General features: G+C 35.8%; 2 protein-coding genes across 3 annotated transcripts; one reads left to right on the forward strand and one right to left on the reverse strand.

Annotated features, from left to right (window-relative positions):
* Positions 1–23,213: 23,213 nt before the first annotated feature.
* On the reverse strand, positions 23,214–34,551 carry LOC138696269 (protein phosphatase 1L). The gene is made up of 4 exons (XM_069820962.1): positions 34,061–34,551; positions 33,399–33,861; positions 26,286–26,416; positions 23,214–24,946 (listed from the first exon to the last, which is right to left on the reverse strand). The coding sequence occupies exons 1-4, from the start codon at positions 34,523–34,525 to the stop codon at positions 24,554–24,556; spliced, it is 1,452 nt and encodes a 483-aa protein (XP_069677063.1). The 5' UTR covers positions 34,526–34,551; the 3' UTR covers positions 23,214–24,553.
* Positions 34,552–34,801: 250 nt separating this feature from the next.
* On the forward strand, positions 34,802–114,730 carry Ziz (dedicator of cytokinesis protein Ziz). 2 transcript variants are annotated; one of them, XM_069820960.1, is made up of 36 exons: positions 34,810–35,007; positions 38,678–38,794; positions 39,436–39,608; positions 42,630–42,699; positions 42,776–42,903; positions 42,984–43,086; positions 43,497–43,668; positions 45,716–45,891; positions 46,206–46,352; positions 46,424–46,630; positions 48,738–48,904; positions 53,841–53,999; positions 58,414–58,493; positions 58,571–58,824; positions 60,361–60,602; positions 60,899–60,986; positions 65,945–66,133; positions 66,233–66,418; positions 66,541–66,735; positions 66,961–67,107; positions 68,298–68,493; positions 68,577–68,755; positions 69,288–69,558; positions 71,714–71,864; positions 74,345–74,524; positions 75,441–75,631; positions 76,474–76,506; positions 84,490–84,762; positions 90,795–90,955; positions 91,037–91,157; positions 97,185–97,535; positions 102,355–102,617; positions 103,882–104,028; positions 104,113–104,323; positions 108,340–108,631; positions 114,049–114,431. In XM_069820960.1, the coding sequence occupies exons 1-36, from the start codon at positions 34,894–34,896 to the stop codon at positions 114,281–114,283; spliced, it is 6,369 nt and encodes a 2,122-aa protein (XP_069677061.1). In that variant the 5' UTR covers positions 34,810–34,893; the 3' UTR covers positions 114,284–114,431. The 2 variants fall into 2 exon arrangements, with proteins under 2 accessions (XP_069677062.1, XP_069677061.1); XM_069820961.1 differs by lacking the exon at positions 76,474–76,506 and having other exon boundaries at positions 34,802–35,007; positions 114,049–114,730.
* Positions 114,731–141,192: the final 26,462 nt, after the last annotated feature.

A 141,192-nucleotide genomic window follows, 5' to 3' on the forward strand; every position in this document is an offset into this window, starting at 1 on the left:
ATCGTTCTAAACTCCCAGAAAGTCTTTAAACTGCCAAAGAGAGCGTGTTCTATTATGTGGTGTGACGCATTTAGTTTTAAGTAATATTAATCTTAGACTGATTGCACATATACGATTGCACTTTTCTGGTAAATTACTCTTTCTGAGCTTGCATAAATATTTTTCACCAGCCAAGAGGAGTTGCGGGAAGTATACATAAATTTAAATAAAAGTTATCACACTTTGTGCGTTCTCTTCAATGTGGTAGGAGAGAAGTCTTGCTCAACATCGTCTTAATATGACAAATTCCAACTAGAATTCTCTGTATCTTGAGCTGGTGTCTCCGCTGTGGGAAGTCATAAAACAAATAAGGCCTCACTTCAGTCATGTAATAATCAAGGTTTTCTGTGTTTACAAATTATGAAACAGCACAGTGGGATGATGGTGGGCTGTAAATTAAAGAGGAAGCACTAACAGGCCTACTCTGGGAAAATATACTCCGCAGCTATTTCGACGTAAATCTCATTGGACCCATCGGCATTGGAACCCGGTTCCTTTGTTGAGAAGGCATAAGCTGTTAGTGCTATAACCACAGTCTAGTATATACAGTCACGAAGCTCAATACGTAGTAAATATTCATCCATAGATAGTTGCTAACCACTAGGATCGCTACTATCGCCTCATTACAGACATGCGAAATAGTACCTGCACAGTCTATTGTTCCTAGCACCCTCATAAACTCAAGCTTCGTAACTGTATATACTAGACTGCTATAAGTGAATCCTCCTGCCTTATATACGAATATGTACTGTACAAGACTGCGTCTTGTATCCGTAGCAGGCGATAATGAAAGCTGACCTAGAAGCGTAACATTTAAGCCAGTCTGCGATCTGCTTTTCGGAGAGACATTTGTTTGCAACCCCCCATTACCGTACCGGTAGGCATACTTAAACTCAATCTAAAAATACAAATCCCTGTAAAATCGAAAACAACAAAAATTTTACTAAAAACCAGTGGATACCGCCCAATTTCTAATATATCAGTATCTGCAAGACGAGAAATCGGAATATACGAATTTGTTTTTCAAAATCCTCTTTGGCTTCTTAGAGTGGTCTTCCTTGCTGATATATTTTTCGGATCGGTACCGATTGAGCGCGAAAGGGTCAATTTTTGCCCAGCTACGCGCGAGCGACTGAATTGTAAACAGGTCAACTGCGCGCGAGATTATTTAACAATCACTTTCATAGATAGACAGACAGACAGACAGACAGACAGACAGACAGATAGATAGATATTTATTAGCCTTAGGAAATACAATGATTTCATGGCATCGTCAGAGTGAATACATAATAAATATGCAGTTACATAGTGTGTTATTCCGACATACAAGATGTCTACAATAATATACAAATAATATACAATCAACACATTCAGTAATGAAGTCAATTCTCCACAGTTTTCTTCAGACCATTACTTGTACAAGGTTCTTGGTTTCCTTATCTTCTTGGGCAGTCTCACCCCAGACATGAATCAGATAGAAAAGAAGAGCAGTAAACACAAAGGAGATACTAACTACTGTAAGCTAAATTTGGAGTGCTAAACTAAGATACTCATTGACAGTAAGAGGCATGTGGAAAAGTAAAATATGTTTCACTGACTTTTTAAATCTAGCATAGTTAAGGGCTTTAGTTTCAACAGGGAGTTTGTTGTAAAGTCTTATCCCTGTATGTGATAAGCTATTGAGACTTTTGGATAATCTATGATGATTAAAATGTAAATTATTGCATGTTCTTGTGCTGTAGCTGTGATAATCAGAGTTTACTTTAAAACTACCATAATTTTGGTGGATGAAACAGACTGTTTCAAGAATGTAAATACAAGGTAGGGGCAAAATATCTAACTCTTTGAATATTTTTTTACTATCAGAGCGAATAGGTACCTTCTTTATAATTTTCAATATTCTCTTTTGCAGTCTAAACACTTGTGCAAATCTTGATGACGACCCCCATATAATTATCCCATATGATAATACAGAGTGAACATAGCCAAAGTAAACCGATCTAAGTAGATCCTTGGGAGTTATATTGGTTAGGACACGGAAAGCATAACACAAACGACTTAGTTTATCAGTTAAGAATGATTCTGATTCTGCGTTTCCTCCAGAAATTTGGGCTTCTGACACTATCACATTAGAAAAAACAACCAACGCTTGTGAGGCATTCCACAGGGGTTTCGGACTTAACTTTAACAGCGCACATCCACATAATATAAAACTTTCTTCACGCTGTCATTCAAACGCAGACAAACACTTACATCAAAATGATTGATACGGGTACCTACTTACAAATCTAAATCTGCCTGCGAAAAGCGTAGGCAGTACATAGAGGAATTAATTTAAAAATACAGGCAAGGAATTATCTCACGATTGCATTACCTAAAGAGTGTTTGTTATTATTACAAGAAAGCCACATAATATAAATGCATATTATAACTTCTTGACAAATGCCAATACTAATTTCGGCATGTATATGACACTGCATTTTAACCATACCTAAGAATGGCAGATAGACTAACATTCATATAGAGTCCTAAGTCTCCAAAAAATTGAAAGGAAAATGCAGGAATAATCGCCGCGCTCAGTTGACCTATACCCAAAACTGACCGCCGTGCGCAGTCGGGCGCTTTAAAACGGGTAGAAATGTATCTTGCGCTTAGTGGGTATCCTCAGTATTTTTCGAACAATTAAACACTTTTAATAATGGTTTGCAAGACCAAAATACTAACATAACAGGTTGAGATAAGATCGACGGATTAATAAGGAAACTTGATTTCTAGTAGACATCACTTGACAAAAAGAAATTTGATTCATTCCAGTGTATTAAAGAACGCGTGAAAAATTTAACTACGTGCCGTATGATACGAGAAATACAGAGTTTGTTTTTGAGGACATGCATTTAAGTTTGTACAATTTTAAACAAAAGCTTTTTAATATTTCTGTAAGAAACGCAAAACAATTAAGACAGTCACAGATATATACTGAATCCCTTTTTAGACAGCTGCTTTCAACTGGCTGTAATTCCAAAATATATTAAAAGAAAGGTTCGTTGAAAAATGTTCCTATAGCTGGAATAGTAGAGTGTAGACCAGTTTTGGATCAAGAGAATGCAAGAATACCGCGAGCTTGCAAAAGAAGCTCTTAAATTTTTTATAGCACTTGCAAACTCGTATTTATGCAAAATAAGCTGTGATTGCCATCAAAACAAAAGCGAGAAATCTCTTGAAATTGGAAATTATATAGCCTAAGCGTGCGTATCGAATATAGAGTTCAGATTTGAAAAGCTACTTTCTCAAAAACAGACACATTTGTCGCATTAATTATTATTTTTTTAGTTTATAACTACTGAAACATTTTTCACCTTTATGGTCAACGTTGTTTATCCTTATGTTTTTAAATACAACATAAATACACAATATTTTAACAAGGCACTTTTTGTTTTATTTTGTAAAACATCTCGCCATCTCCTTCAGCTCTTTACACAACCTTCAAGGGGACCGCGACCTACACTTTGGGAATCACTTGGTTACACCAAACATTATTTCGTCGTTGTTCCTGCAATAACTCCTATCGATTTTCAGATTTTTACTCTATTAAATAGCTTAAATAGTGATACAGCAAATAATAAAATCTTCTATACCGTATGTAATTATATTTATTTCTTTCGAAAATGTAAGAATTCAAAATCTCATATGTACGGATACCATAGAATGAATAAATGTGTTTTTTCTTCCTGCTGAAAAATTGTATATTTTGCACATAGGAGTTATTGCAGGAACAACGATGATTTGTAAGTAAGGGATGGGCGTGTTTCTTGTTCGAGGGTAAGGTATAGCATTAGATGCACATCAAAGAATTCTCGAGTCAGAAATAAACAGTGGAGTTATTTGTGAAGAACAGGCTACACGTAGGTTCCAGCAAGTTTTCTCGAACAATGTACGAGTATTTACACTCATGAAACTTTTCTTAAATTTAAAAATATGAAGAAACTATCGAGACAAATTCCGATATTATTTTAATGCCATTCTTTAAATTTCCACAAAGATGACCTCCGTGTTGTGTGCAATTCAAAATGCATTTCTGTTAATATGGTCACAATCAGGAACCTATTATGGCAATAAATAAGCACAGTCTAGTATATACAGTCACGAAGCTCAATACGTAGTAAATATGCATCCATAGATAGTTGCTAACCACTAGGATCGCTAATAGCGCCTCATTACTAAGGAGCGGATTCCTACGTAATTAAATATTCTTTTTGCGTGTGATAAAACACAATTAACAAAGTTAAAAATTCCGAACATGAAGTTTCAAGTTTAAAACCCGAATTTTATTTCACATAAAAACACATATTTTTACAAAAAAAAAAATTATGTAAATACATATTTTCAGGAAGTCTATTATAAACACATAAATTTTGGAGTTTTTTTACTTAAATAATTTTTAGAAGAACTTTTAAATATTTTAAAACTAAATCAATTGTATCACTCAGAAGTATGTTATCGTTTTTTTAAGAATTCTTGGTTGCTTCGTGTTTCTAAGTGCTGTGTGGTGTATCCGTGATCCATTTTCGTAATAGTATCGCCTCAAGTTCTGAGAACTGCTAGGTAGCATATCAGTGTTATTATTAGAGGATAAATTAACATGGACAAGGAGGAGAGATTTGCAACACATAATTAGGAATGTTTATTGTTGCTAAAGATGATTTAATTCCACGTTTTGTTTGTGAAACATAACAGATAAGAGCTCGGGTATGAACATTATTTAATTTAATCAAATCTCTCGCCTCTCGCTCATGTCTATCAAGTAAGGAAATATATCTTGTTGTGATTCCCTGTTATCGGCTTCGACAATCGATATCCTTCAAGATATACTGAAAGATGGTTATTTAAAAAACGATTTGGCTTTCCCATTAGCAAATTTAAGCTTTTTATGTGACACCATAAAAAACTCGAAACATCGAAAAACCTGTTGTCTGAAACAGGGAGGTGCGTGCCGTGGAAATTAAACTAGACTCGCTACCAGGTTCAGAAATACAAGTACTAAGGGACAATTTCCAGAATGTGTTTGGGAAAAACAGTGGATAGGCTATAAAAAAATGTATAAAATTGCTCAAGTATTGGAGGATGTGCCTGTAAGTGAAATTGACGGTGTATGTGTTAGTGATATTCCTCTCTTTAAATATACACGTCTGACGTCCTGTGATGTGGAAAGATCGTTTTCACAGTAGATTATAAGTTGTTCAGAGATAATCGGCATGCATTTGTGATGGAGAATTTGGAAATGACCGTTGTTGTTCACTGCATCGGCCAACTACTAGCACTCAAGTGTGTTTGGTGAGTACCTAGTAACATTTTTTTTTCAAGCTAAGTAAGGTATTTTTGTCATATTTTTTTAAAATATTTTTTTTTATTTTTAGCAAACATTTTCGTACTTTTAGCACATAAAAATAAATATATTTAAATTTTTAGCACATAAAAATCCGCTCCCTACTCATTACATACAATGCGAAATAGTACCGGCAGTCTATTGTTCCTAGCACTCTCACAACTCAAACTTCGTGACTGTATATACTAGACTGTGAAATAAGCCTATTCGACTAAGTTTTCCTTTCTTCCTTGGAATGTGCTGTGCGTGTCATTTACATGAAAGGTATCAGGCCGCGTCTTTGTCTTAGCGCTAGCAAGCTGACCTCTTGTCCAGACTGCCCGGTTTCTATTATAATTGTGGTTGAATTTGTGGTGGACAAAACAGAGACTACTCCCTTTTCCTTCTTTCATTCCACGAACACTCGCTCCTCATTTCACCTTTCATTTCTTATATTTCTGCTTGGTTATTTAACAATAGTATTTGGCGAAATAAAGTCGATAATTCGCCATAGATTACCGGACATTCGCCTTGCAATTGAGGAAATCCTCGAAAAACCTAACTGGGTAATCAGCTCAAGCGGGAATCGAACCCACTTGCAAATGCGCCCGGCCCATGAGCTACGCCGGTGGTTCTGCAACATCATCTACAATAGTTAAAAATAGGCTGGGTTGAAGTTTTGGAGATGGTACGGGTTTCCGGTGCTGATATAGGAAGGGCTTGGGGCTCCGAGCCCTGAGGCTTATCAATTACTCGTCTGGGATTGGCATCTGACTCAGTCAGGGCTGAGGCAGGATGGCCCAGCTCTCAGCATCGGATTCACTATTTCCATCGAAGCCACCTGGCGGACTTGGACAATCATCTTACTTTACGTTGTTTCCCATAAGTCTTGGGACATGCCCGTAACTAGCATATTTTACTTTGTAGTTTTGTATTTATGTTACAGGATTGACAGAAGCCTATCATTTGGAGTAGTTGACAATTAATTATACACAGTGTTACAGAAATTCGTGGTAATACAAAATTAGATGTTTTTTTATTAAATTGCACATCATATATTTATTTTCATAAATTTGTTGCACTCTTCATTCTGATTCATAATATGGTATAAGCATAGAATGCCATAACTTTGTATTTAGGTCCTTAAAAAAATAAAAACAATATAGGCCTAAAGATCAATTACACACTTTTAGCCTATTCATGGAAAAAGAAATCTTTGAAAAGGTAAATGTTTTTATGACAAAAAAAGAATTTTCATAACTTTGATTGTTATCATCAATATGTTTTGAAGCGATTAATTTGTGCAGAAAACAGGAAAAATTCACGAGATATTCGCAGACTGTATGTTGAACATTATCTATAATGAAGACAACTTTTAATAAAAGTGCTTCCGCCAGACATTAACGAAAACTTCGTGATAAAGAATTACCAAATAACAAACAAGCAGGATGTATGAAGAAGTGACTTGTTATGATAATTCAGTACCATTGGTGACATATGTTAATCAGAACCCACTGGTATCTTTAGGCCTAGGGGATATTGCAAAAGAATCAGGTATATCCAGAAGTGCAGTATGAACTGCATCAATTCAAGCTACATTTGGTACAGGGTCTTAAAGATACAGATTTTGATATGTTTGAATTACGCTTTTGAGGTAGGCCTAAAGGTTAAAAAAGATTATCCCAGTTTTCTATCTGAAGTTTTATGTTTGTATGTACACTGCAAATGGGTAAATATCCGGTGGCAGTGGTAACTAAATTACACTCAATCAGTGGCGCCAACTTTTGGAAAACATTGGGTGGGCTCAAATACTTTTGAGGTATAAGTTAAAATAAATAATGGCATAAATAATAATAATAATAATAATAATAATACATGTTATGCCCATGGGCAGGTCTTTCACTGCAAACCCAGCATTCTCCAATCTTTCCTATTTTCTGCCTTCCTTTAGTCTCATATGATCCACGTATCTTAATGTCGTCTATCATCTCATATCTTCTTCTGCTCGAACGCTTCTCCCGTTCACCATTCCTTCCAGTGCATCCTTCATTAGGCAGTTTCTTCTCAGCCAGTGGCCCAACCAATTCATTTTTCTCTTTCTGATCAGTTTCAGCATCATTCAAATGCTTCTATTCGTTTCTCTTCATTTCGTCGTACCGGTAATGTCCATGTTTCTGCCCCATATGTCACACTTTACACAAAGCACTTCACTAGTCTCTTCCTTAGTTCTTTTTCCAGAGATCCACAGAAGATGCTTCCTTTGCCATTGTTATTCTCCTTTTGACTTCCTGGCTGCAGCTCATGTTACTGCTTACAGTATATCCCAAGTATTTGAAACTGTGCACTTGCTCTACTGCCGCATTTAGAATTCGCAAGTTTATCTTTTTTATTTTTCTTCCGACAACCATGGTCTTCGTCTTGTTTGTATTTATCTTCATCCCATACTGCTCACAGTTGTCATTTAGCTCCAGTAGCATATCCCTTAGTATCGTCTCCTCTTCTGCTAACAACGCCATATCAGCAAATATTATGTACTTTATTCTTCTTCCTCCTACTTTTACCCATCCCATGTTCTGAAAACAGTTCCTCACCAAATCCTCGAAGTCGATGTTGGACAGGTAGATGATAAAGGGCATCCTTGTCGTACGCCTTTCCCTATTTCACTTCCTTCAGACATTTCTTCTCCTATCCTGACTTTGACTAGTTGTTTCATGTACAGGTTATTGAACAACCTCCTGTCTTTTCAGTCCACACTACACAAAATATTGTGTGTGCTCGGGCTCCACGGACCCATATAAGTTGGCGCCACTGCACTCAATAATGACGATCTTGAACAGGGGAAGCAAGATTTCGAATAATGGAATAGTGAATTGTCATAATGCACACTGCTGGACTGCAGAATATCTCCATTGGGCGCAGAAACCAATCATTATCAAGCATGGGATATTAGTTTAGTGTGGGATTTTAGATGGACGCTTGTTATGTCCATATTTTTATCAAGGAAGTTTAACGGGCGCCAGATACGACTACAGTATCTACAGTTTTTCAGAATTCTCTGGTTCGTTTCTTGTCAGAACCACCTCTTCAAGATAGACATCAAATATTCTTTCAGCAGGATGGTGTGCCAGCACAAAATGCGTCAGTTATTTGTGAATATCTGACAGGGAACTCCCACAAATATGAATTGGAACCAACGGACCAATAAGATGGCCAGCACGGTCTCCAGATATGACACTATTAGATTTCTTTTTATTGGGACTCTTAAAATCAGAGATCTACGACATAGCTAAAAAGAATTCAGAGAATCTGCAAAGCAGGATTTTGGAGGCATGCAGATGTATACCTTCCCAAGTACAGCGTAATGTTATAAGAGTGCATTAAAATAATATGAAATATGTATTGCAGAAGTGGAGAAACAATTTGAATATTTTTTATTCAAAGTTACCTTTTCAAAGATATTTTTCGTGAAATAGCTATAAATATACACATGATATTTAAATTTTATTGTTTTTGATTTGTTGATGACCAGGATATAAAGCTGTGGTACTTCATTCTTACTGGTACACATTTTTGATGAGGATGAAATGTGAAAGAAATTTGTGGAATGAAATAAAGAATGTCCCATTTAATGAAAACATAATTTTCTGTAACACCCCGTATAATTACCAACTACGATAGGCTTTTGTCAACCCTATAACGTAAATACAAAACTGTTTTTGGATGTAATAAAATACACCAATTATGGGAGTGTCCCATATATTATGGGATACTCTATATAGGGCGTATAAAGGACCAATTTAAGACTAAGTGTAAGAATCCGTCTCGAGTTCGGTCCCCGGAAAGCTAAGCCAAGGATTATGTTGTTTATTCAATTGCGTAATCTATCCATGATTGTGTGTTTAATATTGAAGTACACTTAGCGGCAAAAAGAATGGGCCGACTCTTGGTCGATAGAAATGCTAAGTTCTATCGCACGGTTCACTCGTGTAAACGTAACCCAGTGCAAGGCATTGCTGTGGTGTCTCTTCATTGAAAGTCATCCGTCTATACAGTAGCGGCTCGCCGTCAAAAAAATAGGTGAAGTGCTGTTCACATAAACAAATGCATCAACAGTTTTACCAATATAATGAGTAGGCCTACTAATCGTAACCTACGTACAATTTTAATAGTTCTAGAACACATGCAAACAGGAAAACTAATTTATTTCAAGACTCAACCAATTTCTTACATACCAAGTCAATCCTCCTATCTTTTAAAGCAGCAAACCTGTCGTTGATGTCTACATAAAATGTCTGATTTAACTGAGGATGGACATTATATTCTATACAAAACTATGGGGCTAATGATGAAAGTCCCTCCTGTGATGTAGCATTCTGAGTGAAATTTTCAATATTTTCAATCAGGAAAGCTTCCTTCATCGGAAGAATTTTAAAAGTTATTTTATACAACTTCTCTATTTTCTTAACACTTTTTAAAACAAAGAACAAGTGGAACTGTAGATCATCAAGACTTTTTTATCCTCATATTTAAGTCTACAAAACGACATTTCTAATAAATTACAACTGTGTCATTTTCGGGATACATATTTCGCACTCATTTATCAGTATTTTCTATGTACTGGTACCTAAGTACTCGTATTTGATTAAACATATAATACACACTTAGATGTAGGATGAATACACTATATACAATTATCACTAGTACACTCTAAACACATTAAATAATAAGTTAATATATACCGGTACGCACATAGTATTAAACTACATGTATACATTTACGCGCGCGTTAAACTTTCAAATACAAGAGCTCATGAGAAGAAATAATACACGCCGCGGAAAACAACTTTTAAACTTTGCTAATGTACGTCTGGTGTATTCCTGATAAAATAACATAGAGCCAGCTAATTTACCACTGCAGGAGTGACTGCTAAGACACAGGGAATGAGAATACTATTCTCGAGTCAGGTAGTACATACTGTAAAATTTCACAGCCCTTAAACAATAACCCCAGGCCTTGGAAACCAGCTGCAACCCTTCTCTATTATTAGTACCGTTAGATCTTCAAACTGGTTACTCCACCTACAAGTCTGACAAATTCTTCGTAACTGAAAGACTCAGAAACGCACTTCACTCATACAATCTTTCTTTAGTGCGTGACGTCACGTTACCATGGAAACCATGTGCTGTATGAGAATGGGAACCCAAATAATTTCACCTCTACAGTATTTAAGTTCCAATAGACACCGCTCGGCGCTCGTAACAGTTGACATCATTCTATTCTGCGAATGGTTACAAGTAAACACTGTTCATAACGACTGAAAAGAAAACTTTTTTTATTTTAGAAATACGGTACCGGTAATAACTAGAATTAATTATTAATACAAGATAAAATTGTGTTTTACACATAACTAGGTGAAATGGTACTTCACCTACTTCACCTGAATAGCCGCCCTTGCGTCTATAATGTAATAAACCTTACGAGCAGTGCGTGGCCCAGTGGTAAGAAGTCTGACATCCGTGCTAGAGGTTGTGCGTTCGCCTCCTGGTACGGTAATTTTTTTTTTTTTAATTTTAACTTTTACTTAATTTATTAGTTTAAATGTGAAATGGCATTTGTTAACAAACTTCGTTATGCCTGCCTTTTAAAAATATTATTGGCCATCACCTGTGGGCTATTAGTAGGTGAGACCTGGTCTGTATAAACAAAAATACTTGTTTCACATCCTAAAAAAAACGGACGCATATCAAACACAAATAAATAATTAAATTAACAAAAACAAACAATTTGTTAATATATTAACAAAACAAGGCTGTGGTGGGGACTAGTATCTCGTCCACAAACCACCTGTGTCAACATCTGCCCTCATTCTGCGCGGCATTGAGTCCACAAAATTATGGAACAGGTCTAAATTCTTGGCCATCTTCCCCCACGCATCTAGAACTCTGCCCCACAATTCCTCAGATGTCCGAACGGGTGGTTGTTCTGCCCAATTAGAGCGTAGGATCCTTTTGACTGCAGCCCACAAATTTTGAAACGGATTCATATATGATGAATTTGGAGGCCAGTCGACTGGGTCGACATCACGCCTCCTCGTAAACCATCTTTGAATCCGGTTGGCGGTGTGTAGTCTATCGGATGATTATCCTGCTGGAAAAAAAAGTGTTCCTTCTGGATATCGTTTTCAAGCGGAAGGGATCATTACATTTGCCAAAATGTGTTCGTAGACTTCTGCCGTAAACAGACCGTGGATGCTTTCCAGAAGTTCTGCCCCATCGTATAACATCCACCCCCAACACGCGACCCTCACGCGAAGCGTATCGGTGGTCATTCATACAATAAACTAGGGCAGTACTATCATTGCTATTGGAGACATTTCTCCAATCAAAGTCCTGTCTGAGAGTAGCATACGCAGAATAACCTATGCGAACCAGGGCAATGAGTTATTGTTTCTGTGCCATCTTCAAGCGTAATGACGAGACAGAACGTTATATTAACAGAAAGCAGTATTGATTGAAAGAGAGAGGGAGGTTTATTATTTGAGTTTGGGCATATTCTAAGAGATATCGCTACATAATTATAGCTTTGCGAGACACATATGATGGCAATTTTGTAATAAAAAAAAGAAGATTTGGGGAGATTCGAACCTTGAGCTACTACTACTAACTTGTTCAATATACCAATGCCGTAACAACTTACGCTACTGTAACTGTTTATGTCGCTTCGCCATAATACATAGTTACCCTGTTCATATTCGCTCCGGTTGATTTTGTATTTATCAATTTTATTACTATTTCACTCTTCAAGGGCCCTGATGTATCTAGAATCAACCCGCAATTCGATTTTATTACATATTTTAGCCTCTTAAACAAAATACAGCAAATTTAAATGGTTTAATTATGTGTTACCTAGTGGACTTCAGCGTTGACGAGACGAGCATGCGCAATGTATGTCTCTGGAACTTCGAAATTGTCGGCCGGCCCATTCTTTTTGCCGCTAAGTGTACATTCCAAATATTATCCAACAAAAGTAAGTTCGTCATTTTAAAATGTTCTTAAAAACTAGTGAGTGCATGTATACTCTTGTATCCCTAAATAATCAAATATTTTACCTCTTCTAGAAAATAAAAATCCTGTTCAAATTATGTAATAAATATACATCATACTTGGATATTTAACAAAAATAATAATGGTGATCATTCTTCAATAATGGACTAACTTATATTATTACTTAAAAATATTTCAACTTGTACTTTAGAGAATGCAAGCTATAATCAGTTACCGATATGACTAAATTTATGCTACGCCACATTATACATTATATTGAATAGTAATGGCACACCGTCATGTCAGTCGAACGGCTAGAGCATCGGTTTTCCACACTAGTAACCTACCTCCAAAATCTTTTGCATTCAATGGAATTACGGTGGACCAGGACGGCGTTCGGTGACAGTTTTTGCAGAGTATTCCCGTTTTTCCCAGTAGTATTCCATAATTGCTCAATTAATAATCATAATTATTGTCATACTGTTGCGCTGTAGACCAGTTCCTATGGTACACCAATACAATATGAGTAAAGAGTAAAGAAATGAAGGAATAAATTAATACAAAATAATATTTATCTCTAACGCTTCAGAAACAGTGGCTGCTGATTGAGGCAAGTGAGGCCAGGCCTCGGTCACCTGACTCCACTGAACTCAAATTTTGTGTTTTTATATAATATATTAGTTGTTTTAGTGAAGCATATAGCGTTGCGGAAGTATTTGAAAACTCTGTGATGTCTTGCAGTAAAATTGGTTCTGAGGCCTAAAACGCTCGTGCCGGATCTGGCTTCTGCATTTCGTATGTTTTCGCGGGTTTTGAGGTTGTACTTGAAAAGCTGTAACTGAGGTACAATTCTTCGGTGAGAATAGCAGCGGTGACCCGTCTTCTTAGATAAGTCATACATAACAAAAAATGCTCGCTGTTATCAGGCATGTTGTTCTCTCCCCTTGTGTCTCAGGATGGTGTACTTCGTAGTACAGTAATGGGTGTAGTCCAGTGTCATTTTTTTTGGGAAAATAGAAACAGAGAGAGGTGCGAGAAATAACGATATAATTAATTCATTATCCTTCAATATCCTTTCTCGGGAAGAAATAATATTGAAAGAAGAAATACCGTTACCTACGCCATCACTGATAATTTTTCAGAAAGATAGTCTTAAAACGCGAACTTCCAGTGCATCCTGATATGGGCAACATAAATGATTATGTGGTGCGAAGTAAACATTTCTGTTGGTTGTGCTTGTTGCTGTCGAAAATAAAAAAGAGGACTGTGTGTCTACTGAGGGCTTCGCGATCTGAAAAATATTTCCAGGGGAATTTCAACACATACTTTTTCAGCTGAGCATAATATGCATTGCTTCATCACATTCAGTCACCACTGAAACAAACAAAAAAACATAGTAACTTATTTCGTGAGTGATACTATTTAATTTATAATAATAATAATAATAATAATAATAATAATAATAATAATAATAATAATAATAATTAATAATAATAATAATAATAATAATAATAATAATAATAATAAATATCTTGAATATTAATCATTCTCTATGGAAGGTACTTAAACTTGTTATGATACATTAGGCTTTACCGAGGATTTCGGTCACCAGCCACTACTGGCATAAAGTATGAAGCTTAACATACATACATACATACATACATACATACATACATACATACATACATACATACTGTACATACATACATACATACATACATACATACATACATACATACATACATACATACATACATACATACATACATACTGTACATACATACTCGTACATACGGGCTATTCCATATGAAATCGATCAGTAAAAAACCTCGCATTTTTTTATACTCTAATTTTTCCCTACTTATATAAGGTGCTGAGGGGAGTGCATTTTAAAAATATGCTATCGAAAGTCAAATGGTTTTCGTATTATTGAGCGACAAATTTAGCGTATTTTATAAAAACAAGCCTCTTTCAGCGCTCAGAACTCTGGAACCATTTACTGCAGAACATTGAATGAGAGCTTATTTTGAAGCTGGCATTTGGTAGGTTATGTTAAGAAGTAATCCTTATTTTTATTGTACACAGAAAGACAGATAATCTGATTTTACTTGCTTTTTGGCCATTTGTAAAACTGTAAAAAAATATTGAGAAAAAACCTTGCATTATTAAGAGGGATTCGGCAATGTTTGTTTAGTGGCTTGGCAATAAGTTTCGAGGGTATTAAATAAATTATTTTCACACACCTAGACTTGAAAGGCGCAGTACCGCACGCACTGGCCGAGAGATGAAGATAAGCTAGCGCTGGGCGTCGTTTTACTCCTGTGTTTATGAAAACTTGTGATAAAGCTAGCCCAGCTATGCGCTACTAGATGAAACATCACGTGTTTATGTCTCCTGGCCTTGCTTGTCTCGGCTACCTCGCGTCTCACAGTCAGCTGGTTAGTTCACGCGCGTACTATTTATTTTCTTTATTTGATATTTTCAATACTTTATCAACATACCATCAGTAAAAAATGTGTTTATTTGTACTTTCAAAGCGGAATCTAACTATATATTTTTAAAATATTTTTTCCTAGCCAAAGGCGTCTTAATGAGGAAAAATCTAAATTTCTCCATTTCCATAAAAAGTAAGAAAATATGTTTATATGTCAATAGAAACTTTAATTTCTGAGCATCAAAATAAACCATGATTTTGATCATTGGGTGAAAGGGTTTCGGAGCTACAACAGTTTAAAATTGCTAATTTTATGAAAATACGATAAATTTAAATATTTTTAATTTAAACACTATGAAGTTGTGATGCCTCAAACTTTGCACAAAGCATTTTATCACAGTTCTCTACGTACAAAAAAAGTTTCATTGTATTTAGAAATTGTAAGGTCAATTTTCTCTATATTTCGGTCGATTTGAGATGGAATAGCTCATACATATTCTCACTCGCTCTAACACGCACACGCACATGCACAAACACACGCACACACACACACACACAATGTTTCAGTAAACGTTTTAAAAAGCTTTTAAGTAAATAAATGCGTCGGCTGCGAGTTACGAAAATGTTTCAAAGAATATCGGAAACCAGGCAAACCTTTTTGCACTGAAGTATATTGGGATGCCTATGGAGCAGGGAATCTTATTGTATCTTTTTCAGAGGAGCGGTAATGTACGTTTTTATGTCTGCCTACAGTACGATTATTTAGTCCTGACAGTCGCCGGCAGTGTGCTCCTTGGTCAGGCGAGTCCATTTAGTTACGCCAAGGGGTGTTTGGGTTAGTCACTCGCTTGCCTTCGGAGAGATCGGATGTCATGCGTGCGGTAGAGCAGTATGTTTCTAGTAGAGTTAAGTTGTACTGCATTCCTTTACCGACCGCTCGCCCTTATCTCTACTCCGTAATTCTCCCCACTACTCCTATTACTTCCCCTCTTTCGCGTCGCCGAGCTGTCAGGACTAAATAATCGGTCTGTACTTTAATTGTTATAAATGCCTAACAATCTGCTTTGTACTATCATTTTCATCTTCTTTTTCTTCATCTAATTCTTTCTTCTCCTATAATTTCAACTTCTGAACAAGAATTGGATTCTTGAGACTAGTAATCCTCCCACAAAATGTCGTCCATGTTATTACAAACACAGCAGTTTTTTTAAATCCTTCACAAATGATTCGGTTGATACAGTCTGCACGTCCTACAAAGGAGACATCTTTTGCAACTGAAAAGGTCTAGGCAACGATTATGAATACGGTTTTCACACACGACTATTTTTAGATTCAGATTAGTATAATACTTAATTATCAAAAACAGAATTTGAAGAGCAAAGATTGTGAAAAAAAAATTAAAAAATAAAAATGTGCATAACTCTCGGAATTAAAGTCTCGAGTATTACAAGAGGAACTTACATTTAATTAGTAAGAACAGTAATGATTCTCATACTCTTAACTACTATAGAACTACTGTAAAACTTTATAAGTTATAAAAGAAGCAAAAAGAATACGTTCGAAAATGAAAAATTCCCCTGGATATGATAAAACATAGTTCTAAAATCATGTAGTTTTTGAATACAGGTTTTACTTTTGAGTATTTGAGTCTTCCTGGGATAATATTACACTGCATTCACAAAGGGAGATAAATGTACCTTCTATTGCTTCCAAAAATTTTTTACACGAATCCACTGCATTGCAGCCAATGAGATTTATGGAATGAGCAGCAGCAGATAATTATAAAAATCTCTATGGGTTGAGCTCTCTAATGCATGCTTAAAAACAACAATATCCACCCAACATGTTATGTGGTTGTTCCCTACAGTTTTTAATATCAACATTGAGATTTCTGTGCACATCCAAGACAACCTTCACAATTTGTTCTCTCTTGACCGTTATTTGCGTTGAAGCCCATGAATCACTCGACAGGCCCTCTTTCTTGTCTCACATAGTGATAAATGATGTTAGTTGATCCATGTGTGAAATATATAAAATTGACTCGACAATAAATTCAAAATACTTAAATTTCTTTATTTTGCTGCAGACTTCCTGAAATGTCCATTTTCCTTATCTCTGTTTTGTCGTCTATACTTTTTTTTAAAGAAATGTCAATTTCTACTATAAGTTTGAGTGCCCCCCCCCCCCACCCGCTCCAAGAAATTGCCATTGTTGTGAATTCAAATTCATCTGATGCGCTAAAAACTCGTACCTTTCACTGCTAAGGATTGGTCATAGCTATGATTTGTCGAAGAACACCTTTCCAATACTGAATTTCATTTCCTAATAATTGTTCACAGATTTTTATTCACACCACTGTGTGTATTTTCTTCATCATAAGATTAGTAACACAAGTTTTATGATACCTAGAATTTTCATAAGATCTGAAACATAGGCAGAGAGAGAACCGTTTCCTTGGGGGAGCAAAGCAAAACCATAGAATTTCCATATAACAGGGTTACGGGAGAAATCATTTACCTCCTACCCCTGTTATAGCTTCACCGTGGTACAGTATATCGGAATATGATCATTTAATAAAGGTATTTTTGGGGGCATGTTTCTTACAATGTTACATCCATATCCGCAATGTTTCGGACCAGTTGTAAAGGGCTTAAATTGTAGGTCTACTACATATTATAACAGGGTGTAACTTAAAACAATCTTCCTCTTTTCCTGTTTCGAATAGAAACACATTCATACATCAATGAAACTACGTAACAATGCTAACAGAAACTTTTTTTATACGAAGTTTACCTTCCTGAAGATATCATATGAAATGTAAACTCTAATTATTTAACACAAGAGTACAAACTGTTACAAAAGAAACATTACAGTGCTTCCATTCCTCAAATGAGGTATAGAAATTCCTATACATTCAGAAATTTAAAATAAAAATTATAGTCCAGACACACAATCTGAAGACCTTAATTCATCAATTTAAGCACAGAAACTTAATCATAAACAAAAGCAAAATAGATCTTTTAAATTCAGTATTTTCTAACGTTAACAGGGGGAAAAAAAAAAAAAAGAGTTGAGACAAGTTTGGGGGAGGGGGGGGCAGTGCCCTCGGTAACTCCGCCTATGATCTGAAATGAGTATAGGCATTTTACAAGACAATTCACCCTTGCATTGTTAATTATTATGAAGTCATGGATGTAATCATCAATTTTCTAAAGAGAGGCATCATGACTAGGTCCACTGAAAATGTGTATATTTTCCCTCTTCTTAGTTCATTTCTGTTTTTAATGAGATATACTTCTCTGTTACTATCATTACTAACAATGGATTCACTTTTTCCCCCTGTTACTATCACCAACTGAAGTACAAAGATTATAGTATTCCTTGGAATCTTTCAGTTCACAATCATTTCCATTAATTGGTTCTAAATTTTGTATTGTCTTGCACCTGCCATCAACGTGAGATACTGTTTTCTGTCATTCTTGCTTGAGAAATGTTAATTCTAGTTTAGGAATTCGCTTTATTAAAGAGTTTTCTTTTTTTCAGTTTGAAACTTTCTGTGCTGACTTCCAGTTAATCATGGCCAGAAGCCACTTGTCTGAGTTGATACGAAATCAGGTTATACCTATACAGGACAAATAAAACCGCAAATTAAATTAAACCCAATAACGCACCTAGCTTATTGGAGTTTTAATACCCATTTGAGATGTATTTGTATTTTGTGACAATGAATCTTTATGCTTAACCAACAACAAAAGAAAGTCGGTAAGCTATTTGAGTCATAAAACTATTGATGTGCTTTCTGTTTTAGCACAATGATAGTGCAGGAGCATAAATGGAAGGATTAGAGGACATCTGTTAATGTATTGCCATAACAGTATTCCAGTGAATGCACCTTAGATCCTTACAAAAAGGGAGGAAACACCAATTCGTACCAATATGATGTTATATTTTTTTCATTCCAACCTGCAAAGTAACAACATAAAATGAATAAAAGGCAGAAGATTTTTTGCTGCTCTTAGGACCAGGCTTACTGTGTCTAAGCTTAAATGTGGCCCTAGCAATTGACACAACTCAGGCAGTAGTGTTTTTCTATTGATTCAGGTGTGGATTGTAATATTGCTTGGGTTTATTAGTTGGGTTTTTTGCGAAGTTTTTTTTCCAACTATAAGACAAATGCAAGATATTACCATGGTGAATCTTTGAACTCAACTTGCCATCAATTCTATCGTTGAAAATCATTTACAGTATGTACATCGAAAAGGTCATTACACACAGATTCTGCATCGCTGTGTTCTCCCCCTCTCTTCCACTAGAATTTCCTCATTTGTTATCAGGGTGACATCTGATACCAGAAGAGAACAGAGTAACAGTGAGCATAAACATAGAATCTTGTCTTTATGCACGAGCACAGTAGTTGAATCAGCAATTCTTTTGTGTGAGCTGTCAGCTGAGTTGTAGATGTCAAGTTTTGCAGTCAGCAGATGTTGCCACACTTCTGACATCTGAAATGGATATTATGAGCAAGATTGGAAGAAACAATACATGAAGTATTTACATATGTTTTATTACTAGACAAAAAATACAGAGAAGTCTTTAAAACATTCCCAAAACAAATCATCGGGATAATCTGAACATATCTACAAGTTTCTTGAAACAATAACAGGGATACAGTAGAAATACTGAGTCAATGAGCAAACCTTTGGTACATTCAAAATAAATATAGCCTCAACACTTTGGCACAACCATTCACAATCAATTCGGTGCCATTGAAGTTTCTGTTATCCAGACTAGATCATAGATATTTAAGTATTACTTGAAGTCTCCTGGAACCCTCAAAGGTAATGCAGATAGTTCGTGTTATGCAACAAAACCAGAGAATTACCAGTCTTTCAGAAGAGACTTATTTCCATTAATGTGCATATCTGAAAAATAAAATATTCTGAAGGTTTACCTTCGTCATTAACAAAGGATGGAATCTACTTGTTGGACTAATAGAAGTGACTTTCATAATCGTAATTATGTTTGTAATAAGTAGATATCCTCCTTGCCTGATAAAGATACACTAAACCTCTGAGACATTTGATTTTTCATTTGTATACACAGCAGTAATAGAAGAGGTCGTAGGAAACTCCTAATTGGAAAGCTACCATAGCTTCCTCCCTTTCATGCCAACCTTACAGATTTTCGCAGATGACTATGAAAACTACTCTAACATCTTAAAGCCTTCTTGAAGTTTAAAAGGGTTGGAATGGGAGGCGCTTAGATCTTTGTAAGAAAGAATTAAGGAAAAATATGGGGTAGACATATTAGCCAGCCTTTTCTTCTTTTACTCTTTAAGGAGGATATAAGTCGACTATACAAAACACGAGGAGAGGGTTTGGAGCAACAAAGACAAATACTGACTGTCCACACCAACCCCCCCTCAACACGACATTGGTTAAATGCATTTCAGATTTCAGTGAAATTACAAACTCATACAGAAACATAATAAGGCATACAACTTTTTTTGAAGAAGGAACAAATACATTCTAGTGATAATAAGATAAAGCTTACCATAAATTTAATGATAAACAGTTCAGCAAAATATTTAGTCTGTTTAAAAGATGACAAGAGTTTCCTCTGCCAATCCTATGTCTTTAGTAAGAAAATTCGATTTTCTTTAAAACATTACAAGGGACGATAGTTTCGTATTTTGCTGTCATCAGTACACTCAAAAGTTGTAAGCCATATTATATAACACCCTGTATATTATTTTCAGTCAAGTATTGTTCATTGTCCAACACACTAACAATGTGAACAGTAATTTCACAGTGACAAGAGTATATCACAGGTCAATAAGCTTGTTCCTGTTTCTAGATTCAAAATACATGACAAAAAAGTCATGTCAAAGTGTGTAAATGGTATTTGTCACAAAAATAAATACTATAGACATAATACCCTTTGCAGGGTTTTTAATTACATTTCATTTGAGAATATCTCCATGACTCTCACTGGGTTCATGAAAGCATTCTCAAGTCGCATTAAAAAAACTATGGCAGGCCATTTCGTAAAAACAACACCATACAGAAGTACACTGCCTCTGTGCACTCACACAACTACTCCATTGAAGCATTTAAATCAGATCTTCAGTAAAGTATGTAATACATTATAATTTACTGCCACTTAAAATAAAAGCATTTAAATCAAGAATGAACTTAAGTAAAAAATCAAATCAACTAGCCACTTATTTTCTTGATTTAAAGATACTTACTAGCTGCGGTTCTTTAAGCAATTCTGCGAATTATTGAAAGGAAAAAAAAAAAAAAAAAAAAAAAAAACCATGCCACATTTTGATAAATTTTTTAAGGCATTTTATTACATTTACCTGCCCACTTTTCAACAAGAAAAACGTTCGTTAATCTCTCTTTTTAGAACATTTCAATATGAATAGCTGTATGTCTGAGGTTCATGTCATTTTGAACCAGAAACTTGTCACTGGTCTTGCGGGATTATTTTCTTTTTTACTATAGAAGAGTGATGCGAGATATTCCGAGTGTCAACACATGAATGACTAAGCTCAATTTTCAATTTACGAGTAGCCTTTAAGGCTACTGTGAAGTTATGTTCTCCTTCATGATGCCTCATGGTTATGTATATTATGTTTCCTCATTTTTTGAATCCAGAGTTCCATCATGTGTATGTTTAATGTGTAAAATAAAAACTGTCTGAAAAGCAAAAGGTCAAATTCTAACGAGAGTGAATTACCAAAGCTGTAGGGGATCTTATCATGTTGATATGGGGAACACCTATAATAAATCAGAAAATGTATATGAACTGCAGTCACAAAAGTTTCAGTACTAACAGAATATAAAAGAAATGGTTTACCTCTTGATTAATTATATGTTGTCCTTTTTAAAAATACTTCCCTTCTATAGCTATACTACGATCCTAGCACTCTTGTAATTTATTTTTAATACTGCTGGAAATCCATTATTTTTACGCATTGTTATGAGCAGTTTTCAATTGTGGTAATAAGAAAAGTTACAGTGCAAGGTCAGCTCAGTAGGAGGTATGGCAGACATTTTGTTTTTGATCAGAAACAAATGGACAGACGGATCTGTGTGTGCTTGATACTGTCTTGATACTTGAGAAAATTCTGTATCTCCTGTGTGTGTTTTTTTTTTTTTAATTTTCCTGAAAGTCTCTCGAAATATGAAAAATAAATACTTTTGACACATTGCTTCTAACACGGAGTTCTTTTTAAAAGAAAGCGCAAACTTTTCTATTATTTTGAGTGGATATTGCTTGGACTGGAGGTCGTAATTTAAAATCAAAGTTCATTCCTCTAATCACTTTTCAGAAAGTTAATTTTGAAGGACATCTTTAAGGTCTGCCAAAAGTCGAGAAACTAATCGTGCTGCAATGTATGTCACATTCATTATATCTAAAAGAATTTGATGAATATATTCACGAGACATTCTGAGTGTGTCACCAATATCATCAATCGTTTGTTGCACCTTTTCCTCCTTTTCACTGGTAAAGGTTGTTAAAGGTCTTCCACAGTGATCCTCACTTTTAATAAGTCTGTCCATTTTCAAAGCCTGAATACCATTCAAAACATTCAACCCATGGCTTTTATCTCCAAAAGCCTCAAACATTTAATGAGTTTCTATTGTATTTTTCAGGGTGGTGGTTGTTTAGTAAACTGTCAGAAGACAGATTTGAACCTCATAAGTGACACCAATAAGACATCACTCAAGGAAACTAAGCAAGGGGATAATGGGGTAGTGTGGCCAGTTCCTTTTCCCCTCCATTGCATACATTGCTGACTAGTTACATATTACACTAATCAGACTTCAGATGCACATATCAGACAGAACCTCAATCTTGAAACAAAATTTCACGCAATGAACATGATTAATTTCCAACTAAAACATATGCGTCACAGCTCGTCTATGCATATCTGCTGAATTGCAAAACTATGTGGCCAATTCCGAAACTTTCTGACTGCACCTCATAGGTGAAATAATGCACAAGTGTGTACACAACTATGTACATGCTATTGGCCATGCTTATGACGTTTCCTCCTCCTTGCACAGCAAAGATTATGGTAAACTCGTACCTCTGAATCCTGCATATTGCATGCAAGTATGTATTTCTGTTACATCTGTGACTATTTGATTTATTGTTTCTGGTAAGAGTCAGTCAGACGTAATGTTAACACCACATCACAGCAGTCCTAAACTGTGCAAGTGTAGTCTGACTCAAATAGGATGGGGATAAACCTCAGACGAATCACAGAATTAGAATCAAGGTGGGTGAAGATACATCAACTTGAATAAATAAATATGTAACATAAGTTTTTCCCATTTATCACGTAATTCCCGAGTTTTTTCATTTATTTATAATCTCACAAATTTTTATATTTCCTTTAGAAACCATGTTATAATAATGTAACACTAAACATTTAAGGAAAACTCAGTATAATGCCAGTAATACGAAATATTTACATGTGTAATTGTATTTATAGAAACTGGGTGGGAGGGGACTAAAGAATAATCTGAAAAGATTAAAAAACAATAAATAATAAAGCAGAAACGACTATTAGAAGTAATAAATTCTTTCATGATTGAGAATGGCCCATAAGTTTACAGATTACAGTAATCGCTAGGAATTCATTAATTCAACATTAGGGGACTGATCCCATAATCCATGTATCACCAACGAAAATAGTAATTTCCAAATTTGTCATAGAGAACTATATTTCCCCATATCATATTGACTAGGACATTATTATTATTATTATTATTATGAATGGTCCAACGGGAAAAAGGAAAAGGGGAAGACTAAAATTAACATGGAAACAAGGAATAATTAGAACAATGAGAGAAAGGAGGTTGGAAGGTAGCACATGGGAGAAAGGTTATAGAATCCTGAAAATGGGTGCAGGAAGAAGTCCTAGGACATTGTAAAACCTGATATTAAATAAAATAATTATCAGCAGACAGCGGATTTTGGATCCCGATACTGAATGTTAGGTGTAAGTCAGTTACAAGGAGGTCATTGAACACATTCCTATGCTCCCTCTTTAAGCCATGTGACATCTTGGCTCTATGTAGGGACCGAAAATCTGCTGCCTGATTATTATTATTATTATTATTATTATTATTATTATTATTATTATTATTATTATATTTTAGTTCAAAAAATTTAAATCGTATTGTATGCCCTTCAAAATCAGTGAAGCCTTGCACAGATTTTAAATGCCAGAATCTTGTGCAGTATGTTATGAGGGAAATAAGTTATTTTTACAAACCTTTTTCTATTCCTTTACTTTGTTACTTTATGTACTAATGTGAGCTATTATAGACCTACATCAGTATTCTAGCTTGTATTACGAAGAGAGAAAATTTTTATAGATAAATGTTAGAAAGTGGTATAAATTTCACTATTTGAGTAGCATAAAGGAAATCAGATTATTTTCCATATGTTCCATTACGAAACTGAAGATTCTAAATTTATACCTAAAAGTAAAATTTACTTGGTTAGAAACACCCTCTCACTTAATTTTGTTATAAAGAAAACTAAACTTTATGAATAACGTGACTAAATTGATATGTTCATCTTCGTGATTGTAATACTGATGCACATAGCTGAAAGATCTGATTTAAATGACTTATGTCACTATGTAGTCTTTCACCTAGTCTTGTTTAGTGCATCATGGCTCCACTTCCTGTCCATGAAGTTGATCACAACAACAGTGATGTTGTCTAGCGACCCTCTGTAATATGACTGTAATGTAATGCTCTTGGCCCCATAGTGTGGTTCATTCAACCGCTCCCTGATGAATGCTACTGCCTCTTCATTTGAGAATGTGTCCCACAAACCGTCTGAAGCTAAGATCAGAAACATTGGTTTGTGATCTGCCAAATCGAAGGTCAAAATATCAGGATCCGCAATTACAAGTTTCTTATCTTTGAGAGGGTAGTCCCCAAGTGCCCTTGATGTAGCAAGGATTCCAGCCACACGCCACACACCGTTGAAGGTGATGAAACCACCAGCCTCTTTGATGCGTTTTCTCTCCCGCATCTGAAACAATACAACAGGATAGAGTGACACTGTGCCAGGTCAAGCAGCTGGTTCATTCATTTTCTACTAGCACTACTGACCATGAATTATAAGTATACAGGCTCAATATCACACTGAGAAAAGAGTCTTCTATTCTTTTGGGGCACAAAAGTGCTTGTGCTAACCACAATCCTACACTGGCTCTACTGTCCAACATTAATATGGTCCAAAAGTTCTATTAGGATAGACTTCAGAAAAATGAAAGTCGTAAGCAATATTTTGCTTGTCCTATAACACAATCTATATAGTAAATCTAATGTGGGTATGGTTTGTGAAATTGTTTTGGGGAGTAAAGTTGCTCTTGTCCATAGGTATTATGTGAAATAAGTAACACTAGTAGGCACTACAGTAAAACACCACAATGGATGTTAGTAATTTATTTATACATGAGCATTTGAAAAGAAGACATGTTTTTGTTAACAACAGGTTATAATGCAATTATCAGGAGTTTTCTGGGAATTTTCCCATTTCTATTATTATTATTATTATTATTATATCATTATTATTAATACTGCCACCACGGGAATGAGCAAAGTATGACATTAGTCAAATTGAAATCAAATTTTCTCTCCCAACAAAGAAGACATTCCTTCCCATTCTTTTAGATCTTCCGAGACTGCAACAATGCCCTTTACCTAGTGACAAATGTCCAGAAGTTTTATTAGTTTCCAATAACCCCTAAACTTAAATTTACTTTATTGTAACTGCAAAAATGTTCGGGGCAGAAGAAGATATCAGATGATAGACAACATTAAGAGATGTGAATTATATGCAGAGACTAAGAGGAAAGTAGAAAATAGGAACGATTGGAGAATGCTGGGTTTGCAGTGAAAGACCTGCACATGGGCAGAACCCGTAAGTATGTATGTATCAATAAGTCGTTTCCAAAATATAGGACATATTTCAATTCAATACGAAACCAAAGATATTCTTTCTTTTTGTTACGCTGTAACATTTTGGGTATGATTACCGGTATGTAAAATTTAAATTATGGTTTATTTAATGATGCAACTGGAGAGGTTATATCAGCGTTTGCCGGTGTGCCGGAATTTTGTCCTGCAGGAGTTCCTTTACATGCCAGTAAATCTAAAGACATGAGCCTGTCGCCATTGAACCCGCAACCTCGAGCACAGAAGGCCAGAGCTATACCGACTAATCTACCAAGGCCGATATGATTATGTACTAAGGTCAATGCACTGCAGAGAATCCATTCTCATAAAATCTAAGTAAACATAAAAATTGCAGTTTTAACTGGGAATCACAAAGGTTTCTGGTGTTTTGGAACATCTTTGATACATACCTGCTGTGGTTTGTGATCGAAGGAAAGAGGAATAGCATTGCCCTTGCTGTCACACATCACTCCTCGGGAGTCACCTACGTTAGCAACAACTAACCGGGACCCTTCAAGCAGAGCAATGAGTGCAGTCGTACCTGCAACAAAGAATGAGTACATCTAGAAGAAACAATCACAATGGAAATAAAAAGCTATATGTAAACTACTAAGTGTTGGTCTCTTTAAACATTATAGCCTGTTTAAATCCATGCTCAATGTTTCCAATTCTCTTCCAGTTCTCTAGAGTGTACAATTAAGAATTACATAAGTAGGCCTATATGATCTGATGCCCAAGTATTTTCTCCTGGATCCTTCACGTTCTATGTTGCTAACAATATCATATGACACATTACTAGGCTCTTGCTGGAAATAACCTGCTTTTTATCATTTTTCCACTGTCTTATTATGAATTTTCTATGCCATAAACAAAACCTGTATCATCTGAGTCACTATGATCTCAATTATAATACTCGTGCACGAATATAAAATTGGAACATACTGCACACCATATTATAAATCTCTAGAGGAACTCTACTTATTTAACACATTAACCATTAACGGTCACATGAACTGATTTCTATTTTTTTTTTGACACTGAAGCAGCCTACGATTCAAGTTGTTCCTGAATTGAATTCTTTAGATTCAAAATCCACTATATCCACTGTCACAAATTAGGCCTAAAGGATTTTGGAAGTAATTGATGTCAGTTAGAGGGGATTTTGAACGTAACAATGATTTTGAACAAGCCTTTTGCATGAAAATTAGTGGTTTTTGGACCTTAAAGCGAGAGTACATTAGGGCTAATATGATACAGTAAAAAAAGTCGGGCTAATCTGATACAGGCTTTAAAATGTACCAAAATCTAAGTTTAAAAATGTTTTAAACTGAGATTATGGAAGTACATTTTATGCTCTTTAAGGAGTAATACTGAATAAAGTTTTAAAAAAATCATTATTAGCCTAACAAATACATTTAAAAGACAGCAGCTTTGTAAGTTGAAAAAACTTTGATGTGATGCTCGGTTACTTTTGTATTGCTCCTGAATGAATAAAAATAGAATGTTTAAATTTTCCTTTTACTCAGAATAGTGCCAGTTTCATTTTTCTCCAAAGAAAAGCTCTGAATGTTGATCAGTCTAGCAGTAATTAGTGTGTGAATGAAAGAGGCTATTATGATACACTTTTTATGGATATCATGATATGTTACAAAGGTTATTATGATATTATGTTTACTATGAAAGAAGTTGGCCAAGCTGATCAATTTTCTAGAAGTTGACCAAGATCAATTTTCTAACTTAAAATAATGTATTACCTCTTGAATGATATTTCATAATATCTCAGCTCTTGAGGAATGTTTGAATTTACATGTTGGCACCTACAGTGCTGTATAAGTTTGAAAATTACACACATAAGCTGTTACATTTTTTCCTAAGTTTTTAGCTTAATAGTCATCCTTCTTGATGCTAAAATTTGACACAACTTCGGAAAATACATTCATAATTATTTAAAAATATATTTTAAGAGTATTTAGCAATGCAAACTATATAATAATTTTCTCAATCTATTTTCTTACACACAAAAGTGTTACTGGAACATACAGCAATTTTCTAGTATTAGCAGTAAGGTGTTAATGTTTCAGTAAATTGTGTAAATTTTATGGGAGAAAGAGATCTTCACAAGAATTGCTAATCTTAGTCAATTATAATGTGTTTTCAGGTGACACATTGAACATCTGTATGTATCACAGCCTTATTTCATAGCTCTGTATATGGCCAGATTTATAGTACTGTCTCAGAATAGCTCAATAGGTGTATCACAACAGCCCACACACAAAACTATTATGATACACTGGTTTTGTTTTAATTTTATCGATTTTTTCCTCCTTTGATAACCATTGTTATCATAACAGATAAATTCTGAAGGACCAGAAATTAATCTTTACGTACATTCTTCGCCCAACAGTGCATATACTGTTGAATCCCAGCCATTAAAGTCACTCATTTGAGTGCACTCCTTGTATAATGACAGTTGACTTAATTTGTGTCAACATATATGCCGAACATGGAGTCAGGCCACAAATGGAAAAACACTAGAGGAAATTCGATCCAGTGCTGTGGATTGAACTTCGGTGTAGCTCAAGTGGTTAGAGCACTTGGTATGTAGAACCAAGGACCCGGGTTCGATCCCTGGTGCCGGACGAATTTTTCTCCTCTAATAACCATCATGATTATACAAGCTGGCACATAGCACTTGAAATACAGGTCTAAAGTGGTTCCCATGTAATGCCGATTACACCGCTCAGAGCACTGTTTGGTTCTAGATATTCGTAGCACAACACTTATATGATATTGACATTTGGGGCACTTAAAGGACTCACTGTTGCTTATTAAATCTTTGTAAAATATTTTATGGATAATAGACGTAATTTCCAAACTACTACATCTCAATTATATTAAAATAAATGGCTGTCATTCTTGAGATTAAAAGATATTACATATAAACTGAGGCACTGTCTTCCCTGTACTTAAATTCAATCACCAAACACATTTCGGAAATGAATTAAACTTGACACATTTTACATGCACTGCAGCCTACCCTTTACATCTATTACTATTATTATTATTATTATTATTATTATTACTACTACTAAATCTAGATTCACCTATATTAAATATAGGTAATATATTAAAATCTTTCATTTCCCTGAATTCATAATTATACGTTTGAAAGTAGGCCTAACTTTTCCCTCTTTTTTTCTGAATACGATATGAAAGTTGAAGTGCTATGATTTTTACCAAATGATAGGAAACTGCAGTCACAATGCATGAGAAGTATAAATATTGCGCGCGATTTTTTTCTTGCAGTGGTGAAAAAATGTCTAATAGACCTATTGATTAATCTGTTGTGTATAGTAATAGTAAAAGTTGTAGTATTTCAGTGTGTGTAAATATATTTTGAATTAGAAGTTAGAATTAAATTAGGAAGTTAGTCTGTAATTTGTGAGATTAAAAATGGTTTACTGCTGTGTGCCACTGTGCAATTCGAGCTACAGTAAAGAATGTGATTTATAGTTTTATCATATTCCACAAGATGGACTAAGGAAGAAGTGGTGTTTAGCCATTTCTCGACTAGGGACTCTTTGGACGCCAAAGCAAAGTATCATGTGTCTGCAGCAGAGATTTCGAAGAAGCTGATTTTTGCATTAGCACAATAATAAAACGTTTGCTTGCTAATGTGGTACCATTCGTATTTGATGATTGCCCAAAACATAAACAAAACTTTTCAAACATAAGTAGGGGCAACAAAAGAAGGGTAACAGAAGTGGTAAATAACACCTGTCCTGCAAAGAAAAATAAACCCAACGTTGAACCATGTACATCAGCTTTCAATGAAGGAATAAAATGCAGGCAAATATATAGGCTATTAAATTCGGTGCCTAATAAGTATAGCATGAATATAATTCATTACTTTTGTCGGTATTTTCTAAAGAAGAAAGGGAAGAAATAGCAATATTAACTTCAATGTTTAAATCATGCCATTTACTTTCTCATTAGGCCTATTCCAGTAATACTTGGTAAGTGAAACAAAGCATGAAACTAAAATATATTTCGAGCCACAGATTGGAGAATGCTCGGTTTGCAGTGAAAGACATGTGCATGGGCAAAACACTTATGTATGTATGTATGTATCATTTGAGATTCAGACAATGCATACTGTTATTTAACAAGACATCAACAAACTTCAAATAACACTGTAATATGCTTGGCATATTTATAATTTTTGGTACCGGTACTCAATCAGTAATGCACAATTAATCAAACAATTTCTACGTTACACAATGCATAGTAATGGAACTAACCATCATTTTATAGAACTGTGAGGCGAACCTAGCAGCAGAAATTGTAATGACGCTCAGAGTTCCACTTTTGATCCTTCTATGCGACAACTCTTATTAATCACGTAGGCAATGGTTGCCATCCTGTATGGTGAAGATTTTCGAGGAAAACACGATCAAGTGGTGAATCTTTGCGAGTAATTGGATATTCCAATGCCTATATTACACTCAGGGACAAAAAAAACCGGACACTTTAATATTTGCTGGTATTTTGCAAAACATTATCTTCTCATACAATATTATGGTAGCCATCTGTTGTTATGGAGACGTGTATACATTGTTGATTGTTTTTTGTTTTATAAACAAGCCATTACAACCAAATATTCCAATTTTGCTTTCGGAGTATCAGCTATAACAATTTTGTCTCAACCATTTTGTGCTTCATTATCGTTATCATTTGTTATTTCTTTATTTTTACATTTTCTGAGTTTAAGTGGGGTTGTAACATTTGTCTTAAAACAAGATGCGACCTGAAAATGTGGCTGGAGCTGTAGCTCTTTACGATGACGGACGCAGTGTACATTACATTGCAAATGTTATGAATATGGCTAGAAGCACAACCCATGATGCCTTAAAACGGTATAGAGAGATCCTAGAATATACCAGAAGACCAGGTTCGGGTCGTCCAAGAGCTACAGATCTAATTGAAGACAGGTATATGGTGTTGAGAGTTCTTAGGGAGCGCAACCTGCCAGCTACTAGTGTAGCCCAGCAATTTGTTAAGATGCATGGACGCCCAATTTCGGCCAAAATAGTTAGAAGGAGGTTGAAAGCAAGTGGACTGATATCAAGTAGACCTGCAACTGGTCCCAGACTTCTCAGGATGCATCGAGTTGAACGACTGCGTTTTGAAAATGATCACAGGAATTGGAGAAATGGACATTGGAGCTATGTTCTGTTCAGCGATGAGTCCCGTTTCAATCTGTGCTCACCTGATGGACGTGAAAGAGTTTGGAGAAGGGGGAGAGAACGATTTTCACAGTGTTGCATTTCCGAAAATGTGCCGTATGGAGGTGGTGGAGTGATGGTTTGGGCAGGAGTGTGTACGGACGCTCCTACAGAGTTGCTTTTTGTTGAAAATGGAAGACTAACAGCTGATAGGTATATAAATGAATGTTTGGCTGATCATGTTGTGCCATTTGGCCGATTTGTAGGCGATAATTTTGTTTTAATGCATGATAATGCACGGCCGCATATTGCCCATGCGGTCGGAGATTATCTCCAAGAAGTGGGAATCCATGTTCTTCCATGGCCAGCAAGGAGTCCAGACATGAATCCAATTGAACATGTGTGGGACATGCTGGGACGGTGTGTTAAGAATAGACGACCGAGATCAGAATCGTTACAAGAGTTGAGGCGAGCACTTGGCGAAGAATGGGAACTTATTCCTCAAGAAGACATTGAGAGCATGCCAAGACATATGGATGCAGTTATTCAAGCCAGAGGGGGTAATACCCGTTACTAAAAAGAGTTTTTAATGTTTAAGGCAACATAAAATGAAAAAACGGGAAAACTCCAGAACACGGTACCCCCCTTGCCACCCCCACCCCAAGTCACTAGGGGACGGTGGGAACTATGGGTAATATTGGGTGGGGGGGAACGGCGATGTGAGGGAAAAAAATTACCTGCTTGGGAATAAATTCCCTATTCCTTTCCCTCCTTTCTCTCTTCCCTCTTTTCTCTCTCTTCATGTGGTGTTATTCTGTTCTTCTATGTCCTTGTTGTACATGTTGTTATTCTTCTTCAGGTTGTTCATCTTCTTTGTTGAATCTTGAATCCTCAGCAGTCTCTCTGGAGAACACATGTTCTTGGTTGAAAAATTTCGGAACTCGTATATATATGGACCAAGGAGAAAAAATGGCAACATGCGGGATGCAAGTATCAATGATGAAGAATAAATTACTGCGTAGACATGATGGTATTTGATATAAATTAACGTGAAAGTAATATTTCTCCCCTTGTAATAATGTTGAGGGATATATATGTTATCATAAAGCGATTTTATGTTGTATTTCAAGTGCATAAATTAATGTAAATTCATGTGACTACATGGCGGGCGGGGGATTGAAGTAGCGTGGAGTTAACGGTACCTAAGCCACGACTGTCCAATCAGAGAAGGAAGGGGTGGCGAAATTAACAGGTGACGCTGGACATCTTGGCGTGCCTACAGTTTTGTGCCGACGTGCGAAAGGGTTGGATGTGCGACTGTGTTCCTCTATCAGCAACATGGAATCGTTCGTCGATATTTTCGCCGTGCACAGCTTCAGCAGCGAGGTTAATTCATCCCCCGAGCAGGCAGGACCAAGCGAGGAGACTTGCTAATAATTCCCCTGCAAGCAACAATCGTGGTCAAACCGAAAGGTACTTTTCAGTGCCTACAAATAATCAGAAAAGAGCAGAGTCAGCATTTGTCAAATGCGCATCATCATGTTTTCGAAAAGGCACTTTTCAGTGCCCGAAACCCTGATTTATTTCATCATGTGCTACACGTGGGGTCATCTTCGGGGCTGCCGCTTTTTTCATCATGTGCAACACGTCGGGCCATCTTCGGGGCTTGCAGCCCCGAAACCCCGCTTCTTTTCATCATGTGCTAAACGTCGGGTCATCTTCGGGGCTTGCAGCCCCGAAACCCCGCTTTTTTTCATCATGTGCTACACGTCGGGTCATCTTCGGGGCTTGCAGCCCCGAAACCCCGCTTTTTTTCATCAGGTCCGCGATGTTCACGGAGATCGTCAGTGGCCGCCATGATGTTTCGAGGTGGCGCGCGTCTCGAATGGAGCGAGATGCAGCGTGAGAACGCGAGAGAGGGAGGAGTCAGCAAGGAAAGTAGCAAGTTGTACGGTAGGTGCGGTGGGGGTAGAGGGGAAGGTAGGGTACCGTGTTCTGGAGTTTATCCGAAAAAACAGTTAGACCAAACGATGCCATAGTTATACGCCCTTTGTAATTTTTTGTAAATTTTCTCATCAGAGACATTTTTTTTTCAAATGTTGTCATATAAGGTGCTAAATGGAACATTATTTTGTTTAAATGGGTTTTGTTTCATTTTGAAATAATTGGCAACAAAATACAAGCAAATATAGAAGTGTCCGGTTTTTTTTGTCCTTGAGTGTATTATGCCACTGCTCAGTTCTCATTAATATTATATAATCAACATTGATAACCGTGATTTGTGGATGTGTACGGTACCTGCCACGTCCATGCTCTTTTTGGCCGCCTCCACCAGTAAGCGATCTGCTGCTAGCACCTCATCTGTTAAAAGTCGTCGGTAGTTTATCTTTCCGTTGGAGTCTAGATAACTGGCTGTGGGGACTGTTGGTGGAGGGGCAGCGTCTTGTCTTGAAGGACGAACCTCCCTTGTAATGGGCCGAGATAATGTATCGAGACGACTCAGCAACTCTGGATCGGTTACGCCTGCTCCCTTCTTCATACATTCGTCTGTCTGCGATGTGCTCATTGTCTTCCTGAAACTATTCCTTTTTTCAACTGGTACTCCTTCGGATTTTTTCTCAGAATCTTTCTTCTCAGTCTCCCCTGTAGAGGAACTGTGATCGGTTTTTGGTTTGTTTCCAGAAGCAATCAGATTCTTCAGCTCAATGACCTTGTTGTTAAGATTTTTTATAAGTTTATCTCGGGCATAATTTGCTGCAAACTGAAATACAACATTATTATTAATCAACGTCGAATTAGCATTATGAGGAAATATGCGTTCCTTCCTGAATGGGGTAACGCTCTCTAACCAAAATAAACGTCTTGGACTGCAGCCAAATGCTTTGTTTCATTTAAGAATCATATTAAAATATCTACACAAAACGCTTACAGATATAGATATTTAAAATCTTAACAATTACCTCGCCACCATGCCCATCGAATACAGCAAACAAAGATACACCAGTTTTGTTTATATCGTCATGGACCACGAAGCGATCCTCCATCCGGGGTCGTCGTCCTTGAACAGCATACGCAGCAACGATACCTTCCTTTAGCTCCCAACTGAATTTCTCTCCACCTGACACTGATCCATTTACAAAATACTGAAGACGTTGGACCTTAGATGTTGACCGTCCAATGGTATATGTTAATCTGCCCAATAAAGTGCGACTCCATACATCCACAGCTTGAAGATAGACTAATATTACAAATACAACAGCACTGAAAATAAGTACCTCTGGCTTGAGTATATAAATTCTTAGAAGTCGCCACAGATAACTGATAGGTGCAGAGTTAAGTGGGAGACCCACTGCAAACCTTGATATAAGTTTCATGTGGGAAATGTACGTCTGATACAATACTCGGTCCTCCAGTTCGTCCTCCATTTTCGTCTGCGTCGAAGAACACTGTCACCAACATACGGATTAAGAAATTAAGTTTAAATACAGTGATTGAATTACTTATATGTACAAAATACATAATTAAATAGTAATGCAATTTTAGGCTTCATTTATTAATAACGCATCAATACATTTGTCCATCCATATTTATTCAATTGCTCACATTATTTTATTTATATCATCCATATAGGGACTTTTACGTTTCTCACTTTCTGTTGGTTACTGTAGTGATTGCTGCTGCCATCTACAAGAAAATTTTCTGGGAATAATTCAAATATGGCTGCCGGATGACATTAAACCATTTATGAACGTGTGTCTTATTGTAACAGTTAGTTATAATTTACACTGCTGGAATGACATCAAACAAAATGAGTGAAAGAAAATTTACAAGAGGTCTGGGGAAGCCTGGAATGGCTGCCCAATTACGTGAGACAGTGTCACAAGTAGTTAGAGAAAGCACTGTACAGGTACAGTTTATTTTAGAATACTGTGTTTATTGTACTAATTTAAACATAATTTCGAGAATATTAAATATCAGAGTTAAGGAAAATAATCTTCAGCGGCATCATTAATTTCGCAACTCAATATAACTTCTTTTACAAAGTGAATTAATGTCCTTTACCGTAGACTTCTACTTTTTAACATGGGAAATAAAACTGGGCTATTTTGTAATTATTTATCCATTAATTGCATTCCATGGGAGTTTATTTTTTAATATAAATATATAATAATACTATACGATTTTAGAAATTAATTAAATAACATTATTCCAACTGAATTTTACTGAAGTCCTAAGAATAATGACAGGTGAGCATGAAAGGAGAATATGTAAACAAATTTTCCAAAATTTAGAAATATTGATCTTACTTTGTGAGTATGTTCTTTCTCTGATTTTTTTATGTTAAAATTCAAGGTACTTCCAGTAAGTACTAATCAGAACGTTCATAATTTGGATACAAGCTACAAATTAGATGTTCTTCTATCCTCTGTTAGGCCGTGTCTCAAAGCTCAAGTCTATTCTACATGCTAATAACTAGCAACTAGCTGACTTGTAAACTACACACTAGAGAGCTTTGAACATGTATGCTGGAATCATGGCGTTCTTCATAGACTTTCTCAAAGCCATGAAATTACGGTATAGCACTAAATTAAGAAGGCAGTGTCCTATGCAGTTTAATTACGAGTTATCAGCTGTTATTTTTCTGGAAATTCGAATTCTTTGTTTATAAACAGTTTTCCAATAAACAGTTCATGAAACTTAAGTCTCAGGTTTATGAACTGAATGATAATTTCCTGAGACGCTAGAAAAGAAACGTAGAAAGATGTAGAATTTTAAAAGATGTTCAAAAGATATCTATGAAAATTACGTTTGGTTATCAACAATCTAAATAAATGTGGAAAAGGTAAGAGCCTGAAATGTTACAATATTAAAAAAATGTAACGCAGATAGCCTACCAACAATGTCATTGTTCCAAGTTAACATGTTATTCTACATTGAACTCACATTTTATTTCCAAAGCATCATCAGATTTCATAACCCCAATTGTTAATGAGGTATCCATGTTTGTTTAGTATACAAGTTAACAATTAAGGCCGTGTCTCAAAGCTACATTTTCAGCTGAAGTGAACTAGATTGTTGACTAAATAGCCGGATGTGACGTCAGAAGTTATGATCCAAAGCTACATAGTGCATAGCAATCAAGTCCGTAGTAGCTAGTGAACGAAAATGCTTGCTTGATTGTTGACTTGTACACTAAACAAACATGGATACCTCATCAGCAATTGGGGTTATGAAATCTTAAAATGCTTTGGAAGTGAAATAATGTAGAATAACACGTTAACTTTGAACACCGACATTGTTAGTACCTTCTGTACATTGTTTTAAACATTATTGTAATATATTAAGCCCTTATCTTTTCCACATAACTCGTAATGAAACTGCATTAGGACACTGCCTTGTTAATTCAGTTCTACACCGTGATGTCATGGTTTTTAGAAAAATAGTCTATGAAGAAAGCCATGTTTCAAGCATAATTTCCAAAGCTCCCTAGTGTGTAGTCTACAAGTCACCTAGTTGCTAGTCACTAGTGTGTAGTTTGGACTTGAGCTTTCAGACACGGCCTAAGCAAGCATTTTCGTTTACTAGCTATTACGGACTTGATTGCTATTCAGGCTGTGTCTCAAAGCTACATTTTCAACTGAAGTGAACTATACTAAAAGCCAGGTTATGAACCGACTAAATAGGAAGTAGTTGCCAGGGCGAGAGGAAAGTGCGGGTTAGAGGGGTAGCCTGTGCAGCGATGACAGGTTGAGTATGGCGGGGCGGAGGGGGGAAGGAGAACAGAGCTTTTCATTGGACCTCACGTGAAAATGTCGTCTACTAACGAAAATCTGGCAACGGAATCACGGAGACAGTGTAGCCAAACTTCCCAGTTCCTTTGGAGTACCACGTGCATTATGAGTCGCATTTCGTACCAGCGTCAGTAGCTCGTGCTTTCTTAAAAACAGTAATTTTAATTACTAATATTGTTGATAGTGTTATCGAAAACTATATACAGTAGTTATTTTAAACATATTGGTGACAAACGCTGAACATGCTTTGAATCTCGAGCCACTATGTGGCAATAGAGTTCAGAAAGCGAGCAACAGAACGTTGCTTCTGGTATAGTCGGTTCATAACCTGGCTTTTAGTATAGATTGTTGACTAAATAGCCGGATGTGACGTCAGAAGTCATAGTCCAAAGCTACATAGTGCATAGCAATCAAGTCCGTAGTAGCTAGTCAACGAAAATGCTTGCTTGATTGATGACTTGTTCACTAAACAAACATGGATACCTCATCAGCAAACAGGGTTATGAAATCTGAAAATGCTTTGGAAGTGAAATAATGCAACTATAATGTAGAATAACACGTTAACTTTGAACACTGATATTGTTAGTACCTTCTGTACAATGTTTTACACATTACTGTAATATATTAAGCCCTTATCTTTCTCATATAACTCGTAATGAAACTGCATTAGGACACTGCCTTCTTAATTTAGTGCTGCACCGTGATGTCATGGTTTTTAGAAAAATAATCTATGAAGAAGTCCATGTTTCAAGCATACATTTCCAAAGCTCCCTAGTGTATAGTTTACAAGTCACCTAGTAGTTAGTCACTAGTGTGTAGTATGGACTTAGCTTTGAGACACAGCCTCACTACGTAGCTTTGGATCGTAACTTCTGATGTCACATCCGGCTATTTAGTCAACAATCTAGTTCACTTCAGCTGAAAATGTAGCTTTGAGACACGGCCTTAGTCTGTTGTTCACTAACTTATATATTACAATCTTAAATGTACTACTCACCAAAAAGGTTTGAAGAGCCAAAGGAAAAGTTTAGAATAAAATTAACAAAATTTCTCTATATTCATACCTTCTACTCAGCAGGCGAACTGGTTTTGCTTGTAGCTAAATTGAATTGCTATGTTATATATTTTAATATACAGTATATTTTTATTATTATTTGTTTTACTTGTTCCACATCTCAAAGCTAGGCCAACAATACTGATGTAAGATTTATGGAATGCAATAAATGAAATTAAAATAAATAAATGAGACATAAATTTAACAATAGAGCTCTGACAAATGAAATATTTTAGTAATTAATTATGTTAATGGCACCGTGGATTTACCGTATTTGATTGGTAGTAGCCTCTGATCGTTGGGATCGTGTTGCACTGTGATTTCCCCTCTGCCGGCTTGTATTTCCGTAAATATTGCGAATGGTTAGGTTAGATAAGGGTATAGATAAGTGACATGAGGCCGAGAAATATGGCAGTGTTAAAGTGGGTTAGATGAGGGTATTAGTTACATGAGGCCGTGGAATGTAACAAGATTAGAGTAGATTAGATGAGAGGCTAACTGACAGAGACCAGGGACTGTGGCAAGGTTAGTCACAGATGTCACTTCTGTCTTCCCACATCTGGTCACAGTTGGTGCCACTAACAAACAAATATTATATTATCATCATCATCATCATCATCATCATCATCCAATCTCGGGTAATGTATGGTACCATACATTGCCAAGAAATAGGAACACACTGTGTGTTGACTGTACTATATCATATTATTAATTTTTATATTTTGTTTCAGAATAAACCACAGTTAGTGGAACCGATTGATTTTGAAACTTTCATATTAAAAAATAAGACTTTGTTACAAAATGATCCTCAGCGAGAACTCTTGTTATACCCGTCTGATGACGTATCAGTAAGTAAATATATAATTTTAAGTTCTGTGGCTATGTGATATGTTGTAAAAAAGACAGACAGACTGAAGTAGTAAGAATGGGCTTTATCTTTAAAATAATAATTTGCAATTTGCATGATTTAAATTGATTAGATTTATTTGAACCTTATTCACTCGTAATTTACGAAGATTGCAGTCACAAATATAAGAATAGAATTTACACATTAGTGTTAGTTCTGCTTGAAACTTACTTAAATTTGCAGAATTAAATATCCTGAATATTAATGCAAATGTTAAAATTCTTGCATTTAGATGCAATGTATAAACGATGAATAAAAGTGTTGCCAAGCACAAACATAAGTCCTAATTTAAGCTAATAAAAATTGTTTTTCTCACAGAAAAAATAATATGTCCACGTTATATCAAAAGTATGATCGATTGAGCATGTGTGTTTCTTTTCCCCCATCATCTTCTTCCCTTCCTCCTGTTTTTTGAGGAGGGAGAGAGAAAGAGAAGGACGATGTCATAAACTCTGTGTAATATAGGAGAGCTTAATTATGATGTAGATATTCGATTTTTTATTGAAAGCCGAAGGAAAAAATCTTATTGGTCAGAGTATGTTGTTATTCATTACTTGCATATCGATTGTAATTTGATTGCAGCATGTTGTCCTGCCAAGACGATTTCGCACAACAATTCACAGTGTTCCGGCCTCCTTGGACACATCAGACTGCAGCCTACTTACTAAGGAATGTCTAAAGACGTACACGTCCAACTGGAACTTGATCCACTACAAGTATAGCGCCTACTCAGGAACATATCTAGAGCTGCCCAAGTAAGCAAAATACCATTTTTTGTTTCACACTAAATCTTTATTATTAAACTAAGATACGTATCTGTTAATTATCTTACTATATAAAGAGAGCTTGATAGTTTTTAAAGACACTTAAAAGAAATATAGTAAAGTAATCACTAGTGCTACAGCCCATGAAGGACTGCGGTCTCACGTCCACATGCCTCAGCAGAGGTGAACGATCATCCAACAAGTATGGAAGTAATGTATAGCCAGCACAATGATCTCTTCCCCTCCTTCCCAGCTGTTATAGTTGGTTTTTGAAACTGGATTTTGCTACATAGCACAGTTCACCAAATTCATCACAATGCTGGGTGGACACGGTCTCATACACTGGCCGAAATTTCGCGAGAAAATTTCTTTCCCCCCACGAGAACTCGAACCAACTGTCATTCCATAATGAAAATTCAGGCATGATGCGTTAGAGATACCACTAAGAAATATAGGAACACAAAAAAAATAAAACATTTTGTAACAATACTTTTTTTTTTACCAAACAGTTAAAACATTTTGCAAAGAGAAAACGAGCATGCAGGGATGTTTGTGTCGGTGATTATGTATCTGTATCATTGAGCAAAGTAGTCACATTGGAAATTTGTAATTGCATCTCAAGCACATACTTCTTCGATGGAATATATGTAATATACCAAGAAGTAAAGAATTTAATTCAAATCAACCCAGTTATAGTTCAGTCAGTTAGCTGGCGATATACAAAATGACTGAAGGCAGGTTTTTCCATAACACATAGGTTTTCCCTTCAATTCTTATTTTGCTATTGCTTAATAAATGTGTAGTTAAAAAGGGATATTAAGCTGTTGTATTACTCAAAATCAACTCAAGCAATATATTGAGTTTCATTCTCTTTTATATTTAATCTTCAGCCATGATTAAAATTTGAATACGAATTTTGCAAAAATTGAATAAACTTATGTGTCTAAACATACTTTCTAGAAAATATGGTTTCATCATCAAAATGTAAATACTACAGAATGTGCAGTAACCTTTAATATTTACTACATAAATTGAAACCTAAACAACTGTATACATCATGAAAAAAGTCAATATTATATTAAAATATGACAAAATTTCAATATCAGCATCCAGAAATCTTGTTTCCATTTAGGAAAAATGTTTGATGAACTTGAAAAGTAGTGAAAAGGGATTACAGCAAGTGTAAGTCTTTCCTCTTGTATTTATGGTTCTTCCTTTCTATTTTTTTTCATCTTTTCATGTTTCTCCTCTCATCATTCAGCACCTTTGAATTGCACATCACCTGATGTTGCCTCTCCCAAGGTCTTAATTTACGCGTCTATCTACTGTATTGTCTTGAAATGTTCATTGTGCTCCTTGCTCATATTTTTTTTCAATATTTTTGCAAGTGGTATACTCAAGACCATTAGTCTTAATTTAGGCCATACTTATATTTATGTACAATAAATTTGTTATGTTTATCATCCCCTTATTTCTAATCTCTTGCTGTTATTAGGGCTGAAGGCTTTAAAAGTAAAATGTTAAAGTACATTCCAGACAGTGGCGGTTCCTCGGGGGAGGGAAGGGAGGAACGTCCTCCTTACATTTTTCTTCTTTTGAAAGTAAATACCAAATAAAATATGTGCCTTGAAATTCGAGGAAGATTCGATCATTTTTAAGTCCACAGCTATAAGAAAACCTCGGTTGATCCAGTTTTAAACGACTCGCGCTCATGTGCTGCTAGAAAACTGTGAGAAAGATGCGAGATTGCTTGTGTGGAGGAAAGTCAATCCATTCCTCCTTTACTGCAGTTAGCACATTTAGACAACAGCGCACTAGCGGCCAGAGAAAGAAGCAGAGTTTTAAAGCGAGTAAATGAACGGAGAGGGAGGAGATCCTCCTCTGAATCAGCGCATGGGCGGGAAATAGAAACCGACTGGTCGTGCAGCAAGCTCGCTACCGCTGCCATCTAACGATCTTGCATTCAACCAGACTATAACACATCTAGGAGGAGGCACAATAAAACAGTTTTAACGCAAAGCTATGAAATACACCATATAAACTTTTTTTTTTTAATTATAAATCAAACATTTTATTCATTGCACTTTATATAAGCTACTATTCATGGTTTGAAACTTTGAAAGATATTTGAAAGTTAAAGTCGTGTTTATATAAAACAAAGAGGAAGTAGTTCTACGTTAGTATCGCAGATCTTTTTGGCCCCTGAAATTCACTTCCGTTCATTGTGTACTAGACAGGGCAACAGCCAAGTTGTCAATTTTGTACAAATATATTTGAAATTGAAAGTAAGTAGGTACTCCAAATTACATTATTTTTAACATAAAAATTTGGGCACCGACAACTTTGAACAATAATGGTAGTATGACTTTACAAGAACTGATATTCTTCTAAAGCATGTGATACTGAACTTGTGCAATGTACATGTGGCAACACAGACCACGTGGGTGGGTGCAGTGTTCTCGCTTTCCTCAGATTATTTCCCATTCCCATTTTCGTGGTTCCGATTACGTGTTAGTTGCTATAGTCTCTTCCAATACGTGTGATGCTGTAGTGTGCTCGAAAAATGCTGCGAGGTGAATTTCCTTGTAATTGTTAATTTGTGCAATTATTCAACAATGAATGGAAGTGAAAACATTATACTGTATGGAAAATTTAGGAAACTCAGTTTACAAGAACAGATTATTGCTGTACAGAAGGGAAGGCCAACCCTAACACTACCTGGTCTTACATGTGTGCATGTTGGCTAACTTGTAGCATGTTTCATTCAAGAAGGTGTCATTTCGTCCTGTTACCTTCTTTCCTCCTCTTAAGAAATACGCAGGAGCCGCTACTGATTCCAGAGCACTTGTAAATTAAGAGAAATATTATGAAATTGGGAATTATTCTTACATATTTCGAATTTGTCTGCTATGAGTAAACAGTTCTTTTCGTAATAGTTGTTATGTCATTGTGTGTTCAGCTGGATGTTGCTCATTCCTGCTGCTTACAGTAGCGTATCTGCTTTTGTTGCAGAATACTGAAGTCTGACGAACTTAAAGATGAAGTGTACGAAGTTGATACGGATGCAGATCAAGTGGACGAGGTGGGCATTCTCGTCTTGCAGTTGGAGACTGAAGAATTCTCTGTTCATTTGTTAAAGCATTTGTTTCCTCTTTCAGGATCTATTTCTGAAGGATGACTGCATCACAAAACAGGGATATCTGATGAAAGGACCTGAAGTTGGCTCAGATAGGATGTTCGTGAACATTGGCTCCAAATCTTTTAAGCGCAGATACTGTTACCTGAGGTAAACTTGGATCTAAGTGAAATCCTATGCTTGTGGTTGTTTCAGCAAATACATTATTTTTTTTTATTGTTATGTTGTAGGCAGGAGGTGGATGGAACATACATCCTGGAACTGCACAAGGACGAGAAGAAGGGAGATGCAAAAGCGACCATTGTAATGGACTTCTGCACAGAAGTTGTTCGTGTAAGTAAAGCCTTTGAAGTCTGTGTCACTGTGTGATATTGATTGCTAAAGTGTTCATGCTTGTTTACAGGAAAAATGAAAAACCTGCTCATAGTTACAGTATACTTGTCACTTGTTCAGTTTTTATTAAGATTCTATAAAAAATATTAACAATTTGGTAAATTTGTTATATAAACGACTTTTCTGTGTTAATTGAAACTATTATGAGAATTTACCTTAATTAATGACTGTTATCAGCTCGATGTCAGCCATCTTCAGATTTCTAGAAATTACCGTCATAGTTTCAATTAACACAGGATTGTTTGTATAACAAAATTAACAAAATTTTAGTGATAAAAGTGTGTAATCAAGATGAAGATTCAGAGTTCTGTAACAATGCTTTGAGTTATATTTTCTCTAAATCTCTCCAGAATACAAAGCGAGGTCGATTCTGTTTTGAGCTGCGGATGACAGCAGGACACAAGTCTTACAGCCTGGCAGCTGAGAACGAGTCAGAGCTACAGGACTGGCTGAGCAAGCTGAACTCAGTTCTTCAGCAGAACAAGTTGCAGGAGGAGAAGAGAGCTGCCTCGTTGGAGAGGGGTTTGTACATCGTGCATTATGATGAAAACATAAAGAGAAAGTTTGGTAATTGTTTCATTGCTGATTTCTAATTTTTCAATAAAACGTTCTAGTAAAAGTTGTTTATAATTCATAGGTGTACCTGTATTTAGAGTTTGTTTTCAAACGAAGTGATCTGATGTTTGTTTCAACGTAAGGCCTGTCAAATTATTTACCATTACATTGTGAGCAGTTACTAGCAGTTGTTGTTTAGTCAACTATCCAAAAACAGGTTTGAACCTCATAAGTGATACCAACAAGGCACCACTTATGAGGCAACTAGGCCAGGAAATACATACATCGCTGATTAGCTACATATTATACTAATCAGATGTCAGTGTATACAAACAATTGTTCTTTCTCTGATACATATCGTCAAGTGAGATGCTCTGCCTGATAATAAATGTACATTTCAGCCATAATCTCAATCAGAGGATTTACTACCAGTGCTAAATATATACATATTAACAGTTTTCTGAATGTGCTGAATTTCATTTTTAAAGGTACAAACTTTTTCCCTCAAAGTGATCTAACTATTACTTAAATTTACTATACTTGTACAGTCAAATTTTGTTTTAAGGAATGCCAGTTGAACAAATTCGTCAGTACAACGAAAAAAATTGTATTTCCCTTCATTACCTGCTTAAGGTTCTATGTTAAATTATTTCAATTGTATGAACGTCAATGTAACTAAAATTTCACTACAACGAAAATAAAAATTTCCCCTTTATGATACATATGATCATTTCAACACCTACAGACAGTGCAGTGACTGTTGAAAAGGAGGTTACAGGAGAGGACAATGTCGGTAGTGTAATGCAAGAAGAAGGTGGTGTTAGTGAAAGTGATGAAGAATCTGTATGTAGTGAGAATGACAGTGAAAAAGAGAAAGTCTCTTGTCGAAGCTGTAAATGTTGCTAATGATTTATGGTTATTTCTGGCTAGACAAAAAAATTTGCTAGAGGATGTGACAAAAAGTGCAAATGTTATTTTAAATTATCTAGAAGAATCAGTTGTAAAATTTTCAGACTTTTTCTCAAAGTAAAACATACAGTTAAGACATATTTGTGTAAAAGATAGCATTGATCAATATTAGGCCTACAGTATAACAACAGGATCCCTAGAAATTCGTTAAAATAACATTTGACTGTATCATTATTATATAGTCCACCTAAATTCATTTAAAGTATTACTAAAATATAGCAATGTTATTTTCCTTTCTTTCATAAAAAGCCACCATATCTTAAAAGTAAACATCATGGAAGGTGTTCAGTGACAGTATCTTTGCAGAATAAATCCTTAAGACCAAAGGAACAGAATTTTACTTTGCCATTTTGTGTTATTTCTTTTTATTTAGTCGGAAATCTACTTTGATTTAAGAGAAAAATGCAACATTGCAATAAATACAGCAGCATTTGTCATGCGTGTCATGCTTCTCGGCAGAAATGAGGACAGTTATGAAGTCAATGTTAACATAAGACCTTTTTTTAATAGGTGACTACTCTTACATCCTATGATGGTCAGATCCTAGTTAGAAGCACGCATTTGGTAACAGTATTGCCAAATATCCATTATTTATAGTGATTTATTAATGATTAAATTATTAAAATATTCCTAAACTGTGAATGTGTCAAAAACATTATGCGAAATTATTTGTTGAAACCGAGAATTCTATTGTAAAAACGTTTATAAAATGTATATTTATAAATGTGTTTTATGATAATGGGATCAAAATTCATCGTGTGCCAAGTGCCCACCACCTTTAGGAAAAAAAAAAATCATGTAAAATAATTATTTCTGGGAGGTATAAGTGTAGAGAACTTTTCTGTTCATAATGTGCTCAGGATTTATCTCTTGAAGGGACTGTCACTGAACACCTTCGATCATGTATAACTGGAACAAATACACTGTAGAAATAAATGTAAACACACATAAATAGCAATATATGAAAACGTGTAAGTCTCCCCATATTTCTGTGTTCTAAAATCTTCTCTTGTTGCTGTTTGAAAGATATTATTCTTGTTCACAGCAAGTAACACCCCTCCTCCATCTCCTCAGCCACTGCAGATGTATGGTACACTGAAGGGTCTGGAGCAGAGTATGAACCCGCAGCTGATGAAGTATGCTCGTGAAACGGATGTATCCATTGCATTGGCTAGACGAGAGAACCGTCGGAGGCTGTTCAGTGTCTATCCTCATATGCCTGTAGGTTTCTGCTTACACATTAAAATGACAGAATTTTGAAGGAAATACTCCCTATGAAATTACTTACATTGAAAAAAGTGTTCGTATATCCTTAACAATAACTGTAATTTAAATTGTTGGTCTATTTTATTCAGAATATACACAGAAAGGTGTGTACTCTTCTATTTGATTTTCCCAGACATACAGGTACTTTGCACAAAGAAAATAGATACATTATGATCTGAAAATTAATTAAATATTATTTAATGCAAAATCTTGACACATTCTATAGACATACACTTTTCTTGAGTATTTGCTCTTCTTCATATCTGCAGCACGTGAAAAATGGTGGTACAAACTCTTTGGAACATGGTGTGGACCCATACCGAGAGCAGTTTGGTCAGAGACTGCAGGTCCGTTGTGAGAGCATACGATTCCGTCTGCAGGCACCCATTGATGGGGAGAAGGAAGCTCTATGTCAGGTATATATATCACAGTCAGATTTGTGCCTATTGCTCCCTGCCAAAATCAGCACATCATTGCTCTGTTATAGGTGGAGCCATATCTCACGACACTTGCACTGTATGACACCAAACAGGGCAGAAAACTGACAGAGAATTTCCATTTCGATGTAAATCACTCTCAAGTGCGAAGTATGGTGCCTTGTACATCCAAAAGTGGTTCAGAGGATGAATTAAAAAATTTACTGCCATCAGAACTTCAGCAGGTGCCAGAAGAGTGGCTCATGTACCCAAAACAGGTAAGAATTGTATGTTGATCATGTACATCATGCAACATGTTTTATGTTAATTTAAATTTAATTTTTACTTGACATTAGAGTGACATCTTTATTGTTCTCATTTCTGTTTTCGCAGATACATAGTTCAATTTGTATAATCCCATAAAAAGGTTCATATGAACTATGTTTAATTATTCTGCAACATTTGTGTATTTCGTTTTACTACATCATTGATTCAGAATTCTATATTTATAACAACAATATTCTCAGAATGATTGTTGTTGGTAAGGAAAAATGTGGAAGTCTGACGATATTTTTATAATAGGCCTGTACAGTGCAGAAATGGAAATAAAATTTGAAGCTTCCTTACCGATGTTGTATAAGTTTCGCTTACAACACACTGCACATGTGCAGTAAACAAGAGCCCCTGTATATATGCTACTTGTGGACAGTCATGTGAAATTGTTGCTACTTACAGGTGGACTCCCATCAAGACTGTCTCAAAATTTTAATTCCGTATCTGTACATTTTTTATTCTGGATTTCCTATTCTCAATACTAAGGACTTGTGCCACAGTGTATGATGCAGTAACCTCTACATACGAAGAGTCACACTTTGGACTTCTCAAGGAACACTTTTGAGCAGAACTTTGTTTAATATTCTCATAAATGATCTACCCAAATTCTGCTGCAGGAAGGGATTCTATATGTTATACAAATAATAGGAGCCATCAGTGTAGTCTAGGGATAATGAATAGGACTCATGATTCAAAGCTGCAATTGGTTTTGAGTTTAAATCCTGCTTTGACTGATTACTCAGTTGATCTTTTTTTTTTTTTTATTTGAAGTTTTTCCTACTATTACGAAAATGTCAGATAACTCCATGGCAAGTCTTTGGATTATTTTGTTGTCACCAGTGCTAAATATTGGTAACTGTGGAATTCATGCATTATTGTTAAATAACTGATTACAGGTCTTCTGCCATTATTTTTTTCTTCTTCGAAATGTCCTGCACATTACAAACCTTTTCAGTGACTCCTGAGAGGAATTCATTCTCAGTTAATTTTCCTCTACTCCTTTTTTCCTTCTGGGTATTTTGGCATTTCAAAAGCACGAAACACACTAATTTTGTGTACCATATATTGTATTAAACTTACTCACAGTCTCACACTGAAACAATAGAAACTCCACCCCAGTAACAATTACAACAAACATAAAAATGAAACTACAAAATAAAATGGGGACGAACTGCAGTGCCAGAACACTAATACTTGCTATATTTCACACTTTGACATTAGTAAATTGAATGGTCTGGTGCAAGAGAGAGGGTAACTCCATTATACCACATTTCTCAGGAGGGACAGTTAAGTGCTTCCCTCTTGTGCCAAACACATAAGCGAGGTAAGTTTCAGTCTTTTATAACACACTCAGTTTTCAGCGGATCTACCTCATTCTTGTACCAAACAGGTCACTAATTTTTCCTTATATTTAGAAAGAAGGAATTAAATATTGTGGATTTTGGAGTTACCTCACTCTTGCATCAATCCTTTCAATTGTTACATCAGCTGGCTACTATGTAATCACTATGAAGAAAAGTAACAACAATTTGCCATTCTCATGCTGATAGGTTTGAACAGTTTAGCCAGAAGATGCTGAACTCTCGAACTTGGTTTTTTTATTACTGGACAGTCACAATATTAACATTGTTTGTGATAACTTGACATCATACAGAGGAGTCAGCTTTGTATTTTGGATATAGAGCATTCGGAAACGGACTTATTTAATTCCTTTAGAAGGATGCCAGGTTAAGATTTTCAAATAGACAGAAAATGTTTCACCCACGTTATCTCGACCATTTTTGTCTAGCGTTACGCCATTTTGTTTTCATGAACACGGGTATTTTATGTTAGAAAGTTTATTTAATTTTATTTGGGGAGGCGAGGGAAGGATTATTGGAAAGCAAAAATTTCTTGCACAACTTTCTGAGAAGCAACTCTTAGCATTGAGTGTGATTATCAGTCCAGAATCTCAGACATGACAAGAACTACTTTCTTACTGCTCAGTGATACTGAGAAACTTCAGAAAGAATTTTGGACAGACATTCAGATCATTTAATGACCTTGTTGCAGGCTGTGTTCAGTATTAGCAACCCGCATCCTGAAGTCTTCGTAGTTGTAAAATTAGACAAAATCCTGCAGGGAGGCATATGCCAGACAACAGAGCCATACATTCGCAGTACAAAGGATCCTCGACTAGGACTCCGTGTGCACAAATCTGTGAAAATGTGCTGTCAGAGGTAATATAGTTGTGGGTATGATTCTTGTAGTAGAACTTTTTGAATATTGCTGTAATTTTCACATATTTATATTCTCATTATCATCATTGAAATTGTTACACTGGTTTTTGAGAGTCAAAGACATATCCGAAGAAAATGCTTAGCTTTAGAGTAAGCTGCACTGCTGCATAATTTTGGATAATAATTGCTACCACTTCTCACCCAATTCGGACGTTATTCATTAGCATTATCTTTTATAATAATTGTCTGTAGATTAGATATATATATATATATATATATATATATATATATATATATATATATATATATAAAATTAGCTGCCTGTACTAACTGTGAGAGTGTGAAAACTAACTTGGATTGTTGCATTAAGGAAAAAGTGGTTGAGTTGCCATCTGTGAATGTATATCGATGGCCAGTTCATGAGGGAAACAACTCGAAATTTAAAGTTTTGCGTTTTAAAGTTTCATGTTGCTGTGAAAAATTCAATTATTGAATGGAATTGAATTTAAGAGGAGGAGGGCTTTAACAGCCCTAGCACTGCAACCTAAAAGATCTATTGCTCATCCCCATCATAATATCTAATCAGTCCAATAGTTTGATGTTTTTAATGAACTGAATCAAACTACGGACTGAGATGGTTGATAGCTCATCAAGCTTCGGTAAATGTTTCCCAAAGATGAGAGCTCTTTGATGAGCAAGTGCATTGCATTCACATAATAGACGAGTTACAGACTCATCTCCCTGTGAACAATGAGTACAGGTTGGGTTGACATTATGTCCCATCCTATACAAGTTCTTCTTGAGGACACAGTGTCTGTAACGAATCCAATTAACATCACTCTAATTGAAGCTTGCGTATATATAAAATATCATTAACAGAATTTGGAGTAATTTCAGTGATCCTTGGATTTTTCACAGCAATATGAAATTTTAAAATGCAGTTTTCTCAGAACTTTAAGTTTTGACTCATTTTCCTTTTGAACTGGCCCAACAATATGTCATGTGATATGTGAGGTAAGGCTGTACACTCAATATACTTTGCCAGCTAAGTGAGCACTATGTACTCAAGGCTGGGACCTACTCAATTTTTCGATAACCTTTTATATAAATTTTGATTTTGCAACTATACAGTTAGTATGATTATCTAATTTTTTTTTTGTATATGTCTATGTGACAATGTTGCAGTTGGAGGGAAGTTTTCGACATGAGCTTAATAATAATTCCCTTATTAGTATCTCATTAAAAACCACTAATATATTTTAATATTTCTGTCATTTTTAAGTACTGATTTTCGTAACTAGCAGTATGCCAGAGCTGAGTACGTTAAATAAATAGCTGTTCTATGTGAATTTATATAAAATTAATTATATATTATATACTAGCTACTTCAGATATCTTACTGTTGGGGATTAAAGAAGAAGTACACAAAACGAAATTTCACCTTATCATTCACATGCATAGTAGATGAAGATATTTATATCTGTAAATTGCAATTGAAAGAAAATAGTAAACATCAAAGGTATGTTGCTTAAAGACAAATATATTCATTTGTTCATTCATTCATAAACTATAAATCTGTACACCGGAAGTAAAGGGTACTAATGTCAATTTTTTTTTTTACGAAATTGATGTTTTGTTTTACTCTCTCTTTTATGGAGGAGAGACTCGGGTGCTTACACTGCAGTCTGAGGCTTATTGTCCTTACCACTCCTGTTCTGTGAATGATATTTGTAGCTGAACAGTCATGCTCTTGTACAAGTACAACACTCCACACCATGAACTTAACATGGGCTATGGTATGGATGATGATACGTGAATTAATGATGGTGAAATGAGTCCGAGGTCCAATACCGAAAGTTACCCAGCTTCATATGGTTGAGGGAAAACTCCAACCAGGATTTGAACCTGTGCCTGCTCATTTCACAGTCAGACGTGCGACAGCAATATTAGCATTATTTTACCTTCTTTTTCGAGTTTTTTTAATGGTGCAAAGCGCTTCCTCCTACATGTAATAATAAGTGATTTAGCCAGTTGGAAAAGGTACTGTGTGCCAGCATGGTATCGAGGTAAGAAGTACTTCATTTAGCTCTCTTATAACATTCATTATTTGTGACATAGTGCCCTTAACCTCCGTTATACAGAATGAGTAGTAAAATAACTTACTTACTGGCTTTTAAGGAACCCGGAGGTTCATTGCCGCCCTCACATAAGCCCGCCATTGGTCCCTATCCTGAGCAAAATTAATCCATTCTCTATCATCATATCCCACCTCCCTTAAATCCATTTTAATATTATCTTCCCATCTACGTCTCGGCCTCCCTAAAGGTCTTTTTCCCTTCGGCCTCCCAACTAACACTCTATATGCATTTCTGGATTCGCCCATACGTGCTACATGCCCTGCCCATCTCAAACGTCTGGATTTAATGTTCCTAATTATGTCAGGTGAAGAATACAATGCTTGCAGTTCTGTGTTGTGTAACTTTCTCCATTCTCCTGTAACTTCATCCCTCTTAGCCCCAAATATTTTCCTAAGCACCTTATTCTCAAACACCCTTAACCTATGTTCCTCTCTCAAAGTGAGAGTCCAAGTTTCACAACCATACAGAACAACCGGTAATATAACTGTTTTATAAATTCTAACTTTCAGATTTTTCGACAGCAGACTGGATGATAAAATTTTCTCAACTGAATAATAACACGCATTTCCCATATTTATTCTGTGTTCAATTTCCTCCCGAGTGTCATTTATATTTGTTACTGTTGCTCCCAGATATTTGAACTTCTCCACCTCTTCAAAAGATAAATCTCCAATTTTTATATTTCCATTTCGTACAATATTCTGGTCACGAGACATAATAATAGTAAAATAACTGGGGATATAAAATTGTACAATAGTTAAGGCACTTTGCTACAAAGCTGGAGGTCACGAGTTCGATTCCTGTTGGAATCGTGTATTTTCCTAATTGACCCAATCTTTCTGGCTGTACTGTAAGGCCCTGGAGTCATCTCAGCCTTTAGCAGAATTGAGTACCAAGGAATTTTTCTTGGTTGTAAAGGCAGCAAGCACGTACAAGTGAAATTCTTGCTACTATTAATGCTGATTGTCTGCGAAGATGGGAGCCTTAACCTCCTACTATCCTGTGGGCCTTTATAGCCTGTAATGGAGCTAACTTTACTTAACTGAAGTAATTGAGTTGTTATGAATAGCAAGATTCATAATCTTATTGGTAAGTAATACTGTCACTTTTCACAGCTACACTACCAATTTCATCATACAGCACACAAGATAATCGCAAAAGAATCTCTTGGAAAGTCACTCATTATTATCATTAATTTATATTACGTTAAATTTAGAAATAAAATACATAGTTTTATTTAAAAACATTCTACATAGTATTACATTGTATAAAGGTTCAGGGATTAAAATTCCTTCCACATTTTTTATTTTGTCTTATCGATCTATTTAAATAATTTTTCGAACAGAATTATACACTGTAGGATAAGATAGGATAAGAGCTTCGATAACTGGAAAATTTTCTATGAATCTTTTTGTACTTACTGAGCAGAATGAGTCAATAGATCGGAGACATAAATAAACACTTGCTGTTGTATAGTAAATGGAGAAACATCCATCCCACTATCATCACAAAAGGAATTCTCGTTTGTACTGACTACCATACAGCAGGAAACCTACATTCTTTTCATAGGGACTATTCGAGTCCAATTATTATTGTCGTCATTGTCCTGCTGTATCTTGTTGTCATCTTAAGCCTTGATCTTAGTCAGCATGACAGCATGAGACGTGTAAAGGAAACTCAATCATAATAGAGCTGAAGCCAGTGAGTTGCTGGTTAGTGATGTGCTTATGAAACAGGCACTCATTATCAGGGTGCGAATTAAGATTTCTGATGAAGGGGGGATAGAATCCCAGATAGAGAATACTATACATAAAATTATTATTATCCTCATTCGATATGGCTCAACGTTTGGTCAAACTGAGTTGGTTGTCTTGCATCTTGATATAATAATAATTACATCCGAGAACAGGCTTAAGCTAATATGTGTAATTCCCAAGTTATTGATTGTTGTCAGCTTGCCGGTGTTGATTATACAGAAATATTTTCTTTGATTACTTTGTACTTTATAAAGTACATATACTCGTATTAAAACAATTATATTTTCTGATGGGAGGGGGGGGTAGAAGATATCCCTGGCAGGGATGTTAATATGAATTTATGAGAAGGGGGATAACTTTCCAACAGGGAGGGAAATCCCCCCCCCCCATTTCACATCTGGTCACTATATAGAAAAAGTATGTGTTATCTACATGACATTGATTTTTTTTTTTCGTAATGTGCATTCTTCATCAAAGTTTGTAACATGTTGCATAATGTGTATTACCCATTAACTGTGATAGCTGAATAGAGCTTACTATTTTGCAGCTCTTTCTGTAAACAGGCTGGTTGAAAAAATTCTTTTGTTTCAAGATGAAACATCTCTTAAAATTTTCAAAAGTGAAATATATTAGCAGCATGTTACTCGTTATTTGTTGTATGTCTTTCATTCATTGTGTATGTGTATTATATGTATCTCATCGTTGTACATTTACTTTTGTTCTGCTGACATGAAAATATTAGAATGTTTGCTTGATTTTGCTGCATTTGTGCAGTGTTTCTTTGAAACTGCTTCAGTAATGTCGACATATGTTTGTAATTATGTAGTTACAGTAGTATGTAAAGCATTAATAATATGGAAATAATAACGCACGAAAATATTTACCTAACAGGAAACAAGGAAATTCATGAATAAAACTCTATGATTATGACCAAGCAACAAATCTAACTTCAATTATACTCACACTGTATTTATTCTCACACTAATTATAAAAGTTACAAATGTTGCTGTGCATAGCAGGTACAGTTATTCACTGTTGCAGGCTGGGAACCTACCGGATGCCATTTGCATGGACAGCACGACCACTGTTCAGGTTATACAGTAATGAGTTGGACACATCTGACTTCCAGGCTATCTATCGTCAGGAAGGAAACAGGCTAAAAGATGACGAGTTGTTGAAGATCTTGTCAGAATTTAGAAAGTAAGACAGTTATTGTACTTTTTTTCTTTGGCCAACTTTTGTTTGTTGATTACAGTATCTTACAAAACTATCAGTTTGCGAGTCAGTCACTTTTCAGTGCAACTGCCTCACTGACTTACGAACTGATTCTCACTATATCTGGTAAACAAAAAGTCATATTTGTCATAATTCGTACCTTCGAATATCTTTTTAAATATTTCTGTCTTTACTCATCAATGTGTGACTACATTAACATTGCACCACACCTTATTATACATTACATGTTCGGGCAAATGTTTTCGCTTTAATCAAATCAACATCAGATCCTTATTATATCTGTTGTATTGAACACAATGTTGATAATCTAGTCTAATTGTGGATCTTAGAATATTAAATTAAAACATATTAACCCACTACATTGCATCAATTTTTTTAAACCATACTAAGTTAAAATTAGTCAAGTTAAAAATTATATAAATGTACATACCATAAACATCAGTTTACAAATCAGTTACTTTGGTTAAAATTATGGTATATAGTTGTACATAAGAAATTATGTTAAAATTTGTTTCCACAATAAACATGTATGATATGCATATTCAAGTTTTTGTTATATACCGGTATTGCTCCTATGGCTTTGTTTCTTGTGGGGTTAACTCGGTAGCTGGTAGTGCTTAGCAGTGTGTTTAGGTTGTGAGATTATCATGGAGGTGTTGTTCCGCAGTCATCCCATGTACAGCTACTGACTTGATAAAATTTTTAACTTGACTAATTTTAATTTAGAATAATTCAAAGGATTGATGCAGTGTAGTAGGGTAATTTGTTTTAATTTAATATTCTAAGATCCACAATTAAACTAGATTATCAACATTGTGTTCGATATAATAGATGTAAAAGGACCTGGTGATACTTTGATTAAAGCAAAAACGTTTGTCCAAACATGTAATGTACTGTATAATAAGGTGCAATAATAATGTATTCACCCATTCATAAATAAAGACGGAAATATTTAAAAAGAAATTTGTTACACAAATACTTACAGTATCTGAATAGCAAAAATAACTTTCCAGATTTTTTATATGTCGTGTATCCTCTGCTTCTTCCAGTAACAGTAGAATAATGGAACAAAGACTAGAAATTAGGTCACAGGGTCAAGAACTGAACTTCTTGTTTGTTTCTTGCATATGGTTTCAAAAGGATCTTGATATAAGAAATTAGACCAAGAGATAAAATTGAAGACATTATTACAAAAACAACCGTTGTCAAAATTGCTATTTTTCAGGAGAACAATAAAAAATAAAAGAATAACACATGTCGGCTATTTCCGTTCAGCTGGTGTTTTATCCTTGTGTCTATTGCACTTGACCTGGACCGTTTTTGGAGTCTATAAACATTTAGAATAGTAGCAAATGTGTCCTTAACTCAATTTCGTTAAAAATGACTAGGGCTGTTTTTGTAATAATGTCTTCAATTACTTTCGTCACCTGCAATTCTGAAAACTACTGTTATCTTAAAACAGAACATAAAAGACCTATAATTTCATTGACACATTTTGTAGTTTAAAATGTCTCATTTTATTTGTGGAATACATTGACAGTGATGTAACACATTTATAGTATTTTTGTGAGATTTCACATAAGTTATATCATAGGCTGAAAAGAATAGTAATTCGTTTAAATTCAGGTTTGAGCGTATATTTAATATGTATCTTTCACAAATTCAACCTCAGTTTAGTTTGAAATCTTATACAGCAGACTCTCGTCTATCCAGGCTATTCACCTGAACAAATGTGCACTGATAACTGAAGACATGGATAATAAATTTTTTTGCATTTTACTGCAGAACATTTTTACATACTAAGCATAGAGTACTGTGTTTGAAAATTTAATATGTGAAACATGTAACACATTCAATTATTATTTCAACAGTAAGTTTTGGAGTGTGTTGATACTGTTCTAGATTATGTGGAACATTGGGATTCTAATTACACTGATATTGTTGCACTTCATTACATTCATACTTGTCCTCATTAAGGATAACACGGATTGTTTGATCAATTACAGTGGCTGTTCAATCAATCAATAATTTTTTTGTCTGATCGTTAGTTGAGAAATATGCATACGACTTATAAACATGTTACAATGAGATATGTGTCAGGAAATAGAGCAAGAAAAGGTAGCTTGTTACTGACAGACAGTTTTTATACCAAGTTCACTTTGAAAATCGCACACTCTAATTCCAGGGAGAGTTAACACATATTCAAAATTTCGCGGAAAAATTAAATCAAAATAAATTTCAGTGGTACATTGATAACCCACAAACCAGATAAACTACACGTGGATAATGAGAGTTTGCTGTACTTGCGAATGAAAACGATAATATGAGGCATGTTCTTAAAGTAAGTTCCGTTTTCAATTATAGCCGTCGCATCGCTGCAATCGTTATTTTGCGCATGCATGTTTTCTTCTTCAGTCCTCAGGCAAGCTGTGCATGCAGTTTCAGAGCTTCAGTCCGTGTGTGTTGTTAGTTGTGATCAGTTGAAATGTTTAAAGTGATCGAGAACACCCTGCCGACTGTGAGATGCAGTCTGTTATCAGTTTCTTGAATGCGAGAAACATCAAACCAGCTGACATTCATCGTCAACTTTGTGAGGTGTATGGTGATGATGCCATTAGTGATGGAATGGTCAGGAGATGGGTTAGGAAGTTCAACGAGGGCTGTGTCTCTGTGCATGACGAGCAGTGTACCGATTGGCCATCTTTGATCAACGACGATTTGGTGTGTGCTGTCGATGAAAAAATTCATGAGGACAGGAGGTTCAAAATTTCTTTGCTCTCCTTGAATTTTCCACAAATGTCGTGGAGTGTTCTCTACAAAATTGTGACAGATCGATTACAATATCGAAAATTGTGCTCATGATGGGTACCCAAGATGCTCACCGAGGAACACAAACCCAAACGAGCTACCAGTGCATTGAGCTTTCTTACACGTTACAGTGAGCAAGGCGATGAGTTTTTTGACCATATCGTGACAGGTGACGAGACTTGGGTGTCTCACATGACACTTGAATCGAAGCAGCAGTCCATGGTATGGAGGCACACTGCATCACCAAGGAAAAATAAATTCAAACAAACCATGTCAACACGCAAGATCATGTGCACAGTTTTTTGGGACAGAAAAGGAGTCCTACTCATCGAATTCTTGCCTCAGGGTGAAACCATTAATAGAGAAACCTATTGCCAGACCTTGAAGAAGCTCCGTAGCGCAATTCAGAACAAGAGACTTGGGATGCTGACTGACGGAGTTGTGTTGCTTCATGACAACGCTCGGCCACACACAGCTCGTGACACTCAAAATCTCATCTCGAAATTTGGCTGGGAACAAATTGACCATCCCCACTATAGCCCAGATTTGGCTCCAAGTGACTTTCATCTCTTCCTGCACCTCAAGAAGTTCCTCAGTGGTCAACGTTTTGATGGCGACGATGAAATGAAAGCAGCAGTGCAGGAGTGGTTCGCTTCGCAGGCGGGCGAATTCTACAATGAGGGGATAGAAAGACTTGTGCCACGACTCGATGAATGCCTCAATAATGGTGGAGATTATGTTGAGAAGTAATTGAAATGTGGGGAATATAATGCAACAAAAATGGTTTGTAAATATCTTCCCGTTTACTTACTACACCCTTTTGGAACTTACTTTAAGAACACGCCTCGTAATGATAGTGAAACACAAAAACTACTTTTATGATTTATCAGATAATTGAAATTGAAGTAAATAATGAATGTAATGTGAAAATTTAAAAACTACATCTAAGTTAAATATTCTATTAGCTTTATACTTGAATTATTACACTTAAAGTAATAAGGAAAATAGTTTTTAAAGTTAATATTGTCGCAAGTTTATCAAAAACTATAGAAAAATACTAAGTGGTGTATACTGGGAGGCAAGAAGAATAATGGGTTAAATGCTTCCAAATTCAGTCATTGGAGAACAACGACAATAAATAGCTACAGTCAAAGCACTCAAATAATTAAAATAATTAGATTTTGCTGCCAGAGAAAACTTCATAATTTTCATTTATAGTTTTCTACCGAAGCACAGGTCTTTCATTGCAAATGCAACATTCTCAAATCTTTCCTATTTTCTGCCTTTATCTTAGTTTCCACATACAATCCATATAAACGTCGTAATATAGATTCGTTATTTCATCCTGTTCATTAATAGTTCATAATTATTGATCTGGTAATGCTTTCTCTTTCGTCATACCACACACTTTTTATCGCTGTAAAGAGGACCATAAGATGTGCAAAATTAAAATATTTTCTATTGACTCAAGTAGAATATACGGTATATATAATCTAATCTTGTAAAACTTCTTCCTCCACCAGAAATTCCTACTTACTCGAAGTGGTTGATAAATGTTTGTTTGTTACAGACCTGATAAGATGAGTCGCTTAACAGTGATTCCTGGCTGGGTCAGGATCAAAATAGAGGCCATTACAGAGTTACCTGAAAGTGAGTAACAAGTGAATCTTTGCACCTTGTCAGAGGCGAGGTGGGAGAGTGGGCTGATTGTAACTACTTTGTTGCAGATTCACTGACCACATCACTGGCTCCTCTCAAGCCATTCCCACTGCCTCCTACCAATGAGCCAACAATAGAAGTGATGGAGTTTGAAGGGACTTCTGAAAAAGACGTACACCCTTACACGACTTTCCTGAACAATCTGTATGTTTACCCTCAGAGCCTCAACTTTGACACTCAGAAGACCTTCACACGGGCAAGAAATATTGCTTGTGTCGTGGAACTCAGAGATTCGGATGCTGATGGGGCTCAACCACTTCGAGTAAGTAGGAATTTCTGGTGGAGGTAGAAGTTTTACAAGTTTAGATTATATTTTATTCTATTAGAACTACAGGTGGTCTAGGTTTGACTGATACTTTAAACCACCTGAACCTATTGTAATTATCTCTTTGGCATCAGAAGTGTGAAGTTAATAAAGCATCCAAAACTTTAATTTAGTTTTTGTAAGTGACTATTTTTGATAGTATTCTCTGTTTCGAATTTTTGACACCAAACAGTCAAATTAAATTCATATGTGACAAGCCTGGCATTATCATCTACTTCAGATTTTCACACTATGTACGTGTTTGCTAAATATTAAGTGTTCTATAAGCCTGTTGCAGTTATCAAGTCTTCACTCTGAAAAAGGCTGACATGATTGGTCCTTACAGGGTTTTTCAGTCATGCCTTTATTGAATCAAAAAATCACAAAATGAGTGCGTTCTTTGAACTTTTTTCCAATTAGATAATATTTAAAATTACCACTTTGATGTAATTTTTAATAATGAATAGAAGATTTAAAAATCTTTACACTTGGACCTATATTCATTTGTTTAGTCCACACCTGTGGAGTAACACTTAGTGCGTCTGGCCGCGAAACCAAGTGGCCTGGGTTCGAATCCCAGTCGGGGTAAGTTACCTGGTTGTGGTTTTTTCCGGGGTTTTCCCTCAACCCGATTTGAGGAAATGCTGGGTAACTATCGGTGTTGGACCCCAGACTCATTTCACCGGCATTATCACTTTCATCTCATTCAGATGCTAAATAACCTAAGATGTTGATCCAACGTCGTAAAATAACCTAGTTAAATAAATTCATTCGTTTAAAACCTGTACTATAAAAGATTACTATGTTACCAGTGTAGCTCAGGCAGTAGAGCATTTGCTGCTGATCCAGAGTTGCGCTCGAGCGTGGATTCAATTCCCAATTGGGCTGATTAGCTCGTTGGGTTTTTTCCGAGGTTTTCCCGAACCGTAAGACGAATGTCAGGTAATCTATGGTGAATCCTCGGCCTCATTTCGCCAAATACTATCTCGCTATCACCAATTCCGTCGACACTAAATAATCCAATAGTTGATACAGCAGTTGGCCTCGGTAGTGTAGTTAGTATAGCACTGGCCTTCTGTGCTCGAAGTTGCGGGTTTGATCCCGGCTTAGGTCGATGGCATTTAAGTGTGCTTAAATGCGATAGGCTCATGTCAGTAGATTTACTGGCGTGTAAAAGAACTCCTGTGGGACAAAATTCTAGCACACTGGCAAAGCTGATATAACCTCGGCAGTTGTGAGCATTGTTAAATAAACTATAATTTAAATTTTTTTGATACAGCATCGTTAAATAACCAAGTAAAAGAAAAAGTTACTTTAAAAAGTCAGTTGATTGTCATTTGTTTCTGAAAGACTATATTTAAAGTATCTAAATTTTCTCTCAGCAGTATTCCTGTTGCTGGCAATTTCTGTCATTGTTTTAACATTGACTTTCCAAGCTCTAAAAAAGTAAAGTCATATTTCGAGTGATACGTACTTGTTGATATGTGGTCACAGTGTGTGTTTGGAAGACCTGGTGGGCCAGTGTTCGTGCACCAGAGCTCGTGTACAGTGTTGCACCACAGCACCACACCCACCTGGTATGAGGAAGTGAAGTTGCGACTACCTATCAACTTGCACAGCAAGCATCATCTACTCTTCACCTTCTACCACATCTCCTGCGAGCTTTCCAAGAAGAAGGAGAACAGCATTGAGACCTGTGTTGGCTACACCTGGTTGCCATTGTTACAAAAGGGCAGGTTAGTGACCTGACTAGCACTGTTGCCTTACCACAAATTTTCGAAAGATTGTCGTATTGTATTGGTTAGTTACACAACACTGTAAAAGATGACATCGAAAAACATGAATCTTAAGTGAGTTTCTGTAGATTGACATATGGTCATTCCCTGAAATATTATGTTCAAATTATACAGTATAATGGCAGAATTATTCTCTGTAACTGGGTTGCAAAGAGTATGAATGAAATATTAGAGTTTCAGGCTCATTTTATATAATGTGTTGATGTGCAACTTATTGCATTCTTTGGTCCTTGCAGATTGAATGTAGAGGAGCAAGTACTTCCAGTGGCGTCCAATCTTCCGCCTGGATATCTTTCTGTTCAGCCTTTGGGTCTTGGAAAGGGGGTAATAATTATGCACACACCAATATATGTATTTATTTATTTAATAGATTTATTACTACTGGCAGAGTTAAGGCCATAAGGCCTCCTTTTCCACTTAACCAGTATAAGAACAATAGCAAATATACGTAGTAATAGCAATATAGGAACAATATACAATCCATAATAAATATTACTCACTTACTTACTTACTTACTTACTTACTTACTGGCTTTTAAGGAACCCGGAGGTTCATTGCCGCCCTCACATAAGCCCGCCATAGGTCCCTATCCTGAGCAAGATTAATCCAGTCTCTATCATCATATCCCACCTCCCTCAAATCCACTTTAATATTGTCCTCCCATCTACGTCTCGGCCTCCCCAAAGGTCTTTTTCCCTCCGACCTCCCAACTAACACACTATATGCATTTCTGGATTCGCCCATACGTGCTACATGCCCTGCCCATCTCAAACATCTGGATTTAATGTTCCTAATTATGTCTGGTGAAGAATACAATGTGTGCAGTTCTGTGTTTTGTAACTTTCCCATTCTCCTGTAACTTCATCCCTCTTCGCGCCAAATATTTTCCTAAGCACCTTATTCTCAAACACCCTTAACCTATGTTCATCTCTCAAAGTGAGAGTCCAAGTTTCACAACCATAAGGAACAACCGGTAATATAACTGTTTTATAAATTCTAACTTTCAGATTTTTTGACAGCAGACTGGATGATAAAAGCTTCTCAACCGAATAATAACAGGCATTTCTCATATTTATTCTGTGTTTAATTTCCTCCCGAGTATCATTTATATTTGTTACTGTTGCTCCCAGGTATTTGAATTTTTCCACCTCTTCAAAGGATAAATTTCCAATTTTTATATTTCCATTTCGTACAATATTCTCGTCACGAGACATAATCATATACTTTGTCTTTTCGGGATTTACTTCCAAACCTGTCTCTTTACTTGCTTCAAGTAAAATTCCCGTGTTTTCCCTAATTGTTTGTGGATTTTCTCCGAACATATTCACGTCATCCGCATAGACAAGAAGCTGATGTAACCCGTTCAATTCCAAACCCTCTCTGTTAACCTGGACTTTCCTAATGGCATACTGTAGAGCAAAGTTAAAAGTAAAGATGATAGTGGATCTCCTTTCTTTAGCCCACAGTGAATTGGAAATGCATCTGACAGAAACTGACCTATACGGACTCTGCTGTACGTTTCACTGAGACACATTTTAATTAATCAAACTAGTTTCTTGGGAATACCAAAATCAATAAGAATATCATATAAAACTTAGAATAATAATAATAATAATATTATTATTATTATTATTATTATTATTATTATTATTATTATTATTATTATTATTATTATTATTATTATTAAGTGCAAAATGAAGACAATTTTAGTTACATGTAATTCTAAGAGTCAAACAATTACAACAATAAATTTAATTATGTAGAAGAGCCTTCATTGACTGTCACAATCTTTGTATATATACTTTAATATGTGAAACAACATAGAAAAAAATAAAGTATTAACAACAAGTACAGTAGAACTCCAATTATTCGGACTAATAGGGGGTAGTATGATCCAGATATGCAGGAGTCCGGATAATTGGGTCGGAAATGGAAAGAGTCTAGAAACAACAGTAGTAAGCTACTTCATATTAAAAGTGCAAAATGACTGTAGGCCTACAGTTTATAATGAATGAAGATACACATATTGAAAAAAAATAGAATTTTAAATGGATTATTAAATAAATCAATAATAATAAAATAATTATTCTTCATATTCCATACAGAACAGAACTGTACTTACGTATGGTAGTACAGTACACGGAATAAAAAACGTGAACATATGCAACTTTCTTTGAATAAACAATTTCAAACTGTCCTGAAACGTGATGTGGATAATTGGCAATCCGGATATTTGGAGTTCTATTGTACTTTCGCCTTTTCAAGCATCATCAAGTTGTATTAGGAAATTGAACGTTATGAACGTAATTCAATTGTATAAAATATAGTAATCTTAAAATCTATAAAATCAAACACATTTGTTACAGATAATTTGATTTCATGAAACATAGACAATTTTTTTTAAATTTCAATTGTTAACATTGTTAACTGGCGTTTGGATTAGCAGTGCATGTGTCAGAATCAAGTTCAAGTGTGATAAGTGTATAGTTTGTAAGTCCTATATTTTCAATTCTGAAAATGAGTACCACCAAAAGTATAAGATTGTGTGTGCAAAAATATGCCTACTTACTAAATTAACTCTGCATTTAGTTAGGTTGACACAGACGATTTTTAATTAGTCCAGCTGCCCAGGACTACGGTTTAGTCTAAAATAAGTACATAATAATAGATAAGTAACATCAATTTTAGCCTCCTTAGCCATTTGACCTGTTTTACTGTTCCTCTGTTTAAATGCTTTTTTTTGGTATGCTGAGTAATGTTGGAATGGCACCAGGTTTCAACTGATTTCTTAGAAAATAGGAAAACATCACATCTTCTAAGTGCACACTACATACTGTGCAGTTTAATATGCAGTTTCTATTTAAATATATGGCATTCTTTTTAAAAAAAAATCCTCTCTCCTGGATTATACAATCCATTTCTTCGCACTAGAAAAATGTAAGATTGACACTGACTTTTGGTTAAATAATTAGGCCTATGGCTAATTGAATTGTATAAGTCTGTACGAACTATTTTGATTCGATTAATAATATTCCATTCTTGATAATCTATTAATAAATAAAATTATTTTACATACCATTGCTAGTCTTTTGGAAAGCTGAAAAAGCCTATGTCTTTATTTGTGTTGGAATTTTTTTTGCAGTTAGATGCTGAGCACCATCGACCACCTTTTTTCTTACCAATACTCATTACAAACATCCAAAATTATAAATAAGGAGCGGATTTCTATGTAATTAAATATTATTTTTGCGTGTCATAAAACACAATTAACAAAGTTAAAAATTCCGAACATGAAGTTTCAAGTTTAAAACCCGAATTTTATTTCACATAAAAACACATATTTTCACAAAAAAATTATGTAAATACATATTTTCAGGAAATCTATTATAAACACATAAATCTTGGAGTTTTTTTACTTAAATAATTTTTTACAAGAACTTTTAAACATTTTAAAACTAAATAAATAATGTCACTCAGAAGTACGTTATCTTTTTTAAGAATTCTTGGTTTCTTCGTGTTTCTAAGTGCTGTGTGGTGTATCCGTGATCCATTTTTGTAATAGTATCGTCTTAAGTTCTCAGAACTGCTAGGCAGCATATCAATGTTATTATTAGAGAATAAATTAACATGGACAAAGAGGAGAGATCTTGCAACACATAATTAGGAATGTTTATTGTTGCTGAGGATGATTTAATTCCACGCTTTGTTTGTGAAACACAACAGATAAGAGCTCGGGTATGAACATTATTTAATTTAAACAAATCTCTCGTCTCTCGCTCATGTCCATCAAGTAAGGCAAAATGTCTTGTTGTGATTCCCTGTTATCGGGCTTCGTCAATCGATATCCTTCAAGAATACTGAAAGATGGTTGTTTATAAAACGATTTGGCTTTCCTATTAGCAAATCTAAGCCTTTTGTGTGACACCATAAAAAAAACTCTAAACATCCAAAAACCTGTTGTCTGAAACAGGGAGGTGCGTGCCGTAGAAATAAACTAGACTCGCTACCAGGTTCAGAAGTACAAGTACTAAGGGACAAATTCCAGAATGTGTTTGGGAAAAACAGTGGATATAAAAAAATGTGTAGGCTAAGGTTGCTCAAGTATTGGAGGGTGTCCCTTTAGGTGAAACTGACGGTGTTTGTGTTCGTGACATTCCTCTTTTTAAATATGCATGTTTGACGTCCTGTGATGTGGAAAGATCGTTTTCACAGTATAAGTCGTTGTTCAGAGATAATCGGCAAGCATTTGTGATGGAGAATTTGGCGATGACCTTTGTTGTTCACTGCAATTCTCGGCCAACTACTAGCACTTAAGTGTGGTTGGTGAGTACCTAGTAACATTTTTTTTTCCAAGCTAAGTAAGGTATTTTTGTCATATTTAAAAAAATATATATATTTTTTTGTTTTTAGCAAATATTTTTGTAATTTTTAGCACATAAAAAATAAATATATTTAAATTTTTTAGCACATAAAAATCCGCTCCCTAATTATAAATATTTATACATTTAAGAAATTGAACAATTGTTCATTCAAAGCTAGGTATGCCATCTGTTTAATATGGCAGACCTTTGTCATATGCGCTAAAAATTCGTGCACAAATTGCAATGGAGTTTCCTTTCTGTATTTTACTGGTATTCTGTGACAATACCTTTTCTTTATATGTTTCATAGCTACTGGCATTGCAATGGTGTTACAGTTTGAGACATACAAGGCAGTGCTGTCGTCAGTTTGCAAAATATTGCTTTATTTTCAATTTTAGAATAACGTACTGACTACATTCAAGTAAGTAAGTAAATAAATAAAAAGTGATCCCCTAAAAGTATGGAGTGATTATCATTAATTGAATATGCATACGTCTTCTGTAATATTAATTTCCTTTTGTAAAATTGGTATGAAGTTTGGAAAATTACTTTTTGTTTCTCCCCCCCCCCCCCTCCATTTTACTGGAAGGATTGTTAAATGGGAGAAAAGTTCGAGACACAAGAAGTTATCAGATGATAAACAGCATTAAGATATATGGATCATATACGGAGACTAGGAGTAAGGCAGAAAATAGGGAAGACTGAAGAATGCTGGGTTTGCAGTGAAAGACCTGCCCTCGGGCAGAAAACTATAAATGAATGACATGTAGTTGGGAGGGAGCCTTCATGGTTTCCTGTACACATTTCAGTGACATATTGGCACTAGGGAGTATATTTTAATATTTCAATAGAATGACTTTCTTCTTCAGCCATGTGCTTGCAGAAGTTCATTTACCAAAACTCAGTGTTGTAATATTTCAGTATTCAGGACCGGAGATATCATGGATTGACAGTCAAAGACAAATCTTCAGTGTGAATTTCCAGTTGGTTTCCACAGTGGCCACCAGAGACCAGCATCTACACAACCTATTTGCTCACACAGACAAGATGCTGGACAACAAGGCTGCATCGCCACCACCTTGTGAGACAGAAATCTGCAAGATTCTGAAGGTACCATTATTTACCCTCAACTTGCATATACTGTACATGTGATTTCAAGCTGTGCAGTTTAATACAGTGTACTTGTCATGTATACACATATGGTTCCAGGCTGCACATGCTATCCAGCTGCCAACTGTTATCACGTTTCTGCCAACTCTCCTCAACCACTTGTTTAGCCTGTTAGTAGTGTCCTCCAGTGAGGAAATTGGTCTCAATGTGATCCGGGTTCTGATCCACATCATTCACATGGTGCACGAGGCTGGCAGGAAGGAAATTTTGCAGGCATATGTTAAGGTAATGTGATTTTATGTTTTTCTCACATTTTATTATTTTACAAGCTTCAGTGGAACTATTTTTCTTAATCATGGCTGAGCATACTCCTTTAAAATTCTTCTTTGCATCAATGTATGTTGCAGTTTGTTTTTGTGCCACCAAGTGTTGCCAGTTTAACAACTGTACATGAGGAGATGAGCCGGCATCTGCCCACCCTGTTGCGCCCTGCCAACACAGACTTCCTAGTAATCAACAAGTTCATGCATCATTCCAGTTTCTTCTTCGACATTATGGTGAAGAGCATGGCACAGCATCTATTGAGTAGTGGTCGCATCAAGGTCTGTTCATGCTAGAGAGGCTGAAAATAGTTCAGTATGTTGAAAGCTTGTTGAGACAGGGAAATTGTTTATTTCAGGAATGTAACATACTCAAAACTTGCAGAATTGCTGTTAATTTATATTCACAACTCTCGGATTTAACAATTACACAACTTTCTTTCCACCAGTTGTTCGTAAAGAATACAGTGCATCTGGTAACTCTGTTATTTATGTATGTCATTGTAGATGCATCGCAATGAGAGGTTCTCAGCAGACTTTCTGTACCGCATTCAGAATCTTCTACAAGTCTTGTGTCCATATCTCATCCAGAAGTACAAGGAGATGCCAATTGAGACCCAGGAGCTCAATCGCAGTCTTGCCAACTTTCTTAAGGTTATATTTGACATATTTATATATTTTTATATTTGATATATATTCCACCATGGATGTGGAAAAGGCCAAAGTGTTATATTAGTATCCCTGGCGATTATACTCAGAATGATGCACCACATGTTTTAAAATCTAGTGCCATGGAGCTAATCTGTAACAAATATGAAAATTTTCTTCATATCTATACTGATGGGTCACGGAATCCTGATGATGGACTTTCAGGCGCAGGGTATTATATCTCAAAATATAATGAGAAATATTATATATCATGTTCATCTCCCTCTAGTCTCGAAACAGAACTACTGGCCATAGAGGCAGCTCTTTTACATGTCTCTTCCTTATCTGATATACTTGTATGCATTTTCAGTGACTCGAAGGGAGCTATTCTAAATATCATGAAATATACTCCAACTTCCTATGCACAAATTACAATCTCTATACAGAAAATATTAAATAAACTAAATCTTCAAAAAGAAATAGTATTACAATGGATACCTAGTCATTGCGGCATTACTGGAAATGAGATTGTTGATAATATTGCCAAATAGGCAACATCTTTGGGGTCCAAACCTATGCAAATAACTTCTTTAACCTGCACATATTCTGCAGTTAATTCTCATTTAACAAATTTATGGGTCGAATTATGGCTTTCTTCTGATAAAGGCAAAGTTCTTCAAAATATACAAAAGAAACCTAATGACTTACAAATGTTCTGCAACATTCCCAGACAGATACAAACTTTCTTAGCAAGAGCCAGGACAGGCCATATTATCACTCAGAAGTATCTTCACCGCTTTAATCTTGTTGACTCTAGTAGTTGTTGCTGGTGCAACAATAACGAAGTAGATTTGGAACATATCCTCTTAAACTGCTCTGTTACAAACATCCATAGAATTAATCTAAAATCTGCAATCCCTGTAACCTTGGACAATTCTCTCGAATATATACTAAATACACCTCATCTTTGGAATGTGGCTGCTGAAATATACAACCAGCATCGTGCTTTTTACCCATCATTTGTAAGAAGAGGAAATTCATAGTGAAACATAGTGGAATACATGTTGTCAGCAAATAGCTGGATACACTACGAAGATAGATAGATTTGACATATATGAAACTTAGGCATAATTTGTGTGTGATAATACAGTTTATTGTTAGATATCTCTACACTTAAAATTGATTTTGTGTTATAGAAGTGTCTGACATTCATGGACCGGGGCTATGTGTTTAAACTCATCAACTCCTACATGGACAAATTCAACCCTGGAGACCCCAAGACATTGTATGACTACAAGTTCACATTCTTGCAGATCATCTGTTCTCACGAGCACTATGTGGCTTTCAATTTACCGATCATGCATGCAAGACTTGGGTCCAAGGGTAGAAATGGTTAGTGAATGAGAATTGTATTGCTGATGATATTAAGTGTTCTTGCATTATGAAATATGCAGCAACTTAATGCCTGTTTGCAGACTACATGAGTGAGTACTGCCTGTCTGAGGAGTTCTGCAAGCAGCATTTCCTGGTGGGGCTGCTCCTACAGGAAGTCAGGACATCCCTGAATGAAGTGTTCCAAATTCGAAAGATCGCTGTGTCCACTCTCAGGGACCTTCTTGCGAAGCATGAATTGGATGACAGATATCAGAACAAGGTGTGCTCTCCACATTTGTCATTTAAGTGGCTTTTCTGCTTCCAGTTTCTGGAATGTTACCACAAACAATTTTGACTAGTCAATAGGCCCAGTAGTGTCAAATGAATCTAGACACAGTCCTTGTTGGATTAGGTCCAAGTTTTCTAGTTTCTAAGAAATATGTTTGTCAATGAGTGAAGATATTTGTTTGGGGGATAAGGATGATAATGGTAATAATGATGATAAAATAATAATAATACTTACTTACAAATGGCTTTTAAGGAACCTGGAGGTTCATTGCCACCCTCAGATAAGCCCATCATCAGTTCCTATCCTGAGCAAGTTTAATCCAGTCTCTACCATCATATCCACCTCCCTCAAACCCATTTTTATATTGCATGTTTCTGCATCTGTGGTATGGTACAAAAGCCCAAAAATCTTGTACACTGTTGAACACTTGTGAAAGTCTTAAATCACACAACGACAGCAACAATAAATAATAAATATTGACAAGTTTTCATATTTGGCATTAGTTTTAATACGAATATTACAGGGCCAGTTGGGACGTATAGCTGCAATTTACATCCCATGGCTGGGCATTGTGCTGGACAACCTGAACCGATTGAGTGCTGTGCAGGAGGCAAGTGGCAGACATGCAGAGCCCAATCTGTGTGGCTCAAGCAGCAGCTCATTCCTCAACTTGAAGGATTCTGGAACCTCAGTGGGCACACCCAGATCACTCAACAGGTTCACCATGCACCTTGATGCACGTGCTTCCATGCACTTCAGAGACTCATCCTATTTTGCTGCCATTGCTGGTCAAGGTGAGAGCAGGACTCAGGTGTCAGCTGATCTGCCCAGATATACAGGCGTTTACAACACTTAGGATGATAGCAGGAGAGAGGAGCATTTTCGTTATCTACCAAAGAGCTTGTAGATCCACTGTTTTCCTGCTAGGGTCATTGATAAGATGAATCACTTAGTGGTCTAGGGTCGCTCAACCTCCCTGATATTACAGTACGGCTCCATTTATACGTTTCACACATACGTTTTTCACACTTCTGCATTTTTTCTGAACTTACGGCAAAATTCCTATTCCTCCCATGTTAATTTATTTGGTTATACATTTTTTTGTTTATACGTTTTTTACACTATACTATCGCATTTTAAATCTCAGGAGATATAAAATGTCATTTATACATTCTAAATAATTTTTATTCCAAATTAGGTTTGCTGTGAAAATGTAAGAACTTCAGCACACAGCACGTGTTCATTGTTAAGATGCAGTCCACTTTGAAATTTGTGAAAATTCGATGTTAACCATGCTTGCAGCCAACAATCTTGTGTCCTTTAATGACAATGTTACTGCTTTAGAAACATTTTGTAACACACCATGACGTAACTGAATAAATTATGGAAGAGTTATCAAGATTTGGGTGCTTGGTTTATTCGTTAAGAGCAAGCAATGCAAAATAATTGACTTTTTTTTTTAATAATCACATGTAATTAAATGAAGATCACACAGGAAGAACAAGGAAAGTCAGTGTCGTAAAATTGTTTAAATTGAAGTTTGAAATGTAATATATCCGCCAGCTTTGGATTTACGCAGCTAAGATTTTCTACAAAATCTTACATTATTCAAGAACCTATGTTATGAATTTGAATACTGTATTACAGACTCAAAGATGGCTTAACTATGAAGTTCTAAATTTATCTTGTGAAAATTTTACTAAATTGACTTATCTCATTCTCCCCATATAATCTTCAAATGCTATTTCAGATACTATTATGTCATTTCAGTTATGTGTTATTTCTTCACACCCCCATAAAAATGTATAAACCAAGTTATACTGTACCTTCCAATTGTGTTTAGAGCATTGAATGTTGAAGTTGTGTGTCTGTGATTAGACTGTTAGCTTCAAAGATGAACAAAGTCATGTATTCGTTAACACAGTATGTGACACTACTGCAAAGAAAGATAGAACTGCATTCTTTACAGTACAATACATACAGTGTTAATTGTGCCATTCATGTAACTCTGGATAGTCGGTTACTTTTACAGTATGTTACATGAACTGACTGACATGCATCTCATTTATGGGGAGACAAAGCAACAAAGCTTTGCTGCAAGTGTTCTGTATACAGAATGCTTTCCAAATAGGAGGTTGTCATCTTACATATTCTTTCAATAATTTCATGACCAACTTCATAATATAGGATCTCTGAGACCTCCCAATGAAAAGACTTTGCATTGTCATGCTAGTCATGCTAAGGTGAGTCACTTAGAAATCTAGCTCTGCTGACTAAGCATCATTTGCACAAAAGAAGGGTCAAAAAGCTTTACTTTGTTGAAAATGCCTACTATTATTGCTAAGTGTCTTCCTGTGAATGAGATGCATGTCTGCCAGTTCGGGTAGCATGAATTCTACCACCCAGAACCTATTGCAAATAGAACTGATTATAGAGTTAAGACATGGCACAATTAACACTGTACTTATTTGTACTGTACAAAATGCAGTGTACCTTTCTTTGCAGCAATGTCACGCACTGTGTTCATAAACATAAGACTTCGGACTTCACTAGTCTTTGAAGAGGAACATTCTGATCATAAACACACAACTTCAATGATCTATACATAAATGGAATGTATATATATATATATATATATATATATATATATATATATGTATGTGCTTGCGTGCCCACTTCACTTTACATGATTCGAGTTCTGCATATAGCAGATGGATGGCAGGACTGTGACCCATTTTCTAGTGTAATGTCAGGGATTTTGAACGATTTTAGACCCCTAAATGATCCACCTTATCACTGCCCCTAGCAGGAAAAGGTGAATCTACAAGACTTTTGGCACATAACAGAAATGTTCCCCTTTGCCTCCTCTGTCATCCCTGAATCGTTGTAAACGACCTTTGGAATCATCCTGTAGAATAACACATTGTAATGTGTGACTCATTACTTCAGGTCTGGTGAATGGAAGCTCTTCTGTGAGCCTGGAATCAGAGTCTTCCACTGTGTCAGGGGATGGCCACTCAACAGTGTCGCAGGAGACTGCCATCATCAGGGACCCAAAAGATGAAATTTCGAAGGATGGAAGCAGTAAGAGGCATTCCAGGTGTGTTGCACTTGGATCTGCAGCTGAGCTATGGACAACTTAGTGACTTACAATCTCTCAAACCTCTCTTTCATCCCAAAAATAATGCTAATATATAATTTTTCAGAATCATATTTTTTTTTTTAATCTTCTTGATAAAAGACCTAATACAAATGAAACAGTAATATCAGGTTTTACAAGAAGGAAGAAATAGTAATTTGTCATTCAAGATGAATTTTCTTTCACATAGGTATTTCTGTTACTGAAATCATATTTAAAATATATTCGTATGTTTGATTTAACCATCTGTGCTTGCTCCTCTTAATCCTTTTGTATCTTCCATCCCTATTAAGGGCTGTAGAACTTATTTAAAAAACAAGAAAATACAGAGCGTCATTCCATCTGTATTATTTATGATCTTTGTTTATCTTTTATTTCCCCTTTCCTTTATCTTCTTATTAATTGTTTATGATACATCAGCCCTGCACAAACAGCATTCATTGAGTGCAACTAATCCTTTCGAGTAGGAGAGTCGTGTAACAGCTCGTCGGCATAGAGGGGAAAAAGTGATCATTATGCAAGTTCTTTCAGTATTGCATGGGAAAGTGCTTATTTTTTTCATAGCAACTGGAATCAATTCTCAATACGTTATCTGCCACAAAACGTTCAAAGATAGAAAAAACATAATACACCGTGTCTCGCTTAGAGGGCTCGAGAAATAAATGCTCGTCATCTAAATCAGATAAAGATCTTGTTGTGATTTACATATGACAAAATGTAGAAACTGTCCAAGTTTATGCAGCAATGGTTTAAAAACGGCTACATGTTCATGCGCACCAATGTTTAACGCAGGAACAATTCAGTAGTTAAGTAGAACATTCCATCATTGGACCATTCTTCTTCATCGAGGTGACAATCACAGGGAATGTGTATCTGGACATGTTGCAGAACTTTTGTTGCTGATCAACTCCTTCCAGGATCTGTTTTTCAGCAATATGGGGCTCCACCCAATTTGTATGAAGCAGTGCATGATTTCTTGGATGCAAACTTTTCTGATAGGTTGATCCTTTTGACTTTTTTCTGTGGCTTTGTGAAGGGTGTTGTGTACCAACGTGGTAGAGTTGACACATTGCAAGAACTGAAGCAACGCATTACAAATGCAGTTGCACTAGTCGCTCCACAAATGTTACAAAACACTTGGCGGGAGGTTAAGTACGTTTAGACGTCTGCAGGATAACTCGAGGCATACATATTGAGTTGCATTGACCATTTTTTGAAACTTGGATAGTTTTTACATCAAGTTCTGTAAAAAGTTATGTTATAAAACCATTAGTTACACCTGAAATTATCACATATTTCTCGATCCCTCTAATGCATTATTACGAGTCTACACATAAAGATACTTATGATGGTTTTGTTAGTTAAGATTGCAGTAAAAAGTTCAGGAGTTGAAAGTTGCATTATTACCTCAAGTAGGTTGGAATTTATAAATCTTCAACAATTTAAATATCTCTCTGCAGGGAAAAAACCAGCTCATTATTGATATGATGATTAAATTGCAGGATTTCTGTCGTAAAATTACACTTTTCTTAAGTCATTTGCAGAAAAATAATATGGCTCACTTCCAAACCTTAGAAACTGCTCGTAATGGAGCAATGTTAAATGATTATGTGCAAATGTTAATTGAAATTCAAAATGAATTTAATTCTAGGTTCCAAGATCTTGACTCAATTGAAAAGGAGTTTAAAGTTCTCATAATTCCTTTCTCAACATTAGTTGAATTAGTATCACATGATTTATAGCTTGAACTTATCGATCTTCAGGGTGACATACGAGTTAAAGATCTTTTCAATAATACTACTTGCCTGACTGAGTTTTAGAATTCTATACCTCAGCAACAATATCCACGACTACACAGCTGGCTATGAAAATCATTGCTATGTTTGGCTCAACATATAATTGTGAGAATCTGTTTTCTACCATGAACTTTAATAAAAGCAGGCATCAAACATCTCTGGCTGATGTTTCATTGTGTTCAGTACTTTTTCTTTCAGCTGCCAACAACATAAAACCCCATTTCGATATACTGATAAATAAAAATAAAACTTAATGATATTGTAGCTATAGAAATTCTATTATTTCTGTAAAATAAATATTTTTGTTTTGTGAACACTGAACAGGAATTCATTTCGTGAATACTGGTACTTGTTGTTTTGTACATTTTGTAGGAGACCATCCTTTCTTTCAGTCCATTCTTAAACAGAGTGCAGATAATACCTGTATTCCGTTTTCGAGCTGTGAGCTGACTCAGACAATGCAAACTTTGTGCAGGCCTGCAATAGTCCTATATTCATATTAGATGACGAGTAGAGCAGGAAGAGATGGAGAACATGCACTGTATTTTCGTTAAAAAATGTAATCATTCTCACCTGGATTAATGTAGTATTATACATAGAGAAAATTGCTGTGTGCTAATAACGTGATATGTCTGCTAACTGCAGGTCACTGAGTGTGACACATGCAAGCCATCCCATGCGCTGTGACAAGCTGCAGACTACTGAAGTGAAGGATTTGCTGCTGTGCTTTCTTTTCGTTGTCAAGTATCTGGGTGATGAGTGTCTCATTACCTGGTGGCATCAATGCACCGAAACCGAAGTTCTCAACTTTTTCAAAGGTCTTGAGTAAGTATGCTGATCTTTTGTTGAAGAGATCAGTAATTAATTTATATCATACAATTCTTTTCGAATTACCTTGGCAGTTGGAAAGCATTAATTAAAATAATAAATAAATAAATAAGTATAACAGATGGCTCAGTGTAAATAGAATATTCATGATGTGTTTGATGTTTTTTACATTCTAATTTTGTACAGAAAATTCTCATTGGAAAAATTTACTAGAAAGACTGATTTAATTCCTGATCTACCACGTAAATCTGCTGCGGCCATGTTCAGACTCTGTATAGGCCATGATTATCTGGGTAAACATTTACATAGGACTGGCATCCTGTCTGCTCCAAATTGTGTATTGTGTTCTCAAGAAGAAGAAATGGATATGATCATTTAACACCTGTGAAGCAGTTAAAAAAATTACAAGTCTTACATCTAAATACAGGGAAGCAAGGACAAAACAGCTCGATTGTTAAATCAAGAGCATTAAATACCTATCTGCATTCTAATTTTGTGATAATGCTACTGTAAAAATTCGATTACGAAATGTAGACAGAAATAATTTTGAACTTTCCGTGATAACAGAGTAATTTTTGAAATGCAGTCAGTGAGTTAGTTACTCTGTATAGTATTCCTCCTAATATCTTGAGTGAATTTTGTTCATATTTTTATTTAAGAGTCTTTTTCTGAAATATATTCACATTAAGTGCTAGAAATGCAGTATGTGAGCATGCAAAAATCATTCGTCCCTCTCATCAACCTTCAGACAATTTGTCACAAACCTCTGTGATAAAGTTATTTAATAGATTAATATGAAATGAGAAATTTCTTCCTCTGCTTTCAATAAACTTCGGAGTTAACATGATTTAGGGCAAAACTATAGAGAGAAATTTTATAAAAGAACTAATTGAACTCTGTTACTATTCTGCAGAATGTGTTTGCATCAATTCAAGTACACAGGCAAACGTCACATTGCGGGCAAGACAGCAGGCAAGCCCAATACCGCAAAAGCCATGACCTTGCCTGCACGCATGCAACCTCCTGACTTCTCAGGGGACAGCCCCATTCTGCCACCTCATAGTGGAAGTAGCAGTGTGGGGCGTGATGGTATACAGCAGATTGGTAAGTTGACGTGTAAAAATTTCTGTTAAAATTTCATATTATAGAATAGTATGTTTCTCTATACTTTATATATTGTGAAATTTAGAGTGGAGAAAGTATTGTTAACTTATTATTTGGAAGACGTTAGCTTTGAACTATTTCTGTTACTGAAAATGTTGGAGAAATGGAATATTTTAAAGACCTGAACTTTTAACGAAGAATGTACCTATTTGTTATATTTGTCGGTCTTTCACATCTGCCTTACCAGCCAATTGGAAATCCAGCTCAACATTCCGAACTAGTAGGCACCTTCTCATCTCATGGGAAAGATTGATTCAGATTTCAAAATTTCTTATTTTTAGGCAAATTTATTATAGTTAAAATCGAAAGAAAATCTTTTAAGAAGTTCATTGACCTCCTTTATGTGGTAATGCAATATATTTGAAGGGTCCACGGAAAGAACATGCCAAGTCACTTTTCTTACATTTTTCAGGGGAGCAGTTCTTAACCTCAATACACTGATAAGATATCGTTAGTTTATATCTCATTTAGTTTAAGTTACCATGTTACAATATAGGCTTTTTACCATTCTGATTTACTAGAAAGATAGTTCACTTTATGAGCTAGCGGAAGGGCCAAAAAACAAAATTAAACAAAAAGTGATTCAGCTTGTTTTATCCTTGGACCCTTCATTTATCTTCCTCAATTCTGGATATAAAATATATTTGTGTATCTTCAACGTCAGTTCGGGTAAACAAGTTAGAGACTTGAAAAAAATAATGTACCATCTAAATGCTTACATTTGTTAATGTAGTGGTGCTGTGCTGGCCACTGTACTAAGACATTGTTATGTTTCTCCTTAGCTTCATTCTGTACAACACTCTTGACAGCGGCAGGTATGGCATTTGGACTTCAATTTTTCTTCCCTCTCGTAGCTTTGTTCTGGCAGATAAGGGCCACAACTGCAGAGAACATGTACTTGTACCAAGACCTTGTTACTTAACAGCATAATTTAATGCATGATACTTTGGTGGCACAGTGAAATCAGAGAGATTTGAAAGGCACTATTGTAATAAATTTTTGCTAAAATCATACATGATTGGATGGTTCCCATTGCCTTTAGGTGTGATTGTCTAGGACATCCAGAACTCTTCTAGTCTCAGTTCTATTATTTGGAGCACATGTAAGATGGAATTGATTACCCTGTTCCCTAAAAGGGAATTGACGATGGTAATGACTAGCTCAGGGGTGCCCAAACTTTATTTGGAGGGCCAGTAACTAAAAGGATGATCGGTTATGGGCCCTATGTCAAAGTACAGATAATTTCTCGAAATACAATTAAATTTACACACACAATATTTTTCAGTAAATATTTCGCAGGGAGAAAGCCGTTATCATGCATTTAATTCTATCTAGTTAAATTTACAAATTTTGGTAGAATAATGCATACATAATTACCTAACAAGAAGTGTGGAACTGCTTTTTGAAGATTGTTGATGTCTGGTTTCTGTTCAATGGTGCTGAGAAGCACATCTTGAAGACGTTTTTCACTCAAGCTCGATCTCAGTTTTGATTTTTGGATTTTCATTTTTCAAAAGATTTGTTCCCATACACAGTATGTTCGGTGAAAACATGGAGATCATAAGCCAGGCCTGGTTCTTACTTTTCATCTGGTATTAATTTAAAGATTTTTATGAGATTTTTAGGATCGAAGACTTCTTTCACTACATCATCACATTGCAACTTTAGCTATTGGCATTGCAGTTGTTCCAGTACACTGTCAATATTATGAAGAGACGAAAACAAAGAAATTTCAGAATCTATTTTCACAAAATCTACAAATCTTTAAGTAAATTGTTCTTCAATACTTTCAATAACTTCCACAAAGATATCACTTCTGAAAGATGTTTCTGGATAATGGATTTGTAAATCATCGACTGTAGGAAAAGTTCTCAATTTTTTCACAGAAATTTGTCTCTGCAATAACTGTAATTTTAACTGAAATGATTTCACTGCACTGTCTGCATAATTGATTAATTTATCTTTGCCTCATTATGGTGTTCAAATAAAATATTTTGTTAAATCAACAGGAAATGTTAAGCAGGATAACCAATTGAAGTCACTTAGCAAGTCACAACAGCAAACTTTTCCTTCAAGAAATTTGCCAATTTCCTCTTGTAGAGCAAAAAACCTTGCCAGTGTGTGACTGCGGTTCAGTCACCTTATTTCTGTGTGGTAAATTACATCACCATATTTAGTAATATGAATTAATCATCTCACACACGGCCAGGCCAGGTTTCACTGTCAAGCTGAAATATTGTGTTTAAGAAATAAAACTCTAAAATCGCTAATAATTTAATACACAATTTTCAGTTTTCACATAAAAATCCATTGTGGGCCAGATGTGACCCAAAGCACAGACTGTAGTGTGGGCAGCCCCTAGCAGATTTGAATTGTAACATAGGAGAGAAGTAGTTGGGAAATTTTTCCTTGAGTCTTTTCATTCAGAGACAGAGTTGCTTTTGTATGTTATAAGTTTATGTCCTGGAACTCCTGTGAGGGAAGCTACAATGAGATTTGAACCTTGCATTTGGATCTAATGGCGAGTTTGGTAATCACTCGACCATGGAAGGAGATTTGAACGTTTTCCAATATTAATAATAATTGAATTAACAGTTTTAATACTGCTGGTCGAGAATCAAGTCACTGGCTGCCATTTACTTATTAAAAACCTAACCTTTTAGATGATGTGTGAATATGCAGTTTGTAACAAGGTTCCCTGTACTAATATGTAGTGTATATATCCATATTTCAGCCACTCAAGATCTTTTTCTTCTCATTGTTACGGACAAGTGATGCATCTATCCTTATGCAAATCAAATTTTCTTTCTGTATCTATCTTTATTTATACTTCTGAAGAATCGGTCTGTCCCTCATGTCAGTAGATTGAGAAAGTTACAACCATTGTGCACTATTTTCTTGTAATTTTACCAGACATAGATATATGTACTGTATTTACTGTGAGTAGTTGGTATACTTCTCTGAAGAAATGAACCTTGAAACTGTGTTCATTGTATTTACAGAGTCAAATGCCTGCCAGTCTTCCATTCAACCCTCCTATTAGCCAACTCATAATCGTTGTTACTCGATTTGTGTTGTATGTAGTTCTGTCATAGTATGTGCTCCTGACTCTTGCTTGTCATGTTAAGACCAGAAATCATTGTGCATTGTGTATTTGTGGCACATGTAACCTACACATACGTCCTAAGTTCTACTTAATTGTTATACCTGCTGTTAATCATAATTAGGGTTAGGAAGTTCATGCATTTGAATATTTTTATCGAAGATAGTTACTGATATGCTGATTAATGTGCATACGACACATTTTATAATCTTTTAGACGAATTTTATTGTGCATATAAATGCATATTTTTGCACTTTTAAATAACTGCGTCATATTTTAACAAATGTATTCTAATAAAGATATTTTATCACTGGCCTCGTAAAAATAATTAAAACATTTTACAAATTCTTATAAACTGCTTTAAAATTGTTGTGTTATCAGTAAAGAGTGTTTTCTTAGTCCAACAACATTGGAATGAGTATAAGTAGAATGCATGGGTTATAGATTATGCCACATGTCCTTCAGTAGACATCCTGCTCACAAACACAATTAACGCACGCTATAGAGTCACACTACAACAGATTCCTTACTCCTAAACAAGTACGGTATACCTTAGTTTAGCAATGTTTATGAAGTTAAATTTTACAGAAAAATTTATTGTAGTATAGATGTAAACATTTCATTCAGGGCAATACCTATGTAACAGTTTTACGTGTGTTTTAAGTTAAAATTTTACGACGAAGAGTATCATAATATGGGCTTAAACACTGCATTAGTAGCAGTACCTACGAAACAGTAATATTTTAAGTTGAAAATTTACATAAAACATTTTATTGTAATATATCCTTAAACATGTTAAGAGTAGTGCCTCTGATACAGTAACTTTTTAAGTTAAAATTTTACATCAAAGATTGTTGTAATATAGGCTTAAACATTTCATTAAGAGTAGTGCTTGTGAAACAGTAACATTTTAAGTTAAAAATTTACAGCAAAGTCTATGTTTATTCTTTTGTAATACACATCACAGCTCCGTCCTTGATGCGGGAGTCGATTTCATTGTACAGCATCGTGTGCCACTACTCTTCGTCAAGTAATTTGGCTCATTACACAAACTCCGTACTCACTTAACTTCAAAGAGTAGTGGCTAAGAAAATTAAAAATTATGGTTCATTTAATGATACTCGCAACTGCTGAGGTTATATCGCTGGTGTGCCATCAACCTGGGCCGGGATCGAACCTGCAACTTCGAGCAAAGAAGGCCAGCACTATACCGACTATGCTACCCATGCCAACCAGTGGCTAAGATTCTGATCTCTAGTTATTAGTATGTATTGTCGACTGGCATTAGGACTTAAGCTAGCTTACCAACAGATTTAAAAAAAAAAAAAAACTTTTTTTTTTTTCTGGTACGTACTGTATGTTAGCTTTTCTTCTCTCTAACAATTGGTACTTTGTTCGTCTATACTGGATAATTTTCCCTCATAGCCTTCTTCATAATCTCCATAGCACTGCAGAAAGAATTAGACAGTGTTTTTCTACCATAGATAACATAGCATACATTCACTTACTTACTTAATGACTTTCAAGGAACCCGCAGGTTATCAGTCCCTATTCTGTGCAAGATTATTCCAATCTCTATCTTCATATCCCACCTCCCTCAAATTCATTTTAATATTATCCTCCCATCTGCGTCTCGGCCTCCCCAAAGATCTTTTTCCCTTCGGCCTCCCAACTAACACTCTATATGCATTTCTGGATTCTCCCATATATGCTACATGCCTTGCCCATCTCAAACGTCTGGATTTAATGCTCCTAATTATGTCAAGTGAAGAATACAATGCGTGCAGTTCTGCATTGTGTAACTTCATCCCTTTTAGCCCCAAATATTTTCCTAAGAACCTTATTCTCAAACACCCTTAATCTTTGTTCCTCTCTCAAAGTGAGAGTCCAAGTTTCACAACCATACAGAGCAACTGGTAATATAACTGTCAACATAGTACGCACAGTAAAGAAAATTTCTGTGAAACTGCATTTAAGGTAGCTAATACTTACCTACCCATGAACCTGTTTTAACCTGTTTTAACCTGTTGAGGGTCATGGTTAATAGCTGCGTTATATTATGCTAAACACCTACAATACAGTCAAATCAAAATGTAATTATTAGGTTGGTGCATAATTCTGTAGCGATTTTTCGTAAGTTTATTAAACACATCAGATACACATAAGAGAGAAGTTAATCATCAACAATATATTTTTCTGCACTATTTACAATAATCTGCCAATGCTGGAGTAGTTTTTTGATTCCACGCCTGTAGAAATCGCGTGGTTTTGAGTTAAAGAAGTTGTCAAGCCATATTCGGAGTGCATTTTCATCTGGAAAGGAAGTTCCGTGAAGTTGTTCAATAGATTGTGGAAATGTGAAAATCTGAAGGCGCAAGATCAGGTGAATAAGGTGGGTGTGGAATGACTTCCCAACCCAACTTCTGGATAGTGTTTTGTGTCAGGTTAGCAGAGTGTGAATTGGCATTATCGTGGAGTAGCATCACTTCACGCAGTCTTGTTGGTCGTTTTTCTTGGATTGCATGTGCAAGATGTCTCAGTTAGTGGCAATAAATGTCGGTAGTGATGATTACACCTCTGGGAAGCAATTCGTAATACAGCACACCCTCGCAGTTCCCCAGATGCATAACATTATCTTTTGTGGATGCACGCCGTCCTTTGTATGGGGAGTTGCTTTTTTATTCGGTCCCAGTCATTGCTTTCTTTTCCTTATGTTAGCATAAAGACACCATTTCTCGTCACCAATAACGATATTGGATAGGAATGTTCGATGTTGTTCACAAGCCAATCGATGACGAGCAAATAAAAATGCACATATGGCCAGCCGCTGATTTTTGTGGTTTTGGCTTAGAGCATATGGTACCCATACACCTGATTTTTAACCTTGCCCATTGAATGCAAATTTCGCTCAATGGTGAAATGGTCACAGTTAATCACATTTGCCAGTTCTCGGGTACACTGATGTGGATCATTGTGGATTAATATGTTTAAACAGTCTTCCTCAAACCCCGTAGGTCTTCCTGAACATGGAGTGTCACTAATATCAAAACGACCCTCCTTAAAACGAGAAAACCATTTTCTTGCCGTACTCTCTCCGATAGTATTGTTCCCATACACGGTGCAAATGTTTTGGCCACCTCCACTGCTTTCGCCCCTCTGTTGAACTCTATTGAAGAAAATGTCGAAAATGTTCCACTTTCGCCACTTGACTCTCCATTTTCTAGTGTCCACGGCTCCACTCACTATCTGCAAAAATGAAAACCTCAATATATAAACTCAAGCACAGCAATTGAACTTCAAATAAAAAATGACAATTGATAAATAAACCCATAGCAATCGGAGTACCAAGAACGAACTTATGCACCAACCCAATAATTCATTGGACTCATATGTGGAACTTGAAGGAAACCTTATCATTACATGGTACATTTTTCCCCATGCCTGCAGTCATTTCATCACTGGAAACAGCAGGTTTTCATTTGAATCGGTCATTAGATGTTTTTGTTGCTACCATATCAAACTAAACGTCTGTTCCAGGTAGTAGTGCAGAGCAAAATAAAACAAAATAAATCATATTATTTCAAGAAATCCTGGATATAAACAGGTTTGCAAAATACGAGATATTCTCCGAGAAAAATCTTGGAGCAATTACCATCTTTTAATGTGCACCAATGACATCCTGTGATGTCGAAATGAGTTTTTCTCATTACGATAGTATCTTAAGGATCCCTTCAGATGTGGCCGTTTTAGTGGTGCATTAGTGGTGCTGCGAACGTGCTTTAGTGGCGCTTTGAACCCGCATTAGTGGCATTGCTTAATATACTAAATTTTTGTAGAAATTTTTCAGTCTTCCAGTGAACATGGACGTAGAAGGATATATACTTTTGGGAACTTTGCTCAGACGAAGAAAGAGTAGACGTAAAAATAGAAGAAGAGTCTGGGTTCATCCATTAGTTTTGGAAAGACTGAATCGAGGACTTTTCCATATCTTGTTTGATGATTTACATCAGTCCGATAAAAAATATTAATTTAAAATTACGCAAATGAGGGACAGTATGGTATAAAACAGATTTTTGTTTAATACTTCAGAATTCAAAATTAAATATAATAGGTAGCAAACATGAAACCATTCATAACACGTAATTCAACTAATAGTCTATACTACAATAGCTATCTGTAGTCAAAGGCCGTGGTGTAATTGAACCCAGGTTCGAACCTGAGATGAACTAATTTTTTTTATCTCTTTGTTAATTTACCTACATTATTTTAGATAAGTTATTTTGTTTTAACATGAAATAAAGGAGATTTTACTACATAAATAATATATCTGTAATTCGCACTAGTCCAGCTATTTAGTTGTCTAGTCTATGGTTATATTATTTATTATTATTATTATTATTATTATTATTATTATTATTATTATTATTATTATTATCATCATCATCGTCATAATCATCATCATTATTATCGCCATTATATATTCTATCTTCACATAGCCTGTATACTGTCATGACAGTGTAAGTGTAGGGAATTGGTGGTTCAACAGTTGTCTGTTAGCAGTGCCACGAACGCACCACTAAAATAGTGACCTGGCTGTGGCCTCATCTGAAACCTACCACTTAATTCTGTGTATTGCTACAAGAAGCTCCACTTTTAGTGGCCACCACCAGTGGCGAAGCCAACCACTCAGAGAGTCTGCAGCACAACTGATTCTATCATTGTGGCTGTGTCTGAAAGCCTCCATTTAAATACATTATTCAAAAGCTGCAACGTGTTAGCAGCGCTTCTAAAAGTGGTCTCCACTGAAGGGACTCTAAGAGCTACGTTAACAGACACAAATTTGCCATGGAGATATCAGATGGAGTGGTTGTGAACTGCAGTTCATCTCTTATTTTAGATCTGAAGGCAAGCATACTACTTCTCAAAAATAAGGTTACACAGGTTCATTGCTGTATTTTACGAATTTCTAATGGATTTTTTGAGCATATTATTTTGCACATTTTTAAGGGCATAGTTGCACGCATAATAAAGGAGTTTTTAGAGCATGAACTTCCTAAGCCTATATCAGACACAGTGCTATTATCATTTAGATAATAATGATAATGGATTTAGAAAAGCTATTGAGATAGGACAGATGGCAGTACCTCGAGAAAATCTAGTCGGTTTTTTTTTTTTGTTTTTTTTTTTTTTAATCTTGAATTCTCCAGAGTTTAAACTCGAACTCAGTGTCATAGAAAGCCATTACGCAATAGTATGTCCACGTCCAAGTAGTCATAATTTACGTCTGTTATGTGAACTGAGAACATTCTATGTGTTAACAGTAAGCTGTTAAATATTATGTGAACATTTTGTCATAAAAATTATACAGACAGTATTTATTTTAGTGGAAATGGAAAAAAAAAAAACTTATAATTTATTTTCCAGTTATTCTTATGATTGAGAGGGATGCAAACCCGGGATTGTACTTGGAAAACCATTGTGAGAAATGAGTAAGTCAACCTGTTTTAGTTACAGACAGCAAGAACACAAAGACTTGGCAGGACACTGGTCACATAAGGAAGTATCTGCTTGCAGATTGAGTCAGCACAGTCAGTACAAATGTAAACAGAGTAGCGATTTCTCCTTAAAGAATAACAAATACTGTTGGAAGAAATTATGTTTGTACGTGTAATGAGGTGTGCAACTTACATTTCAGTGGGTGAAAGTGACTCGAGCAAGCTATACCAGGCACTGCTCGAAGCCAACATGGCAACAGAAGTTGGACTGATTGCACTGGATGCTCTTGGTTTGTACTGCATCCATTTCAAGGACAACCTGCTTGCCTCGGAGGGTGACAATGTTGTCATGAGAAAGGTGTTCGACATCTACCTATCCTTTCTGCAGGTGGGCCAATCAGAAACTCTGTTCCGCCATGTGTTTGCTGCTCTCCGTGCCTACATCAACAACTTCTCTGTTGCTCTTTTTCAAGGTATTGTAGTCAATTATAATGCTTGTATATTTATTTATTATTTTGCTAATAATCGTTACATAAAATATTATATATATATATATATACACACACACACACACACACACACACACTAGGTACAATCAAATGAAAATGGGTCACCACCCTTAGGACATAATGCATGCATGTCTGTTGTGTAGAGCGAATGCTGCATGTTATGACCTGCTGCTTGTCGACTTTCTCGAGCATGGGACCACAATCAATGCATAGTGCTATGAAGACACTTTGCAGAAATTGAGATTCGTCATAAAGTTGAACAACTCTGGAATGCTATTGAACAGCATTATCTTTCTCCATGATGAGTGATAAAACTGGTAACACCTGTCCACACACTGCCTGTCGGATGTAGGATACTCTTCAGGGATTTGGCTGAGAAACATTTCATCATCTGCCCTATAGTCCAGATCTTTCCCCATGCTATTTGTACATTTTTGGCGACTTTAAGAAATACATTCATAGATATCATTTTACTGTGGTCTAGAGTGTTTTCAACTGTATAAGGTAGTTTAAAGACTTCCACAAGGGGATTGACCATCTTGTCTTCCAGTGGGATAAATGTCTTAACAGTTATAGAGATTATTTTTGAGGTAATAAATCTTCCATGACACTTTCTGATGACTGACCTATTTTCATGTGACTGCCCTTCATATAATTATCCATACGCCTGTACATTTGAAATAATAAGCTTTATGAAAGGTAGAGACATTTAACAAATCTAAGATGTTGACTGTCCAAACTTCTCAAATTGATGGTGAAATAGAGTTAGAGTAAGTTGCCAAAATTTTGTTACATGACATTAAATTACAGTATCGCTTTTATTAAGAACACTTTATTCTTTATATGGTAATAAAAATTGACATAATGGTCACATGAACCATGTTAGTACTTGTATACGAGTACATTTGATGAATTTAAATATCATTCTTAAATGGGTATCCTTTATAAGAGTTGCATAGAACAAAGCATACAAATGACATGTTTGGAATAGGGAAAATATAAGCATACAATAGATCAGACCATTCCAAGTGGGCAGCCTCTGTGATGCCCCGTGGCTACCCTGGGTTCGTTGGAGCCATGACAAACCCTGGAGAGAGACAGCGAGTGAGTGGGAAAGAGATGGAATACCGATTGCTGAGAGGGTTGCATGCATGCAAGGGGTAGAGTGAGCCAGTGAAGTACATATATGGATGGCACATTTTATGATACATAGGAAGAATTCAAGAATTACAACAATTGGCGATTACAAAATAATGCAACAAAATAAAATTGTCCTTTTTTTTCTGTAGTTAGGAAGACAATAATGACATTTCTTTGATTTCTTTCCCTTTGAGTTATATCAGAGAATACTGTTTGAGTAGAATGAATGCGTAACACTGCTTCCAATGCAACATCGAATAAACATGACCTAGTTTTACTCTTATTCAGGTTCATAACTGAAAATATGTGTTCGCAAAGGTATATACAGGCAAACGTAACAATTAACTTGCATATCAATGCGTGGATAAACAGAAACTCTTTTTTGTTCCATTGTTCTTATAAAACACAATGAGGCCGCCTGGAATATTGTAATATCTATCTTTCAAAATTGTGTGACATTGAAGCCTTATCAATTCTCTTTGCAATTTGACTGGAGTCTGCTCAACATTTCAGAAAAGGGCGTCATAAAAATGTTCACAATGTTCCTACATGCGGTGACAGATTGTTTGTGGACAGAGACTAATTAACTCAGGAAAGGACATAATATCTCTGAAGTTGAAATCATGCACGCCTTTACAAACATTCCTTCCATAAAAGGCCGACTAAAAGAAAGGGAAAATGAATTTTTAATGACTTCGTCAATATACAAAAAATACATACATAGTTAAACGGACAGAAAATACTTTAACAAACGTTTTTATAATAATTCCATACGTTGTTAACAACTGTTCAAAATAAACTTACTATAACCTAACCATTATTAAGGGTGTTTGAGAATAAGGTTCTTAGGAAAATATTTGGGGCTAAGAGGGATGAAGTTACGGGAGAATGGAGAAAGTTACACAATGCAGAGCTGCACGCATTGTATTCTTCACCTGACATCATTAGGAACATTAAATCCAGATATTTGAGATGGGCAGGGCATGTAGCACGTATGGGCGAATCCAGAAATGCATATAGAGTGTTAGTTGGGAGGCCAGAGGGAAAAAGACCTTTGGGGAGGCCGAGACATAGATGGGAAGATAATATTAAAATGGATTTGAGGGAGGTGGGATATGATGGTAGAGACTGGATTAATCTTGCTCAGGATAGGGACCAATGGCGGGCTTATGTGAGGGTGGCAATGAACCTCCGGGTTCCTTAAATGCCAGTAAGTAAGTATAACCTAACCATTAATTTAATCATATTACGCTTAGAGTACTTAATTATTTGAAATGATATTTACCTCGTCGTAAGAAGACTGCATTTCGACCTTTAGTTTCGTTATTAATGCCTTTCTCTCTTCGCCGATAATATGAGCGTGGGTATCAGAATGTTCAACTTCAAAGTGACGCTTTATGTTGTACATTTTTGTGTGTACATTGATATCAATATGACATATTAAACATTGAACATTGTTGTCGTCAGATTAGACAAGATATAAGCCCTTCCAAGAGCGGTTAAATCCTGAACTGTCGACGCACTTCTATTCATTCTTATTCAAAACAGTTAAGCACAAACGATAGTACACCATATGGATGAATGAATGAATGACTGATGGTATGCATAATCGAGCAATACCTGCTGGATATCATCGAACAGACGAGTAGAATTGATGATCGTATGCATTTGTACACCACCACAGCCACAGCGACAGGGAGGAGTGGGGTCCGCCCTGGGCAGACACAGGGCAGTGTCAGGGTGCCCTAGCCCTCTGCAATAGATCATCACTTTTGTTAACATTATGGCAGTAGAACACCGCCTGATTTTTAATATCCAAACTCTGTAGAACATACATGTCTCTTAGTGCAACTATTTTTGCTCAGGTCTTTCATTAAGAAAAAAAAGTCTAAGTATTTACATCTAAACATAATTTATATGCAGACAATTTTTTTGTGTGTAGTTATGTTCAAGGACATTCATCGGAGGTTATGGCTTAATGTTGTACTGACTACAGTTTTATTACTTAAAATAATAGGGAACAATCTAATGGTTAGATTTTTTCCACAGAATATATGATTTTCAGAAAGAGATTATTGATGCTGAGCAGAAGAAACTTACTAGGTTTCATTCCAAAATTTTGTAAAATGGTAGATGTATTAAGTATAAGCAACTTTTATTACATTAATATTTAACAAGAAGTGTAAGTTCAACACAGAACTTCTTTGCTGTTGCTAGTTGAAAACTATTGTACTGGGAAAAATTAATTTTAACGATGTTAAAGACCTCAAATACCCAGTAGTGTGTGTTCTGTTTGTTGTAGAACTTTGACTTTCATGTATTTGTCATCAACATGAAGAAAGGTTGAAATTATTACTCTTGTTTGTTTTTGACAATTTAAAGTCAGAAAAATAATTTAGACTAAATTTGTTAGTGTGTTCATCTGTTCAGTTTGTGACCTATTTTGTATGCATGCATTTTATTTACAAAGAATGCCCAGAACTTACTTTTTTTTAATTCAGTTTTAACTCTGTAGCATCTTTTAGTGCTTTCTGGTTGACCTCATAAATGTCGTTACTTGTCAACACTGTGACATTGAAATGTGTGTTAAGGTTTGTGCCCAGCAACAGTCCTCATTTATTGTAGTTTATTTCAAGACTGGTTAATTTATAACTGGCACACTCGCAATCACACTCTCATTCATACAAATTTTCAGACTCTAGACACCTAGGGAACTTTTCTTCTTCAAGGAAAATTCTCAGGGAATCGAACCCTGGATCTTCAGATCTGGAAGCCAACATGCTAACAGCTAGAGCACAAAGGCAGTCTAGAACTCAATGCAACACTTCTTTCTTATCAAATTGATTTTATAAAATATTCAAATATGTGACATTGTTACATGAAACTGTGGCTACCTAACCTATTTTTGAACATAGTCTTCTTATAAATTTGGCCTTATTCCACAGAGATACGAGAACTTGTATTGCTTTGCAGTATCACTGCAAGATTTGTGCTGCAACCATATTTCTACTGCAGTAATAACTTCATCATCCTCAAACTTCTTTCTGCAGATTGCATCTTTCAGTGGATCAAAAAGATACTAATTTAAAAGAACTAGATCGTGACTACAAAGTGATAAGGCATTAAAATTATTTTGCTGATTCGTTTTTGTCTTTCATTCATAGTTTTCTGTTGAAGGGCAGGACTTTCACTACAAACCCAGCATTCTCCAATTTCCCTTATTTTCTGCCTTTCTCTTAATCTCTGTGTACGATCCATATATCTATCATGTGATATCATCTTCTGCCCCGAACTTTTCTCCCATTCGCCATTCCTTCCAGTGCATCCTTCAGTAGATAGTTTCTCCTCAGCCAGTGACCCTGTCGATTTCTTTTTCGCTTCCTGATCAATTCCAGCATTATTTTTTCTTCACTCACTCTTTCTAGCACAGCTTCATTTCTTATTCTATCTGTTCATTTCACATTCTCCATTCTTCTCCATATCCACATTATTTAAATGCTTCTAATTGTTTCTCTTCACTACGTCATAATGTCCATGTTTCTACCTCATATACATAGGTGAGGAGGCGAGACATGGCATGTGAACTGTGCACGAAGGAAAAGAATGAACTATCAAAAAAGAGAGTTTCTTTCAGGCTGATTAATATTATACGAATCTACTGACACGGAAGTTCATTTCAGATTAAAACTTATTTTCCCCCCCCATACCTATTGGTGATATAGCCACAGAACAATGTACTGTACAATGCCACACTCCACACACTAGTCTTTCCCTTAATTCTTTTTCCAGAGATCTACAGAAGATGCTCCTTTTCCTTTTAAAAGCTTCCTTTGCCATTGTTACTCTTTTTTGGACATCTTGGTAGCAGCCCATGTTGCTATTTATAATACAACCCAAGTACATTTTGTCTTACGATTTTAATTCTCCCAGAATAAATAAAGCATTATTTACCACCACCACCACCACCACCACCATTGCCCACCCACCCCCCAATCGACCATTGGCTCTATGTGATGGTTGCTTGAGTATACAGATCTATTTGCGGTGCTTCGTGGTCATGATGAAGAGCACTTATGAGGACATACCCTCTAGAACACTTCTTCAGCTTCTGCAGAGTTTCCACATAGAGATCCAAATTAATTTTTTAGTCAAGGAGCAACATGTCTATAAGAGTGATTTCTTCACAGGCCCATAAGACTGTCGCCATGATTTTGCCGATTGAGGAAACTGTTTTAAACCTTTTCTAATGAGAATAGATTATATGATGTCACTTTATAGAGTCCCTTTTCATGTTGGACTCGAAGTGATGAATTTGTCTCATCACCCATGACAACAGTGGATAAGAAATTGTCACCCCTCTACCTCATAAATCGTAACGAGCAGCAATTTCTTATGTCTTTTGGTTGGACTTTGAAGGAGTTGTTGGACATGGACCTCTCAGTATCCCAACTGGTGAATGATTTTGTAAATACCGCCACTACTAAGTCCCTTGCTTGTGATTCTCCAGTCATTTGAATAAGGCTATTTATTGACCCATTGCTCTGTTAAAAGTATTGCAGCTGTTGATGGGCAACCTGAGTGCTGGAAAACTCAATTATTTCTCTGTGATTTCGAATGCATCTTACAGACTCCAATTTAAACGTTTGCTACTATATTCAAATGTATTGGGAATCCGTGCAACTAAAATTATAAATATGAAACACTTAAAAGATGCCACAAGCAAAATTTCACCTTTATGCAACAAAACTGGGTCAAGAAAGAAAAGGTGTTGCATTACTTTTGGGGCATGCCTTATACTATATTTATTTGTATTCTTCTAAGTTACAGAAGACTTTCACAATATGACCTTATTTCAGGAAATGCATCACTGTGTGGACGTCTGTGTTATGAGCTGCTGCGGTGTTGCAACAGTAGACTATCAACCATCCGGCAAGAATCATGCGCTATACTGTACCTGCTTATGAGAAGCAACTTTGAATTTACTAGTCGTAAAGGACTTACTAGAGTCCATCTACAAGTAAGTGTCTGTCTTGGATTGTCTAAATACTGCATTAATTCCCAGGCACCACTGAATGCTCATTCGGCATTTTTCTTGCAGGTGATCATTTCAGTGTCTCAGATGCTCGGGAATGTTATAGGACTGAATAATGCTCGCTTCCAAGAGTCCCTGTCACTCATTAATAGTTACGCTTCAAGTGACAAAGTAATGAAAGGAACAGGTAAGATAAAAAAAATTTAAAGGTAAAGAGCACTTCTCTTTATATTATCTGCACTGAAAATATCTGAGAATATATCATCTGTTATGTAATCAAAATATATTTGTCTATCAAACAGGTGTAAACAAAGAATTATTTATTCAGGAATGCTTAGAACTAAAAGCGTAATTCTTAAGGGAAGTTAATTGAATTTCCGATAAATAAGTAAAAAATCTTTTTACTGTTGAAAAGAATTATTTCATTTATGATGATTAAAATTGCATATAGAGTTCACCGCTATGAAATAGTGATTGTCATGTCCAACTGTGAAACGAGCAGGTCCGGGTTCAAATTCTGGTTGGTATAAGTTATCTAGTTGGGGTTTTTTTCCAAGGTTTCCCCCTCAACCAATTTAAGCAGAATTGCTGAGTAACTTTCAGTTTTGGGCCTCGGACTCATTTTGCCTTTATTAATTTCAACTTCATCATCTTTAAATAGTTTTATGTTGATCGGAGATGCAGGAGATGTAGTACCGTGATTTGCATATGGATGACATCTGAGGGAGCTGCAGGGGACAAAGGAGCTTTCAAAGCGGACTCTGTGGGACCTGAGTGATGTGCAGCTGAATTGATAGATGGCACCAAACACTGAATCACGATTCTTACAGGAATGAGGTTCTGAGTACTTCAATAATCATCCCATAAAAAGAAGATCAGCACAATAAGCCTCAGGCTGTGGTGCAAGCCCTTGAGCCCTCCTCATTTAAAAAAGAAAAGCATACAATATATTTCTTACCAGTAATAAGAACTTTGTTTTCATAATAACTGGCCTCAAGAATGTTATATACATACGTATATAAAAAAGGAAATCAGTACAATAAACCTCAGGCTATGGTACAAGTCCTTGGGCCCTCCTCAGTTAGAAAAGAAAAGCATAGAATATATTTCTTATCAGTAATAAGAACTTTGTTTTCATAATAACTGGCCTCAAGAATATTATATACATACGTATATAAAAAAGGAGATCAGTACAATAAGCCTCAGGCTATGGTACAAGTCCTTGGGCCCTCCTCAGTTAGAAAAGAAAAGCATAGAATATATTTCTTACCAGTAATAAGAACTTTGTTTTCATAATAACTGGCCTCAAGAATATTATATACATACGTATATAATAAAGGAGATCAGTACAATAAGCCTCAGGCTATGGTACAAGTCCTTGGGCCCTCCTCAATTAGAAAAGAAAGGCATAGAATATATTTCTTACCAGTAATAAGAACTTTGTTTTCATAATAACTGGCCTCAAGAATATTATATACATACGTATATAAAAAAGGAGATCAGTACAATAAGCCTCAGGCTATGGTACAAGTCCTTGGGCCCTCCTCAATTAGAAAAGAAAGACATAGAATATATTTCTTACCAGTAATAAGAACTTTGTTTTCATAATAACTGGCCTCAAGAATATTATATACATACGTATATAAAAAAGGAGATCAGTACAATAAGCCTCAGGCTATGGTACAAGTCTTTGGGCCCTCCTCAGTTAGAAAAGAAAAGCATAGAATATATTTCTTACCAGTAATAAGAACTTTGTTTTCGTAATAACTGATCTCAAGAATGTTATGTACATGCACACACACACACACACACACGCACACACGCACACACGCACACTCGCACACTCGCACACACGCACACTCGCACACTCGCCCCCTCGCCCCCCCTCTCTCTCTCCCTCCCTCTCCCCCTCTCTCCCTCTCTCCCTCTCTCCCTCTCCCTCTCCCCCTCTCTCTCCCTCTCCCCCTCTCTCCCTCTCTCTCTCCCTCTCCCTCTCTCTCTCTCCCTCTCCCTCCCCCCTCTCTCTCTCTCCCTCTCTCTCTCCCTCCCTCCCCCCTCTCTCTCCCTCCCCCCTCTCTCTCCCTCCCCCCTCTCCCTCTCCCCCTCCCCCTCCCCCTCCCCCTCTCCCTCCCTCCCTCCCTCCCTCACTCCCTCCCTCACTCACTCCCTCCCTCACTCACTCACTCCCTCACTCACTCCCTCCCTCCCTCACTCCCTCCCTCTCTCTCTCTCTCTCTCAACTATGGTGGATGGGAAGAGATTGATGGTTGACTAAAAGTGACATAATCCAGTCTACTTAAACAGTACCATAGTGTAATGTTACTTTACGCAATATTTTTTTTTTCTAATTAGGAACCATTTTGAAAAAGTCTGTTACTTTCTGTTGCACTTTTGAGTGCATTTAGTTTTTACTGATGTTCATTTTTAATTTTCTCACGTGAAGAATGTCCGGATAAATAGTATCCTCTTCCTGCTCCAGGAAACAGAGCAACAACTCAGATGATTCCAAGGCAGCGTGCACAAAAGAATGAGTGTTGTTGACACCATCTCTTCTTCCTTCCCCTTGCTGCTCTCATTGGTGGAAACAGTAGCCTTGCTCGAGTTTACAGCCACAATTTCATTATTATGTGTCTCGTGCCTGAGAAGTTCAGAATCATTTTCCAGCCACTGTTTGATGTTTTCTTCATCAGCTTCATTAAATTAAAATTAATTTCATCAATTTCTTCATTTCTTCCACAAACTGAATCTCTGTCTTCCTGCTCCTCAAATCCACAGAGCAGACTGGTAGTATTCTCCACATAGTAGTTCTGAAAAGAAACTTCAGAGGATATGCATTTCCTGTCTGAAACAGCTCCAAGTATCCTGTCCAACCATCCCGCGAAGTTTCTTTTACAATCTTTTTGAAATACTCTGCATATGTATCTATTATCCTGAAAGCTAATTTTTTATTCACTATCACATAATTTATCAGCCATAACCTCTTGCAGCCCATGTAAATTTATAGATGTTTTTTTTTTTCCTTAAAAACGTACTTGTAACCTTTTATTTGTTTCATTCTGATTCTTATGGACTTCTTCAAACTGACCTATCAACTTTGGTATAGGAATTTCCCAATTCTAGCATTCAAATCTCCCATTATAATAATATAATCGTTATTTGCTTTTTTAATATGTTTTTGCAGCTCATAATATATTTGTCTCATTTTTTCCATCTTCATGGGCAGAGGTACTTACTATTGTTGAATATCCTTATTGCACTTCAGTCTGTTATCCTTTCACTTACAAATTTGTATTCTCGAATTCTTTTCTGCCATTTTCTATCAGAACAGCCACCTTTACAACATGCTCCATTATGAATGCATGAATATATATTTGTCTTTAAGCATATACCTTTCGGTGAGGCGGCACTTCACATTATTAGTATACAGTGTCGTCTTACCGTTTTACACACCTCTCATACAAGTCAATTAGGACATTATTTATTTTTAATTTATTATTGCAATTCTTCCACTAGTCTTTTCTTGTGTTTCATCAATTCTTCCTCTACTTTACTCCTAACCCATCATTATACCAAACATACTGTAACCCCCCTCACTCTACATCTCTAATTATTTGCACTTTTCACTACTGGTACTCACTTTTCCACATTGCTACTTTTTAGGTCTTAGTTTTCTTCTCTCACAATTTATTTCCCCTCCACACCATTTCCTTAAGTCAGACTGTTTTTTCACCTTGTTTCCCCCTCTTCCTTCATCACTGCTCCCTGAACTATCTCCTACTTGCGTTACTCTACTTCTAGTCAGCCTCGATTTAGATCTTAGTTCCTTCACCCGCTTCGGAATTGCTCCCATCTGATGTCCACTATTTCCATTCGTTTGCATTGGGGTCTTGTTCTGCTGAGCTTGCTGAACTTGCTGAATACCAGTTCGCGTCACTCCTGTTTCTTCTTCAGTTGACGTCACTGCCTGCTTTCCGGAAATATTCGCTGAGTTTGATACGTTTACAATTGACTTGCATACACTCACCACACTTGTGTCACTAACCTCGCCTTTAAATACAGTATTCTTGATTTTTTCTTTCAAAATTTTTCTGTTCCTTTCCTTCTCTTCTGAGTCTATGATCGGTTCCTTTAACGTTACTAAACACTCCTCTACACTAAAAACCAAATTGTTTATCTTAATTTTGTCCTTGATGAGTTTCGCGAATTGTCCATTTTTTCGTGCTGCTTTAAGAAAAGGGATTAAAACTCGTCTTCTACTTTTCACTTCGTAGTTCCATTCGTCATCTATTCTGACCGCTGTGTTCCCTAGCATCCTCCTATTCTTCATAATCCTCTCCTTCGTAACCACATTCTTAAGTTTTACTAATATTGGCCTAACTTGTTCTGTATTTTGTATTTGCTTCTTTCCTACTCTAAATGCATCCTGTACTTGTCCATTGCTCACGTCCATACCAAAATACTCCCAACACACTCCTAATATCTTCTCGTATGAGCTATTCCATCTCAAATCGACCGAAATATAGAGAAAATTGACCTTACAATTTCTAAATACAATGAAACTTTTTTTGTATGTAGAGAACTGTGATACAATGCTTTGTGCAAAGTTTGAGGCATCAGAACTTCATAGTGTTTAAATTTAAAATATATAAATTTATCGTATTTTCATAAAATTAGCAACTTTAAACTGTTGTAATTCCGAAACCCTTTCACCCAATGATCAAAATCATGGTTTATTTTGATGCTGAGAAATTAAAGTTTATATTGACATATAAACAGATTTTCTTACTTTTTATGGAAATGGAGAAATTTAGGTTTTTCCTCATTAAGACGCCTTTGACTAGGAAATAATATTTTAAAAATATATAGTTAGATTCCGCATTGAAAGTACAAATAAACACATATATCTTTTACTGATGGCACATTGATAAGAAAGTATTGAAAATATCAAATAAAGAAAATAAATAGTACGCGCGTGAACTAACCAGCTGACTGTGAGACGGGAGCTAGCCGAGGTAAGCAAGGCCAGGAGACATAAACACGTGATGTGTCGTCTAGCAGTCATGACTGTGCTAGCTTTATCACAGGTTTTCATAAACACAGGAGCCCAACGCTCGCTTATCTTCAGCTCTTGGCCAGTGCGTGCGGTACTGTGCCGTTCAAGTCTAGGCGTGTGAAAATAATTTATTTAATACCCTCGAAACTTATTGCCATACCACTAAGCAAATAATGCCGAATCCCTCTTAATAATGCAAGGTTTTTTCTCAATTTTTTTTTTACATTTTTACAAATTAACAAAAAGCCTAAAAATAAGTAAAATCAGATTATCTGTCTCTCTGTGTACAATAAAAATAAGGATTACTTCTTAACATAACCTACCAAATGTCAGTTTCAAAATAAGCTCTCGTTCAATGTTCTGCAGTAAATGGTTCCAGAGTTCTGAGCGCTGAAAGAGGCTTGTTTTTATAAAATACGCTAAATTTGTCGCTCAATAATACGAAAACCGTTTGACTTTTGATAGTATATTTTTGAAAATGCACTCCCCGCAGCACCTTGTATAAATAGGGAAAAAAATTAGAGTAAAAAAATGCGAGGTTTTTTACTGATCGATTTCATATGGAATAGCCCGTATGTATCGATACTCTGTTCTCTATGTTTTTCTTCTATCCCGAAAAATAATAAGTTTTTCCTCCTCTTTTCCTCCTCAAATTGATTCCATTTGTTTTTCAGAATTTCGTTTTCCAGTTGAATTTCTTCCATCTTCTTCCTTAGCTCTGCCATGCTCTCCTTCATTTCCATTAGGTGTTGTTTCACTGCACTGTCCTCCATTTTACTATTACGCACACTTATTCACCGGTTTAACATAGGTCAATGCCTCTACTACACATTACTATCCCCTGACTTGCACAAAGCGAACTGACTTCCTCTGCAACTTGCTAAGACTGGCATGCTCCATTATATAAAATCACATCATCTTCTAGTAGTTAGTTTCTTTTCACTGATTAGAGCTATATTTATAGTGTTGAGTTCTGTCTCCTTATTTTCTAAATTTTGTACATTCCTTGTTGCAACATTTCTAGATCAGTCATAAAATGCATGACTTTGGTCTCACTTCATGTAATGTAATATCATTTGTCATTGTAGTAAATTCGAAATTAAGCTGAAGAGTGCATGGACAACAGTCCACTTTTTGTATATTACTAATTTCTTTCTATAGGTTTCCCAGGGGAAGTGAAAGATCTGACAAAGCGCATCCGAACTGTACTGATGGCTACAGCTCAGATGCGGGAGCACCACCATGATCCTGAGATGTTGGTGGACCTACAGCATAGTCTAGCCAATTCATATGCTTCAACTCCAGAGCTACGGCATACATGGCTGGAGACGATGACGCGAAACCATGTGCGTGATGGAAACTTCTCTGAGGCTGCCTCCTGCCAGCTACACATTGCAGCGCTAATGGCAGAATACCTGAAGCTCAAGAAGGTGCAGACATGGGGGGCTGAGGCCTTCAGCAAGATCTCCTCCAATATTGCTCAGGATGAGAGAGGACTTAAGCTAGATGCAGGTACAGCACTTAGAGCTTATTCATGACGTCACACTGCTCAAGACAATGATAATACAGTAAAAGTTTCCTCGTTTTTTTTTTTCTCAGATTCCAGCAAAATTCCTATATTTTCCATGTTAATTTATTTCGGATACACGTTTTTTATTTATTCGTTTTTACATCTACAAGGTGAATTATGTCATCCTGCGGATTTGGAAGTTATACAATCCCGCCTTTTTACAGTCTATGATGTGAACACCGTCCCCTGCGTCATATCGATTTCAGCCGATTTGGCTGCTATGTGCCCTGACATGGCACAATTTGTATTCCACTAGTGTAGCTGTGTGTGGGCTGGGCTTTAGAGATGAAGATCTTAAGTTCCTGGCATCTGAAGATAATATTTTATGTAGGACCACGTAACGGAAGCTAATAGTTTGACATGGAGAATATAAATAATAATGTTTCTCTTATATTACTTAATGTAAAACGCTTAATTATGTCAATTTCAATTAAATCACAAATCACTACTAATTATGTAAGTTTCAATTAAATCACAAATCACTATTAGAATCTCCTTTATTGAACAGAATAAATAAATGCAAATACCATTACGTGAAATGACAGACATAAGGCATTGAATGATCATATTAACAGAGGACAACATCGTAGCCTTATTGGACAGGTGGCAGGTGTGAGCACCTAAATTTCGCATTGTCTGATAAAATGCAGGTCTGCCTAATTACCAATCTGCAGGATGAAAAGATTCACTCTGTATATGTATAGTCGTATTTTAAACCACAGGAGATACGAAAATTCATACATTCTAAATCAATTGACGGGTTGGGTGCAAGAAAGGCACTTCTCTCAAATGCAAGTTTTGAGAAAATTGATGTTGAAAATTCAAACCGTCATAATGTTACCTATACACACCTTTACATTTTGGGTACTCCTGACCTCTGTGATCACAATATTGAACTACAACTTGGTGATCATATGCATAACAGATCAGAGAACACAATAACTCGTTTTACTCAAAAAGGGCATATCCTCTAAAATGCCCTTCTTGCACCCAGCCCCTCAATTTTGCTCGAAATTAGGTTTTGCGTGAAAATGTGTGGGTATAATCTAATGCTCAGAATTCGACATTGAAGTTATTTTCTTGCTTCCCGATATTTGGATGTAAGATCCAGAGAAGTCTCAAGAGGTTCGCAAATTCCAGATGTTCCCTGTCCATATCCTCTTTCTTTATGCATAACAAGATTTAGGAGAAGTCAATAAGCTGATTTGATTAAGGTGTTTATTGAGGCAGTCGTGACCAGTAACCAATATAAGCATGACCACAGTGGAGGTGTAAGAACGCGAAAATACAGTGTATGTGTTTATGTTAAGATGCAGCCCATGCATGTCTCCAACAATTTAGTATCCTTTAATGACTCTGTTACATCTTTATAAACAGTGAAACGTTTTGTAACACATCATGATGTAGCTGAGCAAATTATGGAACAGTTATCACAATTTGTGGATATGGTTTACTCCTTATGAGTAAGCAGTCCAAAATAACTTTTTTTGTAAAATAATCATATGTTATTGAATGAAGATCACATGGTAAGAACAAGGTAAGTCAATTTCGTAAAAATATTCTGGATTGGAATTTGAAATGTAAAATATCAGCCATCTTTGGCTCTAAGCAGCTAAAATTTCCTACAAATAAATAATGTTACTTTCTTCAAGAATATGTATTATCAATTTGAGTACTGTGTTATAAAAACAGAGATGGTTTATCTATGAAGTTCTAAATTTCTCTTGTGAAAATTTTACTAAATTGATATAACTCATTCTTCCCATATAGTCTTCAAATATTATTTCAGTGTTATTTAATATCATTTCAGTTGTATGTTTTTCTCACTTATGTAGTTTTTTCTTCATACCCCGTAAAAAAGTATAAATTAAGTTTTACTGCAGAAGTTTTGCTATATTTAAACTTTCAGACATGAGTACCTTGTATTGTAATATGGGTTTAAAGAGAGAAACCAATAGTTAATCAATAGGAAGATATTTTAATTGCTTCTTTTATTAGCAAATTGATCGAAATTTCTTTCTCTGTTTGTTATATTTGGACATTGGCATTCATTATTAAATTGATAATTAAAGAACACAATTCACTATCCTATTTCTATTGAAAATGGGGATGAATTTGGCTGTCTTTTAATAAAGTTTCAAAGTTGGGTAGATTGTATTTGTATTATGATTACTATATAGCTCACTTGCAGCTTATAGACAGCAAGCATCTTATCATATCATTTTTGATACAGATGGAGTAGTTTTTTTCTGCCATTTTTATTCTACCATGGTTCTTTTATTAATGCCTACTCATTTCAGATGTCATTTAGTGACTAGTATGCACAGATAAACAAGACATTCATTACACAATATCTGCTAAATCATCTGCAGGACTATGCAACATACTTACAGCTTAGCCTGATATTACCTAACCTAATAGAAATTATTTGTTGGCTATGTGCAGAACATATTAAATAATATACAGTATACATTATGTGTAGTTAATATTACTAAATTCAATATTTTGAAATTAAAGGACGAGGAAGCTAAGCAAAATTATCAGGTCGAAATTTCGAATAGGTTTGCCACTTTAGAAAGTTCCGACGAAGTTGAGAAAGAATTAGATGTTAATAGCGTGTGGGAAAATATCAGAGATAGTATCAAAATTGCAGCTGAGCAGAGCATAGGTTATTATGAAACTAAGAAAAAGAAACCGGTTTGATGAAGATTGTTGCATGGTAGTAGAAAGAAGGGAACAGGCAAAATTGAAATTCTTACAGGATCCAGTTGAGGAGAAGAGAGATAATTATTTCAATGAAAGACGGGAAGCAAGTTGTACACTTAGGAATAAAAAGAGAGGTTACTTGAAGGAAAAACTGAATGAGGTAGAAACAAATAGTAAGAGTAAAAACATTCGACATTTATATAAGGGTATAAAGGAATTTAAGAATGGATATCAGCCAAGGGTAAACATGATCAAGGATGAGAATGGTGACTTGCTTGCAGACTCTCCATCAATCCTAAACAGATGGAAAAACTATTTTGCGCAACTACTAAATGTACATAGGCCAAATAGAAATGATCGGGACGAAATTGAAATACAAACTGCTGAGCCATTTATACCCGAACCCACACTTTCAGAAGTCGAAATTGCGATAGAAAATCTGAAAAAGTACAAGTCTCCAGGTATCAATCAAATTCCAGCAGAATTAATACAAGAGGGTGGAAGTGCATTATATAGCGAAATTTATAAACTTGTACTTGCTATTTGGGAAAAGGAAATTGTACCAGAACAATGGAAGGAGTCCATAATTGTACCTATTTTTAAGAAGGGGGACAAAACCAACTGTGGTAACTTTCGAGGAATATCACTTTTGTTGACGTCGTACAAAATTTTGTCCAATATTCTTCTGAGAAGATTAACTCCGTACGTAGATGAAATTATTGGGGATCATCAGTGCGGTTTTCGGCGTAATAGATCGACTACTGATCAGATTTTTTGTATTCGACAGATAATGGAGAAAAAATGGGAGTATAAGGGTACAGTACATCAGTTATTCATAGATTTCAAAAAGGCATATGACTCGGTTAAGAGGGAAGTATTATATGATATTCTTATTGAATTTGGTATTCCCAAGAAACTAGTTCGATTAATTAAAATGTGTCTCAGTGAAACATACAGCAGAGTCTGTATAGGTCAGTTTCTATCTGATGCTTTTCCAATTCACTGCGGGCTAAAGCAGGGAGATGCACTATCACCTTTACTTTTTAACTTCGCGCTTGAATATGCCATTAGGAAAGTTCAGGATAACAGGCAGGGTTTGGAATTGAACGGGTTACATCAGCTTCTTGTCTATGCAGATGACGTGAATATGTTAGGAGAAAATACACAAACGATTAGGGAAAACACGGAAATTTTACTTGAAGCAAGTAGAGCGATCGGTTTGGAAGTAAATCCCGAAAAGACAAAGTATATGATTATGTCTCGTGACCAGAATATTGTACGAAATGGAAATATAAAAATTGGAGATTTATCCTTCGAAGAGGTGGAAAAATTCAAATATCTTGGAGTAACAGTAACAAATATAAATGACACTCGGGAGGAAATTAAACGCAGAATAAATATGGGAAATGCGTGTTATTATTCGGTTGAGAAGCTCTTATCATCCAGTCTTCTGTCCAAAAATCTGAAAGTTAGAATTTATAAAACAGTTATATTACCGGTTCTTCTGTATGGTTGTGAAACTTGGACTCTCACTCTGAGAGAGGAACATAGGTTCAGGGTGTTTGAGAATAAGGTGCTTAGGAAAATATTTGGGGCTAAGCGGGATGAAGTTACAGGAGAATGGAGAAAGTTACACAACACAGAACTGCACGCATTGTATTCTTCACCTGACATAATTAGGAACATTAAATCCAGACGTTTGAGATGGGCAGGGCATGTAGCACGTATGGGCGAATCCAGAAATGCATATAGAGTGTTAGTTGGGAGACCGGAGGGAAAAAGACCTTTAGGGAGGCCGAGACGTAGATGGGAGGATAATATTAAAATGGATTTGAGGGAGGTGGGGTATGATGATAGAGACTGGATTAATCTTGCACAGGATAGGGACCGCTGGCGGGCTTATGTGAGGGCGGCAATGAACCTTCGGGTTCCTTAAAAGCCATTTGTAAGTAAGTAATACATTATGTGTTGCTGAAATAGACCTGTTCCCTTTCCAGCTCTACAGAACTGCAGCATATTTAACCTAACCCTAACCTACTTGTTGACTGTGTGCAGGTGTGCAAGACATACAATACACAGAATATGTGCTTCTGGAACAACTGGAGCGCTGTGCAGAGTATCTGGAGAAGGCAGAGCGTTACGAGCTGCTAGGAGAGCTGTACCGCCTGATTATACCCATGCACGAGCACAAACGCAACTATGAAGCGCTGACACATTGCTACCAGTCTTTGGCGCAAGCCTACAGCAAGATCATGGAGGTGACACGCACTGGCAAAAGGCTACTTGGCCGCTACTACAGGGTGGCCTTCTTTGGGCAGGTATGCCTGCTGTAAATATTTGCATGCAGTCATTCTTAAATGATTAAAAGTCGTTATAATACAGTGTCAAACATTGTGTAATATCAGAAATATACTCTTTTATTTGTTTGTTTATCTATTTATCTGTCTATTTCTGTGTGTATCTATTCATGTATTTCTGTGTTTATCTATTTATCTGTTCTGTGTTTGTTTTTTAATTAGTTACTTACCTGTTTACTTATTTATTTACTTACATATTTACTTACCTATTTATGATCATCAATGTTTAGACCTTAACTCTGTTCTGGTCTCACATTTTCCTTTCATCTTTTCCTAGGTCTTCCAACATTGTGATATCCTCTGGGTTAATAATCTAATATTAATTTAGGATATCTTGCTTGATGTATTCTGTGAATATGATTTACCCAGTTACCTCTGTACTGTATTAATTCATACGTAATTCCTTCAGTATTTAATTTGTCTCTTATGTTATCATTTGAATCATGTCTATTAATCTACATCCTTTCACGATTCTTAGGAACCTCATCTAGGCTGCCTCAATTCTTTTCAGGTCTCTTCGATTAACTAACCATGATTCACTTCCATAGAGTAAACTTTGTAAAGTCATAACATTATAAAATTTCAGTTGAGTTTCTTTTGTTTGGCTTTTAGATTTTTATTTATTTATCCTATAAATCAGGATTATAAAGTTATTCAACAGTAATTGCGTTTGTACATACGAAAAACAATAGCCTTTTAAGAAAGCATATTGAATATTTCAAGTAGTATGTGTGATAAACAAAATGATTAGAAACAGGAAAAGTTATAAAATAGTTATTGAAAGTCGTAAAATGTAGGAATTTTTTGGCGTATTTTATATACAATATTTTCAGGCTTGTTACTTATATCTATAATAATAAATTAGCGAGTTTATTTTGAAGCCTAGCATGATTTCTGTGTTCTCCTTAGCCAGTTAAATTAAATTTATGGTCATGACTTTTTAGAATTAAATTTCATATTAATTTTTTTTAATTCAGATACAAATGACTCTGTTACCTAACCTGTGATGCTGTCTGTTATGTTAAAGTAGAAATGATGTAAAAATTTTCTAAGTAATGCATCATTATCATGGATTCAATTAGTAAAACTACGGTTCCACTGATACCTCTGGGTTTTGGATAACCAGCTAACAAAAATTACCAGACAGAGATACCAAAAAGGAAGTTTCAAATTAATGTTTGTTGTTACACCATGTAGTTAAAGAGAATACTGTCCTGCTTTACAGGCATATTTTGAAGAAGACAGTGGAGTAGAATACGTGTACAAGGAGCCCAAAGTGACATCTCTGCCAGAGATATCTGAGCGTCTGTATCATCTCTACTGTGACAAGTTTGGTCAGGATGTTGTGAAAATTATCATGGATTCTATACCAGTAAGTAGGACATAAGAGTTTGAAACTCATCACATGATAACTTGTCCAGAGTGGTGAAGTGATTATTTATGTATGGTATTGTAGATCAACCCCAGCGAGCTGGACGTGAAGTATGCATACATACAAGTCACACACGTCACGCCATACTTTGACAAGTTGGAGCTGGAGGAGCGCCAGACAGAGTTCGAGCAGAGCCATGACATCAACTGCTTCATGTTCGAAACTCCATTCACAAGAGATGGGAAAGCACGTGGCAATCCAGAGGATCAATGGAAGAGAAGAACCATCCTTACAAGTAATGCATATTGCAATAATAAGAGAGTCACTTGCAGCTTAGTCTAAGCAGTAATGGGTTTACTCATCATATTCAATCACATTTGTTGTGCACAAAGAAGCTGCTTTCGTTCTATGGGATCTAGTGATAGCATGCTTACATTTGGAGTCAATGTATGCAAGTTCAGTCCTGGCTGAGGGAATTTATTTTGAGACAGAAAAATTCTAGGTCCAGTTTCCATTGGCTGAGAAAGTAAAATTATTGTCCTCAAGTAGTACATATTTACTTCATGCAAAGGATCCCCTCATTCACTAATGAAGTCAAAATTTTGTCTAGACTCACTGTTACTTTATTCTTGGCTCTTGATAACAGATATCACCATATTAATGATAGTGAAGATGTCTTCTAGAGAAGAATATAAACACATCAATTCATCATGTTAATAGTAACGGCCTTCTCTATATAGGGTGTATCAAAACATGTGGAAAAGCTCTGGGGAATTGATAGAGAACCTGAAAACAAGCAAAAAAAGTTCATATAAACATTTGGTCAATTTCGCTTAGTTTTTTAGTTACAGTCATTGTTTGTGGTGTACATAACTTACACAACTTACAATACTTTTATCTTATACAGAAACTTTTAACTTCTACAGAAAGTGATGAAAATGGCTACCATGAGCTCTAATACAGGCTTCTGAGTGCCTCGTCATCGACTGCCTTACTCTCTCCCATAATCCAGGTGTCTGCCTTGTCTGCTGACATCCTTCAAGTTGCTGATAAAGAATTTTCATGTCATGAATAGGTCTGAAATACACAATGACCTTTAAATGACCCCATCAGTAGAAATCCAATGGATTGAGGTTGGGAAAACGAGCAGGCCAGGATGTCAGTCTCTCACGACCTATCCATTTATTAGGGAATCGCTGACTTAAAATATTGCTCTAGCAGTAAGAGCAAAATGAGGTGGTGTCCCATCATGCATGAACCACACGCTCTGAATTAAGTTCAGTGGAACTTCTTCCAACAAAACATTTAAGTCATTTGTTAAAAAGTCACAGTGTGATGCTGCTGTCAATGTTCCAGTTAAAATAAAAGGACCGATTAATGTGTCGCCAGTTATTCCAACCTAAACATTAATGCTGAACTGTTGTTGGTGTCTTGTTTCCAAAACTGCTTTGGGATTTCTGTCAGCCCGTACATGAATATTGTGAAAGTTCTGCACTCCATTTGTGGTAAACTTCACTTCATTGGTGAAGATTATAGCAGAGAGAAAGTGTTGATCCTGAACACAAGTTTGTTGTAACCAGGTACACAATGCTGCTCTGGGTGGAAAGTCAGCTTCGCCAAGACCTTGGACTCTTTGAAGGTGATATGGATAAAGGAGTTATTCTCGCAGAATTCTCCACACTGCCATATGACTCACATTCTCGATTGCTGCTATGTGTCTGGTGCTGCTCCCACTATTATTGTTAGTATGATTGATGACTCATCCCTCTAAGTTAGATATTCTTGTGCTCCAAGGTCTTCCACCTTCTCAAACAAGTTTTTTAAAAGTGTGTTTCCACATGATGGTCATGTATTCTTTGGAATATCTTGTTCTTGGATATATGTCTATTAGGAACTTCTTTAGCATACAAACGCCTTGCTTCCTTTGCATTGCAATTAGCTCGTCCTTACATAAGGTGCATTTCTGCCATTTCCTGATTAGAGTACTCCATTTTGATCACTAGTTGTAATGTAATTAGTTACTAGTCATTACACTCAAAATAACAAATTTTCACAGTTATCAATAAAAAAAGTTCTAGCATATATCTTGTGTTTATTTTGATATGGCAACTATTATTTATTTATTTTTTAATCTGACAGGATTAAGGCCATAAGGCCTTCTCTTCCATCCTACTAGATAGCACATATAAATACAAATACTGATGAAATTAATACAAATTGACAGATTTATGGAGCTCCAAGTCCAGTCATCAAGTGGCTTTGAATGCAAAACAAATCAACAGTGACTTGAATACAGAAGAAAATTACATGAGACTTGTTTATCATTACAGATATTATGTACACCACAAACAATGACTGTAATTAAAAGACTAAGCAAAATTGACCGTATGTTTATATGAACATTTTGCTTGTTTTCAGGTCCTCTATAAATTCCTCAGAGTTTTCCCACATGTTTTGATACTTTTTGTATAGGAAACCCATTATCATATATTATGTGCAAAATACGTGTGAGTTAAAAAGTGCGTTGTAGGAAAGTGCAATTCCATAATTTTGGAAATAATTATAATTACAATGATGAAAACTCAAGCTCTCTAAGATGAATAATTTTAAAGTTATGTACCTTCAAGAGTGTTGAGCCATGCAGCAAAGATGTCACTCTGCAAATCGTCCTTCTGCTGGTAAGTCTGCTTGCCCCACATATCAATGCTGTAACTCCAGGCCAAGCCAAAGTACGAGAAATACATTTCTTCTGCTTCTTCTTTGCTGAGTTTTGTCGTAAGTAGTGATCCTAGATTTTGTGGTCAGTCTTTTCAATCTGTTCTGTCTGAAATGGTAACTAGTACTTTTGCTTTGATGTACCTCATCGTTTATTTTACAAATCAACTTTTGTCATCAAACAACAGACTTCGTATTGCATTTCTTTGGCATACCCATTCCCCTAAAAGTTTTGGAAATTCTACTGTACCACTTATTTGTTGCTTGTCATAGTCATTGTGATAAAGACTGCGACTAATGTATCTGACGTACATTCCCTCAAAATTGAAGTGCACACTTCAAGAAACATATATTTCAATCTCTCATTATGGAGACATTTCAAACTGTCAGCATGTTTAAAATGATTTGTTTGACTTAGATCATTCAGAATTTTGTGTTGTTAAGAATAATGTTTAAAATTTAATATTTTTCGGAATTTCTCGTAATCCATTTTCTGTTCTCCAATCTAGTCATTGTGGGCACAGTATATGAATTTTCTTCGATTCTGCCATGAGTGAATGTTTCAGATGTGATCTGAAATGGTGTAAATTTTTCAGTAAGCAGTTTAGGATAATTTCCCTATGTAGCTGAGGACTACCAGAGATTGTTATATATAGATTTTTTATGTTCTTATAACACAGAACTTTTGCTACAGTTGTTAAATTTCTTCATCAAAGATTTTCCAAGATACCATTATGTCAAAACTCGTGATGAATGTTTGGAAACTTATTTTTCATCATAGCTCTTACTCTGTGTGCTCTTACTTTATTGCATAGTCTGACCTCTCCCCCCTCCCCCATTCCCCCAATATTTCAATGAAGTTGGCGCTTATAGGACTAGTTATCTATGACACATTACCTGCACTAAAGATTTGTTTGTTATATCCAAAATAGTAGGGTATCTAATCCTAGTTTAAAATTAAAGATTTCATAGCTTCACACCAAATAAAGTTCTAATAAAAATTAAAATTTCACTCTAGAGATTTCGTGAAAGGGGAATAATTCTTAGCATAATTGCTGAGATTCTGAACACTTCTGCAACAGTTCTGAAACTTGTGAACAGAGATGAAATTACATTAACAGTATGAGGAGTTTTTAGGCTTTCTCAGTGATTGTGTTCAAAAGTAGACTTTTTGGTTTTCCACCATATGCTGGAACTCAACTCACCAACATTTCGCAGCTACTATTCATTATCAGCAATTTGGTACACCTGAAGAGTAACCTACTCTTTTGGGCCCATTGTACTTGGCTACTGTAAACAACTGGGCTGCAGATGAAATCCATATGTAGTTCCAAAATGCTGGATGTGTTAAGTTCCAGGGTATGGCGAAATACTCAAAAGTCTATTTCTGAACATTAGCAGTGTTCGATATTTGATGTTAAAGAGGTATACACAATATACATTCGGGTTGTATATGTCATAATATGTGTATAACAGTATTTGAATGCTTCTTTAAAGCTTGACATATTCTGAACTGCTTCATAGCTATCTATTCTTCTAAACATAAGACAATTTGACAATTTGGTGGTTTATGAAGTGCTGTTACATTGGCTGCAGCTCAATACTCGTTCCCCTACGTGAAGAAGAGGATTCGAGTGGTACAACAGCGCATACAGGAGCTGAGTCCCATTGAGGTGGCACTGGACGAGATGCAGGCACGTGTAGCTGAATTGGAGGAAGTCGTGTTCATGAAGCCAACAGACGCAAAGAAGTTGCAGCTGCGCCTCCAGGGCAGTGTGTGTGTCCAGGTGAATGCTGGCCCCCTGGCATATGCCTCTGTGTTCCTTGACCCCAGCCTGGACTTACATTACCCCGAGGATAAGGTCGAGGATCTGAAGGACGTGTTCAGGTGAGTGCCACATTAATATCACCAAGTCCTATACTGTATTGTATTATCCACAAATAAGCGTGAGCAGTTATGTTTTATGGCCAAATATGTAGTAATCATTTTTCATACCATTAACGTATAAAATGAAGATCTGTGTCATTGCCACTATACTTCTTCAGTGGTCAGATACTGGTTTGTGTCTAAATTTTCTAGTTTTCCAGCACAATGTTGCTGGTTATTATTTTTTGTTTTATGAATAAAATCGCCTGGATTGGAAAAAGAGTCCATATCTGAATATTGGTCTTCTTTACAGGGCCCTTTAGCGCTAAAACCTTTGAACACATATTTCACTCCATTTTTATCTTCCCCACCCATTATGTTCGTCAGATATTTTACGTTTTTCACAGGATGTTGTCCTGCTGTGCAATATACAGTTTCAATCTTGTTTACAAAGTAGGGAACTGGGTAGGGTAGAGAACATTTAACTGGTAATTTTTCCTGGTTTAGGATTCTTCAACATGTATGAATACATGACATGAACATCTGGGTTTACTTCTTTCCTAATGGAAGCCATGCTAGGAATATATTTTGCTTGCATTAAGATTCTTGAACATTCTACAATCCACGACATGGAAACCCTGGTTCTACTTCTCTTCCAAAGGAAGCCATGCTAGGAATATATTTTGCTTGCATTAGGGTTCTTTAACATTCCTTGAATGTACAACATGGTATATCTGGTTTTACTTTCTTTCGAAAAGAAGTCATACTAGAAATATATATGAGGAGCATCGTTCCAAAACACAGTAAGTCTACTCACGATCGTAAAATAGTTTCAAGCGGATTTCTGCTCTTGAGAGTGCACTACATCTTGCTACGGCTCTCATTTGTTGCAAATTGTGTTGTATAAATCGAGCATGAAAGTTGTTGTTGTTTTTGTTGTTGTTTTCTAATGCCAGGCATTTGACAATAAAGTCATTTGACCTCTTGCACTCCAATATTTTTCAAAGATATTATCATTACCAGCACTGACGCACAGATTTTGAGGTGTTCCGAATCCATTTCTTGGTTTGAGTTGCACAATGGGCAGTTAGGGGACTGAAAGTTGTAGCACTCTTAAGAGCAGAAATCCGCTTCAAACTAATTTACGATCGTGAGTGGACTTACTGCATTTTGAAATGATGCTCTTCATATTTATTAGTCCTTAAAAATCCATCATCTGTGGCCAGGTTTATACCCGTGAAATTTTCTTTAGTGTTAACAGTTGCATCAAAGAAGAATTAAAGTGGTAGTATTCTCAAAAATAAACTGGCTGCTACTTGGAACAGATTAGAATATGTGTCTGTTGCAGAGTTCTGTTCCATGAAGTAAAGACTCCTAAACTTCATACAGTAATATTGTTAGTTTATTCTAACAAAATAAGTATAAGAGTATTGTGAATGGAATGTTTCTTGTTGACCCAATCCATTGTCAAATAAAGTGGTATAAGTATGATTCAATAGTGTGTAAGGTTACCTATTTCATAGATGTAAATGCAGCACTTCGTTCTGAATGTTGGCTCCATTACCTGGGAAGACAAAAGAAAAGGGAACTTACTAGTGGGTCTGGTTAACAGTATGGTTTCTAAATAACAAGAATGACAACTTGCATAGTGCCATATCTTCTTGCCATTACAGTAGAACCTCTATTATCCGTGGTAATGAAGGGTGTGGACTGAATGGTCAATCGAAAAAATCGGTTAATCCATACCATAAAAGATTTTAATAAATTAAGTGCACAATACTTAGACCTACAGTTTCATAATTTTCTACATGGTCTTGTGTTTAACACGCTACGTAGTGGATCAGAAGTTCACTAATTTAAGTCCGGTTTACAACGACTGGTTTTAAGAGTCAATGAAACTTCTCATGATGGTTGTCTGCAGAAAGATAAGAATAGTTCTCGAGTTGTAGATTTACATACTCATACTTCATACACTTTATCCTTGTTTGTTTGTTTGTCTGTTTTTTTTTTTTATTAAATTTCTCACCAACGCCAACCTCATATTTTAATGCGACATAAACCACAGTTTCTCTTTTGCCAAATCTCTCATTTATACATACTGTCTTATGGTAAAGACTTGTAATAATCTTCTTTAGAGAGAGAGAGAGAGAGAGAGACAGACAGTCAGATAATGCGCCAATCAGTTAATAGGGTGACAAATAATTGAGGTTCTACTGTATATACAATCACCTATTACATTTTAACGTCCAATCCTGGTGACTAGCTTTTGGTAATGTACCTATTACTTAGGTTCACCTTTCTTTTGCATTCCTTAATTATGGAACCAGACACATTGGTTCATTTTATATAGGTGACAGTGCGATAAAACACAAATACTTCGCATGAAAGTGATACACACTTAAGAATTATTTATGTGAAACCGAGTCAGAAAATAAAAATCCTGTCATCAGAATTCCTTATTGATCCTACAAGGTAACCGAAGTGGTCATTCTCCTCATATCAGAAAGGTAGCCCCTTCAATTGATTGTGTTATTGCCAAGCTGTTTGTGCATATGCAAGGTCACATATTTCTTTTTAATATCTGTTCCTCCTCCATCCTGTTTATTGTCATTTTAATTTCGAGGTCAATTCACTATTATTGACTGTCTGTCTGGAGCAGTACATTGTTGTTCGTACATTGCATTGCTGCCATCTATTGGCCAGCCCACATGTATAATCAGTAGGAACTGACATCTTGTGAAACATTCTCTGTATATTTTGTAGTGAAAATGGGACCCAGTCCTGTACTTATCTTTTAAATAAGTAGATTCCTAGTTATTTTATGATTGAGGACATCACTAAAAACACTGATCAGATTGGCCAACCCTAGGACCTGGTGATACATTTTATTCTTAAGAAATTAAGGGTACTTTCTGTTATTAATTGTGAACATGTTTTACAAGAAAATAACAGCAGAAAGATAGCCTGCTTAGCTGAATGTGTACTATTGCAAATCTGACTCTGAGAACTGTATACGAAAGGCCACATATTATGTTTAAGAAATGAAGAATACTTTCTGTTAATAATTATGAAGATGTTTTACAGAAAAATAACAGCAGAAAGATAGCTGATGTGTGTTACTGTCAAGCTAGCTCTGAGAACTGTATGCGAGGTCACATATAATACAGAACTCTCTGCGTCATAATTCACAGTTAATTCCCGATTTACCACGAAAATCGTCTGTAGCTGCATTTAGATTGGCAACAGGCCATGACTGTTTGGCCAAACACCTGCATAGAATTGGAATATATCAATCCCCTAACTGCTCATTGTGCAATTCAAACCAAGAAATGGATTCGGAACACCTCAAAATCTGTGCCTCAGTAGCTGATTATGATAATATCTTTGAAAAATATTGGAGTGCAAGAGATCAAATGACTTTATTGTCAGACGCCTGGCATTAGAAAACAATTATTATGCTTAAGAAATTAAAAATACTTTGTGTTAATAATTATGAAAATATTTTACAGAAAAAAAAACAGCAGAAAGATAGCCTACTTAGCTGAATGTGTGTTATTGTCAAGCTGGCTCTGAGAACTATATGTGCAAGATCACTTATTATGCTTAAGAATATTTTCTGTTAATAATTACAGAAATATTTTACAAAAAATAATTAGTAGCTAATTAAAATGCTTCATTGGCAGGTCATATACTGTATTTCCATTATTTGTTTTAGTGAATACTGTATCTGTTCTTAAACAGTATATTATTATCTGAATGAATAGCTCTAAGCCAAGGTTCAAATCCTGTTGAGTCCTAGTTGGAGGACTCTTCTCATGTCCTGATTTCCCCTGCTATATTACATTTCGTTATATTCACCATTATTGATTGGTATCACCACTGGTGTATAAAATAACCAGAACTTATTGTATTATACAAGGGGGATCCAGGAAATAACGACCGTTTTGTTGTAATAATTAAAAAAAATCTATATATATTTATTTGAAAAAACAAAGTCTGTTACATAACTGAAACTTCCTTTACTTCTCTACATAATCACCACCTACATTTAAACATTTGTCGTATCTGTTCACTAGCTTTAGAATTCCCGTGTTATACTCCTCTGCCGCCAGTTCATTAAGCCAGGTGTTCACTGTCTTCTTCAACCCTTCATCACTTCCAAAATGCGTACCACCCAGAAAGTCTTTCAGCTTAGTGAAAAAGTGAAAATCGCTAGGAGCAAGGTCTGGACTATAGGGCAGATGATCAAAGATTTCCCAACCGAATTGATCCAGCAATTCTCGAGTTGAAGCAGCAGTGTGCAGGCGGGCATTGTCGTGAAGAAGCACAACTCCTCTCTAAAGCATTCCTCGCCTCTTGTTTTGGATGGCTCGCCGTAGTTTTCGTAAAGTCTCACAATAACGATTTGCATTGATCTTAGTGCCTTTTGGCATGAAATCCAGCAAAAGAACACCTTTGTGATCCCAAAAGACAGTAGCCATGACTTTTTGTGTTGAGAGAGTCTGTTTGAATTTTCTCGGTTTCTTGGGTGATGAGGGATGATGCCACTGACGTGATTGGCGCTTGGTCTCTGGGATGTTGTGAGACACCCAGGTCTCATCACCAGTCACAATTTGATCAAGAAAGGCGTCTCCATCTGTGTGATATCGCATCAAGAATGTCAATGCTGAGGCCATTCTCTGAGTTTTGTGTTGGTCACTCTGTTGCCGTGGAACCCATCGTGCACAGATTTTGTGGTAGCCAAGATTTTGCGACACAGTTTCACCAAGCAAAGAACGAGAAATGTCAGGAAAGGCAATATGCAATTCGTCGAGTGATGTGCGCCTTCTTGCAAGATTCTGTCGTTCACTTTAGTCTTCAGGTCTGTGATGAGTGATGGGCGTCCAGGTCGAGTTTCAGCGTGGACATTTGTTCGCCCATTGTTGAACATTTCGCACCATTTTCTCACATTTCTTTCATTCATTACAGTATCACCATACACTTCTTTCTATTGCCGGTAAATTTCTGCAGGTTTCAAATGTCGGGCATTCAAAAATCGAATCACACTCCTCACCTCACAGTCGGCGGGATTATCAATCACATCGTTCATTTTGAAGTAACACAAAATGCACAATGGCGACTTGTTGCAACCAGTACTCACAACATTATGAGAACACATGTTAAGGAAGCCAGTTGACCTTCAATCAAGGAAGGGGAGTCAGCTGCGCGGCGGGTATGCGCGAACGGTCGTTATTTCCTGGACCCCCCTCGTATGACATCATGAGGACACCATGGAATTTCTGGGATGGAATATGTTCCAAAGAACACATTAACATTTAGGAATGTCTGATATCGATGTCAAATTCAGAAATCAGGAAAGATAGGCGAAGAATCTGTCGAGCAGTTGAAGATAATCGAATAATGCTTTATTTCATGTTTGTGTTCTGTTCATCTTTCAGAGAATTTGTGAAGATCTGCTACATGGCACTGCAGATTAACAGCAAGCTGATCACGTCAGACCAGCATGAATACCAAGAAGTGCTGCGACAGAACTTCCAGAAGCTCTGCCACAGCCTCTCATCATTGTTTGGAGAGTCGTTATGGCCTGATGAGGAAATGGGCTGCTTCAAGCGGAATAGTCAAGCTCTGTTCAGTGTCATCAGTGGTGCCTCAGGCAACTCCAGCTCAGCGTAGTGCTGACAGTGGGGAGTTGAAACACGAGCCTTCTGTGCTGCAGATCTTTAGATTAATGTTTTCAATGTTCCTAAGTCCTGTAGACATTCCATTGAGTTGAGTATTGATGAATCTCATATGAAGTGGCTGAAGTAACTCTGTTGTCGAGTAACCTTGTAAATACTTAACGTTATTGTTGACACGACATGTGAGGACAGTAAATAATGCAAGTTCCACGAACTATCATCATGCTGTTTGAACACTGTGCTTTAACACAGTAATTCTTGTCCCTCGACAGGAAGTTGATACTAAAATTAAAGTGGTTGTCACCATACACTGTGAAGTATTAATATTTTTATACTGTAGATGCTCTTAATATTTATCATCAGCTGGCTCAGAGTCATGACTGTCACGTTTAAAAAGGGTCGAGTTTTCCAGAAGATATCCCTTTCACAGAGTAACTTCATCAGTGCTGCACAACAAATTGTTAGCATGAAAGATTCGTTTGATTTTTTGTTAAGTTCACAATTTGTATGTCATTCAATATTGAAAATCGCATTTTATAGGAAATTTCTCTTGAATCTCGTGCCCTGCTTCATTGTTGAGTGAACTTAAATGGACCACATAAACAGCGGTGGGAATGGGCACATTGTATATTATTACATATACATTTGTGTGAATAATTTTATGTGCAATGTTAATATTATAATTTAACCTTAACCACAGCAATATCAGACAACTCAACTCTACAGTGACTCACATCTTCATATGGTGTAATGACTCAAGTCTGAATTGTTAGGGTTTTATGTAATGTGCAATTTAGTCTTTTTCAATACTGAAATAACTTTGTATAGTATTTTGTATTTAAAAAAGCACTTTCTGCAGTATAAAAATAGCATAGAAATAAACAAATGAAGCTTTATCAAAACAATTTGTATGACTAAACTCATTGATACACCTTCATGTGCCTGTATATAAATCACAGTACTTTCACTATCTGCAAAGGACTATGACACTTTTAATATTAAATATAATCCAGTTAAGAATAGTGATGCAATATTGTTCGGGTAGAAATATCGAAGAATTCTGTGTATAAGAAATATTAATTGTATGAGAAAATGGTCCAACATATACTTTATTGGATAGACCAGTGGACTATGGAGTTCATTGAAAATACTGCGAGTCACAGCGTAAGATTTCTAAATATGGTCGTCTTATGATCTTTATATCATAATCTTAATATATGCTATTGTATGCCATATTTTATACTCGAAACTTTGCAGATATATAATATTACAACTCTGAACAACCTTTCTGATATGACAGTCAACTCAGTGTTGCATTCCTTGAATTCTAGTTTGAGTCCTTCAAATATGATCAACACTACCAAGAGATTTTTTTTTTTTTTTTTCATCAGTAGAACTCCTTTTTTCTAGCCTAATGCATAATTTAATTTTCATAAATCCAACTTTTTTTTTTTTGTGAAAATGTATGATCACCACAATCAGTATTGTATCTTTAAGCTTTATTTTGCATTTAAAGATAGGGAGTTTACTTCCATTTGCATGACATACGAAAGCAATTGTGTAGTGTGTTTTTTCATGATTCATGTTCATTGCAGTACTTTTTTCACCTTTCATTGTTGCAGTCTTATTTCATGAAACATCATATGTAAATGGAGTGTTACTCATATTTCCTATTTATCCTATTTTTACCATGTTCCTCTTCCTTTGTTAGATAATTAAGTAATGAAAAAGTAAATGTTATCTTCATGCTCACATGTTACTTTCTCTGTGATCTGAATTGTTCGCATACACAACCCACTGCATTTCATAGAACAGTAGCACCACCTTTAAGTTCTTCTTTATTATGCTTCTGTGTTAATTTCAGAGCATGCATGTCATATAATTACAGATGAAACTACACTACATTTTAACAATGTTTCTGTACCCATTCCAGTGAGTTGGCTTCTATTTCTGGTCATTTTTCAGTTTTTCCGTATTGCATATGCTTTCCGTTTCATATGTTTACAAGACTTTCTTCCTACCATATCATTTTGCCGTTGGTGATGGTCCGAAGCAATGTTCTGGAGCTCTGTTTCCTTGTTTTTCAGCATATGCTACAATTTACAGTTTATATCCCGCAATGTTTTGTTTCCCCATATTGATCTTGCCGAGCTCTTCTGCATCTAATTACTGCTTTGCTTGTATACAACTGACAAATTCAGCAATCATTACTAAACTATCAATAAAATTATATCCATTAGTGAGCCAGTGTAAAAAATTTATTGCCAGCTTTCAATTTGTTATTTTAATGAAATTTCATTGCCTGTCAAACCAGAGCTTTCTTTTCAAATATGAATAAATACATTAACAGAGATATGAAAATGATCCTAAATATTGCTGTCGCAGAAATCTTCTTTTCATAAAACATTAAGTAGATTTCAAGCTTATTTTAAGATAAAAAAAACAAGTAATGACCACTAAAACAGAATGTTAATTTCATTATAGTGAGAGCATCATTAGGACATTGTATTCCTGCAGCACTGTGTCCCATCCAGCCTAGAAAAGTGCAGTGTCAGTGAAATTACATCAGAATAATGTACATTTATGTAATTTGTTCATGACTATAAAGAATTCCATCTTTTTATTGCTCAGTTAATTATAATAGAGCTAACCATAATTGGTGAGTCGATGATAGACATTCTCTATTGTTTTATGCCAGTCGTCAATGAAAGACACTTCTCCCATAACCATTTAATTTACCTGCACATTGTTGCAGTGATGTAATTTCTTCAGCAACAATCGCATAGATAGAGATGTTTACAGTCTTGCCCAGACAACATCCTACTATGGATGACTATACAGAGTGTTAAAATAAAGTATCCAATATTTTAGGAGGTGCTAGTATGCATCAAAACAAGAAAATAATGTCTAATAAACATGGATCCTGCAACACATACTTTCTGAGATCTGAACACTTGTTCATAAGAGGTGCTCAATGTGACGTCCATTCGTGGCAATGCATTCCTCTGCCCCTTAGCGTAAGGAACCACGCACTCTTTGAAATTTGTTTTAATACGTTAATAAGAAAGTCCTGATAACGATCCCTAGTCAATCTCTGTGGTAGCACATATGGCCCTATTAATTTATCACCAAGAACACCTGCCCATAAGTTGATTGAGAATCGGTGCTGATGCCTTCTTCAACTGCAGGGGGATTTTCATCAGCCTACACATACTGATTACGAAAATTCACAACATCATTTCTGCTGAACCCCGCTCATATCTGCAACCAAACTTTTGTCTTCAGTATTCCTTGTGGCATATCATTCCATGCCAGGGGTGTCATCTACCGTATGATTATCTGGTAGTCTGCTGTATTGTAGGGCAGAAAAATACATTGCCATGAATGGATGTCACATTGAGCACCTCCTATGAACAAGTGTTCAGATCTCAGAAAGTATGTGTTGTAGGACTCAAGTTTATTAGACATTTTTTTGTTTTGATGCATACTATCACCTCCTAAAATATTGGATACTTTTTTTAACACACTGTATAGCAACACTGAAGAAATGATACCTGAAACCTGATCAATAGTCTGTTACCCTTAATCTCACCACTCCATGCAGAAAATGGCGAAGTCAGGAAAGTAGTTTTGGTGAGGTGTATAGCTAGAGAAAGAAAGCAATTTTGAAACAAAAATTGAGGTGGGGCAAGAAAGATGTATATTTATCTGTCGCTTCTAATCACTTACTAAATATCTCAAGGTTTGATTTCTAGTGTATCCTGTTAAATCAATGACTTAGAAAGCAGCTGTCACGTGGGTTTCTTAGAATACATCAGTTTCGTGTGTTATTCTAATGATTCCCTTACTTGCTTTTTAGATATCTCAGCAGCTCAAGATAAAATTTTTAATTCCACACTGTCATTAAACAAATACTAACTTGCCATTGAAAGAGTAACTTATTAACTTAGGTAGGTGCATACTAGCTCTCTTGTATCTTGTACACTGTAATGGAAATTCTTGTTAAAATTTTCTTCACCTTTTCTTTGTTTACCTATAACACTGTTTCATAAGAGTGTCCATCAACAAGTCAACCATATACTGTGGGTAGTAATGGTGATTGTTGTTCTAATTAAATTTGGGCCGCACTTCATTTAACTGCAGCTTTATTAATGTTAATAGTTGACTGAGCAGGTTGCAGTAACTCAAAGTCTTTTATTTTAAGTACATTTATTTACCAATTTTCAGAAAACAATGATTTCGACTTATGCTAATGTCATCAAAGGCATGGTTATCTTATACAAATGGTTTCTGTGTTACCAACTTAAACTCGTAATAGTTTGTATTTTTCTCTAGAAAGTTTTTGCCTTGTCAGTAACTTAGATTTACTAACACTTGTAACTTTAGGTTTTGAATTTGATAGATCAATGAATGGCCAGGCTTGAAGATACAGGTTCTGTGTTCTAATGGGAAAATATTATTTTGCCTCATTAATGTTATATTAACCATAAACCTTCCTTCTAAGAATGTTAGCCAGTTGCAGTTCATACTTCGAATTAAAAAATGGGTGTAAAGTTAAACTTATTTATTGAATATAGTTGTAAAGCAATCTGAAAGACAAGATAGGACAGAAAACAATAAAATCAGTCTCGTAAATTTCACCGTGTTGATTAGTACATATCTGCAGGATTTATTTGAAATAGAATTGGAGGAGGAACTGGTTACATTCACTTTTCGTGTTACTTCAACATGGGACAGCCATTGTCACTCTTGTCTCCTTTAAAAGATCAGACAATGAATTCCCTTGTTCACATCGATCAAAAATATATATGTGTAAAAAAAAAGACTTGTGGTGGTACCATCATCTCTTCCTGCTTTTTGGCTTTAACCTGTTTTCCTTGTAGCTCTCCTCTATCTTCTCATTTTAACCACTACAATTTTTCTTGTAATTAACTTCTTAAAGTGAATTTGGGTTTATTTCCTTTATCTCGAGTGTGTCAATTCATCATACCTTATTTTCATCATGTGTTACGAAATTAGTTAATTTCTAACTTGCACGTGTTATATGAAATTCATTACACAGTATATAAAACATTGGCGTAAAAATATGTTTTATTCTATATTAATTTTTTTACAGGTAGCTGGTATGGAAGTAGTTGCAAGTTGCAATTATCTCTACATCACCGTTTTCCAGTATTATTTTATTTCGTAACAGTACTGGCATTGTTTCTATTGGTATTGGAGATGCAGACATATTCGGTATCCCTACTTTTATTGTTAAACCTGAATTGAGTTCCTATGGTGCCAGAAGTCAATGTAATATGGTGTGATAATGATGTTTGAAAAGATTTAAGAAATGTGGGTAATATATTTTTGTTTAGAAAACACTTCGTTTTCCAAATAAAGTGATTCTTTAAAGTGCTCGGATTTGTTCCTAGGTTTGTGTAAAATATTAGTGCATGTAATTTTAAAATCTTTTATTAATGTATGTAGAATCATGAAACTAAAAATTTGTTATCCGTTACTTTGTTACCTTTCGGTTTTTTCATAAAATCTTTAAATAATCATGGGCATTTATTTGTCATTTTAAGACTTAGGTATGATACATGAGACTACATGATCTGAGAGTTTCTGAAATTTCTTTGTAGAAATACAGTATTATGTTTTTGTCAAAAATCCGTCCAGTGGAGTTCGGTTGTCTGATACAAATAGCCTAAGTGTCACTAGAATATGCCAACAACTTACACACTTGACCGACTTGCTGGGATCTGTACTATGCATTGAATGTGGTTGAATTCGGTGTGGGTTAACAATTGTTAAAATGTGTTCAAGAGTTTCATCACAAGGCATAGGAATGTTTGTGTTATACTTTCCTTATGTGGTGTAATATAATTTCTTGTTACTCACACAAAATGCTTCTCAATCCAACTTTTGTTAACTCCATTCTTTAGTGAGTGAACACGCAGCACGCGCACGCCCACACACACACAAAAACATACACACGCACATCAGTGGCGGCTCGTGGCTTTTGTAATGAGTGGGCTATATATGGTTATGTTATATCTCCTCTCCTTCCCTGTGAGAATATCTTTCTTTGAAACCTGTTTGTTTATACTAGGCAAATGTTGACTGTAAAGTGTTCAATTTTCTATTTTTATAATAAATTACAGTTGTTGAACATTTCAGTACATTGTGTAAGGAGCATACTGTTAATTGAGATGTATAAAAATACCGTATTTACGCGATTATAGTACGCACTTTTTTGACAAAATGTCGTCTTGAAAACTGGGATGCATATTATATTCGCGTGCAAACACATATACTCAAGTAAATTTAAATGAATCCGCAATTTATGCTACGAGATATAGTGGGGAAACTTCTGACAGAAACGGTCTTTGCAGGTTCGTGTTTTCTCGTTTTTGTGCACTTTTCATTCGTAATTAAATGTCCGTTTTTGACAAGAATAGTTATTAACACGGATATTATTTTCAACTACAGTAATGACTTAATCACACTTTTTTCTTTTACTCTGAGATTTTTTGCAAAGGCCTACAACTTTTAATAATTACTGCCTTTAAATAAACCAAAACAATTTACCAGCAATAAAATTACTGATGAAAGAGTAGCATGATGTTAATCATTGTCAGTCAATGTTCTGACATCAACCCAGATCTGTTGACTGAAAGTACCAGTTCTGATATACTTACTGCATGTGTGAATGAATGTGATGTACAGCTGGAGGTAAGAGATTGCCTTTGTAACCTGTTTAGATAATATAATATTTTAATCTTCAATGGTATTTAGCACAGGTGCGTATTTTATTCGCCAGTAATTTTTTTCTGGATTTTAGGATAAAAAATTGAGGTGCATATTATATTTGAGTAAATACGGTACTGTTTAAGGAAGCTGCTCGAATTGAAATTTAAATTAAATAATTTCATGTTCCCATGAATGGCTGAATAGAATGATGTAACATTTAATTCCAATGATTCTCATTTAGTAATTCAATATACTTCTTTTTTTGCACGTGCACATCAGGTATCATGGTTTCAGATAAAAAAAAACCTAAATTTACCAAAATTCTCCTACTATAACTTTGTATGTTGTATAACAATTCAGATCCCACAAACTTTGTGTTCCAAGTTCCATGTAATAGGTAAAATACTTTTAATTTTTTGTAGAATCTAAAATACATTTAGATTTGGTATATGTGGAGCTTACAGCCTAAAATGTGACTTATGTGTGAACCTTACAAAGAAGTATTAATTCACTATTGAAGTTAATTTGTTAATCAATAACTGCCTTTTAATCAATCTAACAAAGATAAATAAAATGTGGTCTATTTGTCTTGGAAGACTTTATCTATAATGTAAAAATTCTCCAAAAAAAAAAAATGAAGTGTTTAGCCATCTTGTAGAAGAAATTAAAAGCGAAGAAAGATTGCAAGGAATTGAAACTGAAACCTGCGTTATTTGATGTTCTTGATGCAGGGTGTAGGGGATGTATTTAACACTGTGCCATATGGCATTTGTCTGTTAGTGCTGAGAGTAAAATGACGTGTGAATAGCATAAATTTATAAAGTGTACAGTGTAAATTAAATGGCGTTAACAGCACTGAAATACATTGTTTAGCACACGAATAATTTTCTATGGAGATGGATGTGACTTGAAGTCCTTAGCTGTCACGAGCCGCCTGTAATTAAGTACATATTTAATATGGTTTGCTTTTTGTAATGCCATTTTTATGGATCATTAATATTGTTGGATGAATTACTTGTACTTAGAATTGCAATCATTCCCTTATTTGTGTGGCAAGACACGCAGGGAGATGTGTATAACCCAGAACACTGTTACAACATATACGACCAGTGAGAGCTGTCCTTTACTCACTGATCACCACATGCTATTTATGTATTATATCCGTGAAGCATTTTTACGTAATTTGTTACTGTTTGTAAATATTGGATGGTGTAATAAATTTAGTGATTCTCTACACCACTCGTCCTGCAAAAGACCTTTTTTTGTTTTTGTTTTTTTTTTTTCTAGTTTCCAGGGAACAAAACAAGATACATAGTAATTAAATTAATATTAATAATAATAATAATATAATCAATCAGCTTATCAAAGAACATTATGGAGCATGTCAACTCCATGTCGATTTCACAAAACGCTTCCACTCTGTTCTGTCTTTTGCTAGTTCCTCTCAGTTGGTAATTCCCATTTCCATGCATTCCGTCTGAATTACATCTTTCCATCTACTTCGAGGTCTTCCCAGTGGCCTTCTGTTGTTAAAGGTGTTCATATATATTTGTTTTATGCTGCTGCAGTCATCCATACGTATAACGTGTCCTGCCCAATTTAATCTTCTGGTCCGTATTACATCTAAAATTGACAGTTGATTATAAAGTTTATGAATATCATTATTATGTCGAATTTTCCACTTGGTTTTAAGTGGGTAAAAAACTGGACCAACAATTTTTCTCAACACTTTGTTTTAAAAAACCATTAATTTATGTTTTTCCTTTTTAGTTAAGCTGCATGTTTCTGAGCAGTATAATAGTACAGGATGGATTAGTGTTTTGTACAAAATGATTTTTAAATTTCTGGTTAAAAACGGGAAGATAATTTGTGAACAGCATAAAAAGTTTTGTTTGCATTAAGTAGTCTGTTAAGTATTTCATGTTTTCTATCATTAGAATTGTCTATCAAAACACCAAGATATTTGAACTGATTAATTGTTTCAAAAGTATAATTTTTTATTTTAAGGCTATTGGGAATCCTATTTGTTTTAGTGATTACCATATATTTTGTTTTACTCTCGTTAATATTTAATCCAGTGTTTTATGCTTTTCCATAAATTCTATAAATAGCTGTCTTATTTCAAGCTCATTTCTTCCTATTAATAATAAATCATCAGCATATGCAAAAACTTTATGTAGTCCACCCAGGTTTATTCCAGCTGGTATTAAGTCTGTCGTATTTTCTCTAATGCTGTATTAAATAAGATTGGCGAGAGAATTATGAATTCTTCTGATATAATTCCATTTGTTACTACTTTTCTTACCATATCTTCCATACATATCTTATATAATCTGATTAATTTCGAAGGTATTCCAAATTCTGCCATTATATTCCATAGTCTTTCTCGATGTATTGAGTCATATGCTTTAGCAAAATCAATAAACAGATAATGTACTTCCTGATTATATTCCCATACTTTTTCATTAATCAGCCTGATGATATGTATATTATCTGAAGCAGATCGGCTTTGACAGAAACCATTTCAATACGCCCCAATAATTTGTTCAGTATTAATGAAGAAAAAACTTAATAATAATAATAATAATAATAATAATAATCTGTGGTGCAGCAGCCCATCATGGACAAAGGGCTGACCAACTGGCTGCTGGCCTCACATCTACATGCCTCAGCAGACGTGAACAATCATCCAATTAGTACGGAGGTAACATGTTCAGCACGATGATCTCTTCAACTGTTATAGCTGGTTTTCGAAATCAGATTTCGCTATCTATTGTCATTCATTCATTCATTCATAGTTTTCTGCCAAAGGGGAGGTCTTTCGCTGCAAACCCAGCATTCTCCAATCTTTCTTATTTTCTGCCTTCCTCTTAGTCTCCACATATGATCCATATATCTTATTGTCGTCTATCATCTGATATATTTTTCTGCCCTGAACTTCTCTCCCGTTCACCATTTCTTTCAGTGCATCCTTCAGTAGGCAGTTTCTTCTCAGCCAATGGCACAGCCAATTTCTTTATCTCTTCCTGATCAGCTTCAGCATCATTCTTTCTTCATCCACTCCTTCCAACACAGCTTAATTTCTTATTCTGTCTGTCCATTTCACATGCTCCATTTTCCTCCATATCCACATTTAAAATGCTTCTAGTCACTTCTCTTCACTTCGTCTAATGTTCATGTTTCTCCTCCACACAAAACACTTCACTAGTCTCTTCCTAAGTTCTTTTTCCAGAAGTCTGCAGAAGATGCTCCTTTTCCTATTAAAAGCTTCCTTTGCCATTGCTATCCTCCTTTTGACTTACTGGCAACAGCTCATATTACTATCTGTAGTACACTCCAAGTATTTGAAACTGTCCATTTGCTCTACTGCCTCATTAATATTCGCATGCTGCCTTCCTTATTTTTCTTCCAATAACCATGTTCTTAGTCTTGTTTGCATCATCCCATACTGCTCACAGCTGTCATTTCTTTATTCTTCTCTAGGTATCTTTTGCTGATTGTTTGTAGCAGTCCAATTGCATCTCTCGTACCTTTTTCCTTCCTGAAGACAAACTGCTCTTCTTCCAACTGTCCTTTCATCTTAGAATATAAACGTCAATTCAGTATTCTCAAGAGAATCTTCACTGAGTGCAATATTAGGCTGATAGTTCTGAACTCGTTACATTTCTTGGCATTATTTTTCTTCGGTATTGGCAGCAACATTGTCTCCATAAAATCTTCAGGCCATTCGTCTCTCTCAAATATTTCGTTGCATAATGTTAGAATTATCATCTTGTCTTCATCCAAGCATTTCATTAATTCAATGGGAATTCAATCAACACCTGTTGCTTTTCCTTTCTTCATTCCCATAAGCGCTAGTTCAACTTCTTCCCTCAGAATAGAAAATCTTTTTCGTTTTCTGACACAGTTGCTTTGCCTTCTATAGCTAAGTCATGTGGACAATTCCCTGTCTCATATAACTGTTCTACATATTTCATCCATCTGTTCAATATTGTTTGTTATTTCATTTCCTATTTCGTCTTCTATTAACCACATTGATTTCCTGTTTTATTTGTGAAGTCCAAACAATATTTCCCCAAATTCATCATGATGCTGAGTGGGCACTGGTCCCATATACTGGCTGAAATTTTATTTCTTCCCCAGTAATTAGATTACTTGTAAGAAACATATTTCGAGTGCTAAAATTGTCTCTTCAGATTGATTGTCGGAGGTAAAGATAGTGATCAAACATCATATAGAAAGAATGCAATGAAAAGTGATCTGTATGTAAAAATACACTTAAACATGTTGGTTGGTTTGTTTCTAATCTCTCTCATTACGGTCAGTATCTAGAACATTTCTGGAGTCTGCTAGCATAGCAGAGTTGAGTTTTGTTTCTTAGATAGGCTAAGTTTCCTTAGATATATAAGTAATTTGACATCGACATCTTTCCCTCCTGTTTCTACAGTATGTTTTTTTTTTTTTTTTTTTTTTTTTATCATATATTAACTGGGCATCCAAAAGCAGAGAGAGGGGAGGACTGTGTTTGCTTTCACCTCAAACACAACAAAATGAAATGGTTACAGATTTCAAGAATTTACACTACTGTAATTCAGTGATCATTGATAGGTATGTAATAAATACTCATATTTCAATCGAATTTATAATTACCATTAAATTTGAACTAATTGAAAACTCATAAATTTACTTTGGTTAAACCTTTATTTTAAGTATCGATAAATTATGACAACGATATATACTGACTATATGACAGCTCAGATGTTTTTAAAAATTACACTGAATACAGTTGTCAATAAAATTACTCTTGATCTCAAAAAATTAACTTAACATTCATTTATACCGTGTGATTTGCGTACATTTCTTCACAACCTGCAAATTCTTGACTCAGTGAACGACATACTTTAACTTTCATCTATTAACTTTTTGTCATCAATCTTTATTGTTCCAGTGTTGTGAAAAAGCCATTTGAGACAATTGGCATTAGTAGGATATCAGTCCTGTATGCCTGCCGTCTTCAATCTCAAGGGAAAGTCCCTGATACTCTTAATGAAATACTGCTTGTGGCTTTCCATTTTTAATTTTGTAACGAAACTGTATACTGTATACAAAAGTTATAGGTGATAAAAGAAAAGAATATTTTGAATATGTTTCCAAAAACTGTGCTTTTAATTTATAAAGAATCTGTTAGAGACTTAATCGACCACAAGTCCATAGTGCATTCGAAAGGATTAGGTCAATTCGAAAAATCTATGAACCCATTGGGAATCGAACCAGTGATCTTTGGCTTTGTAGCATAGCATTGCGCTGAAGCTGTCTCTCTGCTGCCACATGCTCCCATGATGATTTTTTAAACTATGTTTTATTTAACGACCGTCGCAACTGCTGAGGTTATATCAGCATCACCTATGTGCCAAAATTTTGTCCCGTAGGAGTTCTTTTACATGCCAGTGAATCTACCGACATGAGCTTGTCGCATTTAAGCACACTTTTAATGGCATCGACTTGGGCCAGGATCGAACATGCAATCTCAGGCACAAAAGTCCAGCATTCTACTGACTGTGCCACCCAGACCAACACCATGATGATGCTATGGTACCATAATATTCGTCGTGGAATGGAAACAGGAGTGACACGAGAAAATCTGTCTAGCACCGTCTTCATTCACGTATAATTTGGACTTCATTGGTTTGAGTTCAAGTTTCTAGCATGAAAAGTTACAGCAGTAACCATTTGGCTAATGGTGAATGTGGAAGTATTTATTCGGAACTTAAATCTCATGGTGTTGGAGCTATTTCTTGTTGATTGTAGGCCTATATTAAAACCATTTTTTCTAGTAATTTCAAATAAATTATTTTTAGAGAAAAACCCAAAACATTTTACATATTTTCCGAACAGAATAATAAATATTGAATAGGGTAGGAACAATATTAGCCCAATACTTAAAAAGAAACGAAATCTTGCTTATTCCTCTAAAAAATGTGAACTAATCTGTTTCATACACTTTTCATACCAAGTTTCCTGGTGTTCACTATTGGATACGAATTCCTTCGGTTTAAATCCAGTTGTGGGTGATTGATTTTTTAGCACAATAGAAATTCTTAATGTGATTTCTTTGGGAAGCGAAATGAGGTCCTTTTCTTAAATGAGATGCCTTCAAATAAAATTGCTGGCCATATCCTCAAAAAGAAGCCTTATTGACTGGAAACCAGTATCTGACAATTATTACTCCAGAGCCCGTATAAAGTTAAGGAAACTTATTCTAATACAGTATTATGCACGAACAGAAATAGCATTAACAGAAGATAAAGAAGCATTCTATGAACAACTTACATTACGGTAACTCTGATGTTGAGTCAAATAACATGAATTTGGAACATGTTATTGGTACACATTAGGGTGGTCATTTTTCGAGTTATAAAATACCTCCCTCCCACCCCTCCAATCGATTCTCCCTGATTTAAAACTAATGTGAGTGAAATTTTGGTCGAATAGGTTAATATTTAAGGTATGCTTAATCCAAGTGAAATTTCCCCTTACTGAGTGGTTATTTTGCATATTAGGGGATCTGTTAAAACCATGTTTTAATTACTAAATCAATCAGTCAATCAATTCTTTTATTATTGTAGGTGACAACATGGAGCAATTGAAACAGCGACACTTTCACAAGTATACAAGAAAGTATACAAGAACACTACGAACCATCCAGCTCATTCATTAATAACAGAATAAACTGTGATGTTATATTATTTTGTTATAAGGGAAACTACTTAGTCCACATTCCAGCACAATACATGTGGCATCTATTCGATAACAGAGGGTGAAGAAAGACCCTGGAGGAATGTAGACTTCTTTGAATCGGGATATCACTTGCAGTATGCTGGACGACTTGTAAAATGAACTGAGTTTATTTCTCGTCTTTCGTCAGCAAAGCATTGTATTCCTGCATGAGGGTGACCCCTCATTACACGGTGTTGTTGACAGTCTTTTCATCATCGCTCTCTTCTCTGATGAGTCAATGTCTATGTCAAAGAATGCATGTGCTACCCTCTGTTTGCTTAGATACCACAGATGTCCACACAGCTTCTTCAGGACATCCTTGGCTGCTGGTGATGTTTGTGCCACAAGGAGTTTCAACATACCCAACTCACTGGCAGGAACTGCAGTTGACAACCTGGAGAGGAACCAGGCTTTGACATAAATCCAACATCAAAGACACAGAAGTCCCCAAGACCTTGTTTCACTGCGTTTGTTAGTTTGAAACCCATATTTCTAAACAAGAATATTTTCAGTACATACATCAATCTTGCCATGAACCATGCTTGATTATCTCACTTGGCTTATGATAGGCCTACACCTTGCGGAGTGACTTCTTCCAAGAACAGTAAAGTCAATTTCCAATACTTCTCAGTAATCATTACGTGGATGGGTTATTTCAAGTTTACAAAACATAAAATCTTTCATATCTGTGGATACATCCTTTAGTTCGGCTGCAATATATGGTAATTCTATCCCAGGCTTGTAATCAGTGAGCAAACTGTGCATGATGTTGGGCCAGAATTTCTTAAACTGCTTAAACCGTAGGATCTCCAGTCCAGTAGATAGTCCCTTTGTGATGCCAGACACTAAATGTTTCCTCCAAAAGGAGCTCATGGAGGTGATGTCTGCACGCCGGATATAGAACTTCTGATAGTTTAGTATGGTTGCATGACGTGAACGTATTACCCAATTGCCCTATCAGATGGTACATTCTGCATGAAATTAAACATCGTTGAACATACCCTAAATAGGCTCTGATTGCTCCAATTTTTGACACATATCCGTTTTTGATGGTGTACTACTAGATAAGAGAATGGGTGGTGGGACTTTCCGAACTTTTTTTTTCAGGTCATATAAGGACCACCCTAGTACACATGACATAGGTACAATGGATGACAACGAGGAGAGACTCATTGAATTTTACTCCAATCATTGTTTAATAATAATAATAATAATAATAATAATAATAATAATAGGTGGTACATGGTCCTCACACAAGAATATCCATAAGTGGACATGGGTATCACCAGGCACAGAACTGTAAATCAGATTGATTATATTGTCATCAGTAAAAATGGGAAGAAATTGCTACTGGATATTCGAGCTTATAGGTGCAGATATTGCAAGTGACCACCACTTAGTCATAGGACAGATACAATTAAAACTAACAACAAACTATAACAAGGATAAAGGAGCAATCAGAATAAAATTTAATGTAGTCTTACTCAAGGATGAAGGTGTTGCCAAACGTTTCACAAAAACTTACAAAAGAAAACAGAAACTAACCAAGTTGCAAATGGCCCAAATAATGAATGGAAAAACATACATGACCCATTGTTGAAAATTCGTGAACCTGCTTTAGGCAGATAAAAATAGCTTAGAAAAGTTTAATCACAGAAGATAATGGAATAAAATCAGAGAACAAAAATAAATTAAACACTGCTAATGAAAAAAAAAATTAAAATTAATTTAAGAAAACAATACAAAGTAGCAAATGTGAAAGTGAAGAGGTCGGCTAGAAGAGATAAAAGGAAATGGTTAGATAATCATTTTATTTTATTTTAGTAGGTTATTTTACGACGCTTTATCAACATCTTAGGTTATTTAGCGTCTGAATGAGATGAAGGTGATAATGCCGGTAAAGTGATTCCAGGGTCCAGCACCTAAAGTTACCCAGCATTTGCTCATATTGGGTTGAGGGAAAACCCCGGAAAAAACCTCAAATAGGTAACTTGTCCCGACCGAGATTCGAACCCCGGCCACCTAGTTTCGCGGCCAGACGCGCTAATTACTATTCCACAGGTGCGGACTAGATATAATCTTGGTGAAGAAGAGATCACATCTTGATAGATAAACGAGGACACACTATACTAGTATAGTAGACATTCGAACCTTCAAAGGGGCAGACTGTAATTCTACAATTATTTGGTAATTGGAGAACTAAGAGAAAGACTATTAGCAGCCAAGCAAGTAGAGCAACAAGTTAATATTAGAAGATTCAATATCCCGAAATTAAAGGACGAAATAACTAAGCAACATTATCAGGTCGAAATTTCAAATAGGATTGCCACTTTGGCAAGTTCCGACGAAGTTGAATTGCACCTGAGCAGAGCATAGGCTATTTCCAGAGACCAGAACTTTGGCAGAATGCCTTTTTAAATGTGTTAAATCTATCTTCATTTTGAAAGTAAATCTGTACGAATTATACATTTGTGATTGAAACGTCACAAGTTTTATGTTGCCTTTTTCTGCCTTTTTTAATATAAATGCCTAATTTAAAAAAAAATGTTTTTTTGCCTTTATTTCATTATTTACTGTATCTATTATTTATTAATTTATTATTAAAAATTGCGTACAGGTATATTTTAATTTATTTCTATAACCGCTACAATGAAAGTGACTTCACCAATTGTATATTAGGGTGTACCGAAAAAAAAACTTTTCTTGAAAAATGAAGGTGGCTAGTGCGGAAAAGTTGCTATTTGTGGCAGAAAGAACGTAGAAAAAAAGAAAATAGTAATTCGACAATATTCTGTGTCTCCACATCAACCCTAAAGTTTTGCGAGCTTAGGGGAGAGTCTGGTAGTATTGGACATCGGATAGTATCGGACAGTGCGTTTCTTTCATCTACCACCATAAGGTAGTACCTGAATGACATGGTTACGTTTCTCTATGCTACATCACAGAAACGTAACCATGTCAATCAGGTACTATCATTGTGTGGTAGATGAAAGAAACTCACTGTCCAATATTACCCGATGTCCGATACTACCCGACTCTCCCCTAATGCTCTATGTCTGTTTTCAAATTCTGATTCATAGTGCAACTCTTCGCCTATTTTTTTAAATTTACATTCAAAAATAACCCAGGGGTTGGTTGCACTTCCAGCCCCATCCCTCCACCCACCCTTAGTAGTATACTCCGGTGTCAAATGTTGATTTATGCTGCATACTCAGACTTCGTTTCGAAGCATGGCATTTCTCAGCTAGGCACACTAAATCATGTGAAGGGTTACTACAGCTCACATACAAGTGGAGAATCCTGTAAGCAGCTGTAAGTCATCGAGATGGAACAACTGGCCCTGGTTTCTTCCTTCAAGCTCTATCAGACAATGGCCAGAATGAACGACTTGGTAGATTCCCAGAAGATACTCCTGGTCAGTAGGCCTACTAAGATCGGATATACGTTCCACGTTAATTTTGTGGATCCAGGATACTTCAATAACTTTGAAATTCGCCATGATTTGTCTCACAATGGATCAACTCTTCTCTGATATATCCAGAACGTGTTTCTGGACCTGTAGTGATACCAGCAAGATGTTTCATGAGATAGCAGTGTCGAAGTTCATTTACATAGAAAAGACAAATTATTCGTTGTAGTGGCCTGCCGATTTCCTTTTCGATGCACACCATCGATCTGTTCTTTCTTCCTGTATTTGTAGGGGCTCCATCATAACCTAGTGCTGCTACGGGCGATACATCTAATTTACTTGCCTTTAAAGATTGAAGCACGGCTCTTCAAATCTGATGTCCATGTCCAGAGAAAGGGGAGACATGTCGAATATACTTTGAATTGGTTCTTATAATAAAGTTATAATTATGCTCCTCTTCTTTTTCTTGGCGATATAATCCGTTGTCCTTTTTCTCCTGTGTTAGTGCCTTGTCCTCTCGACCATCAAAATATAGCTAGTGTTCGAATGAACATATTATCAGGTGTTTCTTCTTTCTGAATTTTATCTCCAATCTTCATTTCTCTCGTGACCATCTAGTATAAGACCCTTATTCCTAGTAGATATTATTCTCGCGCTTGTAGCATAGCTGTCGCAATTAGAGCCACATCTCTCTTCGAGGTGCCTATCTGAAGGCTGCTGAAGATAATTTTGGTAGAGGCAAGCGAGCCTGAGTACCAGAAGTCTTCGATTCGAAGTCCAAATACACACTCCTTCACTGCTGTTCCGAGTGGTGCGAAGGCGAAGACTCAGAGCTTGTAACTGATGTCTATTTTTCTCTTCCTTGGAATTCAAGCCGCACTTCTTCAGATCGTTGGCAAATGGGCCTCTTCGCTTTCCTCTCTTCACTCTTAAATAGTATCTTTGTCGTCACAATGTCCATATTATCAATAATCATATTTCGTTAATTTTTCTGATCCATTAGAAAGGATACTCCTATCAATGGAACTTTCCTACTTAACTCACATTCACAGAGACTTTCCGGGTCCGGGCACTTATAAGTGCATATATCAAACAATTTTCGACCTTTATTAATAAAAGCTTATTCATGCGCCCTTGAGGTTAGAATACTTCGTTAGTGCGATTTCAGAATATTTTGATATTTACTATGATACTATTTCATCTTTTCCACTACCGGTACTCTACGATTGCTGATGGTAGGAAGGCTTGCTGTTTTTCAAACCTCGATAAGTCTGTCGACAGTAACATGAGCGATGTCTTTTACTGAATGGTGTTTTCCACCTATTTCGTTTGTCTTTAAATCTCTGATCCAAAGAAAATATGTTATCACATCTTTATAGGTTAGAAGTTGCGACTCTCTTATCGGTCCTGGTATATCGAACAAAGGACTCAGCAGTACGGCAGTACGAAATTATTTTTTCCACTCATGACAACACGATGCATAAGAACTATTGCATGTACCACTAAACCACTAATATGATAAACGATTTCACAGAAACAACAGCGATATAAACCTGGCCAGCATAGCCTACGAAATACGACTGCTGGGCAGATTCTACCCTGACTGCCAGCATCCCTCTCTTATCTCATTCCACAAGAAGATGCTGGTGCTAGATACTTCTCTTCTTGTACTATCTTTGCTAACTTTTAAAGGACCTGGTTAATGAGGGGTAGCTGTATAGGTATGCAGACTGTCGTTATAATAATTTTTACAAGATGCGATATAAATTCGAATCTTCAGTATTGATGCGGAGACATAAGATATTGATTAAATTTAATTTTCTTTCTCCTGCAGTCTTTCTGCCACAAGTCGCAACTCTTCCGCACTAGCCACCTTCATTTTTCAAAAAAAAAAAAAAATTTCGATACACCCTAATGTATATTATTGTCTTACAGTCAGTTCATATTCTCTTTGCAACAATGAGTGCTACCGTGCATAAATGTTTAACAGTAAGCGTTTTAATTATCGCTTGTGTTTATTTGACAAGGTAACAATGAGTGCAGGTCTAACGTTATTTTTCTTTCAGTTTTCATTGCGACGTTGTTGTAGCTAGCAGCAAGATGCCGAAATTCAATGTTCCTTTACGCAGTAAATTGCAAAGTTACGTTAATACTTTTGCATCCAACGTATTTTGTACTGACGGTAAAGTACTTACATGCAAAATATGTGAGCAGTCAGTGAACTACGAAAAGAAATATTTCATATCGCAACATATCAGTATAACCAAACACAAAAATGCACTTTCCAAAGCTACAGGGAAGAAGATTTCTTTGCTTCCAACAGTAATTTCAACATCGAGTCGAAAATCTCAATTTGCATTCGACTTATGTACAGCTTTTCTTGCTGCCGAAATCCCTTTGTGGAAATTACAGAATCCTACATTAAGACAGTTTTTGGAGAAGTATATTAACGAATCTGTGCCTAGCGAGTCAAGTTTGCGAAAATGTTCGTACTTAAGCGAATGTTACGATGACACAATGAAAATCATTAAATAAAATGAAAAATAAGATCTGGATTTCTATCGACGAGTCACCTGAACCTATGGGTCGCTTCATTGCCAATGTCATTGTTGGGCCATTAGATCCTTCAGAAGATGAATCAATGAAACCATTCCTGCTTACAACAGAGAATGTCTGGAGAAAGTTAACAATTCAACTATCGCGCAGTTATTCACCAATTACAGTTACTATGCCCTGAAGAAATTCAATACGACAACGTGTTACTTTTCATCAGTGACGCTGCACCATACATGAAAAAGGCTGGAATAACATTAAAAGTGCTATTTCCAAACAAGCTTCACGAGACCTGCGTAGCACACGGTTTTCACGGAGTGTCAGAAGAGATACGATGATTGTTTCCGGATGTCGATAATTTGATTCCCAGTATTAAGAAGATTTTTCTGAAAGCTCCATCAAGAATTCTGACATTTAAACCGATTGCACCAAATATACCTCTGCCCCCCAAACCTATCATAACGAGATGGGGGACATGGGTCTCAGCGGCACTTTACTACGCTTCAAATTTCCTGACTGTAACTGAGGTGGCGAACGCTCTAGAGCAGCGTTTCTCAAACTATGGTCCGCGGACCACCTGTGGTCCTCGAGATCTGCCCTTGTGGTCCTTCAAAAAAGACAGAAGAAAAAATAAAATTCAAACGAATTGCGTATCACACTAAAGCTGAAAATCTCAGAGTTTGTAAATGACACATAGCAATCGCCTTTCACTTTTACTTCCAGTACTGACATTTTATGAAATTTATTTACCCTACCCGTCTATCGACTTCTTACTCTACTCTCAGCAAAAAAGAGGGATTTAAAGCACTATGAACGTGGTGTTTCTCGCTATCTTTTCCCTGCACATCTGGCGCCGTGCCTGTAACCCAGCTAGGGACTGCTCGAATTCATAACAGGACCAAAGTACCGAACCTTTTCATGTATTTATGACTCTTAATAGTTTGTACATTGAAATGGTCATGTACTGTACGTCGTACACCAATAATAGAACATGCAAAATTGCATCTTTAGTTGTTGAAAATCGGGGATGTTTCTGCATTATTTTTTTTTTTATTTCTCTTTTTGGAGATGATGATATAAGAAATTTTCTTCTATTAACATTAGGGGAGAGTCGGGTAGTATCGGACAGTGCGTTTCTTTCATATACCACCATATGGTAGTACCTGAATGACATGGTTACGTTTCTCTATGCGACATCACAGAAACGTAACCATGTCAATCAGGTACTATCATCGTGTGGTAGATGAAAGAAACGCACTGTCCGATACTACCCGACTCTCCCCTAACTTAATTAGTTAATACTAGTATAAAATGAATTGATTAAATTAATTTTAATTAATTATTTCTACATTAATGTAAGTATATTGATATTAAAATATGCTACATAAATGATAAATTTGCTTTCGAAGGAAACAAGAGTAAGGTGATTCGCGGAACTGTTCTGAATTAAAAAAGTGATCCCCACTTCAGAAAAGTTTGAGAAACGCTGCTCTGGAGGATGAAGCATCTTCAATTGTAGCAACCAAGAAACTTCTCAATTCTTCAGAAGTGAAAAATGATTTAACTTTCATTGCAGCCGAGTTTGGTTTCCTGCCACAAGTGATCTGCCAGCTTCAAGAAAAAGGGCAGCCTTTGACGAAGTCAGTGAAAATGTGGATGATGCAGTGTAAAGAATGGACAGGACAGTGTACCAGGGAAACGGGGTTCATTAGTTAGAGAAAAGTGTAAAGATGTGTTTTCGAAAAATTGTGATCTTGATAAACTTAGAAACATTTCAAAAATTCTACAAGGTAACAATTCTATTGCAGTTGAAATGGATCCTACAATGATACTATGTTTTAGATTTGCTCCAATAACCTCTGTCGAAGTTGAGAGGTAATTTTCTCATATGAAATATGTGTTATCTGACAGGAGACTCAACGTGACCCCAGAGAACTTAAAAAAGCATTTGGTTGTCGTGTGCAACGAATAAGGCATTGCAATACATAGGCCTTTTAAAAACATTTTCATTTTTGTGTCAAGTACAACACTAGCATTTTGTTTAAAACTATAAATTCCCGAGCACGAGCATATGCTCATTTCGGGTATATATTCATATGTATCATTTCAAATGTAAATTGTGAATAAATTTGAATTTGAATTTGAATTTAAAATATGACGATCGAGTTATTGAACAGTGTAATCTAGTTAATATATGGGTCGAGTGCAAGGTTTTTGTAATTGCCTTTTATTGCGTATTTTAGCTATTTATAATCCTTTTTTTCCTGCCTTTTTGCATGTCTATTTTAATTATTGATAATGTTTAAACTAAGAAAAAGAAACCGTGGTTTGATTAAGATTGTTCCATGGTAGTAGAAAGAAGGAAACAGGCAAAATTGAAATTCTTACAGGATCCAGTTGAGGCAAATAGTGGTAATTATTTCAATGAAAGACGGGAAGCAAGTCGAACACTTAGGAATCGAAAGAAAGATTACTTGAAGGAAAAACTGAATGTTGTAGAAACAAATAATAAGAATAAAAACATTAGAGATTTATATAAGTACACAGAGGATTTTAAGAACAGATATCAGGCAAGGGTAAACGTGATCAAGGATGAGAATGGTGACTTTCTTGCAGACTCTCATTCAATCCTGAACATATGGAAAAACTATTTTGGACAACTACTAAATGTACATAGACTAAATAGAAATGATCGGGACGAAATTCAAATACAAACTACTGAGCCATTTATACCCGAACCCACATTTTCTAAAGTCTAAATTGCGATAGAAACTCTGAAAAAGTACACGTCTCCAGGTATCGATCAAATTCCAGCAGAATTAATACAAGAAGGTGGAAGCGCATTATCTAGCGAAATTTATAAGCTTGTACTTGCTATTTGTGAAAAGGAAATTGTACCAGAACAATGGAAGGAGTCCATAATTGTACCTATCTTTAAGAATGGGGAAAGACTAACTGTAGTAACTTTCGAGGAATATCACTTTTGTTGATGTCGTACAAAATTTTGTTCAATATACTTTTGAGAAGATTAACTCCATATTATGTAGATGAAATTATTGGATTTGATCACTGTGGTTCTAGGCATAATAGATCGACTATTGATACGATTTTTTGTATTCGACAGGTATATTGGAGAAAAAATGGGAGTATAAGGGTACAGTACATCAGTTATTCATAGATTACAAAAAGGCATATGACTCGGTTAAGAGAGAAGTTTTATATGATATTCTTATTGAATTTGGTATTCCCAAGAAACTAGTTCGATTAATTGAAATGTGTCTCAGTGAAACATACAGCAGAGTCAGTATAGATCAGTTTCTGTCGGATGCTTTTCCAATTCACTGCAGGTTAAAACAAGGAGGTGCAGTATCACTTTTACTTTTTAACTTTGCTCCAGAGCAGCGGTCATCAGAATACTGCACTCTCGTGCTAGCGTCTCTTATCCATGGACAAGACACTGCCCTAGCGTGCATTCGTGGCTACTGGCGGGTATGCTGTCTCCCTATCCCTTGTGCACGACGGAGCATATTTCATTACCCTCCATGCACTCTACCCATTTCAGCGAGTGCTGAAGAGCACTGCTGTAGAGTAGCCTATGCCATTAGAAAGTCGTGGATAATGAACGTGTTATATCAGCTGCTTGTCTATGTAGATGATGTGAATATGTTAGGAGAAAATCCACAAACTATTAGGAAAAACACGGGAATTATACTTGAAGCAAGTAATGAGATAGTTTGGAAGTAAATCCCGAAAAGACAAAGATTATGATTATGTCTCGTTACCAGAATATTGTACGAAATGGAAATATAAAAATTGAAAGCTTATCCTTTGAAGAGGCGGAAAAATTAAAATATCTTGGAGTAAGAGTAGCAAATATAAATGATACTCGGGAGGAAATTAAACGCAGAATAAATATGGGAAATGTCTATTACTATTTGGTTGAGAAGCTTTTATCATCCAATCTGCTCTCAAAAGAGCTGAAAGTTAGAATTTATAAAACAGTTATATTACCGGTTGTTCTGTATGGTTGTGAAACCGAACTCTCACTTTGAGAGAGGAACAGAGGTTAAGGCTGTTTGAGAATAAGGTGTTTAGGAAAATATTTGGGGCTAAGAGGGATGAAGTTACAGGAGAATGGAGAAGGTTACACAACGCAGAGGTGCACACATTCTATCCTTTACCTGACATAATTAGGAATATTAAATCCAGACGTTTGAGATGGTCAGGGCATGTTGCACCTTTGGGCGAATCCAGAAATGCATATAGAGTGTTAGTTGGGAGACTGGAGGGAAAAAGATCTTTGGGAAGGCCTAGGCGTAGATGGGAGGATAGTAGTAAAATGGATTTGAGGGAGGTAGGATATTATTGTAGAAACTGGATTAATCTTGCTCAGAATAGGGACCGATGACGGGCTTAAGTGAAAGCGGCAATGAACCTCCGGGTGTCTTAAAAGCCGTAAGTAAGTAAGTAAGAGTCTAGCTTTCAAAGCGCAGTCAACAATTCATTCATTCATTCCTTCTCACTCGATCGGTTTTCTTGGAACCCGTTTTTCCGTTTCTCTCGCTCCATGCGCAATTTCGATCAACAACGAGGATATGTTATAAATAATGATAAAACTGAAATAATTATCACAAATCTTATTGTTAAATTAAATTTTAAATGTTCAAAAGACGTTATACAAAGCTAATAAATGTATATTTTCTTGAATTATAAAGTTTATAAATATTCCATTACCTAATAATGGAAAATAAACCGTAATTGAATATGACTTTCATCACCTCTGAAACTCCTTAAAATTACATCCAACATAAAACTGATCCACGAGAGTATATTACAGTACAATTTGAAATGGACTGCGTTTCAGGGACAGCCTGTAGTTCACAGGGGCGTATTTTGCGGACTACCAGGGCTACCGGCGGTAGCCCAAGGAAATTACAAAAGAAAAAGTTTATAATATAACATAATGTAATAATTTTGTATTACCGTATTAGTTTTACCACAGTAATTAAAATTAAAGTAATTGTTAGATTTGTATGCGCTCTCTGCTCTCGAAAGAAACAAGTTGTCAAGGCGGCATCACTGGAGAAACCGCTGCTACGAAGGGTAGCCTGTGACCGTTCCGCTCACGTCGCACAACTCCCCGTCCCCCCGCTCCCTCCTGTTTCCATCGTGCACTGTAGGTGGGTGAGTTGCCGCTCTCGTGATCGGTTTCTTGGAAGGCGCGAAGCAACAATATGCTTAGTACGCTAGCTCATTAATGTGATTGTGTTCTTGCAGTGCAGTATTTTAAATTTGTGATTTGTTCAAGTGTCTAAGAGTTATATTAATTGTGAATTATTAAGTTTTTAATTTCCCAATTAAGTTATATTGTGAAAAATATGGCAGAACAAGTTTCTGGAGAGGTTTGTGTTGAAAATGACTGTGTAATAGAAGGTTTATTAAAAGTGCCTTTTAACCGTCGTACATACAACGAGAAAGTTGAAATTGTGAAAATGGAAAGACCAACTCCTGAGTTAAATTTGTCCATGGACGTAAAAGAAAAACAGCGTGAGTACACACCCCATTTCACTTCAACATCATATGGTAAGTGGAATTGGTTGTGTGGTAGTTCTAAACTGTCTAAACTATTTTGCTGGCCATGTTTGTTATTTAGCCGCGAAACTAATGTTTGGTCAAAAGAGGGGTTTTCTAATATGAACTCCCTTCGAACGGCAGTCCTAAAACACGACAAATCAAAAGCTCATATTTATGGTAGCATGAACTTTGCAAACTTTGGGAAGACAAGAATTGATTTACAGCTAGATAAGCGAAAAGCTCTACACATCAACCAACACAATGCTCTTGTGAAAAAAATCGGGAGATTTTACTGCGTCTTATTAACGCAGTCTGCTTTCTAGGAAAACAAGAATAGGCTTTTCGGGGTCATAATGAGAGTGTGGAATCAGACAATAGAGGAAATTATATTGAATGTTTAAGTTCCTTAAGTGAATTTGACCATTTACTGGCCAATCATCTTGAGAGTTCAACAGTATTCCGTGGTACTTCTCCCGCAATTCAGAATGACTTACTATAAGTGGGGTTATGATAAAGAACATAAAATCTGAATAGAAGAAGCAACTTTTGTGGCCATTGTTGTTGATGAAACAAGTGACTGCTCTAATCAGAGTCAATTGTCCACTGTTTTAAGATACGTCGACAGTACTGCCAATGTTCAAGAACGGTTTATAGGATTCACAAATGTCAGTTCGGGCAAAACTGCTGCTGCTTTGTTTCAGCATGTGGAAGGTGTTATAGCAGAATACAATGTCGGCAATAAGTTAATTGCACAGACATACGATGGTGCTTCAGTTATGGCGGGAAATATTAATGGCTTAAAAACAAAAGTTCAAGAAAAGTATCCTCAAGCACTATTTGTCCATTGTTACAGCCATGTTCTCAATTTAGTTTTGCAACAAACTACTTTATCCATTCCAGAATGCCGCATTTTTTTTTTTCAAAACACTGTCGGGTTTAGCTGCATTTTTCTCATCATCTCCTAAAAGATCAGAAAAACTCAAGGAATTTATGAAAAAGAAACTCCCAAAAGTAGCACCAACTAGATGGAATTTTACATCTCGGCTTGTAAATACAGTAAAGTAATACAGAGAACAACTGACTGCTTTCTTTGAAAATATCATTTGTAATGACTCTGAAGAAAACTGGGATGATGATGATGTAATTGTGCAGGCTCAAGGATATTTGTATTTTTTCACACAGTTTCAGAATATATTTCTTCATGAAGTCTATGCTAGAGTGTTCGCACATACAGATGTGCTCTACAATATTCTTCAGACAAAAAGTCTAGACATAGCATACTGCTTGCAAGAGATATCAAAGTTAAAACATACTATATCCGAGTTCAGACGTAGTGGGTTTCCGTCCATATGGAGTAATATGGAAAATGAAAATTCTTCAGACAATACAATGGAACCACCATTAAAGCGAAGAAAAGGAGATGATGAATTGAAATACAGGCAGCTGTACTACAGCATACTAGATCGTATGCACATGGAAATTACTGACAGATTTTCTGATTATGGAAAGCTTCAGTTCACACATCTTCTAGATTCTCAAAAATTTTCTGCTTATAGAGAAAACTTCCCGAATGAGGCACTAAACAAATTATTTCAGTCCTATAACAGTCACTTTGATCAAGTACGTTTGAAAAATGAATTAAGTGTAATATATTCAGCAGAAGTCTTTGATTTTTCGAACAAACCTAGCCATGAAATATTATCTGCCATATATGAAAACCAGCTGAACCAAGTTATTCCTGAAGTCCTTAAATTGGCAACATTAATTGTGACAATACCAGCTACGTCAGCATCGGTAGAAAGAACATTTTCTGCGTTGAAGAGAATAAAATCCTACTGTAGATCAACTCATAC

The sequence above is a fragment of the Periplaneta americana genome, chromosome 3 (assembly GCF_040183065.1).
Source record: "Periplaneta americana isolate PAMFEO1 chromosome 3, P.americana_PAMFEO1_priV1, whole genome shotgun sequence".
NCBI lineage: Eukaryota > Metazoa > Arthropoda > Insecta > Blattodea > Blattidae > Periplaneta > Periplaneta americana.

Bases quoted from the DNA above. Each gene is read 5' to 3' on its own strand.
- Ziz (XM_069820960.1), top strand. From the start codon at position 34,894: ATGACATCAAACAAAATGAGTGAAAGAAAATTTACAAGAGGTCTGGGG. The intron at 91,158-97,184 runs GTAAGATAAAAA...TTCTTTCTATAG, and splicing joins CAAAGTAATGAAAGGAACAG to GTTTCCCAGGGGAAGTGAAA. The intron at 108,632-114,048 runs GTGAGTGCCACA...TTCATCTTTCAG, and splicing joins GATCTGAAGGACGTGTTCAG to AGAATTTGTGAAGATCTGCT.
- LOC138696269 (XM_069820962.1), bottom strand. From the start codon at position 34,525: ATGGAGGACGAACTGGAGGACCGAGTATTGTATCAGACGTACATTTCC. The intron at 26,417-33,398 runs GTACCGTACACA...TCTTTGTTGCAG, and splicing joins AAAGAGCATGGACGTGGCAG to GTACGACTGCACTCATTGCT. The intron at 24,947-26,285 runs GTATGTATCAAA...GTATTGTTTCAG, and splicing joins TCGATCACAAACCACAGCAG to ATGCGGGAGAGAAAACGCAT.